Below are 106342 nucleotides of genomic sequence, written 5' to 3'. Positions count from 1 at the left end.
CTCAGGCAGGAGAGTCTTTTTTCAGAACCACTATGCTGTCTCCCCAGCCACAAGAGTTTTCTTTCTTTCATTTTTAAAGATTTTAAAAAAATATTTATTTATTTTCCCTTTTGTTGCCCTTATTTTTTTTTATTGTTGTTGTTGTAGTTATTGTTGTTGTTACTGATGTCATCGTCGTTGGATAGGACAGAGAGAAATGGAGAGGAGGGGGAGACAGAGAGGGGGGAGAGAAAGATAGACACCTGCAGGTCTGCTTCACCGCTTGTGAAGCGACTTCCCTGCAGGTGGGGAGCCGGGGCTCGAATCAGTATCCTCACGCTGGTCCTTGCACTTTGCGCCACGTGCGCTTAACCCGCTGCACTACCACCGGACTCCCTTTTAAAGATTTTTTTTTTTTAATTTACTTATGAGAAAGATAGGAGGAAAGAACCAGACATCATTCTGGTCCATGTGGTGCTGAGGATTGAACTCAGGAACTCGTGCTTGAGAGTCCACTACTTTATCCGTTGTGCCACCTCCCAGACCATGTTTTTTTGCTTGAGCTAAAATACATCTAACATAGACTATTTCTTTGTGTTTAGTGGTATTGAATAATACACTTCCACTCTATGCAGTTACCACCCCGTCTCACTCCCAAAGCCATGGGGCGCACAGTTTCGAAACTTCAGGACAGGAAGACTCTTTTGAGTCTAAAGTTCCCAGCAGGAGCCTGGAGATAGATAGATCAGAGGGGGAGAGTGCGTGTCTTACCATGGCCGGAGCACAAGGAACAGCATCAAAGGAATGCCACTGCAAATGGGATGATATCAAGATCATCATCATTATTTTACTAGAGCCAGTGTGACAACCCTAGATGCGCTGTCAGGCCCCCTGGTCCCTTGCAGCCCGCAGGCTTTCTGAACTCTTCCAGGTGGGACAAAATAGAAAAGCCATCTCCAGGGGGGTTCAAGGATGTTGCCTCGCGGAGCATCGGGACCCAGAATATCTCCAATACAGATCGAGTGGGCGGGGCTCTGAGGGGCGGGGCTCCTACAGGGGGCGAGGCTTGGGCAGAGCCCTCCGCAGCTGAGTGGCTAAGGCCTGGGCGGGGGCGTGGCTCTAGGCGGACACGCTCCCCAGGAGGCGGTGTCAGTCATCGAGCGGCCCAGGAGCGGGCAAGGCTTGGGGTTGTGGGCGTGGCCCGCGTGAATCCACGCCCCCCAAAGTGGAGGGGCGGGGCCCGGGGCGCGCGTGGCCACCCGCTCGCGGCACGTGGCCCTTGTGACGTCACTGGCCCGCGGCCCCGCCCCCCGCGCGACGGCGAGGACGCCAAGATGGCGGCGAGCGGCTGTTGTGGCTGCGAGCTGGGCCTGGGCGGCGGGTCTCGGCCCAGGTAACCGCCCCGCCGGCCTCGGCCCCGCCCCGGCGCCGCCCCCCCGGAGCCGCGCCCAGCCGCAGGGGAGACTCCCTGTCGCGGTCCCAGCTCTGGGGGGGGGCAGGGGATCCCAGTGGGAGGGTGCAGAGACCCCCAATAGGGTGGGTGCAGGAGCAGCCCACCTGGGAGGTTCCAGAGGAAGAACGGGGGGCTGGCGGTACAGAAGTGGGGGTCCCCGGGATCGGAGGTTGGTTTGGGGGGCACCTGCCCAGGTAGCAGAGGAGGGAGGCAAAGCTGGGGGGGTGATGGTGGAACTGCGCCGAGACCTTTGGGTGTCAGGGTTGAGGGGCCGGCAGAGACTTGGGGACCCAGCAGGAGGCTGACATGGGGCACAGCCAGGAGGGGCCCGGGGGTGGCTGTTCGGGTGTCTAGGGTCGCGCACCTCCCCCGCACCGCAAACGTGCAGCCCCCACCAAAGCCCCCCCCCCCCGGCCCATCGTGCAGCGCAGGGACCCCAGTGCGGCCCCGGGGCGGCGGCGGCAGCGCCCAGCCTGTGTCCACTTCCGGTCCTGGGGTGCAGGGGCCATGGGCGCGCTCCCCAGGACCCTTCTGCAAAGGAGGAGACTGAGGCAGCTGTGGGTCGGGAGTTGGGCAGTTGCCACCCCCAAACCTGCCCCTGTCGCTTCTGGGAGGACCGCCCAGCCCCCTGTCCTGGGACAGAGCAGGTGTCTCCTGTGGGGTTCGAACCCCGGGGCCTCAGAGCCGCAGGCAGGGGAGTCTCCGCAGGACTCCTGTGCCATTTCCCAGCGCTGGATTTGATTCCATCTTCTCTGGTTTGCTTGCCTCTTTCTGTGGTTAATTAATGACAATACTTTCTTCTTTCTTTCTTAAGATTCCCTTAATGGGATGAGAAGAGAGCAAAGCAGACCCTCCCTCCAACACTTGTGCTGCCAGGGCTCGAACCCGGGGCCTCGCGTCTGAGAGTCCAGTGCGCTGCCCTCTGCATCCCCTCTCCGTGGGGCTGCCCTGGGGTTCTCGTCGTCTCTCCGGGGTGGGGTCTGGCTCCCAGGAGCTGAGGTAAAGAAACCCCTGGTCAGCTGGCCTCTGGAAAAGTCTGACTGCCTGCTGGCTGGCCCTCTCCTGCCCGCCTACTTCTTTATGGGGTTTTCCTTTTAGTTTTGTTTTGCCCGCCAGGGTTATTCCCGGGGCTTGGGGCCCGCATGACCACTGACCACTCCGTCTATCCCCAGGGACATCTTCTTCCCTCCCTCCCTTTTCTTTTCTGATAAAGATAGAAAGAGAGAGCAGGCGGGGGGGGGGGGGTGGGGGAGGGGAGACACCTGCAGCCCTTTTCCACTGACGGTGAAGCTTCCAAAGCCGCCCCCTCCGCCTGTGCTGGGGGAGACAGGGCCTGAACGCAGGTCCTCAGGCACCGTAATATGTGCTCTGCAGGGTGAGCCGCGGCCTGGTCCACCTGTGTCTCTAAGATGTATTATGTGTCTTAACGGGAGAGAGGGAGAGAGACAGAGGCAGGGTGTCAGTGCAGGGACCTGGGTTCTACCCCTGGGAGGCTCTGCAGGGGGAAGGCTAAACGAGCAGTGGAGCAGGCTGTGTGTCTCTGCTTCTCTCTCCCTCTCAAGCTAGAGAAAACTAAAAAAGTGAAGAAAGGGACCAAAGACAGAGAGCTCACAAGCCAGGGAATCTGCCTCACCAGGCTTGTGGCTCAGGTTCGAGTCCTGACACCACAAAGGAGGCGCCACAGCACTGGGGGGAACTCTGGAGCGGCAGAGGGTGGCGGAAGGTTCGAGAACCTTGCAGGAGAGCCAGATTCCGCATGTGGGACTCCAGGTGGTGCCTACAATCCCCACCTTGCTGCTAAGGGTAACTACCCTCCCAACACATGCACTGGATGAGTGGGTCACGGCACTGGGAGCCAGCGGGGCAGAGAAAGGGTGTGAGCCTCCCCTCCCGGAGCAGGGAGTGTGTCCAGAGAGATCCCAGGAGTCCTGGGGAACTTGGGGGCAGAAAAGAAACAAATGTTCTTACCTCCAGAGGCAGGCAGCAGCCCCCACCTCCATGGGCTCCCTGGGTGCTGTGCCTGGTGCTGAGAGAGGAGAGACCCCACAGCCCTGCCCACCCTCCATGAGGCTCCCTGGGTGCTGTGCATGGTGCTGAGAGAGGAGAGACCCCACAGCCCTGCCCACCCTCCATGGGCTCCCTGGGTGCTGTGCTTGGTTCTGAGAGAGGAGAGACCCCACAGCCCTGCCCACCCTCCATGGGCTCCCTGGGTGCTGTGCCTGGTGCTGAGAGAGGAGAGACCCCACAGCCCTGCCCACCCTCCATGGGATCCCTGGGTGCTGTGCATGGTGCTGAGAGAGGAGAGACCCCACAGCCCTGCCCACCCTCCATGGGCTCCCTGGGTGCTGTGCCTGGTGCTGAGAGAGGAGAGACCCCACAGCCCTGCCCACCCTCCATGGGGCTCCCTGGGTGCTGTCCATGGTGCTGAGAGAGGAGAGACCCACAGCGCTGCCCACCCTCCATGGGGCTCCCTGGGTGCTGTGCCTGGTGCTGAGAGAGGAGAGACCCCACGGCCCTGCCCACCCTCCATGGGTTCCCTGGGTGCTGTGCCTGGTGCTGAGAGACAAGAGACCCCACGGCCCTGCCCACCCTCCATGGGCTCCCTGGGTGCTGTGCCTGGTGCTGAGAGAGGAGAGACCCCACAGCCCTGCCCATCCTCCATGGGGCTCTCCAGGACCCTCCCTGCCACAGGATGGATGCCCCCCATCTCACCACATTGTCGCTCTGCCCTCCAGGTAGGTCCCAGGAAGTTGGGGGGTGTCACACTGGTGCCCTCCTGACTGGCAGGGGTCTGGGGTGGACGGACCCAGTAGTCAGCCACCCGCCCCACCTCTCAGGACCCCCGGCCTGTGACGAAGCCGAGTCCCCCATGGCCAGCCCCACCTGCTCACCAACCCCCCAGATGCAGCTCCCAGCAGAGCCGATCTCCCCGGACCCATCCCCGCCGCCCCAGGACCCCCATGTCTGGCAGCCCAGGGCCAGCACCCGGCTGCGACCCGTCTTCTTCTGTGACCTCTGCGGGGTTGGCTGCGCCGGCGCTCAGGTCAGCGCTCCTTGGGGTGCAGGGCAGAGAGCAGGGAGAGTGCCTGCTGGACCTGGGTGCCCCCTGCCGCCTCCTGGGCACAGTGTCTACCAGGAAGGGAGGGAAGATGCCCCCAGCCCGCTTACTGCCCTGAGAGCTGCCCTCAGTCCCATCTTGTGGTGCCAGGGCTGGAGCCCAGCTGACCCCTCCCCACGCTCAACGCATTACCTGCTGCCTCGCCTGCCAGGCCAGCCCCCCGATCGCCCCTCTACCCACAGACCTACCGCGAGCATCTGGATGGGCAGCGACACCGCAAGAAGGAGGTGCTGGCCACTTTGGGGGATCAGCTGACCTGTGACCTGTGCCACGTGGCCTGCACTGGCCCCCGCGCCCTCGCTGCCCACATCCGGGGCGCCCGGCACCAGAGGGTGAGGCCCCTCGCACCCAGGGCCACCCCGAGCCCTCATCTGGGGGATCTGACAGGGGTTCCCATCTCCCGCAGGCCCTCCGGCGGTACAGCGACCTGGAGGAGCCTCCCGCAGAGCTGAGGAGCCTGGGAGGGCGCGGCCAGCAGGGTCAGTGCCCACCCTCGGGGACCCCCGGCTGGGTGCTCCACAGGGGGCGGGGTGCTGAGATTCGAATCTAGTCGGCCACCCACCCAGCACTCTGTCCACCCGATTGTAAGGAAGCTCAGAGCAGAGGGAAACGGCGTGCAGTGAGCAGGCCACCCGAGGCCGGGCTTCGAGCCCCAGCACCGCATGGCAGATGCCGCTGCTGCGGGGGAAGCTCTCTCCTCTCTGCAGGGACAGAACCTGTGTGTGTGGATAAGGGAGCCGCGGCCTGAGCTCAGAGGACTTACTAGCCAGGCCGGAGAGGCAGGAGCCGGGGTCGTGGGGCCCCGGTCACGCAGTCCTTCCTCCCAGGGCCTCCTGACAGCCCGGCAGACCACGGACCCTCCAGACAGACAGCGGAGGGACCCAGAGTGCAGGCCCCGCGTAACGAGGCGGGGGAGGCTTCCGGAAGCGACTCGGCGCCCCTGGGCCTGGAGTTCGTGGAAGAGGTACCACTTGCCGCACGGGCGAGGTCTGCGGGCTCTACCTCTACGAGGCGCCTCTCACGGCGTTTGTCCATCTGTCTCCCAGGTCCGGGACGGCCGGGGCCGGGTGCTGCGTCTGCGCTGCTCCTTGTGCGCCTGCAGCTTCAACGACCGACATGCCCGGGACCTGCACCTGCGCGGCCGGCGCCATCGGCTGCAGTACCGGGTGCGGGGCGGCCGGGGCCGGGAGGCAGGGGCGGCAGGGGCTAGGCGCCCCCCAGCTCGCGCGTCACTGGGCTTCCCCGCCCCCCAGCCGCCAGAGAGATGGAGACCACAGCACGCGAGCTTCCCCCGGTGTCATGGCATCTCCCATTGCGGCACAGGGGCTCAACCCGGGGCCGTTCCCCCGTCGGGCTGCCTCCCAACTTTTTGGGGGTATCGTGGGGAAGCTGGGGGGTGCGGGCAGCCCCCGAGTGTGAGCCCCGGCTCACGAGACCCCCCCCCAGGAGAAAGTGGACCCTGAGCTCCCGCTGAGCGGCGCCCCGAGCGCGCGGACCTGCAGACGCCTGGACGAGCAGCTGCGGCGGCAGAGGCGGCAGAAACGGAGGCGGCTGGAGGCCTTGAGACACCTGCACAGCCAGGCGCGGTGGGCGGGGGCGTCCGGGCACTGGGGGGCTGGCAGCCCGACTCCCTCCGCCCGGACAGACACCCGCCCACACTGACAGCCCCCGCGCCCCCAGGATCCAGGACGTGCTGCGGAGCCGGGAGCAAGAGCCCGGGGACCCAGGCCGCGCGCCCCCCTCAACCAGCTCGGAAGACCCCGCTGCCGCCTGCTCCTGGGTGCGTGGGCTGCGTCCTCGCGCTCCTCGGGGGTCGTCTGGGGTCTTCCAGAAAGGGGGCCCTCACGGGTGCTGCTGTGCCGAGGCCCTCGGGACGGGCCCTGAAGAGGGAGCCTGGAGGTGTCACCCCTCCAGGGCCCTGGTTTTCCTTGGAGACAGAGAGGAAATTCGGGAGTTCCCCCTGGTGCCACAGCACCTCCCCACGTGGTGCCTGGGCCAGGCAGGTGCTCCGGACCCGGGGCCTCTGCCCGCCGGTTGACCCCACCACTGGCCGCAGCCCCCGCGGCCGCCCCCCCAGCAGCCGCCCCGGCGCTGGGAGTCCCGGGAGGACCGGCACGCGCTGAGCCGCCACGCCGCCATCTACCCCGCGGAGGCGGAGCTGCGCGCCGTGCAGAGCGCCGTGGAGCACACGGAGCGCGCCCTGCGCCGGGTGTCGGACCAGCTGGCCCTGGACAGCGGCTGCGACAGGTGCGGGCGGGCGGCCGGGCTCCCGGGCCATTCTACCGTCCTCTTTGCGCAAAGTGGAGATGGGGTTTCGTTTGCCTCCAGGGTTATCTCTGGGGCTCGGTGCCTGCACTACGGACGCACTGCTCCTTGAGGCTAGTTTTCCCCCTTTTGTTGCCCTTGTTGTTTATCGTTGTTATTATGATTGCTGTCGTCGTTGTTGGATAGGACAGAGAGAAATGGAGAGAGGAGGGGAAGACAGGGGGAGAGAAAGACAGACACCTGCAGACCACCTGCTTCACCGCCTGGGAAGTGACTCTCCTGCAGGTGGGGAGCCAGGGGCTGGAACCGGGAGCCTTATGCCGGTCCTTGGGGTTCTTGGGCTTTGTGCCACCTGTGCTTAACCCACTGCACTACCGCCTTACCTCATTTTTTTAAAAGTATTTTATTTATTTTTGAGAGAGATGCAGAGAAAGACACTGAGAAACACCAGAGCACTGGTCATCCCTGGCTTATGGTGGTATGGGGGATTGAACCTGGGACTTCGGAGCCTCAGGCATGACAGTCTCTTTGCAGAACCGCTGTGCTGTCTCCCCGGCCCAGTTTCTTTTATTTCTAATGCTCTGGTCAGAGAAATGGTGGGGTTTCCTGTGCTCTCTCTTCTTCCCCATTGGAAACCGGAGTCCCAGGCAGCACATCCTGTCTCCCCGCACCCCATCCCCCTTTCCTTCCGGGGAGACACCCCAGCCTGGCTACACCATCCGGCGAGCCTCCCCTGGTGCCAGGGCGCTGCCCTGTGGAGCCGGGGTCTGGCCTACCTGGTGGCGCTCCCCCCACCGCCCGGGGTCTGTCTCCACAGCAGCGACGGGGACGTGGCTGCCTCCCTGAGGGTCCTGAAGGGTGTGATGCGTGTGGGGACCTTGGCCAAGGGGCTGCTGCGGCCGGGCGCCCAGCAGGTGCAGCTGCTTCTGCTCTGCTCCCAGAAGCCCACGCGCAGCCTGCTGCGGACTGTGGCTGAGCTGCTGCCCCAGGAGCTCCCGGTAAGGCCAAGGCCGGGCAAGCCCTTGCACCAAGGCAGGAGAGCACTGCTCACCAGGGGAAGCTGCATGTCTCCGTGTGTGTCTCTGTTTGAGAGAGAGAGAGTTTGCACAAATGAAAGTGCAGGATGGGAGGTGGGGTGGGAACAGGCATCTGTCCCCCCCAGGAAGTGGAGTCCAGGCAGGGAGGTGGGGAGGGACACGCAAAGTGATGGATCACTCAACAAGCCAGGTGGGCTACACCCCAGCCTGCAAACCTGAAAACGGGCCGGGAGAGGGCGTTGGAGGGGCTGAGCTTGAGAGACGGAGAGAGCAGATACAACAACACCACACCGGGACCACCCAGGAGCTTCCCCAGCCGGTCCACGGAGCTCCCATGAGGTGGCAGTGTGTGAGCTCCGGCCCTGTGTCCTGGGAAGGGGCCAGGGAAAGATGGGGTGTCCGGGGGACACCCCACGAGGAAGGTAGGGGTGGCTCCCCAGGGGCCGAGCAGCACTTGGATCAAGCCGGGCCTGAAGGTGACCCTGCCCTAAGTTCAGGGCCCCCTGCACCCCAGGCCGTGACCGAGGCCGAGTACCGGGTCTCCCAGGACGCCGAGGCGGCCATCACTGTGGCCTCGTGCGAGGAGCCCCACGTGCAGGTCACCGTGTCCCTCACGTCGCCCCTGATGCGAGAGGACCCCTCCACACCCCCAGGTACCCCCACCCTGTGGGCCGGAAGCCGAGGGCCTAGGAGGAAGTGAGGGAGGGGAGGGGCCACCCCTGGGTGCAGGCTCAGGGCATGGCGGGGTGGGGCCCCCAGCCTGGGACCAGCAAAAACAACGCGAACCTGGGTCTCTGGACTGCTCTGGGGCTATCTCTGAATCTCAGCTGAGAGGACAGAGACGGACAGACAGACAGGCCCCAGCACCCTCCACCAGGCTGGGGGCCAGGCTCAAACCCGAGCCTTGCACACCGCAAAGCAGCGCACTTCCCAGGGGGGCTAGCTCAGTGCGTCTGAGACCCCAGCCCGCATGTCTCTTCTCCTCTCTCTGTCTCTGTCTCTCCCTCCATCTGTAGTGCTCTCACTGGCGCCAAACTGACATTTTAATAAACAGATGATAAACAAATAACTGGAGGGGGGTGCAGGGCGGCCCCAGAGAGGAGAGGGGCTCAGCATCCCTCCTCCTCCTAGGATCCCGGGCAGCCTGCTCTGACCCCGAGGACATCCTGAACCCCGACAAGTGTCTGCAGGACCTGAAGGCCCTCCGCCAGGCCAAGTGGTTCCAGGTCAGGGACCGGGCTATCCTCCCACTGCCGCCTCCTCTGGGAAGTCCTCCCGGCTTGATGACCCCAGGCTCTCACGGCAGCCTCCCCCTCCCCCCAGGCCCGGGCCAGTGGGCTGCAGCCCTGCGTCGTGGTCATCAGGCTCTTTAAGGACTTGTGTCTGCGGACCGCCCCCTGGGCACCCCTGCCTGCCTGGGTGAGCATCCCCGGCTCTGTCCAGCGGGAGATCTTCTGGGGGGGGCCGTGAGGAGGATGTGGGGACCCCCAGAGGAAGGCGTCCCGGGCCTTTCAAGCCTGGCTGGGGACGCCGAGGTGTGGGGGCAAGTGGGGCGTCCTCCCCCCAGGCCCTGGAGCTGCTGGTGGAAAAGGCGCTGAGCAGTGCGGCGCGGCCCCTGGGCCCCGGGGACGCCATCAGACGAGTCCTGGAGTGCGTGGCGGCGGGGACGCTGCTGCCTGGTCAGTGCCCCCCCCCCCCCCCCCGCACCCAGCTCACCGGGGGCTGATCCCGGGCACCACCTGGAAGGGGCTGTGGCATCGGGGGAGGCTTCCAGGTTTGGAGGCTGTGGGGTGTGGCCCTCCCCTTCAGTCACACACAGCCCGGTGGTGGGGGTACACCCTCACCCAGAGGCCATGATGGTGATGGTCGCCCCCTCTCCAACCTCCCCAGACGGGCCCGGCCTGCAGGACCCCTGCGAGAGAGAGCTCACGGATGCCCTGGGGCCCATGACCGCCCAGGAGCGGGAGGAGCTCACGGCCAGCGCCCAGGTAGGCGCCATGGTGGCAGCTCTGCTTCGTTTCCTCTCAGCTGCCCAGGGTGGGGGGCTTCCCCCAGTGCCCCAGTGTCCCTCCCGGTGCCTGGGCTCGAACCCCTGGCCGCACCCCCCCTCCTGACGGCCCCCTCCCGCCTGGCCCAGCATGCCCTGCGCCTGGTGGCCTTCCGGCAGATCCACCGGGTCCTGGGCATGGAACCCCTGCAGCCCCCCAGGAGCCGGCTCGGCGCGCGAATGCGGAAGCGGTTGCGGGAGGCTGGAACCCAGGCCTCGGACCCGGGGCCGGTGGCCAGCAAGCAGGCTCGGCCCGGGGGCGAGGGGGAGCCCTGAGCTGCGGGGCCCGAGGAGGCTCTGGAAGAGGCGGGGGCGTCGGGAATAAAGGCACTGAGCCCCTCTTGTGCACGTCTGTCTGCGTGCGCCCCAAACCCCTCGCCGCTGTGCACATCAGAGTCTTCTGGGAGCCTCTGCTGCCACCTCCGGGAAGCCTTCCTGGGTTCTTCTGTGTAAGGGGACACTCCCAGGCCCAGGCCACTAATTGGGAGCACCGCACTGAGGGGAGGCTTCACAGCAACATGGCGCGGTGCTGGGGCGTCTCTGTCTCTCCACTGGTCTCTCCCCCGCCAGGAGTGGAGGAATGGTGCAGGCCAGGGCCCCCTCCCCACCCCACGCCACTGCCCACGCTGCTGTGGCTCCTTCCCTGTGGTGCCGAGGCTCAGCCTCCCCCTCAACCAAGCCTCCGAGTGGCGCCCCACGGGTGAGCTCTCCCAGGTGCTGCGGGGGCACTTCCTGCGGACTGGCCACTGCGGCAGCTAGGCAAACCCGCACCCCCCTGTGGGGCCTGTCCCCACCGTCCCCCGCCAGACCCCCGCGGTCTCCCCACCGTCCCCGCCCGACATCTCTGGTCCCCCCCATCTCGTCCCCCCCAGGGGCGGCTGGACCCCGCCCGCAGAGGCGCGTGCTTGGGAGGTGGACACCGTTGCTAGGAGACAGCGGCGAGTGGGCGGGGCGCCCGCGTGTGGGCGGGGCGAGCTGTAGCCCCATATGTCGCGCAGAAACCCAGCCAGGGAGCCACGGCCAAGGCTGGCTTGGAGGGGGCACCGCTTCGGGGGTTCCCAGGACGCAGGCCAAGCAGAGGAAGGCTCCAGAGGGGATTTGGGGATCTGGGGGACTTGGGGGTGCTCTGTCAACTCGAGAGTTTGGGGGAACCTGAAGAGTCAGGAAGCACCTCTGGGAAGCTACGCCTCCGCCTGAAATATTACTCAACCCTGAACAATAAGGCAGCTTTCACCCCTCCCCACGTGGAGGTCCCAGAGGCAGGAGACACAGAGACATCCACCAGACATGGAAACACGGATTGGAGATAGCCTTCCACTTCTGGGGGGGCGGTCCCCAGAGGAGTCCCCTCCACAGATGGGAGGGGAGGGATGCTTGTGGCCCAAAGCCCAGTTTGTGGAGAGAAGGTTCTGGACTTGGTGGGCAGGGCGGCTCTTTCCAGAACCTCCATCACCCCTAAAGGAAGTAGCTGGTCCCAGCTTGGGAGGCTTTTCTTGGACTCCATCCTGGGGGCTCAGGGGCCTGGCGTGGTGTCAGGGTTCGAGCCTCCCCAGACTCCTGGAGAGCTGGTGCTGCTCAGGCAGGGAGGGCCACATCTTCCTTCCTCCCTCCCTTAACTGTTTTTTTATATTTGTTATAAGCTTTATACACTTATTTTATTGGGCAGAGACAAACTGAGAGGGAGGGACAGACACTTGCACCCTTGCTCCACCGCTCCTGAAGCTTCCCCCCGTGGGTGGGGAGTGGGGCTTCAAACCCATGTCCTTCTGCTTGAGAACCTGTATGCTCTACTGGGTGCCCTCCACTTGGTTCTTGTCAGATGAGTTATTTTGTTTGTGACGCAGGAAGCACAGAGAAAGGGTCACATGACCTACAGGACAGGAAGAGGGGGAGAGAGGCCAGACGAGAGCCCCTCTCGGTCTCCAGGTGGCAGTGGTGCTGAACGGGGAACTTCGTCTCTGTCTCTCAGAATCGAGGGGCTAGAGAGAAAGCTCACCAGGTAGGGCTCGAGCCCCGGCACCACATGGGAGGTGCTAGGGCACCAGGGGAAGCTCAGCACCACATGGGAGGTGCTAGGGCGCCCGGGGAGGCTCGGGTTCGGGCACTGTGGAGTCTCTCCCTCTAGAAAGAGGCCTGAAGCCTGAGGCCGCAGCACTGCAGAGAAGAGAGACAGAAACTGACAGCAGCCAATGCCCAGTCTGGCATCTGGTGGGGCCCCAGCCAGGGCAGCCCCCCCCCCCCAAATAGCAGCGGGGTTTCCGCTGGGCCACTGCTATTTCAGGCCCCAGGAAACCACTGGCCACAGGCTCCCCCAGGACTGAGGGGGCCCCAGAGCCACATTCCAGGACCCCCGGCCTCCAGATGTCTCCCCTCCCCCAGGTGACTTGGCTGTCAGGGGCAGGGGGTCCTGGGTTCGAGCCCTGGCTCAGGCGTCCTCTCTCTCTCTCTCTGATAGAAGTTAGAGGCAGCCCGGCACTGCCTTGCCATGGGTGTGTGTGTGTGTGTGTGTGTGACCCGGGTTTGAGCTGGCCCGGTTGCTCCAAGGGGGGGGCTTCACCACTGCGGTATCTCAGCGGAGGGGGGAGGGGAGCAGAGCCTCTCTGGCACCTACAAGGCCAGTGCTGGAACCAGGGCCTCAGGCCCGAGAGGCAGGCTCTCTGTCCACTGCACCCACAGCCTCCTCTGCCCCTCCGTATCCAGAGAAGCCCTAACTGGCGAGGCCGAACAACAACAGACCTGGGGCCTGGCGGGGTGTGGCCGTGGAGAAGTCCTGTCCTTTGGGGTCACAGCCCGTGCCCCCCAACAGAGGGGACCCCCACCAATGCCCACCCGGGGCCCCACTTCCGGCAGCTTCAGCCCCCCCCCCATGTTTCCTCCGCTCCCGATGAGTCTGATAACGCGGAGGCTTTTTTTTTTTCCTCTCTCTTTTTTAAGCTGTTTATTTCAGAGGGAGGGAGCGAGAGAGAGTGTCTGAGCCCGAGAGCAGAGCGCAGCCGTCCCTGAGGACCGGGGCTCGAACCCGCAGCCTGTACAGCCCCCCCCCCCAGGCCGCAGGTACCGACCCCCACCCAGGGGTCCCGGGGCGGGCGCCCCAGCTTCGGGTCCGGGGACCCTGTTGCGAGTCTGGGGTGTGGCCGGCGGTAGGACCTCGGGGTCCTCCAGGCCGCGGCGCCTCGCCCCCAAAATGAGGAAACGGAGCAACTTGCTCCAAGTTGTGCGGGCGGGGCGCGGCCGGTGGGGTGGGGGGGCCTGGGGCGTCCCCCAGAGCAGGTGGGCGCAAGAGGAGGGGCCACGGGGCCGGGGGCGCGATGGGGCGGAGTCAAGGGGGTGGCTGGGGGCGCGATGGGGCGGAGTCAAGGGGGTGGGAGGGGGGGTTCCGTCTTTTGGGGCGCGCCCGCGAGCCCCCCAGCACCCCGCCGCGTCTGGGCGCGTCCGTGGGGAGGCCTGCGGGCGCCTGGGCTGCGGGGTCCCGGTGTGGGGGGGCGGCAGGTGCGCGCGCCCTTGTGTGTGGGGGGAGCCTGCAGGTGCGCGTATCCGGGGTGCGGTCCCCCCAGTCTGGTGGAGGGAGGAACTGAAACACCCCCGCTGCGGGGTCCCCGCGGCAGGAAGCCGGGTGCAGGAGCCCCCCCACACCTTGGGCAGGCAGCAGGACGGGGGCGTCTCCGTGGCCCCCAGCCCCACCCCTCCCGGCCGCACCCCGACGCCCCCATGACCTTGAATCACATTCTCTGCTTCCGGGCCCTGCCCGCCCCCACCCCACCCCCCCGCCCACCTCCCGGAAAGAGGCATCCAGGACCCCCACCCCACCCCACTGCCTGCCTCAGTTTCCCTGGGGTCCCCGCTTCCGCTTGGCTCCTTACGCCCAAGGAGAAAGGACCCCCCAAGACCCCACAGTGTTCTCTGACCCCCTCAGGTGAGCCCTCGCCGCCTTGGTGGGCAGGCAGGATGCCCACGGTGAGTACCCCCAAACCTGTCCGCGTGCGCCCCCGTGGAGCCCTGCCCGCTCCCTCCCCTCGCCCCTGAAGGCCCCCCACGCCCCCTTCCCGTCCCCAGAGGCGCTGGGCCCCCGGCACCCAGTGTGTCACCAAGTGCGAGCACACACGCCCTAAGCCCGGGCAGCTGGCTTTCCACAAGGGCGACGTGGTCACCATCCTGGAGGCCTGCGAGGTGAGGGGCACCCCGGGGTGGGGGACCTGGGGGCCGGCCGCGCCCACCACCCACAGCATCCTCTGGCTCCCTCTGCAGAGCAAGAGCTGGTACCGCGCCAAGCACCATGCCAGCGGGCAGGAGGGGCTGCTGGCGGCCGGAGCCTTGCGGGAGCGAGAGGCCTTGAGCGCTGACCCCAGGCTCAGCCTCATGCCGTGAGTGTGGGGCTGGGGGCCGGGGAGACTGGAGGGGGTGGGGGGCCAAGGACAGCGGGTCCCTGGGAACTGGGGGCATCTGGGGAGCAGGTATAGGGGCAGGGGGCCTGAAGGAACCTGGAATGGGGACCCCCCAGAGGAAAGGGGACTGGGGGGACCTGGGAGGGGGGTCCCCAGGGGGTGGAGTGACCTTGGTGAGCTGGGGGTCAGGGGGGGCTGAGGTCCTGGGGGGCAGAGAGAACAGTGGAATGGTGGTTGAGGGGACCTAGGGAGAAGGGGCGTCCCTGGGGGCAGGTAGAACTGGGGGCGTGTAGGGGGAGGGTGCTGGGAGGACTTAAGGGGGTCTTAAGTGTCTGCGGAGCTTGGAGTGATCTGGGGGGCCATGGGCACAGGGGGCAGGAGAGCTGGGGACACCCAGTGGACTGGGGGAACCTAGGAGGATGCCAGAGGTGGTGGGACCCGGGTGATCTGGGGATGCAGGTGGCATGCAGCTTAGTGGGCGGGGGAGCCTGGGGGGTCCTAGGCGGATCCAAGGTAGTGGCAGGCAGCTTGGCGGGTGGGGGGCCAGGGTGTCAGCGCCCGTGCCTGCAGGTGGTTCCATGGAAAGATCTCGGGCCCTGAGGCAGTGCAGCAGCTGCAGCCCCCCGAGGATGGGTTGTTCCTGGTGCGGGAGTCCGCCCGACACCCCGGCGACTACGTGCTGTGCGTCAGCTTCGGCCGCGACGTCGTCCACTACCGCGTGCACCACCGTGCCGGTTGCCTGACCATCGACGAGGACGCCTGCTTCTGCAACCTCATGGATATGGTGGAGGTACCCCCGCCCACAGGCCCCCCCCACCTGCCTGCGCCCCTGCAGAAAGGGAGGGCCCCTAGTGGATGACACCCCAGTGGGCAAAAGAGAGGCCCTGTCCCTTCCCCACCCCTGTAGCGGGCAGACCAGGGACACCCCCAGGCCCCTGAGACGATGGCCAGAGGTCTCAGTCCCACTGCCACCTCCAGGGACTGGGGTGGCTCCTCTGGGAACCCAAGTTGGTGCCAAACGGGGGACCCCTGGGCACCTCCTGTCCCCATGGCTCCTGGGCAGCTGAACCCCCATTCCCCATTCTCTCTCCCCAGCATTACACCAGGGACCAGGGTGCTATCTGCACCAAGCTGGTGAAGCCCAGGAGGAAGCAGGGCACGAGGTCGGCCGAGGAGGAGCTGGCTAAGGGTAGGAGCTCAGCCCCGCTGGGGGGGGGGGGGACGGGCAGCCCCTCTCAGGCCACGGAGCTTCTGTCTCTCCGTTCCCTGTGCCAGAAATGCTGTTCTGGCTCCCGGGAGGAGACTCAAGGGGCAGGGGCTTTGGGAGAGGGGGGTTTACAGAGCCTGAGAGGTTGGGGGGTGCTTGAGACAGGAGGTGGGAGGCAGAAGCATTGGGAGATCCCAGGCGCTTCCGGAAGCTTTCCCTTCATCCCCGGGTGGCCCCCCAGGTAAAAAACTGGGGCTCGAGCAGTCACCCCAACATGCATCACGGCTGGGGTGCCTTGCTGGGTGGGACCCCCACACCTCACCGAGCCCGCCTGCACCCCACAGCCGGCTGGCTACTGAACCTCCAACATCTGACCCTGGGGGCACTGATCGGAGAGGGCGAGTTCGGAGGTGAGTGGGCCATGGGGTTGGGGGGGGCTGGGGAGAAGGGGGGCGTCGCAGACATGAGCCCACAGGCCTGTTTGAGACCCACTGGCTGTGCGACTCTGAGCCTGCTTCCCCTCTATGAAAAGGGGTTTCAGGAAAAAAGATGGGGGCCAGGCGAGAGCTCAGCTGGTGGAGCACAGGCCTTGCTGGGTCTGAGCCCCTGGCACCGCATGGGAGCACCACGGAAAGCACCAGAGGAAGCTCCGTGGGCGGTGATCTCAGCCCCAAGTAAAAAGAATAAAAAGTCATATCCGCTTGCTCGAGGCGCTGAGCTCTGACAATAAAGATTAGAAGGGAACTTGAGGTGGCAGCAGTCGGGGGATGGGTCCGGCCGCTAGAGCCTTGGACTCTCCAGCCTGAGGTCCTGGGTCCTGGGTTCGATCCCCGGCATCGCCTGTGCCAGAAAGATGCTCTGCTTCTATCCGCACTCACTGACAAATAATAAAATGTGGAAGGGAGGGAGAGAAGGAGGGAGGGAGAGAAGAAGGGAGAGAGAAAAGTGATTATGTCTGGGAGGAGGGGGGCCTTGAACCCTGCACCTTCTAGAAAGGGGGGTTCTGGGAAGTTCTAGGGTTTGAGGGACAGGAGAATGGGCTCTGGCCTGGATCCCAGTGGAGAATTTGAATCCCGGGCCCGTTTTCTGGGCGGGTGGGACTTCCCGCCAGTGTGGGGTGCGGAATCCGGGGTCCCCGGCTCAGCTGATGAGCGTGATGGGGGCGCCAGCCGTCCTGCAGGGCGAGTACCTGGGACAGAAGGTGGCGGTAAAGAACATCAAGTGCGACGTGACGGCCCAGGCCTTCCTGGACGAGACGGCCGTGATGACGTGAGTGCCTGGGGGGGACACCCCGGGCTGGGGGTCCCCGCCGCATCTCACTCGCCGCCCCCGCCGCCCAGGAAGATGCAGCACAAGAACCTGGTGCGGCTCCTGGGGGTGATCCTGCATCAGGGGCTCTACATCGTCATGGAGCACGTGAGCAAGGTGGGCGGGGCAGGGGCAGGGCCAGGGTGCGGGCAGAGCCTGGTAGGGCAGGATCGGAGATGGGGCGGGGCCTAACCTGTGGGGTGGGCGTGGCTTGCAGAGTAGGCCTGGGTGGGCGTGGCCTGGGTTGGCAAGCCTTGGTGGTAGTCCAGAGTAAGTCAGGCTGGAGGTATCCGTTTGTGCGAGGCCTACGGCCTACGCATTGGGTGGGCGGGGCCTGGGATGTGGCGGGTGGGGCCTGTGGGGTAGACCTGGATGGGCGTGGCCAGGCTTGGTAGGCCTAGGCTGTAGTCTTAGTCGGAACTGGAGGTATGTTTGTGGGCGTGGTCTACGGCCCTCAATATCCTTGGGAGGGCGTGGCCTTGGCTGTGATGGGCGGGGCCTGTCGGGTAGGAGTCCTGAGGGTGGCCCTGAATGGGCGTGGTCTAGCATCTAGTGGGTGGGGGTGGGCAGAATGGGCGGGCCCTGAGGCTTGACTTGCAGGGCTAGGGTGGCGGGGCTGAAGAGCTGGGGTTCTGGGGGTGAGCCGCAGCGTGTGCCCCCCTCCCAGGGCAACCTGGTGAACTTCCTGCGGACGCGGGGCCGCGCCCTCGTGAGCACGGCGCAGCTGGTGCAGTTCTCCTTGTGAGTGGGGCTCCTCGCCGGGGTGGGGTTGGGGGCTGGCCGGGTTGGGGGCTGGCCAGGCCGGGCCGAGGCTGAGCGCGGTCCGCAGGCATGTGGCTGAGGGCATGGAGTACCTGGAGGCCAAGAAGCTGGTGCACCGCGACCTGGCGGCACGCAACATCCTGGTGTCCGAGGACCTGGTGGCCAAGGTCAGCGACTTTGGCCTGGCCAAGGCAGAGCGCCAGGGGCTGGATGCCAGCCGGCTGCCCGTCAAGTGGACGGCGCCCGAGGCGCTCAAACACGGGGTGAGCCTCCCTACCCGGGCACCCCGGCACCGAAGCCGAGACCCTGCTCAGCCCGGGACCCTTCCTCCTGCCTTCTCTGCTCTGTGTCTGCGCGAGCGCCCCACTTCTGAAACAGACTTGGGCCCCACACTGGGCCTCCTCGGGTTCCCCTCCATGTGTCAGGTGGGCGGGGTGGGGTGGGCCGGGAGGAGACCAAAGAGCCAGGTTCAAGTCGGGAGGACTTCCTGGAGGAGGCGGGTGAGCCAGAGCAGAAGCCCTGCTCAGCCAACCTCGGGTTCCCACAGAAATTCTCCAGCAAGTCAGATGTTTGGAGTTTTGGGGTGCTGCTATGGGAGGTCTTCTCTTATGGCCGCGCTCCATACCCCAAGATGGTGAGTGGGGGTGAGCCCGCAGGGAAGGCGGGGGAATGGGCCCAGGCCGAGCCAGCCCGACGCCGAGCTCCGTTCTGCGCCCACAGTCGCTGAAGGAGGTGTCGGAAGCCGTGGAAAAGGGGTACCGCATGGAGCCCCCCGAGGGCTGCCCGGCCACCGTGCACGTGCTCATGGGGGGCTGCTGGGACGCGGAGCCTGCGCGTCGCCCCCCCTTTCACAAGCTAGTGGAGAAGCTGGGCCGTGAGCTGCGCGGCATGGGGACCCCAGTCGCCCCGGACCCCAACAGCGACTCTGCCGCACCCCCCGGCCTGGAGTCCTGACCTGGAAATTGGGGGCGCAGGACAGGACACTGGCGAGGGGGAGCCCCAAGGCCGAGCGGTGTCAGATAAAGTCGGGTTCCAGGGCTGCATGTCCTGGAGTCTGTCTGTCCCCATCCGCTGGCACCGACGGACAGCCTCTCTTGCCTGCCCTGGGAGGGGATGGGCTGCCACTCCACAGCTCTGGGGGACCCCCAAAGGCCTCGGCACCCTCGGAGACCACCCCCTCCAGGCCCCTGGGGTGTGGGGTCCCGAGTAAAGTGGGGGATGTCTCTGTGACCCGGTCTTTTCCTGCTGGAGGGTGGGGACCTCGGAGGGGGGCTCCTGAGCCCAGCCCGCCCCAGAACCCCCAAGCTCATGCTGTCCCCCAGCCAGCAGCCCCCTCAGTCTTCAGTTTCCCCATGTCCTCTCAACTTTGCTGCCAGCCCCTCCCCCAATGACTTCTGGGGCTCCCCTGGGCCCTCTCGTCCCTCCCAGTCCGGGCCAAGGGGCCTGTCCCTCTGCGCCTCAGACCAGCCACACTCCGTGTGAGGGGGCCCGTGAGTCACCTGGAGCGGATTCTCCCCAGTGGACTTGACACTGGGGTTGGGGTGCAACCCACAAGGAGACCAGGACTTCGGGGACAGAAAGTGGCTCCCGTGTGCCCCTCAGCGGGTGAGGGGCCGTGCCGGTGAGGAGGCCCTGGGAAGAAAAGGGCCTCCACCCACGGGAGCCGGCCTTCAAGGCCTTCCAGTGCTGGGTGTGTGCACCTGCCTGAGGGGGTGTGCAGGTGAGGCCACTGGCCTGGCCTGCCGAGTGACAGGAGAAACCCAGAAGGGCATCCAGGAGGAGGGGGTGTGGGGCATTTAGCTGGGGTGGTGCCAGATGGGCCAGGAGCAGCTGGAGGCGGGTTCAGGGCCATGTCCCCCCCCAGGCTCCGGGCTGCCTCAAGAGGACTGGCTGGGCCTGGCACCCCCCAGAGTCCACCTCCTGGGCCTCCTGTACCCCTAGTGATGGATCTGGCTTCTCTGCTGCTTGGAGGAGGCAGCTCCAGGAAGCCAGCCAGCCCAGCACTCAGGTCGGCGAGACCCCTCCCACAAAGCCCAAGGACCTGGGTTCAAAACCCTGCTGCTCAACCACAGGGCGGGGACCACTGATCAGTGAAGCAGGGCTGCAGGGGTCTCCGTCTCCCTCTCAGTATCTATCTTATCAAATAAAATCTTAAATAAGCTTGTTTTGAAAAATACACTAATTCAGAGGAGCATGCAGAGCGCTGAGGGTTCCGGAGGCTCAGGCGCCAGGTCCTGGGTTTGACTCCCGCCCGCCCCCAGAGATGCTCAGGTCTCCCCCTATTCTCATCAAGGAACCGGACATAGGGGGCGGGGGGGAGCCCTGGCCTAAGTGCAGCTCAGGATGGTGGCCACGTTTCCAGAGGTGGTGGGGAGGCGGCGTGTCCCGCCCCTGGGGGAGCCCCCCAGCTTTGGGGTCAAAGGGCCCCAGAGCTGGACCAGAAACTCGAGGGAGCCAGGAAGCGCCTGGATCGCACTGTGCCTGCAGCCTGCCCGCCCCTGCCGTCCGCAGCTGACGGCAATCTTGCTCTAAGCAATGTTTTTTTTATATATGTATTTATTTATTCCCTTTTGTTGTCCTTGTTTTATTGTTGTCGTTGGATAGGACAGAAAAGAATGGAGGAGGGGGAGACAGAGAGGGGGAGAGAAAGACAGACACCTGCAGACCTGCTTCACCGCCTGGGAAGCGACTCCCCTGCAGGTGGGGAGCCGGGGGCTGGAACTGGGATCCTCGCGGGGGTCCTTGCGCTTTGCGCCACGTGCGCTTAACCCGCTGCGCCACCGCCCGAATCCCAGCAACGGTTTTAACGGAAACGTCCGTCCTTTCCCTGCTGTGCCCAGGGGAGGTCGGGGGTCTTGGCTGGCCTGTCGCGCCCTCCTTGGTCACAAGAACTTCTGGTTCCTGTTCAGCCGGTTGTGGCGCCAGATGTTTTGTTTCCGCAGCAGCCGCCAGTACTCGCGGGACTCGGGGTCCAGCTCCTCCAGTGTCTTGGGGGGCCCCAGGTTCATCTGAAAGAGCCTGGTGGGGCAGGAGTGCGGGCGGAGCTTGACTTCGCCCCAGGACCTTTGCACATGCTCCCCACCCCCCAAGACAAGACTCACCACTCGGGGTACTCGGCGTCGGGCTTCAGGGCCACGTCGGGGCTCTCCTTGAAGATGCTGACGCCCATGGCGTGCGTGGTGAGCCGCTGGGGGTCGGTGCACACCTCCGGGTCCTTCAGCGCTTCGCCCACAGCAGCGCCCCTGGCGCCCTTGCCCTTCGTCCCTGGGTGGGGGCGAGAAGAGGGTGTCAGCCTAGCCTCCTGTCTGTCCATCCTCCCTTCCCGCCTTCCATCCATCCACTTACCTGTTTTTATCAACTTCTTGATTGGACAGGCAATCGGGAAAGAATAAATATGGAGACAGAGAAAGCCCCGCAGCCCTCCCTGCTCCACCGCTTGGGACACTTTTCCCCCCGGCAGGTGGGGACGGGGATTTGAACCCGGGTCCTCGCACAGCCCTTTCTTCCGTTAGCTGAATCACGGATTTATTTTACTTTCCCCAGAGGCGATTTCTCTCTCTCTCTTTTAAAAAAATATTTTATTTGTGTATGAGAAAGATAGGAGGAGAGAGAATGAGGCTTCACGCTGGCACATACGCTGCCGGGGATGGAACTCAGGACCTCATGCTTGAGAGTCCAAAGCTCTATCCCTGTGCCACCTCCCGGACCACGGCAATTTCTCCGTGTAAAGTTTCTGTTTCTGTTGTTTCCTGACAACCCTCCCTTCCCACGGGAGCAGCTCAGGACAGGCTGGGTCCAGCTGCCATGGCTGCTCCTGGTAGGCAGAGCCCGAAGTGTCCCCCTACTTTCTGAGAGTGACTCACCCAAGGTGGGGGGGGGCACAAGAGTTCACGACTTTCCCACCCAAAACACACCGCGCCTGCGCAGTGCGCACGCCCTGCCCGTGCACCTGCGCACTGAATCTCCCTGCGCTCCCATCAGACTGCAGCTGCACGGCGCCTGTCACACTGCGCTTGCGCGACCGCCCGCCGCGCCCCTCTGAAGCCTGTGCGTAATTCTGCGCGAGCGCTACGCACCCCCCCACACACCCACACACACCCACACTGTCCGCCCGCTTGGTTCAGCTCACCTGTCTTCTTGGTAAAACCGCGCACAAGGAGTCTTCCAGGGCTGGGAAGGATGGGGAGTTCCCGGGGCCGCCAGGCCCAGGCCCGACAAGCTCCGAAGAGGCGTGCGGCCGCCATGACGTTGGCCGGCGCGTGTACTTAGGCGCCTCCTGGAGACGTCAACTGGCGAGGGGTTGTCTGGGAATTGTAGGCTCTGAGAGGCTTTTGGGAAATGTAGTCTCCCCGACCACTTCCGGAGACTGCCACCTTGACTTCTTGTGTTTCCGTCCTGCCCCTTTCAGTCAGAGCGCAGACCTCCTGGTCAAATTGGGCGGGCAGTTGGTTGACGCCCATGCGAGTCGGAACCGTGGGTTCGAATCCCAGGGAACCTTTCACACATTAAGGGACCCACCCAATTAAACGTGACCTTGTCTGCTTATCAGAATTAGGCAGGGAGCACAAACACTGTCTCTATCTTACATTCATGGGACTCGAGGACAAGAGCGATGAAACTAAAGGCGGAAATGGCACCCCGGTTCCTCAGTGTACGCCATACTTCGGTTCCCTAGCCGAAGTCCGTCTTTAGTAAGATTCCCTGCTGCTTCCAGTATTTCTGGCGTCGGAAGGGGCCGCCTGTCACTATCATTTCCCACGCAAATACAGGCATAAGAGGCAAGCGGTGAGGACAGAACCTCACTTCGCGGTTGCGGAAACAAGCCCAGAAGCGAGCCTGGGATGCCCACTTGGCGTTCACTCAGGTTCGGGACTCGAACCCGCGTTTCTCAGGAGCAAGCATTCCTGCGCATGCGCGGCGCGGCGGACCGAACTACATTTACCAGCAGCCTCTGCGCGGCCGCGCATGCCCAGCGGGCCACAGACTTTGGCGGACCGCTCCGCGGGCGTCAGGAACGGGACTTGGAGTCGGGTCCGTGAAGTGAGTGTCCGACGGGGGTCTGGAGCTGCACCCGGGGTTAGGGGTCGCACCCGGGGTCGCTTTTCGCCGTCTCAAGTCTGGGCGGCTTTTGGAGTCCGGGTCCGAGTCTGGGGCGCCACCGCGAGTTTGGGGTCGGTGCTGTGGTTTGGGGGTTCCTCTCGTCTGGGGGGCCATGGGTGGGGGTCCTGCGAGTTTGGGGAGAAACGGGGGCCGGAGTCGGGGCTCTGGGTTCAGGTCTGGAGGGACGGGCAGGGGGCCCCCGGGGTGGGAGGGAGCTGGGGGGCCTGATGGGGGGACCCCGGGGTGGGAGGGAGCTGGGGGGCCTGATGGGGGACCCCGGGGTGGGAGGGAGCTGGGGGGCCTGACGGGGGGACCCCGGGGTGGGAGGGAGCTGGGGGGCCTGACGGGGGGACCCCGGGGTGGGAGGGAGCTGGGGGGCCTGACGGGGGGACCCCGGGGTGGGAGGGAGCTGGGGGGCCCGACAGGGGGACCCCGGGGTGGGAGGGAGCTGGGGGGCCTGATGGGGGACCCCGGGGTGGGAGGGAGCTGGGGGCCCGACGGGGGGACCCCGGGTGGGAGGGAGCTGGGGGTCCGACGGGGGGACCCCGGGTGGGAGGGAGCTGGGGGCCTGATGGGGGGACCCCGGGTGGGGGACGCCGGGGTGGGAGGGAGTTGGGGTCCTGATGGCCCCCAGGATGGGGAGGAACAGCCTGACCCCCCTCAGATGCTGCCTTAAGTGGAGCCGCCATGGACCTGACGCCCCCCGGACCCCCGCCGGAGTCCCCGGACCTGGAGGAACCCTGGCCCCCTGCCCGGCCGCCTCAGGGTGTGGGGGGGGACCCCGAGCTGGACGCCCCCGGGCCCGACGTCCAGGGCCTGGCGGGGCGGCTGGAGGCTCTGCCCTCAGATCTGGGGGGGCCCCCACGACCCCCACGCGCCACCTCTGACGCCGGAGACGCCCCCGAGGACCCCGAGCTCGATGGCGGCAGCTCCCCAGAGCCTTGGCCGGAGACCGTCCCCCTGGTGCCCCCCCAGAGCGCCGCCCAGGGGCCCCCCGCCCAGGTACTGCCTGTCCCGGCCCCCCGCTGCCCGAGGGGACCCCAGCTGACACCCCGTCTCCTTCCAGAGCCCGGGCGCCCCCGCCGCGGCCCCCGCCGCCCCCCAGGAAGGTGAGTCCCTACCACCCTGGCCCCCGGGCACGGGGGATGTGGGGTTCAGCCGGGCCCCCCAGATCTAGCTGGGGCCAGCCAAGGAAGTGGGGTGCTTTTGCTTCCAGAGAGATACGCCGGGAGCAGTTAACTAGGAGTCAGAGCCTGGGTGTGGTGACCCGGGTTCGAGCCTGGCCGCCGCCACACCGGAGGAAGCTTGGGCTGGGTGCCTCCCTCTCTCTTCCTGCCTGAGGAAGCCAGAGCGACAGCCTCTGCAAGGCTGGGGCCTGAACTTGGGTCCCCACGCCTCCTCCCTCCTGGGCCGGTGTGAGTAGAGGCTCACCGCACCCGGGGACACAGACGCAGACGTGTCAGGAGCCGGCTCTGGCTCCCCAGATGTCCTGGGACCCCACCGTGCCCCCGGCTCCCCAGACCAGAGGCCAGAGATGAAGTCGTGGAACCCCGCGTGGGTAGAGCCCTGACTCAGGCCAGAACATGGAACTTGGTCTTCTGCCTGTGGTTCTGTGGTTCTGTGGTTCTAGGTTCGAGGAGGCTGGGGGTGGGAAGAGAGCTCTTGATTCCACACACCCCTGGTGGGGAGCTCTAGAACCTTGGGCCAGATAGAACTCCGCTGCAATTCAATTCAAGCCCTGGCATCATATGGGTGGCACCGCAGCGCCAGGAGAAGCTCTCTGGTGCTGAGTTTTGCTGTCTTCCCCGAGTGCTTGGGAAGCATAGGACTGCGCTGAGGATGGGGGGGAGTCCCTCCAGGGTGTCCAGAGTGGGGGTCCTGCAACAACCCCGGGATATTCTGGAAGCTCAGAGGAGCCCCCGCACTGTTGCCTCCAGTTCCCGGTCCCTGTGACCCTGAGGACCTGCTGGATGGCGTGGTTTTTGGTGCTAAGTACCTGGGGTCCACGCAGCTGTTCTCAGAGCGGAACCCCCCGCCCGGCACCCGCATGGCTCAGGTGCAGGAGGCCGTGGAGCGCGTCAAGGTGAGGGGGGTCTGGGGCGGGGGGGTTGTCGGGTGGTTCCAGGGGACCCCTCGCTATCCTCCAGTCGTCCGCTCAGGCCCCAGACGGGGAGACGCAGCCCATGACAGATGTGGACCTCTTCGTGTCCACCAAGCGGGTGAAGGTGCTGACGGCCGACTCGCAGGTAGGGGCGCCCGGGGATGCGGGAAGTGGGGTCCCCCGGCCCCTCAGGCCCCACAGCCGCCCAGGCTCTTTGTCCCCCCAGGAGACCCTGATGGACCACGCGCTGCAGACTGTGTCCTACGTGGCCGACGTGGGCTCGCTGCTGGTGCTCATGGCGCGGGCTCGGAGGAGGGGACCCCCCAAGCCCCGGAATTCCGGGGCCCCCCGCCGTCCACCCTGTCGCACACTGTGCCACGTCTTCCGCTGCCCAGATGTGAGAGGGGTGCCCGGGTCTGGGGGGGCAGGCACCCACCCCTCAGATTCCCTAGACACGCCCATTCCCCCAGGCCCAGCTGGTGGCCCGGGCCGTGGGCCAGGCCTTCACAGTCGCCTATACCCACTTCCTCGCGGACAGAGGGCTGGACCCCAGCCAGGCAGCCGCCCTGCAGACAGGGGGTGTACCAGGGCCCCCGCACAACGGAGACCTGGACCACTTCTGCAACAGCGACAACTGCCGCCAGGTGGGCCCCACCCACCTCCTCCGTACTGTCAGCCACGCTGACTTGGAGTGCCTGACAGCCCCCAGCACCACCAGAAGCCCCCAGCATCACCACACAGCCCCCAACTCCACCAGACAGCCTCCAGCACCACCAGACAGATCCTAACTCCACCAGACAGCCCACAACTCCACCAGAAGCCTCCAGCATCACCAGACAGCCGCCAACTCCACCAGACAGCCCACAACTCCACCAGACAGCCCCCAGCACCACCAGACAGCCCCCAGCACCACCAGACAGCCCCCAGCACCACCAGACAGCCCACAGCATCACCAGACAGCCCCCAGCACCACCAGACAGCTCACAGCATCACCAGACAGCTCCCAATTCCACCAGACAGCCCCCAACTCCACCAGAAGCCTCCAGCATCACCAGACAGCCGCCAACTCCACCAGACAGCTCCCCAACTCCACCAGACAGCTCCCCAACTCCACCAGACAGCTCCCCAACTCCACCAGAAAACCCAGCACCACCAGAAGCCCCCAGCATCACCAGACAGCCCCCAGCATCACCACACAGCCCCCAGCATCACCACACAGCCCATAGCATCACCAGACAGCCCCCAGCACCACCAGACAGCCCCTAGCACCACCAGACAGCCCCCAGCATCACCAGACAGCCCCCAACTCCAGCAGACAGCTCCCAACTCCACCAGACAGCCCCCAACTCCACCAGACAGCCCCCAACTCCACCAGAAAACCCAGCACCACCAGAAGCCCCCAGCATCACCAGATAGCCACCCACCTCCACCAGACAGCTCCCCAACTCCACCAGACAGCCCCCAACTCCACCAGACAGCCCCCAACTCCACCAGAAAACCCAGCACCACCAGAAGCCCTCAGCATCACCAGACAGCCGCCAACTCCACCAGACAGCTCTCCAACTCCACCAGACAGCCCCCAACTCCACCAGACAGCCCCCAACTCCACCAGACAGCCCCCAACTTCACCAGACAGCCCCCAACTCCACCAGAAAACCCAGCACCACCAGAAGCCCCCAGCATCACCAGACAGCCACCCAACTCTACCAGACAGCTCCCCAACTCCACCAGACAGCCCCCAATTCCACAAGACAGCCCTCAGCACCACCAGAAGCCCACAGCATCACCAGACAGCCCCCCAACTCCACCGGAGAGCCCCCCAACTCCACCAGACGGCCCCACAACTCCACCAGACAGCCCCCAGCATCACCAGACAGCCCCCAACATCACCAGACAGCCCCCAGCACCACCTGACAGCCCCCCAACTCCACCAGACAGCCCCCAGCACCACCTGACAGCCCTCCAACATCACCAGACAGCCCTCCAACTCTACCAGACAGCCCCCAGCATCACCAGACAGCCCCCCAACAACACCAGAAAGCCCCCCAACAACACCAGAAGGCCCCAGCATCACCAGACAGCCCGAAGCATCACCAGACAGCTCCCAATATCACCAGACAGCCCCCCAATATCACCAGACAGCTCCCAGCACCACCAGACAGCCCCCAGCATCACCAGACAGCCTCCAGCATCACCAGACAGCCCATAGCATCACCAGACAGCCTCCAGCATCACCAGACAGCCCCCAGCACCACCAGACAGATTCCAACATCACCAGACAGCCCCAAACTCCACCAGACAACCCATAGCACCACCTGACAGCCCCCCAACATCACCAGACAGCCCCCAACTCCACCAGACAGCCCCCAGCACCACCAGACAGACTCCAACATCACCAGACAGCCCCCAACTCTACCAGACAGCCCCCAGCACCACCTGAGAGCCCCACAACATCACCAGACAGCCCCCAACTCCACCAACAGCCCCCAACTCCACCAGACAGCCCCCAGCATTACCAGACAGCCCCCAGCATCACCAGACAGCCCCCCAACTCCACCTGATGGCCCTCAGCACCAACAGACAGCCCCCAGCATCACCAGACAGCGCCCCAACTCTACCAGACAGCCCCCCAACTGTACCAAACAGCCCCCAACTCCACCAGACAGCCCCCCCAACTCCACCAGACAGCCCCCAGCATCACCAGACATCCCCCAACTCCACCAGACAGCCCCCAGCATCACCAGACAGCCCCACAACTCCACCAGACAGCCCCCAGCATCATTAGACAGCCCCCAGCATCACCAGACAGCCCCAACTCCATCAGACAGCCCCCAGCATCACCAGACAGCCCCCAACTCCAATGGACAGCCCCTCAAGTCCAACAGACAGCCCCCAACTCCACCAGACAGCCTCCTACTCCACCAGACAGCTCTCCCAACTCCACCAGACAGCCCCACAACTCCACAAGACAGCCCCCAGCACCACCAGACAGCCCCCCAGCATCACCAGACATCCCCCAAATCCACCAGACAGCCCCCAACTCCACCAGACAGCCCCCCAACTTCACCAGACAGCCCCCCAACTTCACCAGACAGCCCCCAACTCTACCAGACAGCCCCCAACTCCGTCAGACAGCCCCCCAACTCCACCAGACAGCCCCCAGCATCACCAGATAGCCCCCCAACTCCACCAGACAGCCCCAACTTCACCAGACAGCCCTCCCAACTCCACAGGACAGCCCTCCCAACTCCACAGGACAGCCCCCAGCACCACCAGACAGCCCCCAGCACCACCAGACATCCCCCAACTCCAACTGACAGACCCCCAACTCCACCAGACAGCCCCCCAGCACCACTAGACAGCCCCCGAACTCTACCAGACAGACCCAACTCCACCAGACAGCCCCCGAACTCCACCAGACAGCCCCAGCATCACCAGACAGCCCCCCAACTCCACCTGACAGCCCCCAGCATCACCAGACAGCCCCCAACTCCACCAGACAGCCCCCAGCATCACCAGACAGCCCCCAACTCCACCAGACAGCCCCCAGCATCACCAGACAGCCTCCAGCATCACCAGACAGCCCCCAAGATCACCAGACAGCCGCCCAAATCCACCAGACAGCACCCAACTCCACCAGACAGCTCCCAACTCCACCAGACAGCCCCCAACTCCACCTGACAGCCCCCAGCACCACCAGACAGCCCCCAACTCCACCAGTCCCCAACTTCACCAGACAACCCCCCAACTCCACCAGACAGCCCCCAACTCCACCTGACAGCCCCCAGCTCCACCAGACAGTCCCCAGCTTCACCAGACAGCCCCCCAACTCCACCAGACAGCCCCCAACTCCACCTGACAGCCCCCAGCACCACCAGACAGCCTCTCAATTCCACCAGACAGCCCCCAGCACCCCCTGACAGCCCCAATGTAGAGTACCCCAATATCCAGACAGCCTCCTAACACAGCACCCCAATACTCAGTCCCCCAACACACAGCACCCCAGTATTCTGTTACGCGACATACACCGCCCTCCAATACTCAGTGCCCATGAAACACAGCACCCCAGTACTCAGTCCCCCAGCATACAGCACCCCAATGCTCAGTATCCAGTGCACAGCACACCAATACTCAGTCCCTAACACACACAGTATCACGATGCTCAGTCCTCCAACACACACTACCCCAATACTCAGTCTCCCAACATGCAGCACCCCAATTCTCAGTCCCCCAGTACCACCGGACGGCTCCACGCACAGAGTTCCTAGCACACTGTCCCCCACCTGATATGCAGGTGTGCATTGAGAAGCGTGCGGGCGAGGACCTGGGGCTGGCGCTGGTGTTGGCGGGGCGCGGGGCTCTGCTGCCCTCCGCCGAGGTGGCCAACCTGCGGCCCCGGGGTCCCGCCGCCCGCGCCGGCCTGAGCATCGGGGACCGGCTGATGGCGCTGGATGGTCGCAGCCTGGTGGGGCTGCCGCTCCCCACCTGCCAAGCCACCCTGCGCGTGAGTGCCGAGGGGCCCCGGGCAGCCGGGACGGGACGGGCGGGAGGCCCACGGGACGGGACGGATGGCCCACGGACCACATGCCCCCAGGAGGCAAAGCCCCTCACTCGGGTGACTCTGAGCATCGTGCACTGCCCGCCCGTCACCACCGCGGTGGTGCGTCGGCCCCATGCCAGTGAGCAGCTGGGCTTCTGCGTGGAGAACGGCGTGGTGAGCGGACTCCTACACGCCCCTCAGAACCCCTTGTTGGTGCCAGGCTCGGGGCAGGGGGGCTGGCGGGGCTCCCTGGCCTGGGGGGGCCTCACACCCTGCCCGCCGGCCACCCCAGATCTGCAGTCTCCTCCGGGGCGGCGTCGCCGAGCGGGGTGGGGTCCGTGTGGGCCACCGCATCATCGAGATCAACGGGCAGAGCGTGGTGGCCGTGCCCCACGAGCGCGTCATCCAGATGCTCACGGAGGCCCAAACGGAGGTGGGTGTGGGGGAGGGGGCCAGGGACCCCATCTGCCCCGCTCGCCCCACTCAGCCCCCCGCCCCCCAGGTCCACATCAAGACCATGCAGGATACCACCTACCGGCTGCTGACGGGCCAGGACCAGCCCGTCTTCCTGTGAACCCCCCCACACCCCCACCGCTGTGCCTTAGCCCCTCACCTGCCCACGGGGGGCCCCCGAGTCCCAGCCCCCCCCCCCAGTTCTCTGATGCCAAAGAATTAAAAACATGTCTGGAGCCGTGAGAAGCCGGGCTGTGAAAACACTGTTTATTGGGGCAAGGGCCTGGGGGTGCCCTGGGATGAGGGGGGTCACAGGTCGGTGGCCGGGCCCCAGTCGTAACCCTCCTCCGAGGAGGACTCCACGTCTCGGGCGCGGGTGAACTTCTTCCTCAAGGCCTCCCGCTCGTAGGTTCTGGGGGGCCAGGAACAGGGGTGTCGGGAGAACTAAGGTGAGGGCTGAGCTACTCCACCCAGCACCCCGTGTGAGTGGAGGGCAGCCTGACCAGGCGTGCGGGTGGTGCTGGCAAACGCCTGCAGCCGTTCAAATCCCCAGCCCCGTGCCCTGTGGTCCTCTGGAGCTCAACGAACTCCTACATACTCTGCAAAGCCCCAGCTCCCACACCCCTTCTCTCAGGAAGCTGCCCAGGCCCTCCAAGAGCCTGCCTTGCCCCACCAAAGCCGGACTCTCCGGGGAGGGGTCGAAGCCCACCACCGGGGACCCGGGGGTCCTACCGCATGCTGTCCTGGGGCCGCTGGCCCTGGGCGTGGCGGCCTTCCACCTTTGGAGAGAGAAGGAGGGTTCCCAGGTGCTGCTGGGGTCAGCCCAAGGCCTGCTCTCTACCAGGCAGGCAGTGCCCGGCCCCGTCTTACCTGGGCAACGCCGGGGGGCTGGGGGCTGGGAGTGCGGGCGGGCGGGCACCCGTCCTCCCCCTCGTCCCCGTCCGTGAAGGCCTCGCCGTCCGTCTCTGTGTCGTAGTCGCTGTTGCCCCGACTGTCGCAGCTCAGGTCCGCGGGGCTGCCTTGCCGGCCGTGCAGGGGCAGCTCCAGGTCATCCTCAGGGGCGCCCTCCAACTGGGGGCACGGGCGGATCAGCAGGGCCCCAGGGTGAGCCCCCAGCTGAACCCCCCACCCGGTGCACATGACCCTGGAGTGGGGCAGCCCCTCAGCAAGGGCTGTGTTTTCAGTCTATGAGAGTACAGCGAAATGGACAGTAGAGGTAGATACAGGCACCTGCAGCCCTGCTCCACTGTCCGGGAAGCTTCCCCCCTGCAGGGGGGCCTTGGGCTCGAACCCAGATCCTCCGGCATGGTGACAAAGCCCTCAGCCACCCAGTCCCTGCCTTTATGACTCTTTAATTGTTTTTCTATTTATTTGTTTTCCTTTCTGTTGCCCTTATTGTAGTTATTGTTGTTATTGATGCCGTCGTTGTTGGATAAGACAGAGAGAAATGGAGAGAGGAGGGAAGACAGAGGGGGAGAGAAAGACAGACACCTGCAGACCTGCTTCACCGCCTGTGAAGTGACTCCCCTGCAGGTGGGGAGCCAGGGGCTCGAACCCGGATCTTTATGCAGGTCCTTGTGCTTTGCGCCACGTGCGCTTAACCCGTATGCCCGACCCCCCTTATGACTTTTTAAATTGTAGATTTTTGCATCAGAGAGAAGCAGAACACCCCTCTGGCACCTGCAAGGCCGGGGCTTGAATCCAGAGCCTCAGGCAAGAGAGTCAGTTTGCAGAACCCTCATGATGTCTCCCTGGCCCGTGGTTCTGCAAATGACTTTCAACCCTGAAGTCATGGCGGTGCCTGCCAGGGCTCGAACCCAGAGCCCCTGGCCGACAAGCCTGCGCTCGTCTGCTGTACCTGGTCCTCGGCCGTCCAGATGGGCCTCCCCTGCTGCTGGCGGATCACGGCCTTGAGCTCCTGGTACCAGCCGTCACTCGTGCCCTGCAGGGGGATGGTGGCTGGGGGGAGGGGGGACCTCAGCGCCTGGGGGAGGGGGAGTGCCCCCCTCCTGTCGCCCTGCAGGCACCCCACCTGTGAAGAGGTGGCCACTGTGTTTCTGTAGCTTCCGGGCCTGCGCATAGAGACGGCGGGTGCTGCGCCGGGACCCGGGAGCCAGCCACTGGCGCAGGGCCTTGAGTGCCGGCCGGCTCTCGGGGGCACAGAGGACCACAATGGGGTAGTACTGCACGTAATTGAGGCGCTCGATGGCCGACGGTGTCACGTCCAGGAGTGCGTGCTTGTCCTGCACACGTAGGTCATGAAGGTGGGAGGGAGAAATGCTTCTTGCAGGTCTGAGCCCTGGCACCGCATGGGAGCATCACAGAGTGCTGGGGGAAGCTCCACAGATGATGGAACAGGGCTGGTGTGTGTGTGTGTGTGTGTGTGTGTGTGTGTGTGTGTGTGTGTGTGTCCGTCCGTCTTCAAATAAAACAAATGGCCAAGCAGTTTGGATTCAAGCAGCCAGCACCATATACATAAGCACCACGCACAGGGAAGCTTCACGAGTTGTGAAGCAGTGGGGTGGTGTTTCTCCTTTTTGTCTTTGTCTCTGTCCATGATACTGAGAGGGGGAAAATATGAATCTGCCAGGAGCAGTGGGATCACAAAGACATAGAAGCCCTGCAGCAAACTACGTAAATAACACGGGAATTAGATCGGAAACCGCGGGGGTGGGGGGGAGTCGGGCTGTAGCGCAGTGGGTTAAGCGCAGGTGGCGCAAAGCACAAGGACTGGCATAAGGATCCCGGTTCGAGCCCCCGGCTCCCTGCCTGCAGGGGCGTAGCTTCACAGGCAGTGAAGCAGGTCTGCAGGTGTCTGTCTTTCTCTCCCCCTCTGTCTTCCCCTCCTCTCTCCATTTCTCTCTGTCCTATCTAACAAAGATGACATCAGTAACAACTACAACAGCAATAAAAAACGGGCCAGGTGGTGGCGCACCTGGTTGAGCCACACGTTACAGTGCTCAAGGACCCGGGTTTGAGCCCCCAGTCCCCACCTGCAGTGCGAAAGCTTCAGGAGCGGTGAAGCAGGACTGCAAGTGGCTCTCTGCCTCTTTCCCTCTCTGTCTCCCCCTTTGTCTTGATTTCTGGCTGTCTCTATCCAATAAATAAAAATAATTTTTAAAAATGTATCTCTTCTTTAAAAAAAATAAGAAACGGGAGTCGGGCTGTAGCGCAGCAGGTTAAGCGCAGGTGGCGCAAAGCACAAGGACCGGCATAAGGATCCCGGTTCGAACCCCGGCTCCCCACCTGCAGGGGAGTCGCTTCACAGGCGGTGAAGCAGGTCTGCAGGTGTCTGTCTGTCTCTCCTCCTCTCTCCATTTCTCTCTGCCCTATCCAACAACGACAACAACAATAATAACTACAACAATAAAACAACAAGGGCAACAAAAGGGAATAAATAAAATAAATATTAAAAAAAAATCAGAAACAAGGGCAACAAAAAGGAAAATAAATATAATAAATAAGTATTTAAAAATAAATTTTTTACTCTTTTAAAAAATATTCCTTTTTATGCCCTTGTTTTATTGTTGTAGTCACTATTATTATTGATGTCTTCATTGTTGTTGGATGGGACAGAGAAATGGAGAGAGGAGGGGGAGAGAAAGACAGACACCTGCTGACTTGTTCCACCACTTGTGAAGCGACTCCCCTGCAGGTGGGGAGCCGGGGGCTCGAACCGGGATCCTTATACCGATCTTTGCGCTTTGCGCTACATGCGTTTAACCTACTGCGCTACCGCCCGACTCCCTTAAAAATAAATTTAAAAAAAGATTTTAAACAGCAGGGTAGACGACACAGACCCTCCTGCCTGAGGCTCTAAGGTCCCGGGTTCAATCCCCAGCACCACATCAGCCAGAGCTGAGCAGGGCTGTGGTCTCTCTGTCTTGTAGTTAAATAGATAAATAAATACATAAAATGCTACAAAACAAACAAAAAAACCTAGATCAGTAAGTGAAGAAGAAAAAGACAGCCCTGGGAGGCCCCTCAGTGGGTTCCTTCCGGCAAAGAAGTCCGTCTTTGACATCCAGGGGAGATGGGATGAAGAGTGGATGCTGGCCTCTCGTGCCCACAGGCCAGCAGGATGGGAAAGGGGGTGGGTGAGAGCCAGGCTCCAGCCTCTCTGCCTCCCCCCACCCCACCCCCCCGCGTGCCTCCCAGAGCCGGGGGCCTCCAGCGGCATTCCCGTCCACCACCACCCCCCCCCCCCCGCTGCCTCCCGTTTCGCCACCCTGAACCAGGACCTGGAGTGGGGCAGGCTCACCTTCTCGGCAATCACCCGCACGGTGTCCAGCTTGATGATCTTGGAGGGACTGTCCATCCTGGAAACAGTCTCTGTGGAGACAGGGAGACGGCTGCTGAGCCCTCCCGGTGCTCTAGAACCCGCCATGACTCCCTACTGCCCCAGGTCCCGGGGCGGGGGGCCAGGGGTGGATGGACAGCCTGGTGAGTGCGTCCAGGATTCCGAGCTACCAGCCAGTCGTCCTGACCCTTCTCCACCCCCGAGTTCAGGGACTCCTCCCCCATGCCGCTGCCCAGCCCAGGGAGAGGGCTTGGCACCTGCGATCTCAAACTGCTCGGGCATCTCGGCTGTCAGCCTCTGCATGGCGATGTCCGCCACAGGCCCCAGGATCACCACGGGCCGCTTGAAGCTGGCTGAAGGACAGAGAAGCCAGGACACCGTCAGGCTCCTGTCTTTCTGTCTGTCAGCCTTGTTTCTTAAAGACTGGCTTTATCTTGTCAGGAGAGAGATGCAGAGCAGAACCCTCAGTGTCAGGGATCAAACTCAGCACCTCCACCTTGAGGGTCTGAAGTGATTACAGTTGAGCCTAGTGACCAGGACCCAGGGGCCACGTCCAGCCCACTGCTTGATTTATAAAGTTTTATTGGAAGTCACCTTCAATCGTCTGTAAAACACCTCTTATTGCTGTACAACAGACCCACCTTGTAAACTGCCTTTAAAAATTATTTTTACATATTTTTAATTATGTTTTCCTTTTATTTTTCTTTATTGGATAGAGACAAGTTAGAAATCAAGACCAAAGGGGGAGGTAGAGAGGGAGAGAGACAGACACCTGTGGTCCTGCTCCACCACTCGGGAAGCTTCCCCCCTGCTGCTGTGGCATGGGGCTTGAACCCAGGTCCTTGAGCAAAGTAACAGGAGCGCCACTGTGCAGCACCCTGGAGAGGGACTTTTTTTTTTTTCCTCCAGGGATATTGCTGGGGCTCAGTGCCTGCTCTACGAATCCACTGCTCCTGGAGGCCATTTTTCCCATTTTGTTGCCCTTGTTATTATTATTGCTGTTGTTGGATAGGACAGAGAGAAATCCAGAAAGGGGAACACAGAGTGGAAGAAAGACACCTGCAGACCTGCTTCACCGCCCGTGAAGCGACCCCCTTGCAGTTGGGGAGCCGGGGGCTCGAACTGAGATCCTTACGGCAGTCCTTGCACTTTGCGCTATGTGCACTTATCCCGCTGCGCTACCGCGCGATTCCCCAAGAGGGAAAATTTAATCTTTATTTTATGGGAAAATCAGTGCATTCCCTCCCCCCACCGCCCATGGCTGCCCAGCTAAAGACTACATCTCCCAGCGTGCCTTGCAGTCTGCATTGGCCATGTGACAACATCCTGGCCAATGGGGTGCTGGCAAAATTGACAGATCATGATCTAAGGGTGGGGAGGTGTGTGTGTGTGTGGGGGGACCATCCCAGCCTTTCCAACCCCTAGCACCCCTGGGTGGTATGTGGTGATGGCTGAACCCTCCTGAGCTACAGCGTGAGGATGAAAGGCAAAATGGAAGGAGACAGGGTCCCTCACACTGAGGGCCCCTGCCTGCCTTTGTAAATAAAGTTTTATTGTCACACCCACTGCTCTGTGCAAGCCTGAGGCTGTCCATCTGGGGCAGACAGAGCTGGGAGACAGCTCACATTAGGGCAGAGGACTAGCATGCCTGAGGTCCCGAGGTCCGATCCCTGTCACCACCAACCCTCCCTCGCTCTTTCCTTTGGAGGAAACTGGGCCCTCCTGTTCTGGGGGAGTCTGTCCCTCAGATCCTTTCCCAGCTTTTTCTCCAAGCTTCCTGCACCTGCCGTTAACCCCCCCCCCCCCCAGGACCTGATCTTTTCCAGTCCTGAGCCTGGCCGAGCCGCCTGCCTACCGGCGTGCAGTCTCCACTCCTCTCGGTTGTCAGGGCTCTCTGTAGCAATGTCTTTTTCATCATCCTTTTTTTTTTCTTTCATTTAATTCATTTGGGGTTAAGACAGAATTCTGGGTGTCAGTGGGGAGAAGACACCCAGTGTGAAAGTCACCGGCCACGCCGTCTCTTGTGGGGGACACTTCAGAGGCGTCTGGGACATCCCTGGCCTGTGTGAGCACCACTCCCGAGTTCTAGAATATTCCATCCCTGTCTCCATCAGCTATCCCACCTCCCAGTCTGGGTCCCCAGACCCCACTTTCTGCCTGTGGGAGGGCTTGTTCCTGTTCTAGAAGTTTCCAGCCCTGGGCTTCCACGGGGGGAGGGGTGGCAGGGCCCAGGATTCTTCCTCCTCCTGTAGGGTGAGGGACACTTTTTTGTTTTTTTCGGTGGGTGGACCCTGTCTGTTTTCCTGCTTAAGGTAATGATTTATAACTGCTTTCAGGGCTGGGGAGGGAGCTAGCACCATGGTTTATACAAAATACTGAGGCTCTGAGGCCCTAGGTTCAATCCCCATTGTGAGCCAGATCTGAGCAGGGGGCTCTGGGAAAAAAAATCCCCATGAGTCATCTCTCAGGAATTGATTTTTCAGGAATGAAAGAGCCATCCTGCAGGGAGCGAGGAGTCGTGGCAGACCGAGCAGAACACCCATGTCACCATGAACAAGGACCGGGTTCAAGTCCCCATCCCCACCTGTAGGGGGGAAGCTTCACAAATGGTGAAGCAGGGCTGCAGGTCTCTCTCTTCCTTCTCAATTTCTCTCCCTCTCTCTCAGCCTCTGTCTCTGTCTCTCTCTCTCTCCATTCTCTCATTAATACATAAATCCCAAGACTTGAAAGATTTTTTTTAAATATTTATTTTATTTATTCCCTTTTGTTGCCCTTGTTGTTTTATTGTTGTAGTTATTATTGATGTTGTTCGTTGTTGGATAGGACAGAGAGAAATGGAGAGAGGAGGGGAAGACAGAAAGGAGGAGAGAGAAAGACACCTGCAGACCTGCTTCACCGCCTGGGAAGCGACTCCCCTGCAGGTGGGGAGCCGGGGTTTGAACCAGGATCCTTATGCCGGTCCTTGTGCTTTGCGCCCCCTGCGCTTAACCTGCTGCGCTACAGCCCGACTCCCTTGAAAGATTTTTTATATTTATTTATTTTCCCTTTTGTTTCCCTTGTTGTTTTATAGTTGTAGTTATTGCAGAGGGTAGATAGCATAATGGTTATGCAAAGTGACTCTCATGCCTGAGGCTCCAAAGCCCCAGGTTCAATCCCCTGCACCACCATAAGCCAGAGCTGAACAGTGCTCTGGTGGAAAAAAAAAATGGCCCCCTCAGGCCTTCCCTTGGCAGCACACTGGTTCTTGTTACTCGCTTACATGTTTCTCCATGTTTGTGCCAATTTCCTTTTTAAAAAATGCCTGTATGATATAGGTTTCTGTTCACCCCACACCCCTGATACTGTAGTCATTTAGTTAAAAAGAAAAGGGGGAATTGTTGTATGCTTTACATTGGTTTGTTCTAGCTCTCCCCCTGCCAAGAAAATTGGTTCAGTCCTGCTAGTTTCACAGGCCCGCTTGTCCCCGCCCCAAGGAACCCCAACAGAGTTCCAGAGTTCAAGAGTTGTTAGCGCCACCGGCGGGGAAGGAGGCAGGAGAGTTCTGTTTGGTGATTAGTTTGGGTTAGTTTATGAATCGTTGTTCCTGAATAAAGAAATATAGCTTCCCTGCCCAGCCATGTGTCTTCGAGACTCTGTCTCTGTCTACCACCGCAAAGCTAGCCCGGCCTGCTGGAGCCCTGAATTTTAACAACAGTTATTATTGTTGTTGTTATAGATGTCATTGTTGTTGGATAGGACAGAGAGAAATGGAGAGAGGAGGGGAAGACAGAGAGGGGAGAGAGAAAGATAGACACCTGCAGACCTGCTTCACCGCCTGTGAAGCGACTCCCCTGCAGGTGGGGAGCCAGGGGCTCGAAACCGGATCCTTATGCCTGTCTGTCGTATGCTTTACATTGGTTTGTTCTAAGACCGGCCGGCAAGAGCCTCCGAAATATTAACAACACCTGTCCTTGCGATTCGCGCCACGTGCACTTAACCCACTGGTTAAGTTACCCCCCGACCCCCAAGATATTTCTTTTAATTTCTTTTCCCGGAGCCCCACTCAGCCCTGGATGACAGTGGTGCTGGGGCCTAACCCCCTAAGCAGAACTTTGAGGAGAAACCCTTCCCCCACCCACCCCCAGGCGCACCTTCTCGAAGTACCACACGCTCGTAGGCAGGGTAGCGGCCCTGCCGGGTGAGCGCTGACAGGTCCTCTCGGCTCCGGTGGTGGCTCGTCTTCTTGGTGGCCCCTCGCAGGCCCCGCAGCCGCCAGAACTCAGCCCTGGTGCTCGAGCTGGATGATCCCGGCGCCGCGCCGATGGCCCGCTGTGCCTCTTCCAGGCTGGCCAGCTGCTCCGCCCTGGGAGGCCAGGGGGACCGAGGGGACAGTGACTGGGAATTGCCACGTCCCACAGGGGTGGAGGGGAAGGCCCTGGGTTCCAGAGGATCAGGCCCTGGCATGGGCAGGACTGGCGGACTCCTATGCATCCTTCAAAACAGCGCTGCTGTCCCTCCCTCCAGGGAGGTGGGTCTCACACCCCCCAGGGTTCTCCCGGTCCTCCGGGGCTGGTGGATCAGCACTGCACGGGGAGGGTCATTCTGGGGAAACTGAGGCGGGCATGCCCACCTGCTCTGGTTGGGGATGATGCCCCGTTCCTGTTCCCGCAGGTCCCGGCCCATGCGCACCGCCAGCCAGTGTCCCTCGCGGGTGCCGCCGGGCCCAGGGCCGGGAAACAGAGTGTCCAGTACATGGAACACATCCCCCCGAGAGAGGCCCAGGCCAGACGGCGGGCTCGGCTCCAGCTCAAAGTGGGCTCGCACGAAGAAGGAGTCAGCCACACGTGTTTCCTGCATCTTGCGGAAGACTGGGGAGGGGGGGCGCACAGGGGATGGTGACACAAGGACACACGCCTGGGGTGACAGGGACACACACCCGGGGTGACAGGGACACATGCACAGGGACACACGCCTGGGGTGACAGGGACAGACACACACCCAGGGTGACAGGGACACATGCATAGAGTGACAAGGACACAGGGACACACACACAGGGTGACAGGGACACACGCCTGGGGTGACAGGGACACACATGCCCAGGGTGACAGGGACACACTCCCGGGGTGACAGGGACAGACACACGTCGGGGTGCTGCACCCCCCACCACCGCACACTCACGGCCGTGCTTCCGCTGCGTCACCAGCTCCACGTCCTCCCCGGGCGGCAGGTCCAGCAGGAAGCCCACAGCCTCCTCCCGCGTCAGGTCCCGGAAGGACACCCCATTCACCTGTGGGGGGCGAGGGGGCCCTGGGACCCGGTGCCCACATACCCGCTGCCTCGGCTTCCTGAGCTGCCCCCCGACACTCCACACGGGGTCCGGGAGGGAGCCTGAGACTCTTACAGGGGTGCTGGCCGGCCGGGCCGGTGGGGAACACCCAGCCTCTCGGGGTCCTCTCCCTCCCCCCCCACCGCACCTGCAGGATCTGGTCACCCTCCTGGATGCCGTGGCCTTCGGCTGGGCCGCCAGGCTGCACCCCCGACACGAAGATGCCCAGGTCGTTGCCGCCCGCCAACCGCAGCCCCACATTGGCGCCCTTGCAGAAGCGCACGACGCGGGAGTCGGGGCTGTACCTGAGGCCACAGAGCAGTGGGCTCAGTCTCCCCGCAGCCCTGCGAACCCCCCCCCACACACACACACCCTGCCCTGGGGGCGCCTACCCTCGGTCCTCCTGGATCTGCCGGCCAGGCACCTGGTAGACGTTGTGGCTGGGTGGCAGGGGTGAGTCTGTAAGGAAGGACAGGCCTCTGCTCTCGACCCTGCAGAGAGGGGGGAGCCCCCCACCCGCACACGCCTCCCCCAGAGACCACCTGGCCGTCCTCTGTGTGCCCCTCACCCGGCTCAGAGACGGTTCTGGAATCCACAGGGCTCTCCCACTGACGCCCGGGCCTCTCCCTGGTGGGGCGCAGGGGGGGCAGAGGTCAAAGGGCAACTTTGCATGTACTTGTTTAAGTCCCTTGGCATTGGGGGGCAGAGGCTGGAGCAGATGAGGTGCAGCCCCCACCCCTGGCGGCCTCCTGGGCTGGCCGGTTCATGTTTAAACAGTGTGTTCAGAGAGACAGATGCAGCAGTCCCGCTCCACCATCCAGGGAGCTTCCCAGTGCGGCCTGCGAGGTGCCCCTTATGCAGTGCTGGGGCTCGGTGACCTGGGATTCAGTCCAGAGCTCAGCAGGGCTCTGATTAAAAATTACAAAAAAAAAAAAAAAAAAAAAAAACAAGGAAATAGGACTGGGGAGACAGCAGGATGGTTTTGCAAACAAACTCTCCTGCCTGAGGCTGTGAAGTCCCAGGTTCAATCCCCAGCACCACTTCAGCCAGAGCTCAGCAGGGCTCTAGTCTGTCTCTCTGTATCTCTCACTCACAAAAATAAAATACATTTAAAATGAATAAATAAATAAAGTATATTTTAAAAAAGAAAATAAATAGAATGACATAAGATAAAATGAAGGACAAAAAAGAAAGGGTGTCTCCTCCAGGCAGGCCATCTGGACTGCAACCTTATACTTGGGGGGGGAGACCTGACCCCTCCCCTCACTGCACCCCTTGCGCTGAGGGGGTGTACCTACTCGGGGGTGTCTGGGGACCCGCTCCAGATGCTGTCCTCGGGGCTCTGCCGGCCGTCCTGGGGCGGAGGTGGGACATGGGATGGGGGCGCCTGGGACAGTTCGGACCCCAGCTCTGAGATGTCTGCGGGCAGGTGGGTGGACGGGTGCACAGGGACCCGGGTCAGAGGCTGGATGGGGTGTGGGGAAGGGCAGTGTCACCCCTGCATCCCCCCACCCCCCATCACCACTCACCCTCCAGGAGTGAGCTGTCACCATCGCTGTCACTCACGGCCGGGGGGATGTTGACCAGGAACTGGCTGTCGTCCCGCAGCACCAGCAGCGTAAGTGTCCCCTCCGACTGCTCGATCAGCCGCCGTGTGTCTCCCAGGGACAGGTTGGCACTGGGCACCCCGTTAATCTGGGGGGTCGGGGAGAAGGAGGAGGTGTTTTTTTGGGGGGGACTTGAAACACACATTCCACTCCCAATAATCTGTTTCCAGGGACCCCGGGGAGTTGTCAGTTTCCAGGCTCCCCACCAAGCTGCCTCTTGCTGGTCCCCAAGACAGTTGACCCCTGGCCCCCAAAAGAGACAATCCCTCACAATTCTAGGAAGCTCTGAAGTTAACATGTGGGGTCCTAGGAGGTGGCAAGGTGGGCAGAGGCCCCCGGATTCCAGCCCCAGTGTCAAAGATACCAGAGGAAGGCTCTGTTTCTCTCTGTCTGTGTCTCATAAACTCATGTGCACAGCTGCCCTCAGCCTGGTCTCCCTCGGCAACACTCCCACAAGGCTCTGAAGATTCTAGCAGGTGATGCCCCCTGGGAACAATTCTGGGCGCCCCCTGCCCGCCGGGAAAGCAGGGTCACCTGCAAGATGAGGTCCCCCTCCTGGAGCCCCCGGTTCCTGGCGGCCAGCCCCGAGTCCGTGATATGCTTGATGAAGATCTGGCTGCCCAGCGTGACACCAAACTCTGTGGGGAACACAGGGAAACTGAGGCAGGGCGGGGCAGGCCACCCACCTTCCACTGGCCCCTGGCCAACTGGGGAGGGGGTAGCCCCACCTTGGACAGCCCGGATGTCATTCCAACATCCAATGATATCCCCAGAGTGGGAGCACTTCACATTCAAAACTTCCTTGGAAAAACTTTTTTCAAAAATTGTTTTTTTTTTTTCCTTTCCCCAGAGCTCTGCTCATCTCTGGCTGACAGTGGTACTGGGAATCGAACCCAGGACCTCAGAACTTCAGGCAGAAGATTCTTTTTGCAGAGCCCCTGTGCCATTTCCCTATTGCTGAAAGACTTAGGGAGAGAGAAGGGTCTCTGTCTGTCTCTCTCATTAATAAACAAATCTTCATTTAGGCATTGATTGATTGATTATTGGATAGACAGAGAAACTGAGAGAGAGAGACAGAGAGACACCTGCAGCCCTGCTCCACCACTCATGAAGCTCCTGCATGTGGGAACCAGGGACTTGAACCTGGGTCCTTGCATGCTGTAATGTGAGTGCGGAACCAGGTTCAAGCCCCAGGCCCACGCCTGCAGGGGTGAGCTTCAAGAGTGCAGCTTCAGGGCTGCAGGCGTCTCTCTGTCTCTGTCTCTGATGAATAAGCTTTGCCCCCGAGTTCCTCCACCAGGGTCAGCAGCACTGGGGGTGCGTTGCCTGCACCCGCTGTCCCCCCAGCCCCCAAGGGGTGCCCTCGGGGGTCCCTGCTCACCCTCGCTTGCGGCCCGCCGCACAAGCACGGAGGTCAGGGGCCGCATGCCCATGTCCTGCCGGGGCAGCCGCTTGAAACCGGACACAAGCGCCAGCCCATCCACCTGCGAGGAGGCGTCGTCCTGGCCACGGCACTTCCTCCGGCGCCGGGACCGTTGGCCGCCGCACGAGTGGCCGGAGCCACTGGACGTGTCCCCGTCGTAGCCGCGTCCGGGGTCCCCCTCGTCTGCCGGGTCCCGGGGCCCAGCGCGAGCGGCCGGCAACTGAACCCTCCGGGGTCGCTTGACTGTCTGGGGGAGGATGGGGCATGGCTGGGGGCCAGTGCCAGGGCGGGAGGCCCGGTGGGGGCAGCGGGACTGTCTGGGGACCCAAACTCACAATGTTGGCCTGCTTGCCGCAGGTCCTGAGGGTCTGGATGGCGAAAGAGGAGGAGGCACTCTCCATGGGCACCCCGTTAACCATGACAAGGAGGTCGCCTGAGCTGGGAGGGGGGACACCATGAGGGGCGAGACAGCCACCCCCAACACAGGGCAGCACCCAGGGAGTCCATGGAGGGTGGGCAGGGCTGTGGGGGTCTCTCATCTCTCAGCACCATGGACAGCACCCAGGGAGCCCATGGAGAGTGGGCAGGGCTGTGGGGTCTCTCCTCTCTCAGCACCCTGCACAGCACCCAGGGAGCCCATGGAGGGTGGGCAGGGCTGTGGGGTCTCTCCTCTCTCAGCACCAGGCACAACACCCAGGGAGCCCATGGAGGGTGGGCAGGCTGTGGGGTCTCTCCTCTCTCAGCACCAGGCACAGCACCCAGGGAGCCCCATGGAGGGTGGGCAGGGCTGTGGGGTCTCTCCTCTCTCAGCACCAGGCACAGCACCCAGAGAGCCTATGGAGGGTGGGCAGGGCTGTGGGGTGTCTCCTCTCTCAGCACCAGGCACAGCACCCAGGGAGCCCATGGAGGGTGGGCAGGGCTGTGGGGTCTCTCCTCTCTCAGCACCCGGCACAGCACCCAGGGAGCCCATGGCGGGTGGGCAGGCAGGCTCCAGCCTGGACATGCTTGGGTCGCTCAGACCCTGGGATCTGCAGTAGAGGGCCCACCAGCCTTTCCCGGCACTGTGGCTGCTGGTGTTCGGGGCTGTGTTGACCGAGCACTGGGCACCGGGCACCGGGATGGGCCCGCCAAGCTCTAGCTAAGCCTCTCCCTGCCCCTCCTGCCAGGGCTCCCCCGCCCTCCACACCCCTAAACTCACTGCAGCCGGCCCTCGGCTGGCCCTCCTGGTACCACATCTGAAACGACCAGCGCTCCACCTTGCCGCTCCCGGCTCCCGGAGATGGCGATGCCAAAGCCGCGGCGGGGGTCCTGGGGGGGGCAAAGTGAGCGCCCCTCTTGGCCAGCCCCCCTCCCCTGGGGCTAGGGATCTCACCTTGCTGATGGTGGCTGTGTGCTGCTCCCAGATGGTTATCTCCTCCATGGCCAGCTCCTGCGGGGTGGGGGGTAGGGAGGGGTGTGTTCAGGGGGCGTGTTTCGGGCCGCCCCTAGTTGGGTAGAAGAGGCAGCCTCTGGTCTGAAAGGAGAAAGCAGTTGCTTTCTATTCAAAATTCTGTTTTTTGGTTTGTTTGTTTTTTTTTTTTGTCTTCATTCAGAGATGGGCAAACAGCTCAGCACCTGAGCTTCCCCTGGGGTTGTGGAACCTCCCATACATACTGGTACCTGGGTTCAAACTTGGGTACGGCTTGTTACAATGTAAATATCTAACACAGTGAGTGCTTCCTCTCTCCCTCTCTCTCTCCTTCCCCACCCCATCCAATCCTGTCTTTTCTTTTTAAAATTTTTTCATTATCTTTATTTGCTTATTGGATAGTAGAGACAGCCAGAAATCGAGAGAGGAGGGGAGTTAGAGAGGGAGAGAGACAGAGAGACACAGCTTCACCACTTGTGAAACTTTCCCCCTGCAGTTGGGGACCAGGGGCTCGAACCCAGGTCCTTGCACATTGTAACATGTGTGTAACCAGGTGTGCCACCACCCAGCCCCCTTTGTTATATTTTTCTAATATCTGATAGAACAGAGATAATTTGAGGAGGGGAGAGGGAGAGAGACAGAGAGACACCTGCAGCCCAGCTTCACTGCTTACGAAGCTTCCCCTATGCAGGTGGGGGGCCAGGGGCTCGAACTGGGATCCTTGTGCACTGTGATGTGTGCGCTTAACCAGGTGCGCCACCACCTGCCCCCGATTTTTATTTAATTATTCATCAAAGGAGAGAGTCAGAACACCATTCTGTTACATGCAGTGATGGGATCAAACTTGGGACCTCATATTGGCGAATCCAAAGAATTAGATTTTAGGCCTGAGGAGAAGGCACAGGGGCTCTGCAAAGAGACTCTCCTGCCTGAGGCTCTGACATCCCAGGTTCAGTCCCCAGCACCACCATCAGCCAGGGCTGAGCAGGGCTCTGGGCTCTCTCTCTTTTTTTCCCTTTCTCTCTCCCCCCCTCAATCTCATTAACATACACATTCTTCTTTTAAAGAAGGCCCCAGAGCTTTGCTGCAGGGGGGCACCCCAGTGGTCCCCAGAGTGGTGATTCAGGGTATTCTAAGTCCTCCCTACACAAACAGCATCCCCAAGGGAGCCGGCCCCTAGGGGGTGGGAGCAGGTGGCCAGGCCCCAGTCCCAGGCTAGTGGAGGTGGGAGACTGTGTTTACTGAGAAGGTGGGGGAAGCCTGTGGCTATGTCCAGAGACCCTCAAATCAATCAGCCTCCCTGGCAAACTCCTATTCATCCCTCAAAACCCCAGGACATGAGCCCTCTGAGTTCCCTGGAGACTCCATTTTTTTTTAAATTTTTTTTTTTATTTAAGAAAGGATTAATTAACAAAACCATAGGGTAGGAGGGGTACAACTCCACACAATTCCCACCGCCCAATCCCCTGGAGACTCATTTTAATGTCCTGTGATGGAACCTGGGAAAGCAGTGTGTGTGATCCCCCTCCAGCCCCCCACCACACACACACCTGTCCCCCACTCCTCTACAGTCTAAGGGTTCCTGACACCTTGGCCTTGTCCCCAGGGATAAGGCAAGGTGTCAGAGTTCAGGCAGATTCAGGGATCCTAGAGTCCTGTCAAGTGTAGCCCAGCCTCCCTGTCCTCAGCTCCGCCCCCGGCCAGGTGAGTTCTGGGGGGCGGGGCCTGGACAAACACCTAGGAGGAGGTGTGTGTTGGAGTGGTGGCAGGTAGGACGGAGTAGCACAGCCCCAGGCACGTGGCCTCAGGCCCACACCTGTCCCTGCCCCCACCTCCAAGAACAATGGCCCAGGGTGGGGGGGCAGTGGGGAGGAGGGACCCACAGATACTCCAGTATTCCAGCAGGGGAGAGGCCGTGGGAGGCGGGAACGTGTGGGGGGGGCACAGACCCCTCTGGCCAGGGTTCACCCCCTCTGGCCACGCTGTGTGTCAGTTCAAGCTTGGGGAGGGGGTAGTGAAGCCCCCCTCAACTAAAGGGTGAATCTGGGACCCTCCACTTTTTCTGGGGCTCCAAAAATTTTTTCAGGGGTGTGAGTGTGGGGAGGGGGTCGTCAATCCCAGCTCTGCAAGGCAGCAGCTCAGTGGCTTGGTATACAGCAGGTGGCCATGAGTCACCCCATGCCCCCCCAGCAGCCCCCTGAAATAACCAGGCCGTTCCTGCAGGGGTGGGGGGCACTTGGGGAGCCCATAACCCCCTTTCTCAGGCCACCCACTGGGTGCTAGGCACAGGAGCAAATGTGCTTTTAGGGCCCTCTGACTCCTGACACATTTAAAAATACACCTTGGACTACTTACTTTACAGTGGGGTCCCCAGAAGTTGGGCCCAGATTGCTGGGGGCGCCCCAGAAGCCGGGGGGGTGGTTGTGGTGGTGGTGGTGGTGGCAGTCCACCATGGCACAGAAAACGCAGCATTTGAACCCAGTGCCGAAGGAAAAAAAAAAACTTCCCTAAAGGAAGTCTTGGGGTCTGCCCACCTTGTGGCTGGGGAGCCCTGACCTAGCCCCCCCAAACCCACCATCCCTCTGAGTCTGTCTCCCAACTTTGTTGTGAAGTTGGAAACGGGGGGGGGGGGGGGAGGACTCTGGGGTCCCCATTCCAGCTGACCCCTGACCCCCAGCCCCCGGCCGGTCACTTGCCTGGAATCTCACCGCCATGGTCACCCCGGGGGGTCTCCGGAGCCAATCCCCCCCGTGGGGTCCCCGAAACCGTTGATGGCCCCCTCACCCTAGGGAGCTGGGGAGGGTAGCGGCGGAGTGGAGCCTCCCGCCGGTCCCCGCGGCACCTGCCCCTCTTCCTCCTGCCGGCGCCGCCCCGCCCCGCCGGCGACACGCCCTCGGTGGCCGCGGTGGCCGCTCCCCCAGCCCGGGTCCAGGCGCGGCCGCGATCCAGGCCGGGCTTTGCGGGCAGCCCTGCACCTGCCGGCCATCCCGGGTCCAGGTGCGGCCGCGATCCAGGCCGGGCTTTGCGGGCAGCCCTGCACCTGCCTTGGCAGCTGCGGCGGGCTGCCGGGCGGCTGGGCGGCGAGGGGCGCGGACTGCAGAGAGGACCCGGACTGGATCCTAGCCGCGCGCGGAACGGAGTCGGCCCGATGGCTTTGCACTTGCAGTGGGCCAGGCTGGGGGGTGGGTGAGTCCTGCAGCATCTGAGCAGGTGGGGAGGGGATGCTGGGGCCTCTGGGGAGTCTACCTGGACCCCCTGCCTCATTCCAGATCTGGAACTTTCTAATACGTACAATGTTTTATTTTTTAAATATATTTTTATTATATATATATATATATATATATATATATATATATATATATATTTTATTGGATAGAGACCGTGAGAAACTGAGAAGGCTTGCTCCACCACTCTCGAAGCTTCCCCCCTGCAGGGGCTTGAACCCGGGTCCTCGGAGCATGGTAATGTGTTTGCTTAAACAAATGCCCCACGGCCTGGCCCAGGGTTTGTTTTTTCAATATATATATATATATTTTTTTCAATATATATATATATTTTTTTCTATATATATATTTTTTTTTTCTTTTTCTTTCTTTTTTTTTTTTTTTTTTTTTTACTTTTTAATGAGATATACAGAGAATGGGAGAAGCAGAGGGAGTGGGAGAAAGTCCTGCTCAGCTCTGGCTGGTGACTGAACCTGGGACCTCAGAGCCTGGGACATGAAAGCCCTTTGCATAACCCTTATGCTATCTCCCCCAGCCGGTCCTAGGAGTTTTGGCTGCATTGCACAGAGGGGAAACTGAGGCACTGCTTTCTGGGAAATTGCTCAGCCCTGGGCTGCCAGGCCAGTTCCAGCTCCGCCCAGCTGTCTGCATAGCCAGTTGCAGCTGGGTGTCAGGCACTCTAGGGAGAAAGTTCTCCAAGCTTCTGGGACTCAAGGTCCAGCCTCCCTCCCTTTGTCCTCCTCCCAGGATCTGGGTTCTGGAGATAAGACAGAGGGAATGACCCCGGGCTGGCAGCTGGTGAGAAAGCCTCTTCTGGGGCAAGGTTGAGGAAGTCTCCTGCCTGGGTGGGTCTACTCTCACATTCCTTCCGGCTACAAAGGAAAAAAAAAAAACAACCTGAGCTCCACCTTACACCGACAGGAAGGGCCACTGCAGGGTCAGGGAAGGCTTCCTAGAAGAGGGGGCATTGCAGATGAGGTTCTGAGGGCTGCATAGGAGCTAAGCAAGTGGACCAGGCAGACAATATAATCAAACAAAATAGTTTGATTATATTGACTGCATGTTACAGTGTTCAAACCCCTGGTCCCCACCTGCAGAGGGAAAGCTTCACAAGTGATGAAGCAGGTCTATGGGTATCTGTCTCTCTCCCTCTCTGTCTCCCCCTTAGTTCTCAATTTCTCTGTCTCTATCTAACAGACAAAAATAAATAAATAGGGAGCCAGGTGGTAGCACAGTGGGTTAAGTGCACGTGGTGCAAAGCGCAAGGACTGGTGTAAGGATCCCGGTTCGAGCCTCCGGCTCCCCACCTGCAGGGGGGAGTCACTTTACAAGCAGTGAAGCAGGTCTGCAGGTATATAGCTTTCTCCCCCCTCTCTGCCTTCCCCTCCCCTCTCCATTTCTCTCTATCCTATCCAACAACAATGACAGCAATAACAAAACAATAATAACAACAATGATAAACAACAAGGGCAACAAAAGAGGAGTAATAAATAAATAAATAAATATTGGGGCCAGGTGGAGCCACACATGGTTAAGCACAACACTACAGTGTGTAAGGACCCAGGTTCAAACCCCTGGTCCCCATCTGCAGAAGGGAAAGCTTCATGAGTGGTGAAGCAGGACTGCAGGTGTCACTCTGTCTCTTTCTTTTTTATTGTCTTGATTGGATAGAGATAGCCAGAAGTCGAGAGGAAGGGGGACACAGAGGGAAAGAGACAGAGAGAAACCTGCAGCACAACTTCACCACTTGCAAAGCTTTCTCCCTGTAGGTGGGGACGGGGGCTCGAACTGAGTCATTGAGCATTGCAGCATGTGCTGTCAAATGGGTGCGCACCACTTAGCAGAGGACTGAACTTGGGACTTTAGAGCCTCAGGCATGAGAATCTCTTTGCATAACTATTATGCTATCTACCCCCCCCTCTCTTTCCCTTTATATCTCCCTGTCCCCTCTCAATTTCTGTCTCTGTCCAGTAATAAATAATAAATTGAAATTAAATAGGTATTTAAAATATATAATAGATTTATATGATATATATAAAAAGATGAACTATGCCCCTCCTACCCAGTAACCCTTACTTTGCTTATTATTTGAGTATTTATTTATTATTGGATAGAGAAATATTGAGAGGGGAGAGAGAGACAGATACCTGCAGCCCTGTTTCACCACTTGTGAAGGTTCCCCCTTGCAGGTGGGGACCAGGGACTTGAACCCAGGTCCTTGGGCACTGTGGTGTGTGTGCTCAACCGGGTGTGCCACCACCCGGCCCCTTCTTTCTCTGTTCTTAGGTGCTTTGTGGTGGAGCTGGCCACACCCCAAATCTGTCCTTTTGTCATTAGGGGAAAAAAGGACCCTACTCCTCCCACCCTCCCTGCTAGTTTTTATTTTATTTTTTTCTCCCCATTTATTGAGGAAACAGCAACCCGGTATTCCAAGCATTGTCCAGCAATTACAAATCTAGCAGGTAGGAAGAAGAGACTTTTTTCTTTTCTTTTTTCTTTCTTTTTCTTTCTTTTTTTTTAATCAGAGCCCTGGGTGATGGTAGTGCTGGGGATTGAATCTGGGACTTCAGAGCCTCAGGCATGATCGGTCTCTCTTTTTTTTTCAACTTTTATTTTTAATTTTTTCCCCTTTTGTTGCCCTTGCTGTTTATCATGGTTGTTGAGAAGTCTCTTTGCAGAACCATTATGCTATCTCCCCTGCCCGCCTGGAAGAAGAGACTTGCAATAAAACATCCCGCTGAGGAATGAGCAGAATCCCTGTGTCTTTTGCTCAAGAGCCCTCCAAAGCTCCCCAGTGTGGCGGAATTCGAAATTCCACTCCGTCTTCCTCAAGAGCAGGTGCCCTGGTGTCTGTGCTTCTCATTGCTCTGGAGTCAGTTTATAACCTGCACGTGGAGGGGAGCTGGGAGCCAAGAAGGAGACTCCCCCCAGACACGGGACGGGTCTGCATCTCTGGGAGAATTCGCTTTGCCTTGACTGCGTGACTGTGTGAGTGTGTCTCTCCTCGTTGGCACAGGAAGCTCACGGGTCCCTACAAGCTTTAATGAACTAAGTCGTCAAGCACTTATGTGATGTATACTAGTCTGAAAGCCGAGATTTTTATCTTCTGGAGGAAATTATCTTTAAAATGATAACATCAATATCCCCCCCTGCAGGGGGGAAGCTGGGCGGTTGTGCACCTGGCAGAGTGCACACATTACAGTGCATGAGGACTTGGGTTCAAGCCCCTGGTCCCCACCTGCAGGGGGAAGCTTCATGAGTGATAGAGCAGAGCTGCAGGTGTCTTTCTGTTTCTCCCCCCTCCCTGCCCCTTCTCCTTTATAACCAGAACCCTGCTCAGCTCTGGCTGATGGTGGTGCTGGGGACTGAACCTGGGACTTTGGAGCCTCAAGCCTAACAGTCTCTTTGCAGAACCATTATGCTATCTACCCCCATCCCCTCTCTCCCTATCTACCGCCCACTTCCCTCTCAATTTTACTCAGTGTCTATCCAAAGTGAACAAATAAAATATTTTTTAGGGGGTCGGGTGATGGCGCAGCAGGTTAAGCGCACATGGCGCAAAGCGCAAGGACTGGCATAAGGATCCCGGTTCGAGCCCCGGCTCCCCACCTGCAGGGGAGTCGCTTCCCACGTGGTGAAGCAGGTCTGCAGGTGTCTGTCTTTCTCTTCCCCTCTCTGTCTTCCCCTCCTCTCTCCATTTCTCTCTGTCCTATCCAACAACAAACGACATCAACAATAACAATAATAACCACAACAAGGCTGCAACAAGGGCAACTAAAGGCGGGAAAATGGCCTCTAGGAGCCGTGGATTCATGGTGCAGGCACTGAGTCCCAGCAATAACCCTGGAGGCAAAAAAAAAAATTAAAATAAGGGGCCGGGTGGTGGTGCATGGTGCACCCACTCGAGCACACACACTAAGCACAAAGGCCTGAAGAAGGACCCAGGTTCCAGCCCCCATCTCTGCACTTGCAAGGAGGAAGCTTCACAAGCGGCAAAGCAGGTCTGCAGGTGTCTCTCTGTCTCTCCCCCTCCTCTCTCAATTTCTCTCTGTCCTATCCAATAAAATGGGGAAAAAATGGACACTAGGAGCATTGGATTCCTTGTGCTGGCACTGAGCTCCAGTGAAAACCCTGGAGGCAAAAACAAATAAATAAAATTAAAATACCTATCTCCTGAGCATTCAAGTCTCTCTCAGGATTTCTTTTTTTTTTTTTTTTAATTTTTAATTTTTTTAACCAGAGCACTGCTCAGCTCTGGCTTATGGTGGCGTGGGGGATTGAACCTGGGACTTGGGAGCCTCAGGCAAGAGAGTCTGTTTGCAGAACCATTATGCTGTCTCCCCTCCATCCTCTCTCAAGATTTCTATCATCTTCTGTTTGTTTGCATCTCTTTCTCTGTCTCTTAAAGATTGATATACTTACTTTTATTATTTTTTAAATTATCTTTGTTGGGGCCGGGTGGTGGCGCACCTGGTTGAGTGCACATGTTACAATGTTCAAGGATCTGGGTTCGAGCCCCCGGTCCCCACCTGCAGGGGGAAAGCTTTGCAAGTGGTGAAGCAGGGCTGCAGGTGTCTCTCTGTCTCTCTCCCTCTCTATCACCCCCTTCCCGCCTGATTTCTGCCTGTCTCTATCCAATAAATAAAGATAATTAAAATATTTTTTAAAATTATTTTTATTTATTTGTTGGGTAGAGACAGTCAGAAATTGAGAGAGGAGGGGGAGATAGGGAGGGAAAGAGAAGGAGCTGAGTGGGGTTGCACCTGGTTGAGTGCACATGTTACAATTTACAAGAACACGGGTTCGAGCCCCCAGTCCCCATCTGTGGGGGGAGACCTTCACGAGTGGTGGAACAGGGCTGCCGGTCTCTCTATCTCCCTATCTCCCCTTTCCCTTTTGATTTCTGACTGTCTGTATAAAATAAATAAAGAGAATAATTTGAGAGAGAGAGAGAGAGAGGAGAGCATCTCTCTGGCTCATGTGAAGCTGGAAGTTAAACTTGGGACCTCATGATTTTAAGTCCCGTGATCTAACCACTGCACCCCTTCCCCTGAGGCCCATGTCCTTGCCCTGTAACGTGGCACGGCCTCCAAGTTCTAGACTCTTCCTTGTCCCTTTACTTCTTAATCACCCAGCTGTATCCTAGAGCAGCAGTCACTGCTCCTAACAAGATGCTCCCAGAATCTGAGGCACCCATCAGCCCTGTCACTCCTCTGCCTGTCATCCTGCATGGCTCCCACCTTCCGCACGTTCAAGCCCAAGTCCTCCCTTCCTCCCTTCCCTGCCCTTCTCTCCTCCCTCTGACTCTGCTCCAGCCCCGTGGGCCTCCACACTCCTCCTCACCGACACTGTCCCAGGACCTTTGCACAGGCTGTGGCCTCTGCTTGGCAGTCCTCTCCCCAGCTGCCCTTCAAGTCTTTGCTTATGTCCCGTCACAGTGACATCTTGAACCCAAGTCTTCACACATAGTAACAAGTGTATATGCGGTGTGCCACTGCTCAGAACCCTTAACATTTAGGATTTTCTAAAAAATGGGACAGTTGAGTCTTGTGTCTTGTACAGACACCATCTATTGCTCAGTGCATGTCACCCTCCCCCCAATGCCAACTTTCCCACCCACCTACTTTAGAGAGAGAGAGAGGAGAGACCCCACAGCTCTGCCTATCCTCCATGGGCTCCCTGGGTGCTGTGCCTGGTGCTGAGAGAGAAGAGACCCCACAGCTCTGCCCACCCTCCATGGGCTCCCTGGGTGCTGTGCCTGGTGCTGAGAGAGGAGACACCCCACAGCCCTGCCCACCCTCCATGGGCTCCCTGGGTGCTGTGCCTGGTGCTGAGAGAGGAGACACCCCACAGCCCTGCCCACCCTCCATGGGCTCCCTGGGTGCTGTGCAGGGTGCTGAGAGAGGAGAGACCCCACAGCCCTGCCCACCCTCCATGGGCTTGCAGGTGTCTCTGTCTCTCTCTTCCTCAATTTCTCTCTGCCTCTTCCAATAAGTGATGAATAAATCAAATAAATATATTTATAATTTTTATTATCGTTATTTATTGGATAGAGACATTCAGAAAATGAGAGGGTATGGGGAGATAGGGAGAAAGAAAGAGAGACACCTGGGATGGGGAGACAGCATAATGGTTATACAAAAAGACTTTCAAGCCTGAGGCTCCAAAGTCCCAGGTTCAGTCCCCAGCACCACCATAAGCCAGAGCTGAGCAGTGCTCTGGTAGCTCTCTGTGTATCTTTCTCTCTGTATCCCTCTTTCACTAAAAATAAATAAAGTATTTTAAAGAAAAGAGAGAGAGGCAGCTGCAGCCCTGCTTCACCACTTGCAAAGCTTTCCCCCTGCAGGTGGGAACCAGGGGCTGGAACCTGGGTCCTTACGCACTGTAACACGTGCACTCAACCAGGTGCACCACCACCTGGCCCCAGTAAATCAAATATATTAAAAAATAAAGTAATAATGGAAGATGGTGAGGAGAGACAGAGGTGAGACAGCCCAGCACTGCCCCATCGAGCACCTGGGGAGCTTCCTCTGTTCACTGCTCCCGTGTGGTGCGTGGGCTCCAGCTATACCCTCACCCATGGTGAGCCATGCACTCTGCGTGGTGAATCATCTCTTCTTACCGCCTGCTTCCCTTTCAGAAAATCTATTTATTAGAGAGAGAGAGAGGTGCAGAGCCTCTCCTCTGGCACCTGCAATGCTGGGAATCGAACCCAGGATTCACGCCTGTTCTCCACCGAGCCCCCTGTGATGCCACTTCCTTCCCCTGAGTGGGGATGTGGCCTCTCTAGCCTCAGGTCCGACCGACCGGTGACCCCAGGGACTGTCCCCACCCTGTGCAAACAGCACCCCCCCCCCCGCTGGCACCCAGCCAGGCCCAGGAGGAAGAGCCAGGCCCCAAAATCCCCATAGGGGATGGGACTTTCCTGGCATTCAGGGCCCCTGAATGAAGCGGAAACTTCTCCCTGGGGTGCTCAGCTCTCCCTGGGGTGTTGGCTGAGGGTGTGGAGGGCAGTCTCGCCCACCCCCCATGAACTGAACTTTCCTCTGTCCCCTCGGCCGGCCATGGTGTGCAGCCCGGGGTCCCCCGCCAGCCTCTCTAGGCTGATTCTCCAGACAGGAGTCTGAGCTCAGGTTGGGGGGTACCCTGGTGTCCCCCAGCCCCGCAGGAGCTCAGATGGTCTGCATCAGGCTCTTGAGAAGGGGTTCTAGTCTGTTTTACAGAGTGGAAGGACAGAGGACTCCCCGCACCCCCAAAACATCCACCCTGCCCCCCTCCCCAGGGTGAACCCCCAAATGCCAAGCTGATGCAGCACCTCCAGGCCCATGGGGACACTCCTGTCCTGGACAAGGACTAACAGATGGTGGTGGGTCAAAGCCCCTTCCTCAGCTGCACTCTGGGGAGCTAGTGCCCCCCCCAGAAAGGTTCTGAGCCCCCCAGCCCTGCACCCCATTTTCTGCAGGTGCTCTATGGTCCCCAAAATGTGTCAGACCCCCTTCCTGCCTCTCTCCATGCTCAGATTTTTTTTCTTTTTGCCCAAAGGTAAAAATAAATCAATAAACTTTTCTACCAAGCTACGTGCACCCCAGAAGCGCCTCCCCATCCCCAGGGGCGGAGGTGGTGCCCAGGAGAGCCGGACAAAGTGGGGCCAGGTGTCTGCAAACTGGGTGGCCCTGGTGGAGCTCCAGAGGTCTGGCCGCCACCTAGGGGGGCAAGAGCCCCCCTGTCCCGTTCTGGGGTGATCAGAGCCCCACCAGGCCCCGCCGCACCCCCGTGCCACCCCAGCCCACAATGACCCTTTGAGCCTCCCTTGTGAGCCGCCAGGCGGGCGGGCTGCCAGCCAACGGCCACATAATCTCCAAGGAACTATGTCAACCCCTCAGGAGTCAGGTTTCTGGTGTTTTTTTTTTTTTTTGGGGGGGAATAGGAGTGGGGGCCACAGGTCCCCGTGTCTGGAAGGGGTCACCCACCCTGGGCCCAGTGGGCATGGCAGGTAGGGACTCACCTTGCACGAAGAAGCTGGGGAGGCCTCTGGCAGGTGGCAGGAGCCGGGGCACGGGGCGTGGGAAGAGGTGGAGACTGGGGCTCCGGAGGGGTCCCACCCCCTCCCCCAGCTTTTCAGGGCGACTCTCCCTCTGTGCCAGTGGGGCGCCTGGCCTGGCCTGGCAGGTCTGGGGAGCTGGGAGGCTGCTGGAGGGTGTGGGACTCTGTCGCAAGGTGCTCTCACGTGGGACTTGGTGGCCTTAACCCCTGCCCGCCCAGCCCTGGGTCTGGCAGCTGGAACCGCCCAGCCTTTGCTCCTGCTGTCTTTCCACTCCTGAGTCGCCTGTGGTTGGAGCAATGAACCCTCTGGGGGTGTATTCAGAAGCAGACACACCAAAGAGAGACATTGGTGCTCAGCTACAGCCTGGAGCTTCCCCCAGTTCCACGGTGCTCCCATGTGGTGCTGGGGCTCCATCTCGAGACTTCTGGGAATGCACATGATGTGTGTGCTCTGCCCAATGGGCCACCTCCCCATGTCTCTCACTCAATATTTTATTTATTTATTTTTCTGCCTCCAGGGTTATCGGTGGGGCTCAGTACCAGCACTAGGAATCCACTGCTCCATGTGGCCATTTTTTCCATTTTATTGGACAGGACAGAAAATTTGAGAGAGGAGGGGGAGATAGAGAAATAGACACACACACACACACACACACACACACACACACACACAGAGATACCTGCAGCTCTACTTCACTGCTTATGAAGTGTCCCCCCTCCAGGTGGGGAGCAGGGACTTGAACCTGGATCCTTGTGCAGGTTTTTTTGCACTCAGTACTAGGAACACTTGGCCAGGTGAACCACTGCCCGCCCTTCTCTTTATTTTGTAAATGTCTTCAAAGGAGACTTGGTGGGACAGGAAATGGTCTCCCCAAGGATGTGTCTGAAACATGGGCGCTAAGAGAAATTGAGCCGGCTTTTATTTGGGGCCAGGGAGACAGCACAGGGGTTCTGCAAACAGACTCTCCTGCCTGAGGCTTTAAGGTCCCAGGTTCAATCCCCAGCACCACCATCAGACAGAACTGAGCAGGGCTCTGGTAAAAAAAAAAAAAGAAAGAAAGAAAAAGAAAAGAAAAGAAAAACAATCCTTTCCACAGGATGGTCTCCTGGCTGTGTCTGTCACAGCTCCCCTGCAAGCTCCAAAGGTTTGTTTTGGGGGTGGCTGGTGGGACAGTCATGAGTGGTTGGCTTGTCTCTTCAAGAATGGCATTTCAGGGACCAGGTGGTGGTGCACCTGTCTGGGTGCACCTGTTCCCATGAACAAGAACCCAGGTTTATTTATTTTAAAAAATATTTATTTATTCCCTTTTGTGGCCCTTGTTGTTTTATTGTTGTAGTTATTATTGTTTTTTTTTTTTTTTTTGCCTCCAGGGTTATTTCTGGGGCTCACTCAGTGCCTGCACCATGAATCCACCGCTCCTGGAGGTCATTTTTCCCCCTTGTTGTTGTAGCCTCATTGTGGTTATTTAATTATTATTGTTATTGTTCATGCCGTTCATTGTTGGATAGGACAGAGAGAAATGGGGAGAGGAGGGGAAGACAGACAGGTGGAGAGAAAGACAGACACACCTGCAGACCTGCTTCACTGCCTGGGAAGCGACTCCCCTGCAGGTGGGGAGCAGGGGGCTTGAACCGGGATCCTTATGCCGGTCCTCTGGCTTTGCCCAACGTGAGTGCACTTAACCCACTGCGCTGCTGCCCGACCCCCCTATTGTTGTTGTTATTAATGTTGTCGTTGTTGGATAGGACAGAGAGAAATGGAGAGAGGAGGGGAAGACAGAGAGGGGGAGAGAAAGACAGACACCTGCAGACCTGCTTCACCGCCTGTGAAGCGACTCCCCTGCAGGTGGGGAACCGGGGGCTCAAACCAGGTTCCTTACACCGGTCCCTGCGCTTTGCGCCACGTGCACTTAACCCGCTGCGCTACCGCCGGACTCCCAGGACCCAGGTTTAAGCCCCTTGCTCCCCTCCTGCAAGGGGGACACTTCACAAGCAGTGAAGCAGGGCTGCAGGTGTCTCTCTGTCTCTCTCCCTCTCTATGTCCCCCTCCCCTCTCGATTTCTGGCTGTGTCTATCCAATAATAAATAAATATTAAAGAAAAGATTTTAAGAAAGAAAGAATGTCATTTCATTGAGGTCAGGGGTTGTTCTCGTTCAAGGCTGGATTCACATGACTCAGAACTGGCCTGAATATATCTGTCTCCCCCTTCCTCTCGATTCTGCCTGTCTCTATCCAATAATAAAGAAAATTAAAAAAATTTAAAGGGAATCAGGCGGTAGTGCAGCGGGTAAAGCGTAGGTGGCGACATCAATAACAGCAATAATATATCGCACCAAAGTAAAAGACTCTGGGGTGGGTGGGTGAGTGGATAGATTACAGGTCCAAGAAGGATTCAGAGGACCTAGTGGGGGTTGTATTGTTATGTGGGAAACTGGGGAATGTTGTGCATGTCCAAACTATTGTACTTACTGTTGAATGTAAAACATTAATTCCCCCCCCCAAAAAAGTTAGGCAGCTGGGGGAAAAGAAAACAGCAACAATAATCACTCCGACAACAATGAAAACAACAAGGGCGGGGGTCGGGCGGGGCGCCGCGGGTTAGGCTCACGTGGCGCAAAGCACAAGGACCGGCGTGAGGATCCCGGTTCGAGCCCCCGGCTCCCCACCTGCAGGGGAGTCGCTTCCCAGGCGGTGAAGCAGGTCTGCAGGTGTCTGTCTTTCTCTCCCCCTCTCTGTCTTCTCCACCTTTCTCCATTTCTCTCTGTCCTATCCAACAATGACGACATCATCAACAACAACAATAACTACAACAACAATAAAAAAAACAAGGGCAACAAAAGGGAAAATAAATAAATTTTAAAAAGAAAGAAAATAAAAATCAAAAAAATTTTAAAAAGAAGACATGAATGAATGGATGAGTGTGTCATTTGGGTGGATGATGGATGGTGGATAGTAGATGATGGGTGGATGATGGGTAAATGGATGATGGATGGGAGGATGGTGAATGATGGATGGATGATGAATGGATGGAAGGATAAGGGTGAATGATGGATGGATGGGTGGACAGATAGATGATGGAAGGATGGATAATGGTGAATGATGGATGGATGGATGGATGGATGGATGGATGGATGGATAATGGTGAATGATGGATGGATGGATGGATGGATGGATGGATGGATGGATGGATAATGGTGAATGATGGAAGGATGGATAATGGTGAATGATGGATGGATGGATGGATAATGGTGAATGATGGAAGGATGGATAATGGTGAATGAATGATGGATGGATGGATAGACAGATGATGGAAGGATGGATAATGGTGAATGATGGATGGAGGGTGGTGGAGACAGTGCCAGCAGGGACGTGGGGGCCCCTCGCAGCTGCAGTACTGGGCACTGGCAGATGCAGTTTCTTCGGGAGCCACGAGGGGCGCCCGACACCAGGTTCTGGCTCCAGCTTGTCGATCCAACCCCCCACACTGCTCTTTCCGCAGGGTTATTGCTGGGTGCCCACGCCTGCAAGATTCCACTGCTCCAGGCGGACTCCTTTTCTTCCAGAGAGAGACAGAGACAGAGACAGAGACGGAGAGAGACAGCAAGGAGAGACACCAGCACTCCTCCATCACTGCTGAAGCTTCCGCTTTGTGTGGCGTTCCCATGTGGCTCTGGGGGCTCGTACCCAGGTCCTTGCTAGCGGTAAAGCATCTGCTCTACCCGTCTCTTTTTAAAAAGTTTGCTAGGGTGTCTTTCCCTCGGTCTCTCTGTCTCGATCTGAAAAAGTCAGCCAAGAGTGGTCAAACCCCAGCAAAAAAGAAAAAAAAAAAAAGCAAGTCTATTACATTTGTGCTGCAGGAGCGCTTTCTTTCTTTCTGTATTTATTTATTTGTTTATTGGAGAGAGACAGCCAGAAATTGAGAAGGAAGGGGAGATAGAGAGGAAGAGAGACAGAGAGACACCTGCAGCCCCGCTTCACCACTGGTGAAATTTTTCCCCTGAAGGTGGGAACCGGGGACTCAAAATGCAGGAGAGTTTTCTGTTCGGCCAAGAGAAGCCAGAGCCCCATTCGGGGCTGTGCTGGACTCGAACCCAGAGCTTCAGGCTGGTGAGTTCCAAGCCCCAGTTGTCCTGCCAGTGCCCTTCTGTGGACATAGATAACTTATAATTGCATCACGCGGACCTTCAGTTAGCAATGAAAGTGTCTATCCCTCAGAGCCCTGCTGAGCTCTGACTGGGTGGTGCTGGGGGTTGAACCTGGGACCTTGGGCAGGAGAGTGTTTGCAGAACTGCTGTGCTGTCTCCTCAGCCCAATATTTTTTTTTAAAAAAATGTATGCAGTGCTGGGACATCAAACCAGGAACTCACACAAGTGTCTGCTGAGCAGACACTCGGAGACAGGGGAGAGAGCAAGAGACAGAGACAGAGGGAGACACCTTCCCCGGTAGAGCTTCCCGGTGCCTTTGGTGGTGTTCCCATGTGGTGCTGGGGTGAAGCCAGGGCCTCATTCTACATTCCTCTTGGGCTGGGCCTTGGATTCCCGGCCTGCTCCCCACAAGCATATTTCCCATCTCAGGTGACTCTTGGCCTTTGCTCTCCCTCCACTGGCTTCCTTTGTAAGTGGCACCCTGCCACCCGCAGCCCGACACGCACAGCGCTGCCCTTCCACGGCCTGGACTCACGGGGGCGCTGGAGGCTCACCCGCAGACTTTAGCCCACGCAGGCCCCGCCCTCAACCCTGCCCCAAGCCGCGAGGACGGCAGACCCCGGGCGGTGTCCGCGCAGGCGCAGTGAAGCCCCGCCCCCATCCCCCTCCCCCTCCCCCTCCCCCCCGTCCCACTGACCCAATGGGCTGGGCGGTGCTTGCGCCTTGAGCGCCGACGCAGGACATAGGCCCCGCCCCGGAGCCCAGCGGGATAGGCGGGGCTTGTCCGCAACGCGGTGACGTGTTTTCAGGTTCCGCCCCCGAGCTCTGATAGGCGGGACTTGCGAGCTGCGCGCTGACGCACGGCGCTGGCCCCGCCCCGGCCCCGGCCCCGCCCCTGCGTCCCCGGCGGCGGCGGCGGCGGCGGCGGCGGCGGCGGCGGCGGCGGCGGCGGCGGCGGCGGCGGCGGCGGCGGCGGCGGCGGCGGCGGCGGCGGCGGCGGCGGCGGCGGCGGCGGCGGCGGCGGCGGCGGCGGCGCTTGTTGTTCGGCGCCCGCTGCCGTCTGTCCGTCCGTCCGTCGGTCCGTCCGTCGGCGGCCATGGAGCTAGAGGTCCCGGACGAGGCGGAGAGCGCCGAGGCGGAGGCTGGCCCCGCGGAGGCGTCCTGGGCGGCGGAGAGCGGCGCCGCGGCAGGTAACGGGGCCCTGACACCCTAGGCCCGGTTTCGGGGGACCCTGGCCGCTTCCCGGGGGCGACACCCCCACCTCGGGGTCCCGGTGGGCGCCGGGCTCGCCGTCCTCTGCAGGCATGCCTGTCGGGCCGGGGCTCCTCGCTCTGGGCTGCAGCGAGCCCCCGCTTCTGAGCTGGGTGCAGGGGTGCACCCCGTCCGGTGCAGGGCTTCGGCATGCACCCCAAGCCCAGTGTGGGGGCGCGGGGGCTACTCGGCTGCCTGGGGCACCCCCGCCCGTCCCCGTGCATGTGAGAGGGGCTTCTGCCTACAAGGCGGGGCCTGGTTTGGGGGGACACTGACCTCCCGGTGCCCTCATACCTGACTATTTCTGAGCTCCCCTCCGCTGGCATGTCCTGGGGTGTCCCCCCACTCTGCTGGCATCCCCTGGGGGTCACTCACTCTGCTGGCGTGTCCTGGGGGTCCCCACTCTGCTGGCATCACCTGGGGTCCCCACTCTGATGGCATCTCCTGGGGAGTTGCCCGCTTACAGCGCTGCCCTGTGACTTGGGGGGGCCCCTGTCTTTGAGATGGGGGGTCAGACCCAGAGCGCTGACCCCTTCCTGTGCTCCCCTGGCCTCTGTTTACCTCCTTGTCACAAGAAGGGGACCTCCTTGATCACCCACCCCCCACATTCCGCTTAAGGCTTCTCTCTAGATGTTGGGGGTCCTGCACCCCCTTTCCTCGGGATGCCTGTCTTCTTACCCCGTCTCCCTCCCCACCCCAACCTCCCTGGCTTCAGGATCCCCAGCCCAGAAGAGGGGTGCACGGGCCCCAGGGAACCCACTGAGTCTTGGCCCCCATCCCCATCCCTGCTGGCGGAGTCCCCATAGACACCTACAGGGCCCCCACCCCAGGGTTCCAGAAACTTCCTTCACGGACGGACGGGGTCTCCCGGGGTGGGGTGCTGCCTGGGATTGGGGAGCTCTCCAGAGATGGAGAGACAGAGAGGCGGACACAGAGAGACAGCACCTCCTGGGCCCTTGCCCTGCTCCCCGCCATCTGCCACCTGAACTTCTTCCCCTCCGTGACCCTGTTGCTCCCTGCGGCCCCAGGCTAGTCCCCGTGTCACCCGTGGCGGTACCCATCAGACTCCCAGCAGCACCGGACTCGGCCCCCCCCCAAAGCCTCAGCGCAGCCATGGGGAGTGGGGGTGCTGAGCAGATGGATGGGGTCCCCCAATCCTTTGCCACCCCTGGGGGATCCCAGAGCCTGGAGGGGGGCAGGAAGCCAGCGTGGCTCTGTGATCGTGGAACCACTCTGGGGGACCTCGCTCCCCCAGTTATATGATGAGGGGTGGCTGTCTGCACCCTGCCGGGCCCCTACCTCAGTTTCACTTGGGGGGCAGGTGATAGTGAGCAGGTGGGGAGCACAGTGCCACCCTCAGGCTTCTGGGGGATTCCCCCAGGGCAAGGGGTGAGCCAGGCATGGCCATGGAGGGCTCAGCCGTGCAAAGGTCCCAGGGCAGCCCCACTGGTATTTCTTGGCATGGGGGGACACACGTACTTCTGGGGGTGCCCAGTATCCTGCTGAGCCCAGCTGGGGACTTTGAGGGACCCTGTGGAGTGAGGAACCCAGGACATCTGGGGCCTGCATTGTCCCCAAGGATGGAACCCGGCTCTGTCTTGGTCTGTCCCCCCACAGCAGGGTGTGGGGTCCCAAGGATTGGGGGTATGGGACTCATTCAGTGACAGGCAGAGGGCAGATTCTGGGGGACCCCCCATCTTCCCTGCGCCCACAGTCGTGTCTCCTTGACCACACGGGTCAGCATCCGCTGGGGACCCTCACATGGCCAGCTGGACAGGTGGGGGATTAGCCTCTGGGATTAGCGGGGTGCCTGGGGAAGTTGGGGGGTGCGCCTGCCTCTGAGTTCTCACGGGTGGCGACCAGGGGTTGCCTTTCAAACCCAAGGCCGTACTCCTCCCGTGGGAATTCTGTAGGCTCCTGGGTGGCCGCCGTCACAACGCCAGGGCCGTGGGTGCCCCGTGGACACGCGACCCTGTGTCAATAAAACTTGATTGACAAGTGGGGTGGGACGGATTAGGCCCAGGGACTGAGAGAGACACCCCAGCTGAGTCCCACCATCCAGGGAGGCCAGGGACTTGAACCCAGGGCCTCTCACGTGGAAGGCGTGTACTCTGCCCACTGGGACTCATCGGGTCCCCCACCTTCCAGAAGCTCAACCCTGGCGCCCTGCATTCCCCGGAGGGAAAGTGGGGCGGGAGCTGGTGCCCTCGTGATCTGCTGGAACCCAGGGCCGCTCCAGTGACCTGCTTTCCTGGAGCCCGGTGCCCCTGCGGGCAGCGGGGGTGGTAATGGTGGGGATCTGACCTCCTTGGTTCTGGGGTGCCAGACCCCCAGCTGTACCAGAAGGGGGTCCTCCTCGCCTCGGCACCCCCTCCCCCCCCAGGCTAGAGGTTCGTCACCCTGGGGGGGAGCCCAGGAATCTTCCTTTGTGACAGCTTATTTTTCTGGGGGTGGGGTGGTCACCAGGCATTCTGGGGTCCTAGTTATAGGGACCTGAGTCCTTGGCGTGCATCCAAAGGAACAGGCAGTCTTTGTCCTCTCCATCTCTCCCAGGTAGCCCTCTGGGGTTGCTCCCCCCCCCCCCCCGCAGGTGCCTGGTCCTGCTTTGCTGGGGGAGGTAAGAGGCCTGTCCCCCACCCCCTCAGGGAGATGAGGGGAGCTCCCCGGCCCCCCAGTTCCTCTCTCTGAAGAAGGGCTCCTTTACTCATTTCTCGGAGAGAAGGTCTCCGCTCTGGGTGAGGTGGTGCTGGGGGGGCCTCTGGGGCCTGCGCTCTGCTCTGCTGATCTGAGTCCACCCCTGGCCGCACGCACCCCTCAGGTTCAGGCGTGAGCTGACCTCCAGCCAGCACGTCACCCACCCGGGTCTGGAATGTGCTGGGAGGACCAGCCTGCGAGCTGGACTCCGGCCTCCGCTCCTGCGTCCCCAGGTTCGCTCCTCAGTATGCCTGCAGGAGTTGTGCTCTGGATTCTGGCAGAATACACGGGTCAACCTTTCAGTAGACAAACGGGGTGTGTGGGGGGGAGGACCAGAGACAGCTCACCGGGTAGGGTGCCTTCCTTGCCAGGACCACAGCCCAGGCCCGAGCCCCAGCACCATCTCAGAGGTGCCGCAGTCCCTGGGGAAGCTCGAATTCCCCATGACCTCCCACCCCAGAGCCCTCTGGCTCCTGTTCTCCTGCTCTCTCTGGTTTGTTTCCATTTATCTTCCTTCTGGATCCTGAGCTGCGATCTGAGGCCCTTCCACCTGGTCCTTGTAACTTCCTGAATCCCGGTCCCCCTGTCCAGTCTGCAGGGGAAGTGAGATTGGCCAGCTGGGGTGTCTGCGCCCCACCCCACCCTACACCCCACTTATGGGAGTTCCCTGGCTGCTGGGGGCCGGGGGGGGGGGCTGGCACTGAGGGACTTAGAACAGGTCTAGAATGCCCGCCAGCCCCTCCTCCCCCAGCTTCCTGTTTCTTTTCCTTCCCTCCCCACCCTGCCCCGGATGTCCAGCCGCCACCGTGCAGCCCTCCAACCCCAACCCCAGCCCTCGTTCCCTCATCTCTGTGTCTGTGCTTTGCTATGTTTTATTTTGTTTTCTCCCAGGACGCCTCCCAACTGTTCTGGGTCATTTGAACACATTCAGAGAGAGGGAGACAGACGGCTCAGCACTAGAGCTGCCCCGGTGCTGTGGTACCTCCCATGTGGTCAGGGGTTCCAGACTGAAGAGGCAGCGCCCTCCCCACCCAGAGTCTGGGACATTCCAGAATGCCAGCAGGGAGCCTGCCTGTCACCCCCCACCCCCACCTCAGGCCTGCTTCCTCCTCCAGTGTCCACTCTTGAGGGGACCCCCCTCCCGGGCACCCTCGCTGGGGCCCCTGGGCCCCCCAAGGAGGAATCTTTGGCTGCCACCCCCCATCCTTGTCTCTCCTCCCCCAGGTGTGGCCCCCAAGAAGGCAGCCCCCACGGAGGTGAGTGTCAGGGGGCCTGTCCCTCCAGCATTAGTTTTGGGGCACAAGGTCTGGGGGGTCATGGGAGCCATGTAGGGTTTCTGCAGCTGGGAGGGCACCCGTCCCGTGTACCCCACCCTCCAGCTGGCAGGCAGAACTCGGGGCCCCAGTGAGGGGGAGGCTAGGTCTGCGGGGCTGGAGGCAACAGCTTTCTAGAATGTTCTGTGGTGGCCAACCGCCATGTCCCCCCCAGGCCCAGCCGGTGATGGGCGCCCCCGGCGCTGGACACGGGAGGAAACTGGGTCACCGCGGGGTGGACGCCTCCGGAGAGACCACCTACAAGAAGGTGCCTCCCCTTCTGTGTTTCTCCCGTTTCTGTCTCTCCTGTCTCTCTGTGTTTTTCTCTCTCTGTCCCTCCCCGTTCATCTCTCCCTATTTCGGCCCCTTCCTGTCTCTCATCTCTGTCTCTGCCCCCTCCTGTCTCTCCTGGTCTCTTTTTGCCCGCGCCTCTGTTCTTCTTTGGCTCCTTTTTTTTTTTTTTTTCTTTATTTGATTGGATAGAGACAGAGAAGTCAAGAGGGGAGAGGGAGATAGACACTGCTCGTGAGGCTTCTTTTTTTTTAATATTTATTTTATTTATTTATTCCCTTTAGTTGCCCTTGTTGTTTTTATTGTTATAGTTATTATTGTTGTTGTCATTGTTGGATAGGACAGAGAGAAATGGAGAGAGGAGGGGAAGACAGAGAGGAGAGACAGACAGACACTTGCAGACCTGCTTCACCGCCTGGGAAGCGACTCCCCTGCAGGTGGGGAGCCGGGGTTCGAACCGGAATCCTTATGCCGGTCCTTGTGCTTTGCGCCACCTGCGCTTGACCCGCTGCGCTACAGCCCGGCTCCCTCGTGAGGCTTCTGTGCAGATGGGGAGCGGGGCTTGAACTTGTCCTTGTGCTTGGGACCAGGTGCACTCTCCTAGATGCATCACCAACCGGCCCCTCTCCCCTCCCCTCCCCTCCCTTCTGCCTCTGCCTCTCCTGCCCGCCCGCAGACCACATCGTCCACGCTGAAGGGTGCCATCCAGCTGGGCATAGGCTACACCGTGGGGAACCTCAGCTCCAAGCCCGAGCGTGACGTGCTGATGCAGGACTTCTACGTGGTGGAGAGCATCTTCTTCCCCAGGTGCATGGCCGGCCACGGCTTGGGGGCGTGGGGGCTCCCTGTGCCGGAACCGGGTCCGGGTCTGGGTCCCCTGGGGGGCCACCAGCAGGCAGGAGGAGGGGTCCGCACCCCCTCACGAGTCTCTCTTTCCTCCACAGCGAGGGCAGCAACCTCACCCCTGCCCACCACTTCCAGGACTTCCGCTTCAAGACCTATGCCCCCGTGGCCTTCCGCTACTTCCGGGAGCTCTTTGGCATCCGGCCCGATGACTACCTGGTGAGTCGTGGCCCCCGGGCCCATCTGTGGCTGCCCTGGGGTGCCTGGCTCAGCACGTGGCCCAGGTTCGAGCCCCTGGCGCCACCTGCTAGATACCACGGAGCCGGTGGCAGCTCCGGCATCTCTCTCTAACTTTCCGTGCTGCCGTTTTACTCCTGGGCTGCTTTCTCATTCGCAGAGAGACAGGGAGGAAGAGAAACCTCACAGCACCGGCTTGTCCCCGGTCCTGGGGATCTCCCAGGTGGTGCTGGGGCTCCAAGCTGAGCAAGGCCAGGACCCGCCCCGCTGAGCAGTCTCTCGGGCTGGCCCTGTCCCTGGGTGATCTGTGCCAGCCCGGCAGGGGGCAGCCAGGCCATCTGCCTGGGAGGGAGAGGCAGGGGAGCCAGGGCGCCTGCATAGGCCTAGGTGCTTATTTGCTGTGGCAGGGTGGAGAAGGACAGATGGCGGCTGTCCACTTGGCCTGTCCTCGGTGCTGCCACTGTGGTGAAAATCAGGCAAAAGCGGCCCACAGCCCCGGAGCTTTCCCTGGTGCCATGGTTCCTCCCGGGCGGTGCCAGGGCTCAACCCCAGGTCACGTGCCCCACGCAGCAAGCTCTCTGCGGCCTGGCCGTGTTCCCTCGGAGACATTCTGGGAGCCCGCCGACAGCCCCCCTTCTGCCCCGACCACTCCCCCCAAGCACCTTCGCTGGATCCTGCCGCCCGGGGTGGGGGCTGTCTGCCCACTCAGCCCACTCCCACCCTCCACCCCCAGTACTCCCTGTGCAACGAGCCTCTGATCGAGCTCTCGAACCCGGGCGCCAGCGGCTCCCTGTTCTACGTCACCAGCGACGACGAGTTCATCATCAAGACGGTGATGCACAAGGAGGCCGAGTTCCTGCAGAAGCTGCTGCCAGGCTACTACATGGTGGGTGGGGGCCCAGGCCGGCCCAGAATCAGTCGGTGACTCAGTGCCGTGGGGGCGGAGGCCCAGCTGTCTGCTGCGGAGCAGCTGTGCCCACCCCCCAACCACCATTCCCCACGGTTAGCCGAGCCCCCCCACAGTGTGGCCGGCCCCTCAGAGCAGGGAGATGGTGGAGGGGCAGGTCCGGGGACTCGGTCCCCCAGGCGGGGGTCTGTCCTGCGTGTCCTGCTTGGGGGTGGGGATACCCCTAGATGGGGATCCGGGGGGAGCCCCGAGGAGCCGGGGGCAGGTCCCCCCACCTCCCCCCCACCGTCCCAACCCGTGCGTCCTGCCCCCAGAACCTGAACCAGAACCCGAGGACGCTGCTGCCCAAGTTCTACGGGCTGTACTGTGTGCAGTCGGGCGGCAAGAACATCCGCGTGGTGGTCATGAACAACATCCTGCCGCGCGTCGTCAAGATGCACCTCAAGTTCGACCTCAAGGGCTCCACCTACAAGCGGCGCGCCAGCAAGAAGGAGAAGGAGAAGAGCGCACCCACCTACAAGGACCTGGACTTCATCCAGGACGTGCCCGACGGGCTGCTGCTGGACCCCGACACCTTCTCCGCACTTGTCAAGACCCTGCAGCGGGACTGCCTGGTGCGTGCGCCCGGCGGGGCGGGAGAGGGAGACGGAGAGACAGACAGACGGAGACAAGAGACAGCTAGAGAGCCATACAGAGACAGGGAGACGGTCACATAGGCTGAGAGACAGCGAGAGATACACAGAGACGAGAGACAGAGCTAGAGAGCCATACAGAGACAGGGAGACGGTCACATAGGCTGAGAGACAGCGAGAGATACACAGAGACGAGATGGAGAGTTAGGGTTGGGATAGACAGCATAACGGTTATACAAAGGCTTTCATGCCTGAGGCTCCAAAGTCCCAGGTTCAATCCCCCGCACCACCGTAAGCCAAAGCTGAAGAGTGCTCTGGTAAAAATACAAAACAAAATGAAAAAACAAACAAGGGATGGAGAGCTACAGAGACAGAGACAGGCAAGAGACAAAGACAAGGAGATAGACAGAGCTAGAGTGTGAGACATACAGATAAACAGAGACATAGGCAGAGAGACAGAGGGAGATAGCTAGATGAGACAGAGACAGATACGGAGACATAGGCAGAGACAGACAGCGAGATGTAGAAAGGGGAGCATCCGTCTGGGACTTGCGAGGCGGGGGCTCGAACCCGGAACCTGAGGCCCGAGAGCCCAGCGCTCTGCTCTGCCCACTGCCCTCCCAGGCCGCTGGATCTATTACTGATTCTCTAAACCCATCTTGATTCACCCATCTGCTGATAGGAGAGACACAGGGAACTCTGCTCCACCACTTGGGAAGCTTCCCCCCTGCAGTTGGGGACTCGAACCCGGGGCCTTGAGCGTGGTAGCGAGTGCGCCACTGCCCGGTTCCCCCGATCTGAAGCTTCCCAAGGGGGGAGCTGTGCTGGGGTGTCTCTCTCTGTCTCTGCCTCTGATAGCGAAGGGGGGAACAAAATGCCACCAGAAACGGGAATCATATGAGGGCAAGAACAAGGACAGGGAGGCAGGCCGGGCTCAGTGCCGCCCGCCACCACCCGTCCACAGGTGCTGGAGAGCTTCAAGATCATGGACTACAGCCTGCTGCTCGGGGTGCACAACATGGACCAGCAGGAGCGCGAGCGGCGGGCCGACGGCGCCCAGGGCCCGGCCGACGAGAAGCGACCCCCACCCGGCCAGAAGGCGCTCTACTCCACCGCCATGGAGTCCATCCAGGGGGGCGCCGCGCGCGGGGAGTCCATCGACATGGACGACACGTGGGTGTCCGCACCCCTCCGCCCCACTCAGTCCTGGCAGGCTTCCTGGAGGTGGTGGCCACTGGGCGCCAGGCCAGCTTCACCTGTGGGGCGTAGTCCTGGGGGCGGGGTCCCTGGCCCACCTCAGAGTATCTCATGCTCTTAGGCTCCCCAACGGGCTGGGTGAGCTCGAGTGTGCAGACTCCTAATGCCAGGCACCCAGGCTCCCGCCCGCTGTGGGGCAGGTGCGTGAGGATGAGGGCTGGGGGGAGGCGGGGGGCATGTGCTTGCTCTCCCGGGCACTCAAGCATCCAGCCTGCGTGGCCCTGTGCCGTGCGTGCCCCGCCTGCCCGCCTGCGTGGACCCTGCTGACGCCCCGTCCCCACAGGATGGGGGGCATCCCCGCCGTGAACGGCCGTGGAGAGCGCCTGCTGCTTCACATTGGCATCATCGACATCCTGCAGTCCTACAGGTGCACGGCCGGCCCAGAGACCTACCGCTAGGTGCCCCCGGCCACGCCCATGTGGGTCTGTGAGCACTTGACCTGGGCTGGGGGCCGGCCGAGGGGATGAGGGCGGTCTGGGAAGGCTGCTTGGAGGAGGGGGCAGTCTCCCCAGCCCCTGTGTGGCTCAGGTCAGACCTGAGTCCTGGGGGCCAGATCCTGCCCGCCCCCCCCCAGGTCCACGTAGGGGCGCCCCAGCCCTGACGCCCATGAGCGGCGCTGCGTGACATCTGGGGTGATCTGCTCCCCGCAGGTTCATCAAGAAGCTGGAGCACACCTGGAAGGCGCTGGTTCACGACGGGGTGAGTGCCACGCATTCACTCACTCACCCTCCCATCCTCAAAGCCCAGCTGACACCCCCCTGCACCAGCTCCCAGGCTCCGGCTTGAGAGGGATGGAGGAGGGGACCCCCCAAGGCTGAGCTGGAGGGGGGCTGCCTGTGAGGACGGGGCAAGCAGGGCATTCTCAGAACATTCTAGAATGGGTCCCATGGAGGGGCCTCGGGCACCTGCTGCGGCGAGGGTCCCACTCTGACCCCGTGGATCCGTCCCCCAGCCCCCGACCCCCGGCTGTCCTGGGGGACCCCAGGCTCTGGCCCGCTCACGCACCTGTCCCCCAGGACACCGTGTCCGTCCACCGGCCCAGCTTCTATGCCGAGCGCTTCTTCAAGTTCATGAGTAACACGGTTTTCCGGAAGAACTCCTGTAAGCCCCCCCCACCCCCGTGCCTCAGTTTCCCTGGCGGCACTGCCGGGTCCACGCCTCACCCTCCACCCCTCTGCCCTCAGCCCTGAAGTCCTCCCCGTCCAAGAAAGGCCGCAGCGCCCTGCTGGCTGTCAAACCCCTGGGTCCCACGGCCGCCTTCTCCGCCAGCCAGATCCCCAGCGAGCGCGAAGACGCACAGTATGACCTCCGGGGTGCTCGCAGCTACCCCACACTGGAGGACGGAGGTAGGTGCCCCCCCCACAGGCCTGGGCCTGGGGAGCTGCTGTGGGGAGCACGGGGTGTGCAGAGGGCCCGGGGCAGCATGCAGGCATGCAGGGGTGTGCAGAGGGCCCAGGGCAGCATGCAGGGGTGTGCAGAGGGCCTGGGGGCAGCGTGCAGGGGTGTGCAGAGGGCCCGGGGGCAGCATGCAGGGGTGTGCAGAGGGCCTGGGGGCAGCGTGCAGGGATGTGCAGAGGGCCCGGGGGCAGCGTGCAGGGGTGTGCAGATGGCCTGGGGGCAGTGTGTAGGGGTGTGCAGAGGGCCCGGGGCAGTGTGCAGAGGGCCTGGGGGCAGCGTGCAGGGGTGTTCAGAGGGCCCAGGGCAGCGTGCAGGATTGTGCAGAAGGCCTGGGGGCAGCGTGCAGGGGTGTGCAGATGGCCTGGGGGCAGTGTGTAGGGGTGTGCAGAGGGCCCGGGGCAGTGTGCAGAGGGCCTGGGGCAGCGTGCAATGGTGTACAGAGGGCCGGGGCAGCGTGCAGGGCTGTGCAGAGGGCCCGAGGCAGCGTGCATGGGGGTGCAGAGGGCCTGGGGCAGCGTGCAGTGGTGTGCAGACGTCCTGGGGGCAGCGTGCAGGGGTGTGCAGAGGGCCCGAGGCAGCGTGCATGGGGGTGCAGAGGGCCTGGGGCAGCGTGCAGTGGTGTGCAGAGGTCCTGGATGCAGCGTGCAGGGGTGTGCAGAGGGCCCGATGCAGCGTGCATGGGGGTGCAGAGGGCCCGGGGCAGCATGCAAGGGTGTGCAGAGGGCCGGGGCAGCGTGCAGGGATGTGCAGAGGGCCTGGGGGCAGCGTGCAGGGGTGTGCAGAGGGCCTGGGGGCAGCGTGCAGGGGTGTGCAGAGGGCCGGGGCAGCGTGCAGGGATGTGCAGAGGGCCTGGGGGCAGCGTGCAGGGGTGTGCAGAGGGCCTGGGGGCAGCGTGCAGGGGTGTGCAGAGGGCCTGCGGGCAGCTTGCAGGGGTGTGCAAAGGGCCCGGGGAAACATGCAGGGTTGTGCAGAGGGCCTGCGGGCAGCTTGCAGGGGTGTGCAGAGGGCCTGGGGGCAGCGTGCAGGGGTGTGCAGAGGGCCCGGGGGCAGCGTGCAGGGGTGTGCAGAGGGCCCTGGGGCAGCGTGCAGGGGTGTGCAGAGGGCCTGGGGGCAGCGTGCAGGGGTGTTCAGAGGGCCTGGGGCAGCGTGCAGGATTGTGCAGAAGGCCTGGGGGCAGCGTGCAGGGGTGTGCAGATGGCCTGGGGGCAGTGTGTAGGGGTGTGCAGAGGGCCCGGGGCAATGTGCAGAGGGCCTGGGGGCAGCGTGCAGGGGTGTTCAGAGGGCCCAGGGCAGCGTGCAGGATTGTGCAGAAGGCCTGGGGGCAGCGTGCAGGGGTGTGCAGATGGCCTGGGGGCAGTGTGTAGGGGTGTGCAGAGGGCCCGGGGCAGTGTGCAGAGGGCCTGGGGCAGCGTGCAATGGTGTACAGAGGGCCGGGGCAGCGTGCAGGGCTGTGCAGAGGGCCCGAGGCAGCGTGCATGGGGGTGCAGAGGGCCTGGGGCAGCGTGCAATGGTGTGCAGACGTCCTGGGGGCAGCGTGCAGGGGTGTGCAGAGGGCCCGAGGCAGCGTGCATGGGGGTGCAGAGGGCCTGGGGCAGCGTGCAGTGGTGTGCAGAGGTCCTGGATGCAGCGTGCAGGGGTGTGCAGAGGGCCCGATGCAGCGTGCATGGGGGTGCAGAGGGCCCGGGGCAGCATGCAAGGGTGTGCAGAGGGCCGGGGCAGCGTGCAGGGATGTGCAGAGGGCCTGGGGGCAGCGTGCAGGGGTGTGCAGAGGGCCGGGGCAGCGTGCAGGGGTGTGCAGAGGGCCTGGGGGCAGCGTGCAGGGGTGTGCAGAGGGCCGGGGCAGCGTGCAGGGATGTGCAGAGGGCCTGGGGGCAGCGTGCAGGGGTGTGCAGAGGGCCCGGGGTACTGCGCTGGAGGGGCTCCCCGCAAGCGCACCCTGCCCACTCCCGCAGCCCGGCCTGACCTCCTGCCCTGCACGCCACCCTCGTTTGAGGAGGCCACCACCGCCTCCATCGCCACCACCCTGTCCTCCACGTCCCTGTCCATTCCTGAGCGGTCGCCATCAGAGACGTCAGAGCAGCCCCGCTACAGGTGAGGGCCTGGGGGCGGGGCGGGGCGTGGTCACGGAGCCGACACATTGGTGGGTGCAAGATCAGTGGGCGGGGTCTCGTGGTGCTAGGCTGTGATTGGTGGGTCTAGTGATGGGGCTTTTGGCTTGGCCTTGGGCAGTCCACCGAGAGGCGGGGCTATGGAGGGCTGTCCCAGGTGGGCAGGGCCCGGGACCCTCACCTGGCCCCCCTGCCCACCTTCTCTGCAGGCGGCGCACACAGTCCTCGGGACAGGACGGCCGGTAAGCGCAGGCCCGGCCCCCTGACCCCGCTCCCCCGAGCTCCCTGCGACCCCCTCGTCTCAGTCCAGTTCCAGCACCCAGCCTCGGGCTTCCCTTCTTCGCAGAGCCCGCTCAGTGGGTAGAGCGCAGGCCTTGTACGCCTGAGGCCCCCTGCTCAGTCCCCAGCGTCCGTCACCTGTGCCAGAGACGTCCCAGTTCAGTGACTCACTTTCCCACTCGTGCGTCTGTCGTGAAACCCTCCACGAAGTGTTACAGCAAAACTTTAAAGTCCATTTCTAGAAAAGACTTAGTTCTTTGCATGAGAGAGCAAGACAAGCAGAGCCTCACTCCTGCTCAGTCGTGCTGGGGATTGAACTCAGGGCCTCAAGCTAGAGGGGCTAGTGCTTGGCACCTGAAGGGCCGGGGCTCGAAGTAGCCTCAGGCGTGCCAGTCCTGCCCTATTCCTGCTGAGCCATTTCCTCAGCCACCTGCCCGCCCATCTTAAAAAAAAATTTTTTTTTTTTCAAGGACAGAGAGGGTGCCTGCCTTACCATGTGGAAAAACCTGACTCAGGGCCCAGGCACCACATGGGAAGTGCTACTGCACTAGAGGAAGCTCTCCGAGTGAAAAAACCAGCCCAGAGCGATGCAGACATGCATCCTTGAGGTCCCTGCTCAGCCCAAAACAAATGTAAAAGTGACTGTTTTCTTTTCACTAAGGATAGGACAGGCAAGGTGGTGGGAGCCCTCTCTCTCTGCAGAGATAGTCACGGGTCTGACAGGGGAAACTGAGGCCGGGCTGTGTGCCCCCCCCCCCTCAGGGCGCAGGCAGAGCCCCCCGCCGATGAGGACCTGCAGCAAATCACAGTGCAGGTGGAGCCGGTGTGCAGCATGGAGATCGTGGTCCCTGCAGAGCAGGATGAGGGGTGAGTGGCTCCGCCCCCTAGGATGCACCCATACCATTGGCCGAGCTCTGTCATGTGGGCTGCTGGCCGCGAGGCACGCTGGGAAATGTAGTCCAGGGGACCTGACCTGGTTCTTCCACCCTCCCACCCCAAGTGGCTGGGTTCACGGGGTACCCTGTTCTCCTCCCTCCTCCTTGGCGCAGCCCCGGTTCTGCAGGTGCCGCGTTGTTGTTTTGTTAGTTTTTATAGCAGACGAGGGGCCGGGAGCTTCAGGCAGGAGAGTCTCTTGAACTGTTCTGCTGTCGGGGCCTGAGTCTGGCTCTCTGCCCACTGCGCACCCACCCCCTCTTGGGCCGGCTTCCCAGATGGAGGGAGGGAGTTAGGGGAAAGACCTCACAGCTCCGAGCATCCTGAAGTGCACTGAGTGCTGGGCTGGGGGTAGAGCCATGCTATCGAGGGGAGCTGTCTCCCAGTCCCTTTCCTCCACCTCCTCATTCTGTCATCTGCACTTCGCTGGGGGTTGGCATCAGTGCGCCCGCCTCTCCTGCTGGGCCCTTTGTTCTAGACAGAGTGGGAGAGACAGCACCACAGCACCCTCGTGAAGCTTCCCCGAGCCTGTGTTGAGGTGCTCTCCCCTGGTGGTTTCCAGAATGTCCCCTACAGCATCATCAGTGCTGGTGTGGGAAGGTGGGGAGGGTCCCAGATTCAGAACTGTGCCAATGGCCACACACAAGGCCCGAGCCCCGGCACCACCTGGAGGTGCTGTGGCACCAGGGGAAACTCCCTTCTCTGAAAACCAAACCAAGCAAACGAGACAGAACCTGGTTCAGCAGAAGCGGGAAGGGCTGAGGGCTGAGGCCATGGGGCTGCCTGGACAGCACTCCAGGAGGCCCGTATCCCCCGTGTCCCCAGCTTGGAGGACACCCCGGCCAGTGCCGCCACTGCTAGTGTTGCTGTCACTGCTGTGGCCGAAGCAGAGACCGCCAGCCAGGCCTCGGACGAGGAGGACACACCTGCCACTGACATCTACTTCGTAAGTCCTGGTGCCCATGGAACACACAGGCGGCCTGGGGCCCCTACCTCAGTGGACCTCAGCCTCTGGGGACCCTAGCTTTAGGGGACCCCCACCTCAGGGGAACCCAGGGGACCCGAGCTTGAGGAGACCCTGCTGGGCCTGCTGTGTTTCTGGAAGCTTCTGTGTGGGGGGCAACCCGGGCTGGCGGTCCAGGCTGGAGGAGTCTGGTCTCCATCAGGCTGCTTGTTCATTCAGTGAGAAAGTTCAGTGAGACCTTGCCGGGTCCGGGTCAGGAGGCCCCATCCGCCGGAGCATCTGGCCCACTCTCCTGCCCTGTCTCTGAGTGGGGTCTGGGGGGTGCGCCCAGCCAGACCAGCTTCTCCGCCTGCGTTCCCCCTCCCGCTTGGCACCCCCGCTGCCCACTCGGCCTCACCCCGTCACCACTCCATCTCTCTGCTTCCTCCCCGGCCCCCCGGCCAGTTCGCGGATGGGCGGCATTGGATTTGCTCCCCCCGCCGTCGCCGCCTGCGGGCCGTCACGCTGAGCTCCTCGGGGACAGTAAGTGACCGGTGACCGCAGGCCAACGACGGGGGAGCCCCCCACCCCCCAGGGGCCTCGGCCCCACTCAGGCGCCCCCAAGGGGCAGCTTAGCTGGCCCGGTTCTTGGCAACCAGAGGCTCCACACCCGGTCTGCACGTGGGGAAACCGAGGCACGATTCCCAGGGGCCCCTGAGAGTTTCTGGGACTTGCTGGGGACATGTCCCCAGATCCTGAGTGGCTGGGTATGATGAGTGGCCCAGAGAGGCCCAGGAGCCTGCCAGGGCTACACAGCACAGGGACAGGAGGGGCTGCCCTCCCAGGACACAGGACCCACAGTCAGGGCCCCAGGACCACAGGATGGGGTTAGCTGTTTATGGAGGGCCAAGATGGGCTCTGAGGGCCGGGTGGGGTGCAGGAGGCAGGGAGACGGGTCCTGCAGGTCGCACGTGTCACAACAGTCCAACCAGGACTGGGGTTCCCCCAAGCTGCCAAGTCAGAACACGTCCCTGAGGCTCATGGAGACTCAAAGGGTGAGGACCCCTCTTTGGTCCCCGCTTTCTGAAACCCGAGTTAGGGGTGCCAACTGCTGGGCTCCTTGCTCAGAGCTCCAGGCACACAGGGTGAAGGTCAGGGGCCCCTAGAAGTCTGGTCCGGCCACCCCACAGGACTGGGGGCTTCCCTGGCCCGGCTCCACCGCTGAGCTCGTCCCGCTGGTGTGAAGGAGGTGACTTGTGCGATGACTTTTGGAGCCGAGGGTCACCCAGGCCCAAGCTGAGGCCGGGGGCCTTGAAGCAGGTGGAGAGGGCCGCCGTCAGGATCTCAGGGGTGCTACAGAGATGCCCCCCAGAAGCAGGACAGGACCCTAGAAATTGTGGAGCCCTCCCAGGAGGCACCCCATGGCTCCTGCCGAGCCCTGCCTCGGTTTCCCCGACAGCTGACCCACGCACTTCCCTCCTTGAAGTCGCCAGGGCCGTGCCCCCAGCACCCCACTTTCACCCGCTGATCTCTCCCTGCCAGGCCTCCTGCTGGACCCCAGGCTGCCTTGGGGGGGGTGCGAGGCGGGGTCCTGTGGAAGGGTGGCCTCTTTTATTCCTGTCTCTTCCTCCCCCTGCACCTCCCTCTCTCTCCCTCCCTCTCTTTCTGTCGCCCGGCACCCCACACCCCTGCACGCCTGCCCACCCGCCTGCCCGCCTGCAGCCCACGGATGAGCGCAGCTGGGTGTACTCCCCCCTGCACTATAGTGCCCCCCAACGCCCGGGCTCCGACGGCGAGAGCGACTCCGTAAGTGCCCGCCTGCCCGCCGGCCGTAGGGACAGCAGGGAGCTGGGCCTGGGGTGGGGCTTCAGGGCTGTGGGCCCCCCAGACCTCACTGCCCCCCCCTCTGCCCCCCAGTAACGTCTACGCAGCTGCTGGACGCCCACCCCTTCCAGGAAGGCCACCCTGCTGCCTGCACCCACCCGCCCACTGTGGGACCATTGGGGACCCCTGTGCCCACCGTACTGTGAGCCCGGCCCCCCGGCCCCCCAGCCTCCGCCTCACGTATTTATTTTGGGGTCCCACCACCCCCACCTCTCCCTGGGCACAGTGCACGAAGGCTCCTGGAGGAAAAGGACCAAGAGATGCCTCCACCCCCCACCCAGAAAGAAGACTGGGATTCCACTCAGTGGTACTGGGGGGGCCCACTCCCCGCTCACATGCAGGGCACCCCCAGAGGGCACTGTGGCCTCACGTCTGCGGCCTCTGGGGGCATGGGGCCGGAACTCAGGGCTCCAGAGACTCACGCCTCTGACTTGGGGTCCCCCCCTGCCCAGGCCCTGGCTGGGGTCCCCACTTTGTGGGGGAGGACACAGGGCGAGAAGATGGACCCTTCGGATGGCCCCTCCCCTCTGGTGTGTTCCTCCTAGCCCATCGCCCCTGGCTCTCCTGCGCCTTCTGCCCAGCCACTGTCTGTCTGTCTTTCCATCTGTCGGCCCTGGGACAGACCTCTCGAGGCTGACTTAAAAGAGTTTAGGAGAAACCGCCGCCCCCAGCCCCACCTTGATATCATGAGGACGTTTCTATTTTTGGTGTGAAGTCACTGAGACCCCATCCCACCCACCCCCCAACTGGACGGCCAGGAAGCTGTGGATTCCAGGGCACCCCAGACAAGCTTGGGGGCCGCAGCCCAGGGTCACCCCAGGATGGAAGTCAGTAAATACCTGGGAAGCCTTCTGTGTGTCCCGCGCCCCCCAGCCACCCCCCAGCACCTGGCTCAGTGCAATACCCCCACCTTGGGGGGATCCCTCGCCAAGGTACTGTCCCCCACAGCTCCGACCCTGCCTCCCCATTCCTCTGGGGCTCCCGCCAGCCCCCCAAATCCAGGGGGACAGACAATCCCCAGTTCGGTTCCCTTGGGCGGGGCCCTGGGACCCAGCCTGGGCGTGGGGAACCCACACAGCCATTCCTGGTGTCCCCCAAGTGGCAGGCGTCTGCAGCCCCAGACTCCCCCATCCCCCTTTTTACATCCAGATGTCTCCAATAAATCGGGTAATGAGCTCCGCCCGGCCATCTTTCTGCGGCTCTGTGCACCCAGGGGCTGTGGGGCAAGAGCTGAGTGTGAACAGAAACTTGAGGGGGCTGGGGGGACAGCACAGCTCAACCCAATAGACTCCCCTGCCTGAGGCTCTGAGGGCTCAGGTTCAACCCCCAACACCACCATCAGCAGAGCTGAGCAGGGCTCTACCCCCCCCCCCCGCAAAAAAAAAAAAAGCTACATCTCCAGTCATATCGAGAGGAGTACAGTGGATAAAGCCTTGGACTCAAGAGTGAGGTCCTGAGGTTAATCCCAGACATTAAAGATGTCCAAAAGGGCTGGGCAGTGCTGCACCCGGTAGAGTACACACATCATAGCGCACACGGGGACTCAAATTCAAGCCCCTGGTCCCCACTGTGGGATTTTGGGGGGGAGCGGTGTTGAAGGTGTCTCTCTTTGTTTCTACTTTTTTTTTTTTTTTTTTGCCTCCAGGGTTATTGCTGGGCTTGGTGCCTGCACCATGAATCCACTGCTCCTGGAGGCTATTTTTCCCCCCTTTTGTTGCCCTTGTTGTGGTTATTATTGTTGATGTCATCGTTGTTGGATAGGACAGAGAGAAATGGAGAGAGGAGGGGGAGACAGGGAGAGAGAAAGACACCTGCAGACCTGCTTCACTGCCTGGGAAGCGACTCCCCTGCAGGTGGGGAGCCGGGGGCTCGAACCGGGATCCTGACGCCCGTCCTTGTGCTTTGCGCCACCTGCGCTTAACCCGCTGCGCTACCACCGACCCCCTTTTTCTACGTTTTATTTGACAGGACAGAGGAATTGAGGGTGGGTAAGGAGGGAGAAAGACACCTGCAGACCAGCTTCACCACTCCTGAAGTGTCCCCTCCCCGTAGGTGGGGAGCAGGGGCTCGAACCCGGGTCCTCTTTTTCCCCACTCTTGATTTCTTTGTCATCCTTGTCGTGGACTGAGCAAATCAGGGTCTCCAGCCATCTGTGAAACAGGTTGCGGCCGGCCAGCTTCTTCTGGCTTTTTGTTTTGCTTTACCAGTGATTACACAACTCTGGCTTATGGCTGGGTGGGGGCTTGAACTTGGCACCATGAAACGGCGGGCATGGGAGTCTTGTCTCACCCTGCCAATGCTTTCAACTTCCATCCCAGCGGCTACCTTGCGGCGCAGACAGGCCTGGAACCTATGGCCCCGCCCGCCGCTTCTTCTTCTTCTAGCGTTTGCCCTTCTTCCGTAGCCAGTCAACAGCGTCAGGTTGAGCCTGATGTCAAGTTTCGAGACCTCCTTTGAATCTGGAGAGGTGGCAGTCGTCGACTATGTGGGTCATAGTCTGTCTGGAGCCACAGGGGCAGTTCGGGTCGTCTCTGGCTCCCCAGCGATGGGACATAGCGGCGCACCGGCCATGGCCTGTTCGATAGCGATTGAGGAGGGCCCGATCATAACGTGCTAGGTCAAAGCCGGGTTGACGCTTGCAGGGGTCTGTGATGAGGTGTTTGTTCTTTACCTCAGCTGACTGCCAACTCTGTTTCCAAGAGACTGGAACAGAGGAGTTCAGTGTAGGCGTAGGGGACCAGATTGGGTGACGAGATGTCAAGCGTTGGACAGGGTGGGCGAAGATATCCTCGTATATTGGCAGGTCCGGTGGAGCGTAGACGTGGGAAATGAACTTAGATGATGCCGCATCCCGACGAATATCTGGCGGGGCGATGTTGCTAAGAACTGGCAGCCATGGGACCGGGGTGGAACGGATGGTTCCAGAAATGATCCTCATGGAGGAATATAATTTGGAATCCACCAAGTGGACATGGGGGCTACGGAACCATCCTGGGGCACAGTATTCTGCAGTGGAATAGCATAATGCCAGAGATGATGATCTCAGTGTGGAAGCGCTCGCGCCCCATGAGGAGCTGGCCAGTCTTGCAATGATGTGATTCCTCGCGCCCACCTTTGCTGCAGTTTTTATGAGATGTTCGTGAAATGACAGGGTGCGATCGAGAGTAACGCCAAGATAGACTGGCTGGGCTTCATGCCGGATTCTCGTATCGCCAAGCTGCACATTAAGCTCACGCGAGGCCGAGGCATGGTGTAGATGGAAAACAGATGATACCGTTTTTGCAGTGCTAGGGATTAGTCGCCATTTTTTACAGTCATCAGATATCAGAGACATGTCTTTCGTGAGTGTTTCCTCAAGGATGCGCTCTGCCGGCCACGCCCCGGGACCGCCCATTTAGTAGCCCTCCTCTGCGGCTCCGCCCACCGCCTCCAAAACCCAGCCGTCTGATTGGCCTTATTTGCTAGGCCGTAGCCACACAGCTCTCAGACCACGCCCCTCGGACTACTTCCTCCCTGGGCCTCTCAGCTTCCTCTAGAGCCCGCCTCCGCAGGACCCGCCCTCTCTGTTTCTGGGTGCTTCTGGCCCCGCCCACACCCCTAAGGGCCGCCCTCAAAGCGCGAGGACCCGCCGGGGGCGCCCTAAACATTGCCTGACATAAGGTCTCAAAACCTAGAGGCCGTCCTGCAACCGGCTCGCGTCGCCGGGATCCTGACGGCTGACGGCTCAGGGGTGTCGGGGTGTCGGGGTGTCAGCGCCCCTGGGGATAATATCGGTGGCGGGCCGGGGCCAGGGTCTCCCGCTTCCGGCGCCGAGGGCCAGCCCCCAGCGCGACGCCGGCGAGTAAAGTCCCCTCCGCGGGCCCGGATATGGCGTCGCGCCTCCGTCGCCGCTGGCGTCCCCGCTAATGGGTCGCGACACCCGCTCGCGTTCGCGGTCCGCGGGGCACCGGGGCCGGAGGCCGCGGAGTCGCAGCCATAGCCGTAGCCGCAGCGACAGCCATGGGCGTCGGGACCGTCGGCGGCGGGACGACGAGGAGCGGCGCAGGCGGCGGCGGCGGAGCCGGGAGCGCAGGTGGGGCCCAGGCCGGTCGGGGAGGCCTTCCGGGGGGAGGCGCCGGGCCGGCTCTTGGCGGGGGCGGAGGGAGTGGAGGGAAACGGGCCCCTGCGGGAGGGGGGCGAGGTCCCCGCCAGAACTGAGTCGCTGCTCGTAGGGTTGGTGGGAGGGGGGGCTCGAAAAGGAGGGAGGGTTCGGCCTGCGGTTACGCTAGCAACGGATGCTAGCGTTGCTAGGCGACAGGTGATGGTGTTGCCAGGCAACCGATTCTGGTGTTACCGCGCAACGGGGGCTGATGTTGTCTTGGCAACCGCCCGGTGGCCCTTTAAGAGAGGGCAAGTGGGGGTAGGAGGGCGGCCCGTCAGAGGGCGGGCTCCCAGGCGGACCTGATCACTTCCCAGTGCTGATGCCCCCCCAGATCTGGGTCCCCCCGCCCCACCACCCAGCACCTGCGTCCTCTTATGGTCACAGAGTAGGATGCGCGGGCCCGGCTCAGCGGCTCAGGGCTCTGCGCCCCCCCCCACCCCCCACCGACAGGGACTCTCCCCAGGCCCCGTCCTGCCTATCTGTCATGCCAGCATCACCTCGGGGTCCCTGCGGGGCCTTGGCTGTGAGGATGAGGGTTTTTTCCTGCGTCTGAGCAGAATTAACAGGGACAGGGCTGAGACCCAAACTTTCAGTCCACAGGTTTTGAGAAAAATAGCTTTTTACTTTCCTTTTTTGGTGCTGTTTGGTGCCAGGGATGGAGACTAGGTGGCTCTCAGGCGTGTCCAATGCACCATCGTGTGTTGTCTTTCCACCCCGGGGAGGGGGGTCTCTCAGCACCCTGCACAGCGCCCAGGGAGCCCATGGAGGGTGGGCAGGGCTGTGGCGTCTCTCCTCTCTCAGCATCAGGCACAGCACCCAGGGAGCCCATGGAGGGTGGGCAGGGCTGTGGGGTGTCTCCTCTCTCAGCACCAGGCACAGCACCCAGGGAGCCCATGGAGGGTGGGCAGGGCTGTGGGGTCTCTCCTCTCTCAGCACCAGGCACAGCACCCAGGGAGCCCATGGAGGGTGGGCAGGGCTGTGGGGTGTCTCCCCTCTCAGCACCAGGCACAGCACCCAGGGAGCCCATGGAGGGTGGGCAGGGCTGTGGGGTCTCTCCTCTCTCAGCACCAGGCACAGCACCCAGGGAGCCCATGGAGGGTGGGCAGGGCTGTGGGGTCTCTCCTCTCTCAGCACCAGGCACAGCACCCAGGGAGCCCCATGGAGGGTGGACAGGGCTGTGGGGTCTCTCCTCTCTCAGCACCAGGCACAGCACCCAGGGAGCCCATGGAGGGTGGGCAGGGCTGTGGGGTCTCTCCTCTCTCAGCACCATGGACAGCACCCAAGGAGCCCATGGAGGGTGGGCAGGGCTGTGGGGTCTCTCCTCTCTCAGCACCAGGCACAGCACCCAGGGAGCCCATGGAGGGTGGGCAGGGCTGTGGGGTCTCTCCTCTCTCAGCACCAGGCACAGCACCCAGGGAGCCCATGGAGGGTGGGCAGGGCTGTGGGGTGTCTCCTCTCTCAGCACCCTGCACAGCACCCAGGGAGCCCATGGAGGGTGGGCAGGGCTGTGGGGTCTCTCCTCTCTCAGCACCAGGCACAGCATCCAGGGAGCCCCATGGAGGGTGGACAGGGCTGGGGGGTTTCTTTCAGCACTGCCTATACACGAGCTGGGCAATGTCCTGAATTTCCCTTTAAGATTTGATAGTAGGCTTTGAGAACAAAGGTGTTTTGTGGGGGCTGGGAGGTAGCCCAGGGCAGAAAGTACTGATCTGTAAACACAAGGTCCCGCCGTCCATCCCGGGCACCCCATGGAGAATCTTAGGCTCTGGGGAAAGCTTTCTGTCTGGATGGCAACTACAGCCTGGGAAGGTGCGTTGGGCTCTGCTGTGTCCTCAGGGTTGGCGAGGGTCCTCAGTCCAGCAGACAGACAGCAGAGTTCTCCCTGCAGGTTGGACTCAGAGGATGACCACGACCAGCGGCGGAGATGCCAGAGCCGGAGCCCCCCAAGGCGCGGCTCACAGGACCGCTCCCCCTCTTCTTCTTCCTCCTCTCCCTCCTCCTCGGACTCTGCAGATGAGCCTGCCCGGGGCCGCTGGGCCCGCCGCCACCGCCGCCGCCACCACCATTACCATCGGGGCCGCCGCCAGGCGCGCTCCTGGTCTCCGGGCTCCTCGGGCTCCAGCTCGGAGGCACACTCTCCCGGCCCTCGGGAGGCGGCGCTGAGCCTGCGGGAGCGGCTGCGGGCACGGGAGGAGCGGCGGCAGCAGGAGCAGCTGCTCAAGGCCCTGGAGACGCCTGAGGAGAAGCGTGCGCGACGCCTGGCCAAGAAGGAGGCCAAGGAGCGGCGGAAGCGCGAGAAGATGGGCTGGGGCGAGGAGTACATGGGCTACACCAACACCGACAACCCCTTCGGCGACAACAACCTGCTGGGCGCCTTCATCTGGAACAAGGCAAGTGCGGGCAGCGCCGGGGAGAGCGGGGCGGGGTGGGGGCAGGTGGCTCAGTGGTCTCGTCCCCCGCAGGCCCTGGAGAAGAAGGGCATCGGCCACCTGGAGGAGAAGGAGCTCAAGGAGCGGAACAAGCGCATCCAGGAAGATAACCGGCTGGAGCTGCAGAAGGTGCTGGGTGCTAGGTCGCTAGGTCCTGTGGCCCTGGGAGGCCGCTTCCTCCGCGGGGGAGGGAAGGGAGCGCAGACCTCGGAGCCCCTCACCCCCACCCTCCTGCCCCCAGGTGAAGCAGCTGCGGCTGGAGCGCGAGCGAGAGAAGGCCATGCGGGAGCAGGAGCTGGAGCTGCTGCAGCGTGAGAAAGAGGCAGAGCACTTCAAGACGTGGGAGGAGCAGGAGGACAACTTCCACCTGCAGCAGGCTAAGCTGCGGTGAGTGCGGCCTCCAGGAAGCCCACCCTGATCACTCTAACGACGCCCTGGCCCTGTGTCCTCTCCGCTAGCCCACTAGTCGGCCAAGCTGCGGTGACTATCCCCAGGCCCTGACCCTGCATCCCTTCCCCCTTCAGCTCCAAGATCCGCATCCGAGATGGGCGGGCCAAGCCCATTGACCTGCTGGCCAAGTACATCAGCGCCGAGGACGATGACCTGGCAGTGGAGATGCATGAGCCTTACACCTTCCTCAACGGGCTGACGGTGGCTGACATGGAAGACCTGCTGGAGGACATCCAGGTGCGCCCCGCCGCCCCGGGCCTCCTCCCGGCTCCTCCCAGCCCTGCCTCACACCCCCCTCACCCCCCCCCAGGTCTACATGGAGTTGGAGCAGGGCAAGAACGCTGACTTCTGGCGAGACATGACCATCATCACGGAGGATGAGATCGCCAAGCTGCGCAAGCTCGAGGCCTCCGGCAAGGGGCCAGGTAGGCACAGGGCTGGCTGGGGGCAAGGGGCCAGAGGGGGGCGTGGTCTACGCCTTCCGCCCCACTCATGCTGTGACTTGAGGGACCTCAGCTGTTGCCAGTGAGGTGGCCGGGTCGGCCGGTTTCTGTCTGTGTCAACAGCCTGTCAGTCCCCCAGCACTTCGTGAGCCGACAGGGACGCCGTCGCCCAAGAGTGGCCCGGGCAGCCATAACTGTGCTTGGGCCTAGTTCCAGGGCACCAGTGGCTTTGTCTCGCCCCTGGGGCCACAGGGGACAGTGAACCTCAGTGGGTTGGCGGCCCTCCACCTTTTGAACCAAGACCTCGGTGACTTCACAGCTTGTCTCTCATACAGCACCAGGGATTGAACCTGGGGCCTAGCCTCTTCCTCTGTGTTTAGAGGGGGAGAGAACAGGGTCATCTCTGAGTCTCCCCCCCCTTTTTTCTGTCTCCAGGGTTATCACTGGGGCTTGGTGCCTGCATTACGAATCCACTGATCCTGGAGGCTTTTTTAAAAAAAAATACTCATTTATCCTCTTTTGTTGCCCTTGTTGTGGTTATTATTGTTATTGTTGATGTAGTTTGTTGTTGGCTAGGACAGAGAGAAATAGAGGAGGGGAAGACAGAGGGGGAGAGAAAGACAGACACCTGCAGACCTACTTCACCACTTGTGAAGCGACCCCCCTGCAGGTGGGGAGTGGGGGCTTATACCGGAATCCTTATGCTGGTCCTTGTGCTTTATACCACCTGTGCTTATCTGTTGTACTACCCCCCTGACTCCCTCCCGGAGGCTGTCTTTTCCCTTTTGTTGCCCTTGTTGTTTATCGTCATTGTTATTATTGTTGTTGGGTAGGACAGAAAAATGGAGAGAGGAGAGGAAACAGAGAGGGGGAGAGAAAGACAGACACCTGCAGCCCTGCTTCACCGCCTGGGAAGCGACTCCCCTGCAGGTGGGGAGCCGGGGACTCGAACCGGGATCCTTATAACCATCCTTGCGCTTTGTACCATGTCTTCTTTTTTTAAGACTTAGTTTACTGTCTGATAGTTACCAGCCACTCGACCATAACCCTTGGCCTCAGGCAGAAGCCGGTTGGGGGGTTGGTCCCATATTGGGAGCCACGCTCCCTGTGGGCTTCCCGGTGCCCAGAAACTGCAGACAGAGGTGGCCTGTGTAGTCAGGGCAGGCTTCCCAGTGGAAGAGGTATGCTGAATCTGCCCGGGTTGGGGGGGGTGTCCCACAGCCCAGCAGAGCTGGACTCTTGGCTGCCCAGACCCCCGTCGCTGAGTACTCCCTTGCGCCCGCAGGTGAGCGGCGAGAGGGCGTGAACGCCTCGGTCAGCTCCGACGTGCAGTCTGTGTTCAAGGGCAAGACGTACAGCCAGCTGCAAGTCATCTTCCAGGGCATCGAGAGCAAAATCCGCGCTGGCGGCCCCAACCTGGACATGGGTTACTGGGAGAGCCTGCTGCAGCAGCTGCGTGCGCACATGGCCCGTGCCAGGTAGGTCCCCCCACGCGGAGACCCGGGGGCCTGTTGCCTGGGACTGCACGGAGGTGACCCCACCCCATCCCCCCAGGCTGCGGGAGCGCCACCAGGACGTGCTGAGGCAGAAGTTGTACAAGCTGAAGCAGGAGCAGGGCGTGGAGAGCGAGCCCCTCTTCCCGATCCTCAAGCAGGAGCCGCCGTCCCCCGGCCATGGGTGAGCCCCAGCCCAGGGACCCTGGCCCCTTAGCCCAGAGCCTCAGCCCCCAGCCCAGGGACCCCCAGCCCACCGCCCCACCTGGATCCCCCCCCCCCCCCAGCGGCCACCCGTCTCTCCCCGGCAGCCTGGAGCCCGAGGAGCCAGTGCCCACCCCGCCCGGGCCCTCGGAGGGCATCCCAGCGGAGGTGGAGGCCGAGGGGGTGGGGACGGAGGGCGGCGTGGAGGCGGACGGCGAGGCGGTGCTCATGGAGGAGGACCTGATCCAGCAGAGCCTGGATGACTACGACGCCGGCCGCTACAGCCCGCGCCTGCTGACGGCTCACGAGCTGCCGCTGGACGCACACGTGCTGGAGCCGCACGAGGACCTGCAGCGTCTGCAGCTGTCCCGCCAGCAGCTGCAGGTCACGGGTGGGTGTGGCCACGCGTCTGCGCGAGCCGCCATTGGCCGGGGCCTGTGGCAGGATGGTGGCGCTGGGGCTGTGGGCTGTGGGGTGGGCTTTCCGGGGGCAGGGGTGGGGGCGCCGCCTGCGTGGTTGCATCCTTCCACACTCCCACACGTTCATTCACCATGTCTGCTTCGCACATCCATTCTTCACAGGCCCCTGTGCTCTTTTGTTCACTGCCGGTTCATTCACTGACTCATTCGTTCATTCACTCATGCGCACACTCACTTATTCACTCTGGTTCCTTCACTAATCCTGTCACCCATCCATCCACATGCACCCATCCATTCTTTCCCAGCGGACTCCCGGGCACCCCAGGGCCCACCCAAAGACTGCTTTTCTGGCCCGAGGGGGGGGGGGGGGGCAGGAGGAAAACTGAGGCCGCCCGTCCCCCGCAGGCGACGCGAGCGAGAGCGCGGAGGACATCTTCTTCCGGCGCGCCAAGGAGGGCATGGGGCAGGACGAGGCGCAGTTCAGTGTGGAGATGCCGCTGACAGGGAAGGCCTACCTGTGGGCCGACAAGTACCGGCCGCGGAAGCCGCGATTCTTTAACCGCGTGCACACGGGCTTCGAGTGGAACAAGTACAACCAGACGCACTACGACTTCGACAACCCGCCACCCAAGATCGTGCAGGGCTACAAGTTCAACATCTTCTATCCCGACCTCATCGACAAGCGCTCCACGCCCGAGTACTTCCTGGAGGCCTGCGCCGACAACCGCGACTTCGCCACACTGCGTTTCCACGCCGGGCCACCCTACGAGGACATCGCCTTCAAGATCGTCAGCCGCGAGTGGGAGTACTCACACCGCCACGGCTTCCGTTGCCAGTTCGCCAACGGCATCTTCCAGCTCTGGTTCCACTTCAAGCGCTACCGCTACCGCCGGTGACCCGCGGGAGCACCTTCCCTAAGGGCCCGTCTCCTGGGACTCAGGAGACTCCTCGCTGGGTGCGCCTCCCCCAGCGCCCCCGAGGACCCCGTTCCTGGAGGCCTTCAGCCAGCAGCCTTCCCATCCTCGAGTCCCATGCGGGGACGGTCACCGGGCAGGAGCCAGGTCTGCCCCCAGGCGGGCTGGCTGGCACCCACCCTTACCCCTGCCTGGCCCCAGAACTCTTTCTCTGAGCGTTTTTCTAGGTGGAGAAAATGCCTTATTTTCAGGTCTACCGCGGGAGTACGCTTGTTTTTAAATAAACACTCTATTTTTCAGAATCCTTTCTCAGTGGTTGGAAACGGGTGTTCCCACGCCCCACTGCTCACAGGCGGGCCCCTCCCTCCATGAGAGCTTCCCCCACAGAGGACCCCACCACTTGCCTGCCCTCCCTCCCAGATTCCCACTGGGGGCCACTCTTAGTCCTGATGACCAACAGTGGTGCCACCCAAACATTGAGAGGCTGGGGGCAGAGCTGTTCGCGGCACCCAGGAAGGCCTGGGCCTGTGCCCACCCCCCAAAGGAAGCTCCCAGCGTCCCCTCCCCAAAAGGCTCACACCCCAGCCTCAGCAATCAGGCTTGGACCAGGAGGCCCAGAAGAAAGCCTGGAGTCTCCCTGGAAGAGGAGGCAGGCAATGGCAAAGGCAACAAGTGCTGCCAGGCCCCAGGCAGGAGCTGGGTTCTCCGTGGTTACAGGGAAGCGATAGAAGGAAGACCAGGGAGCAGAGTGGAGGCAGCTGCTGAGAGCCCTGCGCCCATCCCTGTCCCTCCCTCCCCCACCCCTTCCTGCCCTGGGCTGCTTCCTAGCTAAGAATAGTCCCTGAGGCCCCCACCGGAAGTCAAGCCGTGGGGGGCATCCTGACTCCGGTTCCAGCCGGCCCCCACCTCCCCGCCATCTGCCTGAGCCAGGGGTGCGCCAGACACAGCCCAGGAGCTGCTGGCAGGAGCCCCCTTCCTCCACTCTCCTCAGTTTCCCGAGCACCCAGCCTCTGACCCCTGCCCTGCGGCTCCTCAGAAAGCCCTGAAGCCCCCTTATCTGGGGCCAGCGGAAGCTGCATAACTGCCTCCCAGCTGGGCTGCCCTCTCCACCCACCACAGCTGTCTCCAGCCCGCCTGCCTCCTCCCAGTCCCGGCCGGCAGAACCCCACTTCCCAGGAATTGTCGCCACTGTGGCGTGGGGTTCAGAGCTGTCGAAGGACGGCCTGGCTGGTGGGGACTCAGGTCTCCTGGGAGGTCCCCAGAGGAGGGGCGTGGTGGCTGGGGCTCTGTGGTGTGCATAGGAGTTGGAGGCCCGTTAGCCAGAGGGGATGGGGAGGGGGTGCAGGGCTGAAGGATGTGGCCACCGGCGGAAGGATGGGGGCTGTGGACTGCGGAGGGGATTTCCTCACGGGAAGCAGGCAGCAGTACATCCTATCCTCCCTGCAGCCCCTAGAACACTCGGGTCGAGGTCTGGCTACCCCCCACACCTCCCACCTGCCTGCTGCCTCCCTGGGACCCAGCACTGGGCTCCAGCTCCCGCCCCACCCCAAGCTCCGAGCTCGGTGCCTCTGAGTCAACCCCGGCCTCTGGCCCTTCCCTGGGGGCCCGCCTCCCCTTCCCTCCTGGGGCTTCCCCCACCTCAGTCTTGGGGGCACCCTCCCCCCACCTGCAGGCAGCCCCAGGAAGCTTCCAGAAAGATCTCTTCCAAATGCGGGTGGGAAAGGGGGACCACCCCCCTTCCTGCAGGGACCCACGTGGTTGCTCCAGCACCCATCCAGTGCCAGGCCCCACCCCGCGGTGGGGGGGCTGTGAGTCCCTGGGGAGCTGACCCGAACCCCACCCTGGCGCTTTGCTGGGGTTTGGGGACCCCAGACGGAGGCGACGGGGGCCCCAGGCCGTCCCATCAAACACTCCTGTCCCACCCCGGATCCCACTCAGTGGGGTGGGGGGCAACCAAGGACCCCCCCCTCGAGCTGCCAGACCCCGGCTGAGGGCGGGGCCTACGGGGGGCGGGGCTGGGGCCCGGCAGAAGCGGAGGGAGGGGGCAGGGACAGACAGACGGCGGATACCCCAGCGGACCCATCCCTGCGTCTAGGCTTTGGCTTTGACTCAGTTTCCCACACACAGGTGCCCGGGGAGCCAGCCAGTCCCTCCACGCCCCCTCCGGTCCGTCCGGACCTCCCTCGGACCCCGGACCCCGCGAGCACTGAGAGCACTGCCTGCTCCGTCAGGTGAGCGCAGGTGCAGGTGGGGCCAGGTGGGGGCGGGGCCTGTGCTCCGTGGGGCGTGGTCTGCAGGCCCCGCCCACCGGTCTCCCTTGGCCCAGGGTGGCTTCTGCTCTGTCCCCTGCGGGGCCGGGGTCCAGGTGGTCCCCGAAGCTGCTGGGGTATCCCTGGGCCCCAAGGGGTCACGCGGGGGACGGGAGGGGGGACTCTGGGGTGTCGCCGTCTTGCCCCAGAACCCGGGCGTGGCTGTGTGTACCTTGTTTGTCTGTCGGGGGTGGGGGGGTTTGCTCCCCCCATCTGCTGACCTCCCTCTGGGAAAGGGAGTGACAGGACCACCCGCAGGCCTGGGTGGCGTTGCTCCTGAGCCGCATCGCTGTGAGATGGGGGCTGGAGCACCCCGACAGGAAGGGTGATCTCCACCTGCACCCACAACCCCCCACCGCTGCACCCACTTCCGGGGGCGTGGTGGAGGACCCATCCTGCTTGAACCGGCTAGGGACCCCACCCGCAGGAGGCCTCAGCTGTGCCCTGGGGGGGGGTCTCTGAGGCCTCACGTGTGCCACCCCCATCTGGGCGGCCACCCCTGGGGACAGGATTCCAGCGATGGTGGGGCTGGGGACAAGGTGCTTGATGGGTAGACCCCCTTTCTCAGGCCCCGCTCCCTGGGAAGCTGGGTGGGCAGTGGTTCCCCTCCCTCGGTGGGTGGGATGAGCCCAGGGGCTGGAAGGCTGCTTGGGGGGGGGGGGGGCAGACACTGGAGGACAGAATGCCTGGAGTCTGGGAACCACATTCCAGAGGGCGTGGTGAGGGGGGTTGGCCTGGATCTGATGCCCCCCCCCTCTAAGGCCAGACCCCCGACCTTTCCCCTAGAGAAGAGCCCAGGCACCCGGAACTGAGCTGGGGGGAGTGGGGGGCCTGGATTCCAGCACTCCAAGTCTCCTGGCTCCAGACGCCTGGGAGGGGCTGGACCTACAGCCTCCAGGTTCCGTCCTGAGCTGGGTTGGGGGGGGGGGGCACAGCTGCGTCCCCATTCCTCCCCAGGGAGGGCACTCGGGTGGGTCCCTGTGGACCCTGGAGGCTGCAGAAGGTCCCTCAAGCCATCCTGTCCCCCGGCTCCCTCAATGGCCCACCCGCCCCCAGTCCAGCCCTGGCGCCAGCCGGAGGGGAGCCGAGTGATTGATTAGACCCAAGACCCATGTCCAGCAGGGGCGGGGACACTTCTGGGGCCCAGCAGCACCCTGTGGGCAGTATCCCCCCCACCCCCTCACGCCCCTTAACCAGTTCGTGCCTGGGCACCCCAGATTGCCGGATGGTGGGCAGCATGGCAGGCTCCCCAGTCCCCCAGTCTGACAGGGAGCTGGGGACCAGCAGGCAGAGGCCAGTCTTGTGTGGAGGCTCCATCCCCAGCATCAGTTTTCCTTATCATCACTGTGCTTCATAGCTCCCGCCTCTTTTTTTCTCTAAGAGAGAGACCGCGGTGGGGGGGTGGAACCAAATAACCAGAACCCGAGCTTCCCCTACTGCCGTGGTCCTCTCCCATGTGGTGCCAGGGGCTTGAACCCAAAGTCTGACCCATGGAAGGCAGGCACTCCACCAAGTAACCTCCTGTTCGCTCCCCGGCCCAGAAGCCTGAATGTAACTCTCACATTTTCCTCTGGCCAGGGCTGTGTGGCCTCAAACAAGTGAACTCAGATCTCTGTGCCATAGACACGCCCCTCTATGCACCCCCCTCCATGAACCAAAACAAAAACCACAATGAGATTGATTGATTTCGGCCTGGGGCTCGAATCATGTGACTTCACTGACCCCTGGCTTTTTCACTCAGAGAGAGAGAGAAACACCAGAGCTTCCCCTGGTGCTGCAGCACCTCCCACATAGTGCCATGGTTCAGCCCTACACCATGAGTATGGAAAGGCAGGTGCCCTCCCTGCTGGTGTCACCCCCACCCGAGGCTTCCCTCTCATGAGGAGCATGTGGGGGGAGGGTCCACACAGACCCTGAGCTCACCTCACTGGGCACTTGTCCATCTGAAGCCACCAGGGCTGTTTATAGTGTGTCCCCAGAGAGCCCTCCTTTCCAGAATGGAGATGCCTGTGTGTGGAGGGGGTCATGGCAGCGGGCTGGGGGGGAGGGGGCAGCAGGTTGGGCCAGAGGGCCAAGGGCCGGTAGCTGGGGTGCTGCTCTGACCTATTTCTCCTGTGAAACTCTTTCTGGTGAAAGAAATAAAACAGCTCCCAAGGGAGTAGGGCCGTAGCACACTGAGTTAAGCGCACGTGGTGCCAAGCGCAAGGACCAGCATAAGGATCCTGGTTCGAGCACCCGGCTCCCCACCTGCAGGGGAGTCGCTTCACAGGCGGTGAAGCAAGTCTGCAGGTGTCTGTAGGAGACTTCTCTCCCGCTCTCTGTCTTCTCCTCTTCTTTCCATTTTCTCTCTGTCCTGACAATGACGACATCAACAATAATAACTACAACAATTAAAAAATTAATTAATTTAAAAAAATTTTTTAAGCAGCCCCCAAAAGAAAAAACCCAGGTTAGCTCATCTGGATGGGGGCCTGGCTTTATTTATTGTTTGTTTTCTTTGCTGTAAACTAGGAGATTTGGTCCTAGAGACTTTTTTTTTTAATTTGAGGTAGAGGTGAAAGACAGAGAGAGAGAGAGAGAGAGAGAGACCACAGTTCTGTCCCAGCACTCACACAGCTTCCCTGTGGTACCCTGCGTGGAGTTCCTGTGAGGGACCAGAGGCTCAAACCCAGGTCCTTGAGCACATCAATGTGTTTGCATTATGGGATGAACTAGCACCTGATGAGGAATAACAAACAAACAGTGGCCAGAGCACTGGGCTCTCAGGCTTAAGGCCCTGAGTTCCATTCTGGGGATGTCTACTCCTTTGTCTCATAAATCAATCAATAAATAGTTATTTATAAAAGCTCTTAGGTGCCAGAAGTGACACTATTTTCTTAGAGTTTAGTGTGTTTATTTATTTTTATTACTAGAGCCCTGCTCGGCTCTGGCTGATGGTGGTGCTGGGGATTGAACCTGGGACCTCAGGGCCTCAAGCAGGAGAGTCTCTTTGCAGGTGGGGAGCCGGGGGCTCGAGCCCGGGTCCTTACACCGGTCCTTGCGCTTGGTGGCACCTGTGCTTAACCTGCTGCTCTACTGCCCGACTCCATATTTTATATTTTATTTATTTATTTATTTATTTATTTATTTTTTACCAGAGCAGCGTTCAGCTCTGGCTTATGGTGGTGCAGGGGATTGAACCTGGGACTTTGGAGCCTCAGGCATGAGAGTCTGTTTGCATAACCACTATGCTATCTCCCCTTAGCCCTATTTTATGCATTTTTAAAAGAAATTTTTGATTTTATTTATTTTCCCTTTTGTTGCCCTTGTTTTTTCATTATTGTTGTAGTTGTTATTGTTCTCGTCGTTGTTAGATAGGACAGAGAGAAATGGAGAGAGGAGGGGGAGACAGAGAGGGGGAGAGAAAGGCAGACACCTGCAGACCTGCTTCACCGCCTGGGAAGCGACGCCCCTGCAGGTGGGGAACCCAGGGCTGGAACCAGGATCCTTATGCTGGTCCTTGCACTTTGCGCCACATGCGCTTAACCCGCTATGCTACTGCCCAATTCCCCTTTTTTTTACTTTTTTTGGAGACTTGTGTATGCATGACTTTTTTTTTTCCTAAGTGTATGCATGACTTTTAAAAAATATTTATTTGTTTTCCCTTTTGTTGCCCTTGTTTTTTATTGTTGTTGTAGTTATTATTGTTGTTGTTACTGATGTCGTTGTTGTTAGATAGGACAGAGAGAAATGGAGAGAGATGGGGAAGACAAAGAGGGGGAGAGAAAGACAGACAGACACCTGCAGACCTGCTTCAACGCCTGTGAAGCAACACCCCTGTAGGTGGGGAGCCAAGGGCTCTAACCAGTATCTTTAAGCCGGCCCTTGCGCTTCGTGCCAAGTGCGCTTAACCCGCTGCGCTACCGCCCAACTCCCTATTTTATATTTTTAACACGAGAGAGAGACAGACAGACAGACAGACAGACCTTAGAGTCTTAGGCAGGAGTCATTCTGCAGAACCCCTGTGCCGCTCCCCAGCCCACATTTATTTTTATTTATTTATTTTTAATTTTTTTAAATATTTTATTTATTTATCAATGAGCATCACTCTGGTACATGTGCTGCCGGGGATTGAACTCAGGACCTCATGCTTGAGAGTCCAGTGCTTTATCCACTGCGCCACCTCCCGGACCACTATTTTAAAATTTTTATTTATTTATTTATTTATTTATTTATTGGATAGAGACAGTCAGAAATCGAGAGGGAGAGAGACAGAGAGACCCCTGCAGCCCTGCTCCACCACTCATGAAGCTTTCCCCCTGCAGGTGGGGACCGGGGGCTTGAAGCTGGGTCCTTGCGCATTCTAACATGTGCGCTCAACCAGGTGCGCCACCTCCTGGCCCCATATTACTTATCTATTATTAGTGGCAGGGGTGGGTGGCGAGAGATGCCAAGACTGGACACGGAGCCCAGCGCTCAGCCGCCCCAAAGGGGCTTCGGAGTCGGGGCTCTGCGGCCACGTGGGAGTCGGTCCTCAGCCGAGTCCCGCCCATCCGCAGGCAGGCCTATGGGGCGCTGATCCCCCATGTGGCCCAACGCCAGTGCCGCCCTGGGGGGGCCCTGCTTCCGGCCCAGCAACCTGACCCTGGAGGAGCAGAGGCTCATCGCCTCGCCTTGGTTCGCGGCCTCCTTCTGCCTGGTGGGCGTGGCATCCAACGTGCTGGCCCTGCAGGTGCTGGCGGGGGCCCGGCTCGGCCCGGCCCCAGGCCCGCGCACGCCCTTCCTCACACTGCTCTGCGGCCTGGTGCTCACGGACCTGCTGGGGCTGCTGCTCACGGGTGCCGTGGTCACGGCCCAGCACGCTGCGCTGCTTGACTGGCGGACCTCAGACCCAGGCTGCCGCCTCTGCCGCTTCATGGGCGCCGCCATGGTCTTCTTCGGGCTGTGCCCGCTGGCCCTGGGCGCCGCCATGGCGGTCGAGCGCTTCCTGGGCATCACCAGGCCCTTCTCCAGGACGGCGATGGCCTCCCCGCGCCGTGCCGGGGCCACCGTGGGGCTGGTGTGGGCGGCCGCGCTGGGCCTGGGGCTGTTGCCGCTGCTGGGCCTGGGCCGCTACACCGTGCAGTTCCCCGGCTCCTGGTGCTTCCTCACGCTCGGACCTGAGCCCGGAGACCTGGCCTTCGCGCTGCTCTTCTCTGGCCTGGGCTGCCTGTCGCTGGCTCTGTCCTTCCTGCTCAACACGGTCAGTGTGGCTGGCCTATGCCGCGTGTGCCATGGCCGGCGGCCCTCCCAGCAGCGCCCGCGGGACAGCGAGCTGGAGATGATGGCACAGCTCCTGGGCATCATGGTGGTGGCCAGCGTGTGCTGGCTGCCCCTGCTGGTGAGTGGACATGGAAACAGGGACGGGACTGGGGCTCTGATAATCCCGGATCCCGCCGAGCGGCATGGCAGCCGGGGCTTTGCAGGGTGAATAGGAGTTTGCCAAAAAAAAAAAAAAAGAGGCCGAGTTAGCATAGTGGCTGGGAGGTGACCTGGAGGGTGCCAGAGGATCCCCGCCGGGTGCAGGCAGGCAGCTCATGACACCCCGGCCCCTGGCAGGTGTTCATCGCGCAGACGGTGCTGCGGAACCCGCCCGCCATGGCCCCGTCGGGCCGCCTCCCGCGAGCCACCGAGAAGCAGCTGCTCATCTACCTGCGTGTGGCCACCTGGAACCAGATCCTCGACCCCTGGGTCTACATTCTCTTCCGCCGCGCGGTGCTCCGCCGCCTGCAGCCCCGCGCCCGCGCCCACTCCCTGCCGCTGCAGCCCCACCTCGCCCACCGGCCCACGGAACCCTAGAGCTGGCAGGCAGCCCAGGACTTGGGGTCCATGCCCTTGGGAGCTGGGGTATGTGACCTAGAGGCTGGGGGGCAGCCTAAGGATTCAGGGTGCACCTCATGGCACCCCAGAAGGACAGCCAGAAGGACCTCCCCAACATCCTCACCAGACACCCCCGGGCCCCGGGAGCTGCAGTTTGGTCCAGGACTCAGAGCGGCTATATTTCTGGGGTGTTTGCAGCATCAGCCCTGGGGACCAACCCCCCAATTTCAAAGTTCCCTCCACTCCTCAGGAACTGGAGGTTCTGAGTCATGGGGGGCACCCCCTTCCGCAAGTCGCCCGGGCTCCCTAATCTTCAGGGGCTGCCTGTAGTGCGTTTGCTCCCCTGGGCACCCCAATATTGGAGGCTCAGTCTAGCAATGACTGAGGGTGAGCACCCAGGACACCTCTCTCCTGCCAAAATAGACCTGTACCCCAAGTCTGAGTGTCCTTGGGGTTGAGGTCAGGAGGTTTGGACTGTCCCGTGACCTACAGCCTCTGCCTGGAGGAGCCCTCAATAAACACTGGCTGGACAGAACAGCTGTGAGAGTGAGTGTGAGCAAAGCCCTGGGTTAGAGCCCTAGGTCCATATGAGAGTATCATGCACAGCACCCAGGGAGCCCCATGGAAGAAGCGCAGGACTGTGGGGTCTCTCCTCTCTCAGCACCCTGCACAGCACCCAGGGAGCCCATGGAGGGTGGGCAGGGGTGTGGGGTCTCTCCTCTCTGAGCACCAGGCACAGCACCCAGGGAGCCCCATGGACGGTGGGCAGGACTGTGGGGTCTCTCCTCTCTCAGCACCATGGACAGCACCCAGGGAGCCCATGGAGGGTGGGCAGGGCTGTGGGGTCTCTCCTCTCTCAGCACCATGCACAGCACCCAGGGAGCCCCATGGAGGGTGAGCAGGGCTATGGGGTCTCTCCTCTCTCAGCACCAGGCACAGCACCCAGGGAGCCCCATGGAGGGTGGGCAGGGCTGTGGGGTCTCTCCTCTCTCAGCACCAGGCACAGCACCCAGGGAGCCCATGGAGGGTGGGCAGGGCTGTGGGGTCTCTCCTCTCTGAGCACCAGGCACAGCACCCAGGGAGCCCCATGGAGGGTGGGCAGGGCTGGGGAGGGGGTCTCTCCTCTCAATAAAGGCTATAATCTCTCAGGCCTAGGAAGCTCCCTCCATCACATTGCATACACACAGTCCCTGCACCTATTGAAAATAATCACTAGGGGGCAGGTGGTGGCACATTGGTTGAGTGCACACATTACAGTGCACAAGGACCCGGGTTCAAGCTCCTGTTCCTCACCTGCAGGGGCAAAGCTTCAAGAGCGGTGGGTGAAGCAGGGCTTCAGGTGTCTCTATTTCTCTCCCTATCTCCCTCTCCCCTCTTGATTTCTCTCTGTCTCTATCCAAGCATAAATAAATATACTAAAAAGTAAAAAAAGGAATGAAGGGAGAAAGTTAGAAAGAAAGTCAAATCAGGGAGTTGGGTGATAGTGCAGCAGGTTAAGCACATGTGGCACAAAGCACAAGGAGTGGCATAAGGATCCTGGTTCAAGCCTCTGGCTCCCCACCTGCAGGGGAGTCTCTTCACAAGTGGTGAAGCAGGTCTGCAGGTGTCTGTCTTTCTCTCCCCATCTCTGTCTTCTCCTCCTCTCTCCATTTCTCTCTGTCCTATCCAACAACAATGACATCAATAATAACTATAACAATAAAACTACAAGGGCAACAAAAGGGAATACATAAATATTAAAAAAAAAAAAAAAAGAAAGTCAAACCAGAAAAATAATCACTAAGGTCAATAAATTGTGAAGGTCCCAGCACACAGTAGGTGTGTTTTCAGACCTTCAGGAAGCCTGCTCTCTCTTTTGGTCTCCCCTAATCTGTCACCTGCCCCCACCCTTTGAAAAGAAAGGAGACACAGGGTGGCAGAGGTGGGGGTGGCTTTATTCATAGGAGCCCTTGGAGTGCTCATCCCCCACCCCCACCCCCTCCCCATCCCCCCTTCCCTCCTGCAGACCCGGGATCCATTTACACCCTCAGTAGCCAGTGAAACCGAAATCCATTTCCACCCCCAGCTCTGTCTTGAGAGGATGGGGTTACCTGCTGCTTGTGGGGGGCAGGCTGGGAGGGAGGAAGGATGGAAGTCATGGGGACAAAGCCAGGCCACCATCCAGCTAGGCCTCCCCGGAGTGGGGGAGGGGCTCTGATCCCCTGAGTGTGGGGGAGGGCCCATGGGGACCAAGGAGGGACCCCCTCGGGGTGGAGGTGGTGAGTGGGTTGGACCTCTGGGATATCAGCTGGGGCTTGGGGGATAGGACTGGCTTTGGGGGGGCCCAGGGGAAGGCCGGGGGACTGGTCTGGGGTCCAGGTTCTCTGCCAGGGCCGGGGGTCTCAGCTCTGGGAGTTGGCCCTGGGGGACTTGGGTCTGGTGGGTTTCTGGGGTCCAGGCCAGGGGTCTGTGGGCACGACCTGCTTCTGGAGCCGAGCTGGAGTCCAGAACTGGGCTGGATTCTGGAGTCTGGCTGGGGCACAGAGGCAGGCTGGAGTCTTAGATGGGCCTGGATTCCAGAGTCGGGTTGGGACTCAGAACTGCTCTGGATCCTGACTCCGGGCTGGGTTCTAGAGCTGGGCAGAATGCGTGGACTGGGCTGGGCTGCAGAGTTTGGCCGGGTCCTAGAGCTCAGACAGATTGCAGAATTAGCATGAGTCTCAGCACTGGGCTGGGTTCTGGGGCTGGCGAGGGCTCCAGAGCTGGGCTGCATCCACGCACCTGACTGGGTCTCAGAGGGAGACTGAGTCCCCGAGGGAGGCTGTGTGCCATGAAGGTGCTGGGGGGACCTTCTCTCTGATCTAGACAAAGTGGTGGAACTGAGTTCCACAGCTGCCTGGCTCTGGGTCTCAGGACTGGACTGGATTCCAGTGTCCAGCCTCATTCTAGAGCCCAGCTGGGTCTCAGAAACTGTGGGTGTGTGGGATCTGACAGGACCTTCAGAGCCAGGCCATGCTCCAGAACTGAGCTGAGCTCTAGAGCCAGGCGGGGTGCCTGAGCCAGGCTGAGTTCTGGGACTTGCCTGGGTCTTGAGGTGGGCCTGGGTTCCAGAGTTGGGCTGAGCTCTGCAGAGGGAATTGGACTCAATGTCTAGAGGTGTTTTAGATGCAGACTTCACTCCAGAGAAGGACAGAGTTCCCGAGCATGCCTGGCTTCTGGAAATGGGCCTGACTGGAGCGCTGGGCTGAGGTCTAGAGAAGAACTTGGAGTCTGAGCTGGACTCATTGCTGGAGCTGGACTGAGCCCCAGGACAGGGGTCCAACTGACTTTTAGAGCAGAGTTGGAGTCTGTCTTTGGACTGGGCCTGTAAGTCGTCTTTGAATCCTGAGTTGGCCTGGCTTCTGGAACCAAAGAGCATCTGGAAGCCCAGCTGGGTCCCAGTACTCACTGGCATGTTTGAGCCAGACTGAGAACCCAGGGACAGCTGTACCATAGAGCTGCCTGGCGACTCCAAGTCAGGCTGAGTTCTGGGGCAGGACATGGTGCTGGGCTCGCTCCTGGAACTGGGCTGGAGCTCAGAGCTGGACTGGGATTTGAAGCTCATCAGGATTCCAGAAGTTGACTTCATGTCAGAGCTCAGTTTAGCTCTAGAACTATCTGGGGTTCCAGAGAAGGGTTGAGCTTGGGAGCTGGGCTCAGCTCTGGGGCTGGGTTGAGGCTCAGAAGTGGACTGAGGTCTAGAGATGAACTCACTCTCAGAGCTGGTCTGGGGCCTAGAGCACAGCTGGATTTCAGAGCTAAACTGGACTCTAGAACTGGGTCTGGCCTTGGAGCTGGGATAGGAGTCAGTGCTGCTCTGTGTTCTAGAGCAGTACTTAGCCTCAACACTTTCCTGGCTCCTGGAGACTATGGCTCTGGAGTTAGGCTGGGTCTCAGAACTGGACTGGGCTCTAGAGATAAACCAAGTGTCAGATCTAGTCTGGAGTCTAGAACTGGACATAGACTCAGCACTGAGCTGGGTTCTAGAAATAGTCATGTCCCCAGAGCTGAGTTGAGCTATAGAACCAGGCTTCACAGTAGAGTCCAGTTTGGCCTCAGAGTTAAACTGAATTCTGGAGCAGGACTTAGCTTCAGTACTTTCATGGATACCAAAGGAGACCTGGGTTCTGGAGCTGTGGTGGGTCTTAGTAGTGGATTGGTGTCTAGAGATGAACTGAGTCTTTGAGCTGATCTGTGGTCTAGAACTGGGCTTGGTCTCACAGCTGGACTGGACTCTAGACCCAGGATGAACTTCAGACCTGGGTTTTGTCTCAGAACTGAGATGGGTTCTAGAGCAGGACTTAGTCTTAGAACTTTCCTGGGTACTGATGGAGACCTGAATTTTTGAGCTGGGTTGAATCTTGGAACTGGCCTGGTGTCTAGAATTAGACTTGGCCTCAGAAAAGAGCACAGCTTCAGAACTGGGCTGGAATCTAGTACTGGGAGTCACCTCAGAGCTCAGTTGAGCTCTAGAACTAGGCTTGGTCTCACCACTGAGCTGGGTTTCAGAGAAGGGCCTGGCCTCAGAATGGAGCTGGGTTCTAGAATCAGGTCTAGTTTCGGAGCTAGGTTGGGTTCTAGACTGGGGTCTGGCTTCAGGACTGAGCTGGGTTCCAGAACTGGGAGTCATCTCAAAGCTTGATTGGGTTCTAGAACCAGGCTTAGTGTCGGTGTTGGGCTGGGTTCCGGAGCTGGGTGTAACCTCAGAAGTGACCTGGGTTCTACAGTCAGGTCTGGCCTCAGAGCTGGTATGTTTTCTAGAGTGGGGCCTGTCCTCAAAATGGATCTGTGCTCTAGAACTGGGAGCAATCACAGAGCTGAGCTGTGTTCTAGAAGGAAGCTTGGTCTCAGCACTGAGCTGGGCCCCAGAGCATGGTATGACTACAGAGGTGAGCTGGGTTCTAGAATCAGGTCTGGTCTCAGAGCTGGGCTGGATTCTAGAGTGGGGCATGGCCTCAGAACTAAGCTGGGTTCTAGAACTGAGAGACATCTCAGAATCCAGTTGGGCTCTAGAACCAGGCTTGGTGTCAGCGCTAGGCTGGGTTCCAGAGCAGGGCATAGCCTCAAAATGGAGCTGGGTTCCAGAATCAGATCTGTTTTCAGAGCTGGGATGGATTTTAGAGTGGGGACTGGCCTCAGAATGGATCTGTGCTCTCGAACTGGAAGTGATCACAGAGCTGAGTTGGGTTCTAGAAGGAGGTGTGGTTTCAGCACTGGGCTGGGCCCCAGAGCAGGGTGTGGCTACAGAGGTGAGCTGGGTTCTAGAATCTGGTCTAGTCTCATTTCTAGATGGGAGCCTGGCTTCATAATGGAGCTGTGTTCTAGAACTGGGAGTCATCTCAGAGCTCAGCCAGGCTCTAGAACCAGGCTTGATGTCAGCGCTAGGCTGTGTTCCAGTGCAGGGCATAGCCTCAGTGGTGAGCTGGGCCCTAGAATCAGGTCTGGTCTCAGAGATGGGCTGGATTCTACAGTGGGGCTTGGCCTCAGAAGTAAGCTGGGTTCTAGTATTCAAAGTCATCTCAGAACTTGGTTGGGCTCTAGAACCAGGTTTGGTGTCAGTGATAGACTGGGTTCCAGAGTAGGGCATAGCCTCAGAATGGAGCTGGATTCCAGAATCAGGTCTGGTTTCAGAGCTGGGCTGGCTTCTAGAGTGGGTCCTGGTCTCAGAAAGGAGCTGTGCTCTAGGACGGGGAGTGATCACAGAGCTGAGCTGGGCTCTAGGAGGTTTGACCTCAGAATTGGGCTGGGTTCCAGAGCAGGGCCTGGCCTCAGAGATGAGTTGGGCTCTAGAACACGGCTTGGTCTCAGAGCTGGGTGGGGTGCTAGAGCAGGGCCTGGCCTCAGACCTATTAGGGGCTCTAGAAGCAGGCTCCATCTCCTCTGGGCAGGCCATGGCCTCGGGGCCGAGCTTGCTCTGGGAACTGACTTGGGCTCCAGAACCTAGCTCCATTCCCTCCTGGTCTCCAGAGCCGGGCACAGGCTGGACACAGGGCCTGGGGGGCACAGGCTCTGGGCTGGAACTTCGGGGGGCTCCGGGGCACACTAGCCACAGGCCTCCCGGGCCTCGGCGATGGCGGCCCACACCTCCACCACAAACTCGTCCGGGAAGCCGAACTCGCCCAAGACGGAGTCCAAGCGGCGCGCAAACTCCTGCACAGTCGCCGTAGCCTTGGACGTCTCCACCATGGTGGATGCTGCGGGGGCAGGCAGGGTGGTGCCATGAGGGGGCTCCCGGGGCCCCGCTTCCCCTGCCCTCTTCCCCCAGGGTGGAGGGGTCCGTCTGGCTTACCCTGGCCCCTTACCCAGCTCTGGGTCCCGGATGCCCATGTAGCTCTCCAGCAAATCGTCCACCTTCTGCGATGCCTCCTCCTCAAATTCTCCTGGCTGGGGGCCGAGTGGGGGGCTCAGAACTGGGCCCCCCTTCCAGGCAGCCCCTCGATTTAGGGAAGAGCAGCCTGGCCTCACCCGCCTCCGTGCTGACAGTGCTCCCTCCGCAGTGACGCTGCCAGGTGGAGAAACTGAGGCCAGGGGAGCCTCAGCTAACACTCACCACTTCCTCCAGTGTGGCCGGGCCCCCAGCGCGGAGTCGCAGAGTCTCTCTCCCGCTGCTGACTTTTGCCTCCACTGGACACTTGCTGCCGCGGCTCCTCTGGCCAATCATGTCTGCAGGGCACAGCAGGGCCACCTCAGAGCCCTTCTGCACCCTTCTCCCATTTTCTTTTTGGTGACTTGCTTGAGTGGGGTACTCAAGCCTCACCCATGTGCACTCCCACTACTCTGGGTTCACCTTTTCATTCAGAGAGAGAGAGAACAGTTCCAGAGCTTCCTTGGGTGCCACTGGTGCTGCCCTGTGGTGCCGGGGCTCAAACCCAGCACGTCAGCCGTGGTAAGGTGTGTGCTCTCCCCACTGAGCTTTCTTCCACCCCCTTGTATCCATGGGGTAACTCTTTAGACTCCTTGCATGAGAGCCCTTCCTCCCTCTACCCCACCCTCCCAGAAATGAACCTCTCAAATTCTAGAATTAGTCAAGGATCCAGAATGTTTTTCAGTGCTAGGGTCATGTACATGCTGTCTTCCACCTTCCCCAGCGAGACAGAGAGGAGCTTCTCCTGGTGCTGGGGCTCAACCCCAAGACCTTGTGCTTGGTAAAGGGCTCCTTCGACCTGGTGAACCATCTCCCGGCCCCCAGATCACTTCCTAGGAGAGGTCGTCAATACCCTCTTTGTGGTGGCGGAGAAGTGACCCTCTAAGGCTCTGGGCTTCATAGCATGAGGCCCCGAGTTCCATCCCCAGCAAATCAGGTACCAGAGTGGCGCTCTGCTTCTCTCTCCTTACTAAGTGAGTGCATACACAGGCTGGTAAACTGCAAGTGTGTGGTTAGAGTACACACTTTACTGGACGTGAGGACCGGGATTTGAGCCCCCAGCTGCACCCAGGAGCCTCTATAGGGGGAAACTTCACAAGGAGTGGAGCAGGGGCTGTGGTCTCTCAATCTCTCTCTCTCTCTGTCTCTCTGTCTCTCTGCCTCTATCTGGGAAGGAGAAAGGACAACAGGAAGAGAAAGAGGGCCCTAAGAACAGTGGGATAGCGGCCAAACGTAACAAAGCAAAAGCATCTAGAATCTTCTGTCCTGCCTCATCCCTCCAGCCTAGCGTGGGGCACTGGGGGCTGCTGGGTGCTAATGAAAGAAAGAGAGAGAGGGAGAGGGAGGAAGCAAACTGTCTGTCTGGCACCTGGATGCGGGGGCTGGGCCCCAGGGCCTCAAGTGTAAGGGTCCAGCGCCCATGCTCCTGTCCCCCCAGGGCAGGTCCCAGCGCGGGCCGCTCACCGAAGGCCCTCTTGGGCTGCACCAGGCGGAGGGTGAAGGGCTGGGCCTTGGGCAGCTCGCGCAGCATCTTGGCCACCTCGTAGTGACGGCAGCCCACGATGGAGTGGTCGTTGATGGCCTCGATGCTGTCACCCACACACACCGCCTCTATCCTGTTGATGATGCTGCCCTCCTTGATCCTCTGGGGGGACACAGTTATAAGCCTGTCCCCAGGCCCCGCCCCGAGCCCCACCCCGAGTCCACAGTCCCACCCCTGGGTCCCTGACCACGCCCCCAGGATGTTAGCCCCGCCCCATACCGTTAGCCCCGCCCAGAGTCTTCAGCCACGCCCCTGGGGCCTCAGGACACGCCTTGTCCCTAGCCCCACGCCATGCTGCTTAGAACCTGCAGCCCCGCCCTAGGTCCCTAGCCACTCTGCGGGTACCCAGGCCTGCCCCCACGCCCTTAGCTCCGCCCAGGGGTCTTAGCCCCACCCCCAGGCCCACCAATGACCCTTAGCTACCTCTCAGGTCCTCGCCCCCTGGGCCCCAGCCACGCCCCTGATGCTTAGTCCCTAGCCCCGCCCTGAACACCAGCACGACCCACAATCCCCAGCCCCACTTCTGGGACCTGAGCCCCAGTTATCGTTTCTAGCCCCGCCTCAGACATCGTTAGCCACGCCCCTGTTCCTGAGTATGGGAATTGTAGCCTCACCCAGGGCCTTAGCTCCACCCAAGCTCCACGGACATCAGCCCTGTCCCTAGTCCCAGTCCTAGCCCCGCCCCTGTCCATAGCCCCGCCCACCCTCACCTTGATGAAGGCGTAGCCGGCACCATTGTCGGTGATGGTGAGCCCCAGCGCGTCCTCTGTCTTGGTCACCTCCACCTCCTTGGTCTCGCCGCGCACGTGCGCGAAGATGAAGTCCTCCAGGCCGATCTGGCCGCCCAGCAGCTTCTGCATGTCCACCTTGTGGCTGTTTAGCGTGCAGAACAGGATCTGGGGGCGGGGGTGGTGGTGGTGCAGAGTTAGCTACCTGAGGGCACCTGGTGGTCCCTGGAGTCCCAGCCACGGAGACCCCAAGGTGGGGTGACGGAGCTCGCAGAGATTCACTGGGCTAGACGTGCCAGGGAGCAAAACTGGGGGGCTCAGGGCTGGGGACACAGCATGATGATCCTGCAAAGGGCTCTCCTGCCTGAGGCTCGAGGTCCGGCGTTCAAGCCCCAGCACCACCATCAGCCAGAGCTGAACAGAACTCTGGGGATAAACAATAATAACAACAGTAATAATAATAGCTGAGGAGCCAGCATGGTGGTTCTGCAAAGGGCTCTCCTGCCTGGCGCTCTGAGGTCCCAGGTTCAAGCCCCAGCACCACCAACAGCCAGAGATGAGCAGGGCTCTGGTCTGTCTGTCTGTCTGTCTGTCTCTCTCTCTCTCTCAGGTAAGAATGGCACAAGGGACACACACCGGCCACCAGGACGGCAGCCCCAGGGGAAATGACAGACTGGGGGTGTCCACACTCCCACCTCCCCTTTCAACCCTTTGGGACCTGGACACCTCCACCCCGTTTTATTATTAATCTTTTTCCAGGTTGCTTGGAGCGCCCGGACATCTGCACATCCCTTGGCGGCGGCGAGGCACAGTCCAACCCTGAACCCCCCAACTTCCCAGGCAGCCTCGAATCCGGGCTTCCCCCAAGCAGGCAAGCCCTGGACGGACAGAGGCGCTTCCCCCAGGGTTGGGGTCCACTCCTTGCCTTCTCGGTGGCCGACTGGGGACCCCTCAGTCTTAGATGCCTTGGCAGAACTTTTGCTCCAGGCATGGAAAGGACTCCCCACCCAGGCTGTGGGCACCCCGCCATCTCAGAAGTGGGGTGCCAGCTCTGAGATGCGGCAAGCCGGTTCCCGCGAGGCCCCCGGGGCAGGGCAGGCAGCGTGCGGGGTCCCCGCGAGGCCCCCGGGGCAGGGCGCGCAGCGTGCGGGCGGGCGCGCCGTCGGGTGAGCCCCCGGGGTCATGGAGTTTGGGGGTGCCCGGAGTGGAGGGGCGCGCACCTCGGTGGGGGGGATCCCGAAAGCCTCGGCGATCTTGGCGTAGAGCTCGCGGACGTTGGTGAAGCCCTCGATCTTGCCTGTGGGGCTGCCGTGGGCCAGCTGCGTGCGAAAGACGAGGCGCGGGCGGGCTCGGGGCGCGGGAGGCGCGGAGGGCGCGGCGGCGGCGGCTGGGGCCGCAGGGGGCGCGGCAGGGTGCGGGGGCTCGGCCCCCAGGGGCTCGCGGGCCGGGGCGCTCTCCATGGCCGGCAGCTCGGCCTGCGCTGGCCGCCGCATCCGCCGCTTCCTGCGCCTCCCCTCCCCCGGCACAGCGGGTAAGGGGAGCCGGGAACCGGAGCCTCCGGGGAAGGCGACACCGCGGGGGCGGGGGGCCCGGGGCCCAGGTGTCCGCGCCTCCTGGGGGCTAGCTGCGCGCTCCCAGGGGATGCCCGGTGGTGCCCGGGGGGCCTGGGCTCGAAAGACAACAGCAGCCTGGCGAGTGGAGCCGGGCACACCCCCTACCCTGCCCACAGCGCTCCAGGACTCCCGCTCTCCAAGTCTCCAGGCCCCTGCCCCAGGGCCTTTGCACCTGCGGGCTCCCCACAGGTCTCTCCCTTCCCTCCCAGGGGCATCCACCCAAGTATCACCTCTTTGCTCCACCACCCAGGCTGCCCACCAGCTTATTTTTCTTCCCTGACATTGACTCTTAAGAGACAGAGAAACCACAGCCCCTAAGCTTCCTCTAGTGTATGGGCAGCCAGGCTCGAACTTAAGTCTTGCCCAGGGTGAAGCAGTTCACTGTCCAAGGGAGTAATTCTGCTGTATCTATTATCCCATTATTACTATTATTTTTGTTGTTTAATAACAGCCCTGCTGAGTTCTGGCTGGTGGTGATGTTGGGGATTGAACCCAGGACCTCAGAGCCTCAGGCCAGAGTCTGTTTGCAGGACTCTTGTGCTGTCTCCTCAGTCTTATTTCTCCTCCTCCTCTTCCTTTTATTTATTTATTTTGCTTCCAGGGTTATTGCTGGGGCTTGGTACCTGCACTACGAATGCACTGGTCCTGTGGCCATTTTTTTTTTCGATTTTTTGGACAGGAAAGAGAAACTGAGAGGGGAGGGAAAGACAGAGAGGGGGAGAAAAAGATAGACACCTGCAGACCTGCTTCACTACCTGTGAAAGGATCCCCCTGCAGGTGTGGAGCCGGGGCTCGAACCGGGATCCTTGGGCTTTGTGCTCTGTGCGCTTAAGCAGGTGTGCCAACGCCCAGCCCCTTTCTTTTGTCTTTTTATTTTTTCCACTTTTGTTGCCCTTGTATCATTGTTGTGGCTATTATTATTGTTTGTTGTTGTTAGATAAGACAGAGTGAAAATGGAGAGAGGAGGGGAAGACAGAGAGGAGGAGAGAAAGACAGACACCAGCAGACCTGCTTTACCGCCTGTGAAGCAACCTCCTACAGGGAGGGTCTGGGGGGGGGGGGCTTGAACCAGTATCCTTAATGCCAGTTTTTACGCTTCGCACCATGTGCACTTAACCCACTGCACTACTGCCCGACTCCCACCCACCTTTTTGGGCCCCTTTCTTTTTTAAAAGATGTATTTACAGGGATGCAAGACAGCTCACTTCGATGCATGTGTCTGCTCTGCCCTGTGTGTGACCCTGGCGCCCACAGCAC

The 106342-nt window shown here is 61.1% G+C and overlaps 10 protein-coding genes across 25 annotated transcripts; 6 read left to right on the top strand and 4 right to left on the bottom strand.

The window, feature by feature from the left end:
* The first annotated feature begins 1255 nt into the window (after positions 1 to 1255).
* Positions 1256 to 10243, top strand: ZFR2 (zinc finger RNA binding protein 2). Of its 7 annotated transcripts, XM_060181974.1 has the most exons (19): positions 1258 to 1372; positions 2247 to 2431; positions 2995 to 3235; positions 4078 to 4167; positions 4270 to 4475; positions 4733 to 4882; positions 4957 to 5029; positions 5378 to 5514; positions 5597 to 5716; positions 5997 to 6136; positions 6231 to 6330; positions 6607 to 6797; positions 7633 to 7813; positions 8367 to 8505; positions 8984 to 9078; positions 9176 to 9271; positions 9420 to 9531; positions 9743 to 9840; positions 9990 to 10243. In XM_060181974.1, the coding sequence occupies exons 4-19, from the start codon at positions 4125 to 4127 to the stop codon at positions 10173 to 10175; spliced, it is 2067 nt and encodes a 688-aa protein (XP_060037957.1). In that variant the 5' UTR covers positions 1258 to 1372; positions 2247 to 2431; positions 2995 to 3235; positions 4078 to 4124; the 3' UTR covers positions 10176 to 10243. The 7 variants fall into 7 exon arrangements, with proteins under 7 accessions (XP_060037955.1, XP_060037953.1, XP_060037960.1 ...); XM_060181972.1 differs by lacking the exon at positions 2995 to 3235 and having other exon boundaries at positions 1256 to 1372; positions 4107 to 4167; positions 4702 to 4882; positions 7636 to 7813; XM_060181970.1 differs by lacking the exon at positions 2995 to 3235 and having other exon boundaries at positions 1257 to 1372; positions 4107 to 4167; positions 4702 to 4882.
* A 1506-nt stretch (positions 10244 to 11749) lies between these two features.
* On the top strand, positions 11750 to 19718 carry MATK (megakaryocyte-associated tyrosine kinase). 4 transcript variants are annotated; one of them, XM_060181982.1, is made up of 13 exons: positions 11750 to 11898; positions 12847 to 12953; positions 13813 to 13853; positions 13953 to 14066; positions 14145 to 14260; positions 14852 to 15071; positions 15377 to 15470; positions 15833 to 15898; positions 16658 to 16757; positions 16829 to 16913; positions 17464 to 17537; positions 17626 to 18192; positions 18279 to 18422. In XM_060181982.1, exons 1-13 carry the CDS (start codon positions 11765 to 11767, stop codon positions 18283 to 18285), a joined length of 1725 nt encoding a protein of 574 aa, XP_060037965.1. In that variant the 5' UTR covers positions 11750 to 11764; the 3' UTR covers positions 18286 to 18422. The 4 variants fall into 4 exon arrangements, with proteins under 4 accessions (XP_060037965.1, XP_060037964.1, XP_060037963.1 ...); XM_060181981.1 differs by lacking the exons at positions 11750 to 11898; positions 12847 to 12953 and having other exon boundaries at positions 13239 to 13853; positions 17626 to 17821; positions 18106 to 18192; positions 18279 to 19718; XM_060181980.1 differs by lacking the exons at positions 11750 to 11898; positions 12847 to 12953 and having other exon boundaries at positions 13239 to 13853; positions 16829 to 16904.
* Positions 19719 to 20172: 454 nt separating this feature from the next.
* MRPL54 (mitochondrial ribosomal protein L54) lies at positions 20173 to 21826 on the bottom strand. The gene is made up of 3 exons (XM_007524915.3): positions 21688 to 21826; positions 20660 to 20822; positions 20173 to 20576 (listed from the first exon to the last, which is right to left on the bottom strand). Exons 1-3 carry the CDS (start codon positions 21800 to 21802, stop codon positions 20441 to 20443), a joined length of 414 nt encoding a protein of 137 aa, XP_007524977.1. The 5' UTR covers positions 21803 to 21826; the 3' UTR covers positions 20173 to 20440.
* Positions 21801 to 29998, top strand: APBA3 (amyloid beta precursor protein binding family A member 3). The gene is made up of 14 exons (XM_060182236.1): positions 21801 to 21805; positions 21967 to 22031; positions 22273 to 22343; positions 22451 to 22589; positions 23323 to 23660; positions 23725 to 23767; positions 24596 to 24741; positions 24806 to 24904; positions 24986 to 25156; positions 25230 to 25403; positions 29054 to 29263; positions 29354 to 29473; positions 29592 to 29732; positions 29802 to 29998. The coding sequence occupies exons 1-14, from the start codon at positions 21801 to 21803 to the stop codon at positions 29871 to 29873; spliced, it is 1794 nt and encodes a 597-aa protein (XP_060038219.1). The 3' UTR covers positions 29874 to 29998.
* TJP3 (tight junction protein 3) lies at positions 29985 to 55170 on the bottom strand. Of its 2 annotated transcripts, none has more exons than XM_060181955.1 (21): positions 55025 to 55170; positions 43760 to 43816; positions 43586 to 43695; positions 42723 to 42825; positions 42346 to 42634; positions 41499 to 41602; positions 40887 to 41052; positions 40656 to 40776; positions 39926 to 39984; positions 39750 to 39816; positions 39506 to 39662; positions 39210 to 39318; positions 38662 to 38899; positions 38183 to 38394; positions 34310 to 34405; positions 34014 to 34084; positions 31785 to 31995; positions 31611 to 31711; positions 30623 to 30823; positions 30485 to 30531; positions 29985 to 30164 (listed from the first exon to the last, which is right to left on the bottom strand). In XM_060181955.1, exons 2-21 carry the CDS (start codon positions 43805 to 43807, stop codon positions 30062 to 30064), a joined length of 2613 nt encoding a protein of 870 aa, XP_060037938.1. In that variant the 5' UTR covers positions 43808 to 43816; positions 55025 to 55170; the 3' UTR covers positions 29985 to 30061. The 2 variants fall into 2 exon arrangements, with proteins under 2 accessions (XP_060037938.1, XP_007524974.1); XM_007524912.3 differs by lacking the exon at positions 55025 to 55170 and adding an exon at positions 46492 to 46648.
* Positions 55171 to 60196: 5026 nt separating this feature from the next.
* On the top strand, positions 60197 to 77357 carry PIP5K1C (phosphatidylinositol-4-phosphate 5-kinase type 1 gamma). 5 transcript variants are annotated; one of them, XM_060181978.1, is made up of 20 exons: positions 60291 to 60399; positions 62175 to 62237; positions 64379 to 64410; positions 64643 to 64735; positions 65435 to 65565; positions 65703 to 65820; positions 66572 to 66724; positions 67060 to 67359; positions 68342 to 68550; positions 68918 to 69001; positions 69285 to 69333; positions 69651 to 69735; positions 69819 to 69980; positions 71985 to 72123; positions 72350 to 72382; positions 73182 to 73286; positions 74178 to 74298; positions 74761 to 74838; positions 76018 to 76101; positions 76213 to 77357. In XM_060181978.1, exons 2-20 carry the CDS (start codon positions 62222 to 62224, stop codon positions 76213 to 76215), a joined length of 1995 nt encoding a protein of 664 aa, XP_060037961.1. In that variant the 5' UTR covers positions 60291 to 60399; positions 62175 to 62221; the 3' UTR covers positions 76216 to 77357. The 5 variants fall into 5 exon arrangements, with proteins under 5 accessions (XP_016044484.1, XP_016044485.1, XP_016044486.1 ...); XM_016188998.2 differs by lacking the exon at positions 62175 to 62237 and having other exon boundaries at positions 60197 to 60399; XM_016188999.2 differs by lacking the exons at positions 62175 to 62237; positions 74761 to 74838 and having other exon boundaries at positions 60198 to 60399.
* Positions 77358 to 79916: 2559 nt separating this feature from the next.
* Positions 79917 to 86792, top strand: CACTIN (cactin, spliceosome C complex subunit). 2 transcript variants are annotated; one of them, XM_060181965.1, is made up of 10 exons: positions 79917 to 80251; positions 82209 to 82710; positions 82783 to 82878; positions 82991 to 83136; positions 83274 to 83436; positions 83510 to 83624; positions 84928 to 85120; positions 85197 to 85319; positions 85423 to 85730; positions 86164 to 86792. In XM_060181965.1, the coding sequence occupies exons 1-10, from the start codon at positions 80085 to 80087 to the stop codon at positions 86652 to 86654; spliced, it is 2304 nt and encodes a 767-aa protein (XP_060037948.1). In that variant the 5' UTR covers positions 79917 to 80084; the 3' UTR covers positions 86655 to 86792. The 2 variants fall into 2 exon arrangements, with proteins under 2 accessions (XP_060037948.1, XP_007524971.2); XM_007524909.3 differs by having other exon boundaries at positions 79922 to 80251; positions 85447 to 85730.
* A 1830-nt stretch (positions 86793 to 88622) lies between these two features.
* On the top strand, positions 88623 to 95487 carry TBXA2R (thromboxane A2 receptor). The gene is made up of 3 exons (XM_007524908.3): positions 88623 to 88903; positions 93520 to 94340; positions 94559 to 95487. Exons 2-3 carry the CDS (start codon positions 93546 to 93548, stop codon positions 94796 to 94798), a joined length of 1035 nt encoding a protein of 344 aa, XP_007524970.1. The 5' UTR covers positions 88623 to 88903; positions 93520 to 93545; the 3' UTR covers positions 94799 to 95487.
* An 889-nt stretch (positions 95488 to 96376) lies between these two features.
* Positions 96377 to 98849, bottom strand: LOC132535570 (serine/arginine repetitive matrix protein 2-like). Its single transcript, XM_060181985.1, has one exon. It carries the CDS (start codon positions 98832 to 98834, stop codon positions 96984 to 96986), a length of 1851 nt encoding a protein of 616 aa, XP_060037968.1. The 5' UTR covers positions 98835 to 98849; the 3' UTR covers positions 96377 to 96983.
* Positions 98850 to 100729: 1880 nt separating this feature from the next.
* Positions 100730 to 105205, bottom strand: GIPC3 (GIPC PDZ domain containing family member 3). The gene is made up of 6 exons (XM_060182046.1): positions 104693 to 105205; positions 103455 to 103640; positions 102666 to 102846; positions 101388 to 101500; positions 101140 to 101221; positions 100730 to 101031 (listed from the first exon to the last, which is right to left on the bottom strand). Exons 1-6 carry the CDS (start codon positions 104963 to 104965, stop codon positions 100880 to 100882), a joined length of 987 nt encoding a protein of 328 aa, XP_060038029.1. The 5' UTR covers positions 104966 to 105205; the 3' UTR covers positions 100730 to 100879.
* Between the last annotated feature and the right edge of the window lie 1137 nt (positions 105206 to 106342).

This window comes from Erinaceus europaeus, chromosome 23 (genome assembly GCF_950295315.1).
Source record: "Erinaceus europaeus chromosome 23, mEriEur2.1, whole genome shotgun sequence".
Taxonomy (NCBI): Eukaryota; Metazoa; Chordata; class Mammalia; order Eulipotyphla; family Erinaceidae; genus Erinaceus; species Erinaceus europaeus.
This window is presented reverse-complemented; position numbering and strand designations above follow the sequence as displayed.

Coding starts and splice junctions, on each gene's coding strand:
- APBA3 (XM_060182236.1), top strand. Junction 24,905..24,985: donor TGCTGACGGCCGACTCGCAG/GTAGGGGCGCCC, acceptor TTGTCCCCCCAG/GAGACCCTGATGGACCACGC. Junction 29,733..29,801: donor TCACGGAGGCCCAAACGGAG/GTGGGTGTGGGG, acceptor CCCGCCCCCCAG/GTCCACATCAAGACCATGCA.
- CACTIN (XM_060181965.1), top strand. CDS start 80,085: ATGGGTCGCGACACCCGCTCGCGTTCGCGGTCCGCGGGGCACCGGGGC. Junction 80,252..82,208: donor CGGCGGAGCCGGGAGCGCAG/GTGGGGCCCAGG, acceptor TTCTCCCTGCAG/GTTGGACTCAGAGGATGACC. Junction 85,320..85,422: donor CCGCCGTCCCCCGGCCATGG/GTGAGCCCCAGC, acceptor CCCCCCCCCCAG/CGGCCACCCGTCTCTCCCCG.
- ZFR2 (XM_060181970.1), top strand. CDS start 4,129: ATGCCCCCCATCTCACCACATTGTCGCTCTGCCCTCCAG. Junction 4,883..4,956: donor GGGGCGCCCGGCACCAGAGG/GTGAGGCCCCTC, acceptor CATCTCCCGCAG/GCCCTCCGGCGGTACAGCGA. Junction 9,532..9,742: donor GGCGGGGACGCTGCTGCCTG/GTCAGTGCCCCC, acceptor CAACCTCCCCAG/ACGGGCCCGGCCTGCAGGAC.
- PIP5K1C (XM_016188998.2), top strand. CDS start 60,306: ATGGAGCTAGAGGTCCCGGACGAGGCGGAGAGCGCCGAGGCGGAGGCT. Junction 68,551..68,917: donor TCCATCGACATGGACGACAC/GTGGGTGTCCGC, acceptor CCGTCCCCACAG/GATGGGGGGCATCCCCGCCG. Junction 72,124..72,349: donor TCAGAGCAGCCCCGCTACAG/GTGAGGGCCTGG, acceptor CCTTCTCTGCAG/GCGGCGCACACAGTCCTCGG.
- MATK (XM_060181979.1), top strand. CDS start 13,242: ATGGGGCGGAGTCAAGGGGGTGGGAGGGGGGGTTCCGTCTTTTGGGGC. Junction 15,072..15,376: donor ACCTCATGGATATGGTGGAG/GTACCCCCGCCC, acceptor CTCTCTCCCCAG/CATTACACCAGGGACCAGGG. Junction 15,899..16,657: donor CGGAGAGGGCGAGTTCGGAG/GTGAGTGGGCCA, acceptor TGGGGGCGCCAG/CCGTCCTGCAGGGCGAGTAC.
- LOC132535570 (XM_060181985.1), bottom strand. CDS start 98,834: ATGACTATTTCTAGAACCCAGCTCAGTGCTGAGTCTATGTCCAGTTCT.
- MRPL54 (XM_007524915.3), bottom strand. CDS start 21,802: ATGGCGGCCGCACGCCTCTTCGGAGCTTGTCGGGCCTGGGCCTGGCGG. Junction 20,823..21,687: donor CGGTTTTACCAAGAAGACAG/GTGAGCTGAACC, acceptor GCCCCCACCCAG/GGACGAAGGGCAAGGGCGCC. Junction 20,577..20,659: donor GACGCCGAGTACCCCGAGTG/GTGAGTCTTGTC, acceptor CTGCCCCACCAG/GCTCTTTCAGATGAACCTGG.
- TJP3 (XM_007524912.3), bottom strand. Junction 43,696..43,759: donor ACACAGCCACCATCAGCAAG/GTGAGATCCCTA, acceptor TGCCCCCCCCAG/GACCCCCGCCGCGGCTTTGG. Junction 30,824..31,610: donor TCTGGACGGCCGAGGACCAG/GTACAGCAGACG, acceptor CCGTGCCCCCAG/TTGGAGGGCGCCCCTGAGGA.
- GIPC3 (XM_060182046.1), bottom strand. CDS start 104,965: ATGCGGCGGCCAGCGCAGGCCGAGCTGCCGGCCATGGAGAGCGCCCCG. Junction 102,847..103,454: donor CCGGCTACGCCTTCATCAAG/GTGAGGGTGGGC, acceptor GTGTCCCCCCAG/AGGATCAAGGAGGGCAGCAT. Junction 101,222..101,387: donor CGGCCACACTGGAGGAAGTG/GTGAGTGTTAGC, acceptor CTCGGCCCCCAG/CCAGGAGAATTTGAGGAGGA.
- TBXA2R (XM_007524908.3), top strand. CDS start 93,546: ATGTGGCCCAACGCCAGTGCCGCCCTGGGGGGGCCCTGCTTCCGGCCC. Junction 94,341..94,558: donor TGTGCTGGCTGCCCCTGCTG/GTGAGTGGACAT, acceptor GGCCCCTGGCAG/GTGTTCATCGCGCAGACGGT.